Genomic DNA, 142971 nt, shown 5'->3' on the forward strand with positions numbered 1-142971 from the left:
CGGCAGCGCGCGCTCCGGGCCGCCGAGCGGCTCGCGCCCGCTCCGGCAGGGCTGCACGAGCGCTTCCCCAGGCCGCGCTCCTCGCAGAGGCGCGCCGCGGCGCTCGGGCTGTTCGGCTCCGGGCTGGCGGGCCCCCGGCAGGGCACGGGGACCGGCCCAGCTGAGCCCACCGCCTCCGTCGAGCCGGCCCTCGGCCGGCACCGCCCACCTGCCCGGCGGGGCGGCCCCGGGAGCGAGAGGTCGAGCAGTGCAAGGCAGTTCGTTCTGCATTTTTAGTTGCGCCACGTAACCCCGGGAAGCCGCGGGTCAGGTGCGACACCGCTCGCCCAGCGGCAGAACCCCCCGAGCCCCCGGCGCGCTACCCCGTAGCTGAGGCGGCGGGGCGGACTCCCAGCAGCCCCCACGCGGCCCCGCCTCGCCTCGCCGCCATGGCGTTCTCGGAGGAAACGCTGAGGAAGCAGCTGGGCAAGGTGCGCGGGGCCCGGCCGCGGCGGCTGCGGGCGGCACCGGCTGCTCGGACGGGGCGGCGGGAGCGGGGCGGCTCGCCGCGAGTGGCCCGGGCCGGCGGCCGTGAGAGACGCAGTGCTCGGCTGGGGAAGGCTGCCGCGTGTCGAAAAGCGGTGCGGGGGGAGGGCTGAGCGGCGACCGCCCGGCTTCCCGGCAGCGCGCGCCGGCCTTAGTCCGGCCGTCCCCGCGCGCGGAAGCCGCTGGCCGGTGTGCGGGGCCGCGCGGCGCGTTCGCACGGGGCGGTGTCGCAGCCCTGGGGCGGGTCCGTTCCCGCACGGGGGCGGTGTGCGTGGGGAGGGGGGGCATTCGTCCCGGCCGCCGCTGGGCCAGCCGGCAGGGACGAAGCGCGCAGCAGGGGCGGCGGGGAGCCGGGCAGCTGGGTCCCCCCGGGGCACAGCCCGCTGCGCCGGAGCGCGCGCCGCGTTGTGTACGTCTGCCTCGTTCGGGCACCTTTGGGTTTTTTAATTTTCTTCTCACTGCCTGCCTTGGCAGGCCGCTGCGAGCCCCGCTCCGGCCGAAGGGCGCTCTTTTCCTGCTGTCTGCGTGTCCCGCCCCACGCGGAACGTGCCCGCGCCGCCCCCGCAGCCGCCGCTGGCCCCGCTGGGCCGAGGAGCGGTGCGGTAGCCCCGGACGCGGAGGATGCTCGTTACGGCTGTCGGGTGCGGGGGTGCAGATCGCGTGCGGCTGGCCGGGCGCGGCCCGGTCCGTCCGTGCTGACGGTCCCGTTCCAAGTGTCAGTCCCTCTGTTGGCCTGCCAGTAGGTTTTCCGCAGGCGGGAAGGAGGGAGGCGTTATTTTGTTTGGATTTGCTCAGCTCTCAAGGACAGCTTAAACATGGAAGAAATTTCCCAGAGGGTAATTACTTACACATTAAATATGTTTGTGGAAATCAACATCTTATGAAACTCATCTGAAATGTGTGCAGGTGGATCTGAGTTTTTAGTAGTAACTCGGTAATGAGATGACTTTTTAAAGAGGTTTATATTTTTATGTTTTTGATTATTTTGTACAGAGGAGACTGGATTTTACTAAGCTTCTGCTCACAGCTGTAAAGGAGGAGAAACGCTATATAAGGAGTGATGTTTAGAGTTTGAGTGTTAACGTAGCAACAGCAGACCTGTGATACCTTTAAAGCCTTTTTTTTATAAAAATAAAAATTTTTGAGAATTTATTTCACACTGTAACTGTTTATAATACTGCAAGTAATTATTACCTTTGCTGCCTTATGTTTCTGCCTTCTCTGGGTTAGTTTACCCTATCTCTGGTAATGAAAGAAGAAACCTTTAAAGTGAAACATTTTTTTTCTGATTTTCTTTTCTCCCCCTTTCCCAGTATAAGTTCAGAGACCTGACCATAGAAGAGCTAAAGAATGTTAACAAGAGCTATCCAAACTTCACGTTCTCCATGAACACATACAGTAAGAAGTGATGCAGTTACTTTGAACTGATTTTGGGGATTCTTACTTGCGATAAATTCAGGCAGTGTGTAATAGAATCTAAATAGTGTGAACATCTTTCAGTTGTGTTCCTATCTTTATTTTGGCTTGCAGTAAGTTTCTCATGTCATGTGACTATTTTTGAAAGCTCTTCCAAGAACAGATACATATAAAAACCTAAGCCACTCATTCACTAAACTTCATCTTAACTTGTCAGTAGTTACAGAAGATGGATATTGTTTAAAATTTTTTGTATGTAATAGCATTTTTCCCATATCCTGTGATCATATTGAAAACATTTTGATGGCTTTAGCTTATCAAGTGTAACTTCTGGATTCCCTTAGCCTGACTGAAAGTTCCTATGACACCAGAATTACCCAGGACACGGGTTTGCCCAACTAACCATGTGCTTAGTTGTACCAGAGCAGTTTTCATTAAGACTCCATTATGGAATTGTCTCAGAGGGGAGGTGGGGACCTTTGTAACATTCTAGCCTTGGTTGTTTCAGGAGCAGTGTATTTGATTTCTAAAGAATTAGTGTTATATATTGGTAGCTGTGGATGGGATTGCCGTGCCAGATTCAAAAGGATTTATTATTTTTATAAAATCATGTTTTTAATTTCAGCCTTCAAGGATGGATCCCAGAAGGACCTCCTGAATTTTACTGGGACTGTTCCAGTGAGATATGGTAAAGTAAATGAAATAAGATTTTCTTACCGGTGATGAATCTAATTGTAAAGCGTGCTGGGTGCTGCCTCTTAACAATGTACTGTGCAGCTTCTTTAAAGGTGGCCATAAAGAATTTTGAATGAATTGGCAGAAGCCACTTCTACTGCATAAACAAGTGCCTTCATGCGCACACACATGCTGAAATAAGGTGGTATTCATTAGATAAGTCAATTAAGTATTTAAAAAGATCATGTAGTTTGAGACTACGTAGGCAAGCTTTTCGCTTCTAACAGAGCTTGCATGAACTCTACAAGCTCTGTGCTTGTAAAGGCAGTGTCCAGAAATAACTAGTAGGTAATTTTTTATTTTTGACTTAAAGCCTTTGAAGTCTGAGGTAAAAAGCCCTTAATAGATGTTGAGTCCTAAAGTAGGAATGAAATGGGTAGCTGTAAGAGATTTCTTTGCCTGGAAAAGAGGATGCATTGGCTGATGGAGTACCCACCCTGGGAAACAGAACAACAAAGGTTTGTATGAAGAAATCATAGAAGACATGATCAGTAGCACTTCAAGTTGATCCAGGCAAATCTGTTTTTATTAACTAGCCTAAGTAACATAAGTACTTTCTGATGTGAATCTGGAAAATGATCTGTTGGGCTTTTTTTTTTTTTTTCCTATGTGATTATGAAGTGTGAATCACATGCACACCTGCCTTTTTTTTAGTGCCTCTTTCCAATGCAGAACCTGGTAATGGCTTTCATTTTGTGTTGAACAGGTAATTCCTATAACATACCTATTCATCTGTGGATTCTGGATTCTCATCCCTTTGCTCCTCCTATTTGCTTCTTAAAGCCAACTGTGAACATGGGCATTTTAGTGGGAAAGCATGTTGATGCTCACGGCAGGATTTATTTGCCTTACCTGCAAAACTGGAGCCATGTAAGAGGTGGAGTGGCGGACAGGGGAGGGAAGTATTTGGGAATAATGCACGGTATTGTACAGAGATCAGTGGAGAAGAATTGGTAGGGTTCAGAGCTCTTAATTTTCTGCATTTTTTTTTTGTTAAATATGTAGTGACTATGCGAAGACAACCAGAATGTTATGTGTCTTGAAATTACAGCTTTCAGACAGTCTGAAGCAATTGTAAAGGAAGTTACAAGTGATTGTAAGGAAAATTATTTTAAGCTGAAGAAAAAAGGGGCTGACTTTCTTACAGAGCAATGTTAGCCTCATGATACTTTTTCCTTTGTTGCTATGAATAATCATAATAATGCTACTAGACCAACTGAGTATCCCTCAAGAGAGTTCAATGGAAGCTTCTGTCTTTTGGGTATGTCTGTCTCAGCAGAACTCTGAAGTGTTAGCATAAAGATTCAAAAGCCAGTGCTGCTGCTATATGATTTTATGCACTGTGTTAAGTAACTTCCCTAAATATGGCTGCCAGGCCAGTAAAAATGATTTCATGAACACTAGCTTTCTGAAACAGATGGGATATATTTTACATTATCAATACAGAAGTTCCCATGGGAACTTCTGCTGACTTCTCTGTGTGTTTTGCCCAGAGGACAACTGAATTGCTGAAACTCTGGACAGTTAATTTCATCTGAGAAGACTGAATTATCTTTCCTTTAGCTACGATTTATCCCATTTATAACATTGGATGTGGCTATACCAGAGGCTTTCCTGTGTTCATAGATGTCTTAAAAAAATAGTTGCACTGATAATTTGAATTTTATAATTCCTTTTTGTTAAATTCCTTTTTATCCATACTGCTCTTTGGAAAGTATCTTCTCAAAAAATGATGTTTTTCTTTCCCTTAAGTGTTTATGGAAGTGTTAAGTGTGTCAATAGTTAGTTCCATTAAATTTTATATAGCTACGGTTCTTTATGAACTGTTGCAATTTACAGCTGATACCACTATATGAAATAGCTAGTCAACTGTTTTGTCTTCTGTATTGCTGTATTTCAGCCTAAGTCAACTGTCATTGGATTGATCAAGGAAATGGTTACAAAATTTGAGGAAGAGCTGCCTTTGTATTCGCTTTCATCTTCCGATGCAGCCAGGCAGGCAGAACTTCTGTCCTACATTGCAAAGGTTACTGAAGGTGTGGATGTTTTCATGGATTTGTATGTTATGTTCTTATATAAGTTTTATTAATTATTACTTGATATCACAAAGATGCCTACGCAGTTTTGTTATCTGAATTTTTTGTGTTTGCATGTCCACAGCGTTTGGTATTTTCTTTGTATTTCTTTGTTCAAAAGTGCCTCTTTTTGAACAAGAGAGCTCAAATTCTCTTTGTTTGAGTAAGCAGCTAATTTGGGATGTTTGTATTTAAGCCTACTGGAAAATGCTGTAGACTTGGTACTACTCATTTTTTGGAAATTACTGCAGCAGCAAAACTCAGTGTAAAATCTTATATGAGGGAAATGTGATTTTATTATAAATGCGTTGATTTTACCCAGTCACAGTCAGTCATTCTCTCAGGTCTCATTGGCTCTCACATCCACAGTTGCAAGCCTTGAGATCCACCTGACTACAGTTGCTGGTGTGCAGTGCTGAGGATAAGGAGTGCTGGCTGTTGAGCCTGTGTCATGTCTCTTGGGAGGTTCTTGTTCGGTGGTGACAAGCTGATTTCGGACTTGTCTTTTATACCCTTTGGGAGTAGATGCTATTTGGCATTTTTGCCTCATTGCTTTATCTCACCCATTGTAAGTCTTGGGAAAAATTCCTACATTTCACAGTTCTCATGTTTTCCTTATTTTACAGCTCCGGTCCTGTTGTTTTTTTCATCCTGACACATTTTCTTCAGGTTGCTCTTTTCTTCTTTAGTGGAATCACACACTGTGATCTGTGGCAACTGTGCACACCTTTCCCTTTAAACCTTTTCTGCTCTTTCTTCTGGTAATTGTATACACATGCATTCTTGTGAGCATACACCTGTGTGGCGCGCACAATACACAATTCTACGCAGTGATGCTACAAATCTCTGCGTTATACTCAGAATGAGAATAGTTGTCTTACCAGTAACACTGACTAAACAACCTCAGGTCACTGTATTTTAATTGAATTCCATCTTGCACATCTTTTCAAAATATGAAGTCTTTTAAAAAAAGTTATGACCATGGTATATAGTTACACCTGTAACAGTAGCAAAGGGAGTATTGTTTGTACGGTCTTAGTGTCTAGCTTCTTGCTATTGTTATGCTCATATTTCCAGCTTAGTATCCAGAGAGGAATATTTGTTTTTCTTGTTTTACACTTTGCAATTTGTGATGAGTCTTCTGTGGCAAGGCTTGACTGTTGTTTTGAAGAAGTTTATGCAATCTGGTTTAAGTCTGGCACAACCGTGATCCTTTATGCAGCAGCGGTGCTTGTATCGATAGAATGTGGACCAGCGCTTATGTTTGTGGTTTTCTTTTAATTGTAGGAGTGACTGACATGAAATCAAAGAGTGAATTTGGTGGAGGCAAAAGTGAAGGATGTTTTAACAAAATTACTGTTGTTGGAGCTGGAGATCTTGGCATTGCGTGTGTGCTAGCAGTTGCAGCAAAGGTACATACTTACTATAAATGGAGACAGGCCTGATTAGTAGAGAGGCTTCCAATCTAGTTCTTAGTGTCTGATGGGTAGAAATACCTCAGCAGTTTTAACAGCTGTGTCACTTGCTTCTTCAGTTAACTTACAGACACACGGAGGAGTGTTAGTTTCTGCCCTAGTTTTCTCAGTCAGCTTTATAAATACAAAGGATTGAATATTGAGTTCACTTATTTTGAAAATCCTTGGTTAAAGGATTCTTGCCTGAGTGGTAGCCTCTTACAGTGGGATCTCCTAGTCCCCTGGAAAAGGATAGTCTGATGATCTGAACTTCATTACGGCTGTGTACTTGGGGACAACAGAAACAGCAATGTTTATAACTGCCCAGAGATTTTGTGAGGGTTTTTTTTATTTGTCTCATAATGCCTTATTTTCCCATTAAACTCACTAAGATAAATTCTTTTTCTTGTGATTTGACAGTAATTTTGGCCAGTATTTTTGTTTGGTACGCAGTACAACAAACACTGGAATTGGAGGAATACTGGTTTTTATCCCACACTCATACAAGAACAAGTTTTGGTTTGTTTTATTGTTGATGTGCATTATTTTTATTCATACAGGGTGCTGCAGACAGGGTGGTTCTTCTGGATCTTTCTGAAGGTGCAGCAAAAGGAGGGACCATGGACTTGGAGATCTTTGCTCTGCCAAATGTGGAGATCAGCAAAGGTATTAGATGTTGTTTCTGGAATGGGAGTGAGTACTGCACTGTGTGTGCTTGTGCTCATTTTAATGAGAACAGGGCACCTGGAGAGATACAGAGGCTCTGGCATATAGGCCATCTTTTTAAAAAGATGTTAATCTTTTCATAGCTTCTTGCTTTTCTTTGTCTTTTCAGGGTAAAGTTGTGAAAGGAACATTCAGAAAAGCTTGCATCACTTTTATTTCAGGCTTTTTTCATTCTGTATATAGAGGTAGAGGTGTGTGAGTCTGTACTTCCAGGGTAAGAGGCTAAGGCTGAAATTGGGCTTGTGCAGAAATACAGAGAAGCCAAGCTAGCACTTCCGTGCCATAGCTAGAGAGAGGGTAGGGGTGGGGAAAAATATGTGTGTTAAGGAGTTGGAGATAGCTGTGAGAGCAGTGTTAAAAAGGCTGGTAAACAAAGGTAGGTTTCAAAGTGCCTCTTTACTGGATTGATGCTCATTAATCATTATCACTGCATATTCAAAGAATTAGGTTTTAACAGTGTTGTCCTCAATTAGCTGTGAATGTACACTTCAACAGAGTGAGGCCATAAGACGGCTACTGTCTTTGATCTTAGTCGCAGAGGTTGTGATGATGTGGCTTGAAAGCCCTTCCAAAGGGGAAGCTTGAACTGAATTGAGCAGCTTTGCCATTCTTCCTTGCTTCTGTGTCACGGTTTGAACATAAAACAAAAAAATATTTTGCCCTCTGCAAGGTGAAGTGGGAGGCAAACAGAGACTTGTTCTGGTCCAGAATATTATCTGCTTATTCTGCACCTGACATTGCCTGCTGTATATCCTTTGATCTTATCTTGCAGGTTTTATTGCCAGCACACGTTTTTTCCTGAACCCAGGTTGTGCAACTGTACCACAAATCTCTGTTTGTGCCTTAGTAGTTACCTACTATATATTTACATTTAGCTGTGGTATAAAAACCTTGTATATTGTTGCTTGTTATGCTACTAGTAGTGTTACAATAGTACAAAATGCTTACACGCTGTCATCAGTTATTTTAGTATGGTTATATCTAGATTTGGGGCAAGTTGGTATTAATTATATCCTACATAGTATGCTTCCAGTTTGTCAGTGCACTAGGCCTCTGCTTTGGCTTCAGCTCATCGCAGAATTGTGTGACAGTCAGATTACCTTGTTTCTGTGTCCAAGCTGATCATCTTTATGGTACTCAAATATTCAGATTTACTTGCTCAAAGGCAGCTTTGACATACTAATTTCTGCAGCAAATGTGGTTGTCTGTTTTCTTGGGCTAATAAATAAATTATCCTTAACTTAATACATACATACTTAATAAATAGACTTTTGGAACAATCTTTATGGTTGTCTACACGTCCTTGATTGAGGACAAAATTTGAGATTGAGATCAAAAAGAAGCCTTGGATAAAGGAGTAAAAGTCTTTCCTCCTCTTTAAAATTTCTGTCTTGCCAAGGAAACTTGGAAATGCTTATCTGTCAACCCCGTCTAGATGTTTTCTGGTCTTTGCTCTGTTAACCTTGGACAAATTACAGTCTGCGTTCTGTGTTTGCCAGCTATGAAATGGGAAAGTTCTATGGGAGAGCCGTCTTTTACATGTGCTGTAGAAGTGCCCCAAATTCCACATGGGGGATACAGAGGGAGACAGGAGGTAAAGAATCCCTAAGCTGGATGCTGCAATTCAGCCTTTTGGATGGCTCTTTGTTTTGCATCCAAAACTCAATAGAATGGTGTACATTTTAAAAATGTATTTTCTTTATGTTTTTAGATTTTTCTGCTTCAGCTGATTCAAAAGTTGTGGTACTTACAGTTAATTCTCTGGGTAATGCTCAGACTTACCTTGATGTAATACAAAGCAACGTGGATTTGTTCAGAGGAATTATCCCAGCAATATCGCACTACAGTCAGAACACTGTTCTCCTTGTTGCTTCTCATCCAGGTATGCTGGTACTTTGCCTAATGTTCTGTCCCTCAGCTGGCTTTCTCTTAGGCCTGTTTTAAAAATACATTGCTGCTGAATATACCCACTTAGTCATAAACTCTTGCTACTCTGAAAGATGTTTTCCTTTCCAGCTTTGAGCAGGACACTGTCTTTGAGAGTTTTTTCTTTACTGTTACCAAGACAAAAGAAAAAAGTATACTTTTGTTTTATATAAAAGGTATGTATTTCTGTATGTTTCTGTACTTATTTTCAACCTGGGTGTATCTACAAGATTAACATCCATTGGCTGTTGTCTTGTCAGTTGTGAGTTTTATGTGTACATTTCTCCTGTGCAGTGAAGATATATGCAAGTGTGCTGTGTGCCGTATGAACAGACTCACAGACTACTAATGTACATAGTAGAGGTGTCCTGGTTTCAGCTGGGATAGATTTGATTTTCCTCCTAAAAGCTGGTATAGTGCTGTGTCTTGGATTTAGGATGAGAATAATGTTGATAACACCACTGAAGTTTTAGTTATTGCTAAGTAGTGCTTAGCCCAAATCAAGGACTTCATTTTCCCATGCTCTGAGAAGATGCATAAGAAGCCGGGTAGGAACCTAACCAGGGCAGCTGACCTGAACTAGCCAGAGGGATATTCCATACCATAGAACACCATGCTCAGTATATAAACTGGGGGAACTTGGCTAGGGGGGCTGATTGCTGCGCAGAGACTGGCTGGGCATTGCTCAGGGACAGGGTAAGCAACTGTTTTCCTTGGGTTTTATTTCTCTCTTTTTTTTTTTTGTTGTTTCCCTTTTTGTTACTGTTACTATTTTATTTTATTTCAGTTACTAAACTGTTCTTAACCCACAGGCTTTACCTTTTTCCTGATTCTTCTCCTCATCCTACTGGGGCAGGGGGAGAGGGGAGGTGAGCGAGCAGCTGTGCGGTACTTAGTGGTTGGCTAGCGTTAAACCATGACAGTCCTTTTTGGCACCCGATGTGAGTCCCAAAGCGTTGAGATAATGACAGATTTGACTGGAGTGTATTAAAACTGATCTGTTATAAGCATTCATTATATTATTTTAATAGTTGCTGGTCACAATGTTGATTTATTTGCTCTCAGAGTTTGTTGCAGTTGTTCTTAGAGTTATTAAATGCCTTATTTGCTATAATGTGTTCCCTGTTGTGGTGTTTGTCATCTCTGGGGGCTGGGCTAAGGCTATCATTTCATTCTACTTTGTAAGACTGGCTTATGATATGATAGAATTGCTGGTTGTGAAACTAATCTGGTATATGTACTCAGCATTACCATCACTCTGTACTTCAGGAGCCATCTATTGGAAACCATTAATAATTACACCTTTTACAGTTTCTCCTTGGAGAGCCAATCTGTGGAGCAGACTTCTTTCCACATCTCCCCCTTCTCCTCCAGGCTAATTATGATAGCGTTTGAGAATGCTGAAAATTTTGAATATCCTTGGGATGTTGAAACCAGCATGATTCTGTTGCTAGGAGCCATGAATATGGTTCAGGTTTTATTCAGAGTTAGGCAACTAATTGCTACTCGCACCCCAGTGACAGGCACTACAGCCATTCAGACCCTGGTGATGGGTGATGCAGCTGGACCAGAGGACCAACTCGTGCTGGCGTCAATCGCACCTATACACAAGAAGAAATGGACACAAAAGACAGCTCGTCTAGTAAAGGAGGACAAAGTAGGGACATCACAAGAAGAGGCAGAACAAGAGGTTCTCAATCCCTATTCCTGAGTGAGCTGCAGGATGTGTGAAAAGATTTCAGCTGTCATCTTGGGTGCTCTGATGCTGGATTAACAGGGCTGGTAGCCTGGAATTAAGAGGGTAGGAAAGCCAGGCAGCTGGGTTCACTTTCTAGGGAAGGAGGCACTGATGAGATGATTGGAAAAGGGACAAAGCCCTCAGCCTCCAGAGGAGACTCCTGTCAAGCATGAAAGAAAGGTGTCCCTTCAAGGAAGATGTTACATGTCACCCAGGCAAGTGGAGCACTGTGGAGAAAGGTACCCAGTACCTGAGGGAATGAGCAGTGCTAGAAATCATTTATTATGACCCAAAAAATGCACAGTCCACTATGGATCCAAAGTCCAATGCATATGACCCATGTGGTGGAAATTTGTACAGAACACACCATTGTCGGATGCCAGCTCATTGGCAGTAGTGACCCGAAGAGGCACCAGCAGTGGATGAGGGGGCTCGCAGACTCCAGGAACACAAGAAACTCTTCCTCTCTATGGACTTGCATCTCAACTGTGGAAGAACTGTCTGAAAATTGGGAAAAACTGTTCCAGGGGTTCCAGCAACAAAGAGGATAGGTCCTACTCCCCACCTGTACAGGCTAGTGTCTCAGCTGTTAACAGTAAGTGTTCTTTTGCTCAAGAGAGGATATAGAGGGTGTACATGATGGTGTACCTTGTGGTTTTACCTGTGGCACCACAGAGAGGACATGAGGAAGTGGGATGGAAAATCTGCCTCTACCCTAGAGGCGCGGGTAGATGAACTGCAGGGAAGAACGATCACAAACAAGTGTTCTTCCAGGAAGATTGCTGCTCCAGTGGGCAGTTCCCCAGGCAGAGTGGAAGGGCTGATCTTACTCCTGATCCTATAGAAAGAAGTGCTTATCTGTTTTTACAAGAAGTAAGTGGGGAATCCTGTAACCAGGCCTAGAGCAGCCCTGCCTCCAGCCAGGTGGAGGAGAGGAGCAACTGGGTTTACTGGATGCTGTGGATTCAGTATGTCAGACCCACCAGAGCGTAAGGCTCTGATGGATACAGTGCACAGGGCACCCCAATGCCATCAGGCTGCGAGGGGGCAGAACCCATCTGTATTTCTGGAGTGCCAGGGGGAACCCAACAGCTAGCTGTACTGGGGGATGAAGTGAGCCTAACTGGGAATGTCTGGCAAAAGCACCCCATTGTGACTGGCCTAGAGGCTCCATCCATCCATCCTTGGCGCAGATTATCTCAGGAGAGGGTATTTCAAGCACCCAAAAGGGTACCGGTGGGCTTTTGGTATGGCTGCCTTGGAGCTGGAGGAAATGAAACGGCTGTCTGCCTCACCGGGTCTCTCAGAGGACCCTTCTGTTGTGGGGTTGCTGCAGGCCAAAGAGTAACAGGTGGTGATCGCTACCATAATGGTGCACTGGTGGCAACATCACACCACCTGAGACTCCCTGAATTCCAATCCATAAGCTGATTTGTTGACTAGAGAGCCAAGAAGTGATCAGCAGGACCCTCACCCATTAATAGCCTCATATGGTCAGTGTGAAAGTCTAATGGAGAGTGGAGACTAACAGTGGACTACCGTGGCCTGAATGAAGTCGTGCCGCTGTGCTGGACATGCTGGAATTTCAGTACGAACTGGAGTCAAAGGCAGCCACGGGGTATGCCGCAGCTGGTGTCGCTGATGTGATTTGCTCCATCCCTTTGGCAGCAGGGTGCAGGCCGCGGCTCCTTTTCACTTGGAGGGGGCATCCAGGACACCTGGAATCAACTGCCCCAGGGGTGGGGACACAGCCCTGCCATCTGCCATGGACTGATCCAGGCTGCGCTGGAATACAGCAGAAGTAGTTTGTGAGAAAGGGGAGAAAACACTCCACATCCTTCTGAAAGCTGGTTTTGCCATAAAACAAAGTAAGGTCAAGGGACCTGCACGGGAGAATCCGGTTTTTTAGGAATAAAATGGCAAGACTGGTGCCATCAGATCCCAGTGGAAGTGGTCAACTAGATGACAGCTGTGTCTCCACCAGCCAGCAAGAAACAAACACAAGCTCTCTCGGGTGTTGTTGGGCTTTGGAGAATGCACGTTCCAAAGTACAGTCTGATTGCGAGCCCTGTCTATCGAGTGACCTGGAAGAAGAATGATTTCAAAGGGGGCCCTGAGCAGCGACAAGCCTTTGAACAAGTCAGACAGGAGATAGTTTGTGCAGTAGCCCTTGGGCCAGTCTGGGCAGGGCAAGACGTAAAGAGTGCGCCCTACACCACAGCCAGGGAGAGCGGCCCTACCTGGAGCCTCTGGTAGAAAGCACCAGGGGAGACTCGAGGTCGACCCCAAGGGTTTTGGAGCCAGGGATACGGAGGATCTGGGGCCTGCTATACTCCGGTTGAAAAGGAGATATTGGCAGCTTATGGCGGGGGTTGAGCTGTTTCGGAAGTGATGGGCACTGAAGCGCAGCTCCTCATGGCACCCCAGCTGCCGGTGCTGGGCTGGATGTGCAAAGGGAGGGTCCCCTCTACACATCATGCAGCTGATGCTACGTGAGCGGGTGGGTGACGCCGGTAACAGTGAGCTCCAATAGGAAACCCCAGTCGTCCAGGAGTGTTGGAAGCGATCATGAGCTGGCCAGAAGGCAAAGATTTCGGGATGTCACCAGAGGAGGAGGCGAACCGTGCTGAAGAGGCCCCACCATATAATGCGCTACCAGAACAGGAGAAGCCATACGCCCTGTCCACTGGTGGGCCCTGCCGTATTGTAGGGAAGCATGGTGGAAGGCAGCTGTGTGAAGTCCCACACGACAAGTCACAGAAACTGCTGAAGGCCAAAGTGAACGGAATCAGTCTGCAGAGGTGAGAGCTATCCAGATGGCTTTAGATGTTGCTGAACGAGAAAAACGGCCAATACTGTATCTCTATCCTGACTCAGGGATGGTGGCAAATGCCCTGTGGGGGTGGCTACAGCAATGGAAACAGAGTAGTTAGCAGCACAGAGGTAAACCCATCTGGGCTGCCGCATTGTGGCAAGATGCTGCTCCCCATGTGGAGAACCTGGTTGTGAAGGTGCGTCATGTAGATGCTCACGTACCCAAGAGCTGGGCCACTGAAGAACATCTAAACAACCATCAGGTGGATCAGGCTGCAAGACTGAAGTGGCTCAGGTGGATCTGGACTGGCAACATGGGGCGAGTTATTTATAGGGCGATAGGCCCGTGACACCTCAGGCCATCAAGGAAGAGATGCAATGTATAGATGGGCTTGTGACTGAGGGGTGGACTTGACCGTGGACACTATCACACAGGTTATTCGTGAATGTGAAACGTGCTGCAGTCAGGCAAGCCAAGCGGTTAAAGCCCCTCTGGTACTGGGGAAATACAAACATGGGGAGGGCTGGCAGGTTGGTTTTATCGCCCTCCCACAAACCCGCCAAGGCAAGCGCCATGTGCTTACAACGGTGGAAACAATCGCCATGGCTGGGAATATATCCTGTGCCCCATGCTACTGCCTGGAACACTGTCCTTGGAAAAACAAGTCTTACAGTGACATGGTACCCCAGGAACAACCGAGTCAGATAATGGGACTTATTTCTGAAATCAACCTCATAGACACTTGGGCCAACGACCATGGCACTGAGTGGGTGTATCGCATCCCCTATCACGCAGCAGCCTCTGGGGAAGCTGAATGATATGACGGACTGTTAAAGACTACACTGAGAGCGGTGGGTGGTGGGACCTTCAAACATTGGGATGCACATTTAGCAAAAGCCACCTGGTTATTCAGCGCTAGAGGATGTGCCAGCTGGGCTGGCCCTGCCCAACATACATGCTGTGGAAGGGGATAAAGTCCCTGCAGTGCACATAAAAATACGCTGGGGAAGACAGTTTGGGTTATTCCTGCTTCAGGCAAAGGTGAACCCATCTGTGAGACTGCTTTTGCTCAAGGACCTGGGTGCACATGGTGGGTAGTGTGGGCGTGTGGGGAAGTCTGATGTGTATCTCAGGGGGATTTGATTCTGGGTGAGAATAGCCAGTGAGTTACGCTGTATGATGTTAATTGCATGTCGCTACTACTGTGGTGGCTATATGCCGTATCAAGGGTATTACAGTAAAAATCACCCAGATTAATGAAGAATGAACTTCAGTGAAACAGGACAAATGCAGCAGTGGTGGAATCAGAACTGGCTTCAGCATACAACAATCCAACACCATCTTTCCTGCCCTGGAAGATTGTTATGACAGATGGAGCCCAAAGTCATGGACTAAATGAACTCAACAGACTTTTACAGGGATGGCCCACAGACTATGGGAATCATATCTGTGTGTATGTATCAAAATACAGGAAAGGTGATGGTGGTTAACTGGGATGTATTGGAAGTGTGAGACCTAGACGTGATGTAAGTGGTATAGAATAGGGGGTGGATATTGTCCTGGTTTTGGCTGGGATAGAGTTAATTTTCTTTGTAGTAGCAGGTACAGTGCTGTGCTTTTGGATTTAGTACGAGAATAATGTTGACAACACAGTGATGTTTGGGTTGCTATGTGGTGCTTACTCTAAATCAAGAGCTTCCCAGTTTTCTGTGCTGTGCTAACCATGAGGTGCACAAGAAGCTGGGAGGAAGCAGAACAGGGACAATAGTGTTCATATTAAATATTGTAGCTGCGTTTTGGTGGAAAGTTTAAATCTGTTGGGTCAGTGATACTGTGAACTAAGACAAAGTAAAAACACTACTTAGAGGGGAAGGAAGTAAGGTTGAGCCTCTCTGTCTTGTAGACACACTGAAGACAGCCTTTCCCTATTTCTCAAGCACCTTTTACCCTTCCTATCATTCAGAGCTGTCGAGATGGAGAAGAGAGTGCTTGCCAAATTGAAAGAAATTAAATACTGGCTGAATTAAATTTAGAAGCACGTGAGATTTTTGGTAGAGGGAAGCATGATGACGCATTCTAAAGTTTCACTTGACTTTTCTTAAAACTTTACTTGAGCTATGAATGTTCTTCACCTGGTCCCCACCTGACTTGGTGTTTTAGGTTGAGATAAACTACTGGTAGGTTCTTACATGCTTATACCTTTTCTACAGTAAACCACTTGGTCCTGAGTGTTGTGTAGTTGTGATTCGTGGTTTGCAGTTGTATTGAATTTTGAGTTCACATACTTCTCTTTCACACACAGTTGAAGTAATGACATATGTGTCATGGAAGCTGAGCGCGTTTCCGAAAAGCAGAGTTATTGGAGTAGGTGCCAACCTAGATACTGAGAGGTTTCAGTATATACTGGCAAATCTTTTGAAAGCTCAGGTGCTGGCAAAAGATGCTTGGATTATTGGTGAACAAGGGGAAGACAAAGGTAAAGCAATACTTCATTACAACTGAGTATGTAACGACCTTGTAGTGCTTAAGTAATTCAGTTATGAAAGAATAATTGAGAAAAGTAATGAAGATAAGGTAGTCATAAGTAGGGTGGTAGATTGTATTATTTAGAACTGTTATTATGAAAATTTGCTGTGTGTCCAGGACTGTAGACCTGGAGTAGTAGCAAAAGAAATCAACATTTGTCACAGTAAAAATAAATATATATATATATATATGTATAAAGTACAACCTCAAGTGCTTTTTATTTAGTATAACAATATAGGTTAAAGATATTGAAGGAGGAGAGAAATGTGGTATAACATGTGGTAGATTACTGGTAATGTAAGAGTTCCTACATATTACTTCATTTTTCAGCAAGTCTCTCTGGCCAGGTGCAGAGTTTATTTCAGCAGTGCAGGGAAACTTTGAAGGTCGTCAATTATGTTAGGTGGTTGTGGGGGAAGGAAAGTTTGGGAAGCTTGAGAGTTTTTTATTATTAAAATTTTTTTCTTCTCTTTGCCTTACCTGATACCTGTTTTAGTCGCTGTTTAGATGTGCATTTAAACATTGATTGTTTCTATTTAGTACCATTGTGGACCAGTTGTAATTTAGTTGCAAATCAAATGGAAGCAGTGGCTGCTCGTAACTCAAGAGAAAAGGTGGCTAGCAGGTAACAGCATTATAATCTTAATTTTTTTTTTTCTTCATGTTTGAGCACTTGATGTTTGCAGAGTTTCTTCCCTCAGCTCTTTATGAAGAGGAAGTTTGCTCTAAAATGTTCACACATAGAGTTTATAGGTCTGGGAGTCATTCACTTTTATATATGTTTATATTCTGACTGTTTCTCTGAAATTCTTAATAATGTTGTGCCTGTGATGATACAAGGGCAAGAAAAGCTTTGCAGAATATACACTAGTTCTCAGTTTGATTGTGTGGTTTAAAAAAAAAAAAAAAAAAGACAAGTCTTCTGGCACACTTTGCAGAGCTTGTGTAGAAGCAGTTTACTTCAAAGCACAGTACAAGTTTGGATCCGTTTACCTCATTTCATTAGCCACATATCAGTTACACCTCTTGACAGAAAATAGAATTGTTATTGGTGTGGGTAAAATGTACAGAAATAAATTCTTTACAGCAATTCTTAATTCCCTTCTGTTGTTTTCTGAAACAGAATGTTTTTCTAGCACAGTTTACCTGATACGATACACTTAATTTGTTTTCTGGGTTTTACATATAAACTAAAACGTGAATAATTAAACTCTAAACCTTAACATTTTTCTCCTTTTTCTGGTTTATACAGAGCTATGGAAGTTCTGAAGGGAAAAGGCCAGAGGTCTTGGTCTGTTGGGCTCTCAGTGGCTGATTTGACGGACAGTATACTGAAAGATAAAAGAAAGGTTCATTCAGTATCCACTCTGGCAAAGGTAAATGTTTTATATTATCTTTTGGTTGGCACTGGAATTATATTATTCATACTGGATATGACAATTAATTTTAGCAGCACAGACATCTCACTTAAAGCAACTGTTCTGAAGTAGCACTACTTCCATTACTTTCTTCCAATAACAGCTTTCAATTCTGGTCCAGAAATAAGCAAAAATCAATTACTGTCTTAATCTGAAACCAATATTAAAAGTGGATTATTCTCACAAAAGTACAAGAGTCCAGAGGGAAAATATGTTCAAGGTTACTGACCAGCTCCCCCAGAAGAGCTGGAGTTTGCAAATGAAGGGAAATGCGCATGTTGCAGTTTCCAAGTGCTCAGTATTTAATGTAGATTTTTTTTTTTTCTTTTCCCCAGGGGCCAAAAGAGTTTGGTATCTTTCATGAAAGTATAAAATGCATTTTCTGCCAGTATTTTATTTGACCAGCTTTGAAACAGTAGCTTTCTTAGTCCTTGATATTTTACATTGAGGAAAAGATTATGAAGCTACATTTAACTTAAAATTGTAGACTGAACTTCATTTAGTTTATCCTAAGAGGCCTCATTAAAACATTAAGTCATTTTGTATGAGGAAAAAAGCTCATGAAGGTACATTTACTTGTCGCTTATGTTTACAGGCTTCAGAAGGGTGATTTGCATGTCCCAGTACAGGGAATTTGAGGAGGCTGCTTATTCTACCAAGTACAAACACATACCTAATTTGATCGTTATATTCTCACATAAAGTTTTTAATTGATTGTGAACTAAATGCAGATATAGAGGTGTGACAAGTCTTAAGTTTCAGAGTAACTAGAGAATGTAAAATTTCCCATACAGATCCTAAAAATAAAAAAAATTTACAGTGTAAACTTGAATTATAGTGACATGTTTAATCAAGTCCCTCACAGAATGAATGTGGGATCAATACTTGAAAAATATTCCCCAGATAGTTCTCTTTGCCTGCATTTTTTAAATTTCTTTTGTTCAGTCCTAAAAGAACTAATGATGGTGTACTATTGAGTGTCCCTGCTTGTTCTACATAAGAAACAGGTTAAACAGTGTTACGGTGCTTTGTAGTATAAACTTTGCCTGCATTATAAAGGTCTGATATATCTATATTGGGAAACTCCTCTGAGTGGCATGGCACAAGACTTTTTTTTTTTTTTTACCTGTACAGTAATAGTGTACAGTTTCTATACAGTAACCCATTGCACGGGATCTAAAATAACTGGAATTTGACCTATACAAAACATGCTATATGATGGAGTATCCTTGGTTAATTAAAATAATCAAGTTATTTTGTGTAATTCCATGCTTCAGACAGAGCCAGAAGTAAGTAACTGACAGCATCCTTTGTGTGTTTTCAGGGATGTTGCAATATAAACAGTGAAGTATTCTTAAGTCTACCGTGTATTCTTGGAACCAGTGGAGTGATTGAAATGGTCAAACTAGAAGAAGATCCACTAGTGCAAGAGAAACTGCAAAGCAGTGCGGGATTAATTCATGACCTTCAGCAGCAACTGAAACTGTAAGCACCCACAAGGGAAGCCCCAGTGTCTGCTCACAAGTTGGAGATTTGCTGGGCAGAAAGGGTTGCTTGGTATATCTGGATTTCTATATAAAACAAGAAGTTGTTTTACTTTCCTTTCAAAAAGTGCTTTCTTGGTTTTGGTCTAAATTACTTAATACTGCACTACACAGTACTTTCTTATTTGAGAGATGCACTTCCAATGGCCAAAATGAGGAGGGTAATGTGCAAGAATGTTTTATGTAAATTCAGATGACTTTTGCCTCTGGCTTTTTGTTGCCACTTATAGCCTGATTCTTGGGTTATTCTTAGCTTTTTGCACCTGCTTAGGACACAGTCTAGGAGAGCATCTTACCCAGCTCTGTAGAAACTCCAGTGTGCAGAGCCTGCTAGAACTCTTCCTCCTGGTTTTTAAGTGTTACATCAGGGGCTTGTCTAGAGTGTGGTCACACTCCAGCTCTTCAGGGCACTGGGGGTTGGAGTTTTGATAGCTTGATCTTTTGTGCCTGCCGTAGGTGCTCTTACATCAGTGAACTCCTGCTTATTACTAAGGGGGGAAAAAAGTGAAAAGCACGGTATTAGCCATATCCTTCAAACCTGAGTACTGGAGATTAATTTCTGTTGTATGTTTAATGATGTCTGAGACTTTCTGGTCATGACTTGTTTGCTCTTATTCATAAGGATGTTCAGAGTGCTAAAGCATCTGCAGTTCTCAGTACACACGTCTTACCCTGTGCAGTATTGAACAGGTGCCCTTCCTGAAAGGGAGGAGCAGGAGGTGGGTTTCAAATAAAGAACAAAATGTAACAGTTAAGTAATGCAGAAATATCTGCAAGTTCAGGCCTTGATCCAAAGCCAGCTGATGTCGGTAAGCTTTACTTCAGCCTGATACAGCTAGTTCAGAAGGCAACAGAACCTGGAGCCCTCAAGAGGAGGCCTAGCACGTGATGAAAAAGCAGGGTGTGGGTTTTTAGGTAAATCAGAAAGCAGCTGTTCTTAAGATGAAGGTTTTAGGGTTGTAATCTCTTGATTCATTGTACAGGTAGAAGATTATATTCATCCTGATTATACCTTGGCATCACATTGGAGACGGAGATGGGGGCTCTACTCCTGCTGTGTGCAGCTGCAGCTTAGAAATTACATTCCATGTTTATGTTTTGAGGAGTGATTGGGTAAATATTGATAAAGCTTTCTAAGCAAAAGCTGAGTCTCTGTCAGAGCAAAAGATCTGTTCCTTTGTGACTTCTGGATATATCTCACAGAGGCAGACTCACAAGGAATTCTGAGTTTATCTTAGAATTAAGATAAAAATAGAAAGAAAATTCAGCAATTTAATTTTTTTTTTTCATGGAGTGCTCATATTTCCTTCTTTGTGGTGATCAGTAATAGGGCAAAATTAGCAATGGCTGCAGGTGACCTGCTTTGCTGCTGTATTAAAAAAAAAAAAACAACACAATGGTTCGACTTTGGGGTTTGTTCCCCCCCCCCCTTACAGCATATAATTACGGCTTTACATTGTTCTTCAAGGTGTTTAATCTATTGAGCATTTATTCTCCCGTGAACAGTTGAGGTGTTTTGTTTATTTGGGGTTGTTTATTAGTAATTTTAAGCATAAAAAGTTGCAGCTCTTCCAGGGACTTGTTTTTTAGAGTGATGCTTCTCATCTCGGCTTGCCACCCTCGCGTTTGTGTTGTATCCCTTGAAAAGGAATCAGACGGGGTCGCAGATCGATCGGTGTGGTGGGGAGAGGCACTGCACGTTCTCCCGGAACACCATTTCCCAGAAATACCGAACAATACACGGCACTGCAAAGGATTTCTGGGACGGTCTCTGCAGTATTTTTGATACACAGCGCGCTGCTGCAGCGCGGCGGCTCCGAGGGACGCCTACGGGCAGGGGAGGGCGGCCGGGACCAAGCGGGCCCCCGGCGACAGCCCTGCCCCCCGCACCGCGCCCCGGCAGCCCCCGCCGCCCGCCTCGTCCTGCGGCACGTGACACACGCAGCTCACCTCCCGGAAGCGGTGTCACCGCCGGGCGGAAGCGGCCGTCGCTGCCGGAAGTGGGCGCGTGCGGCCGCTTCCTGTTTTTATGTAGGGGTGGGGAGCGGCGGCCTGGGCCGGGCCGGTGTGTGGCGGCGGCGGCACCGGGAGCGGCAGCTGGGCGCAGGAGGGGCCGGCCGCCATGGCAGTCTCCGAGAGCCAGCTCAAGAAAATGCTTGCCAAGGTAACGGCGCAGCCGGGGCGCGGAGAGCCCCTTCCACTCCCTACCGGCCCAGCCCGGCGGCTGCGAGCCGTCTCCGCCCTCCGCCTACCGCGGCCCGTCGGTCGGCCCGTCCTCGGCCGGGGCTGGGCGGGGGGAGCGGCGCGTGGGCCCCTGGGCGCCTGGTGTGCGCCCGGGACAGGGCGCGGGCCCCGCGTCTCCTTCGGCCTCGGCGCGGGCCCTCGGCAGGGGCCGGCTCCCCATCCCCGCTTCTCTCCGCACGGGCAGGCGCCAGCTTGCGGCTTTGTCCCGGGCCGGCAGCGGTGGGAGCGTGTCCGGCCGCCTGGAGCCTGGGAGGGGCGCGGGGGGCCGCAGCCTGACAGATGCCGTTATTTGTAGTTCTATGAAGCTTTAGTTCTGGGTTGGGATGGTGCCGGTGGCAGCTGAACAGGAACCATTTGCCGAGCTGAAGCTGCCGTGCAGCGAAGCGGATTGGAGCTGCGATGTGTGGTGTTGGGGTTGTAACAGCGTCGTTCACATTCACTGGTTAAATGAAAGTGGAATGCGAGTTCAACTTCATTGACTAGGATAAGGGTGGGGGTTTATTACCTTTGTTTAAGGAAACGAAAATCTATTGGAAGGTAAATCGTTAATCACTGAATCATCTAGAGCCATGTCTAGTTGTGCCACTTTTCAGGTGACAACTGGGCTTTGTCCAGCAGCTTGAAATGAAACCCTCTCAGGCTGAATAATTCTGGGGAGTTGTTGTTGTTGGTGTAATTTTTAAAATGACATTTAATCGTCATATTTGCAGAATTTTAAAATTAAATACAACAGGTGAGGATCTGATCAAAACTGGAAAAACCTTATTAAGGGGTCTTTCACCTGCATGGACTCATAAGCACATCTTTATCAGCTTGAAAATGAGTGCTGAATACTAACTCCATGTCAGTAAATGAGATTATATATTTGTGTACACCTGTCTTCCCTAAATTAAAATTGATGTGCTACAAGAAGAAACAGAATTTAAGGTAGACCTGTGGTGTCTTTCCCCAACACTTGCCCATTTTATACTGCCATCTGACTTTCTGTAGGTAAGTTCAAAGTGCAGTGTAATTAATTGCTGATGAAAAATGAAGTTCTATTCCACTAATTTATTTTTTTTAAATAGTTACGCTTTCTGTTCTGTAGAGGGAAGTTTAGTGATATTTACCATATTGAATAGTTCAGTGTGTGAGATAACAAAAGACTTAAGTCCTAGTTTAGGTGAACATAAGCGCTTGACTTCAGGTATTTGCCTGCTGTTTTTATGTAGGAAAGTTTCATCTCTATGATCTGTTTCCTGATACATGAAACAAGGAGGATGCATTTGCCATCTGAGAACAGAGGAGGGGAAAAAGTTAAGTTTAGAAATGAAGAATTCAAATTATTCAGTTCTAGTTACCTTTGTAGAAATCACTAGAATCTTACATTTTTCAAAGAGATTCTGGTATTTCTTGGAAATGCACAGCTACTTTCTGTACGAACACAGAAAAAGATTGTCTTGTTATATTCTAGTACTCCTTAGAGTGGAAAAGAGAAATAAGCACTAAAGAGTATACGTTGTGCTTTAAGTAATAAAAAATTCTATAGAAATTGTCATTCTCATTGGGAAAAACTTCATATGTCTTTTTAATATACAAAACTTTGATCTTCTATAGTTATCTGGATCTAAGTATTGAAATTACTAGCTCATGTAGCCCTTAAATTTGCTTGTGGCAACTGCTGGTATTTTACAAGCTTTTCTCTAATTATTCATTACTCAGTGTAAAAACTGAGTATTGGAAAAACAATAGTCTTAGTTTTAAGAGACATATGAAAATATTTTTTAATTTTCAGGTGTTTGGCCTAATTTCTAAAATCACCCCAGGTAAGCAGACCTCGGTGTTATCAACCCTATCACCTACTGTGTACCAGATTCCCGGTACACCTGCTGAGTAGGCAGGTGCCGTTTTATCTATTCCTTGACTAAAGTTATGCCAAAAGTGGAGTTAAATCCTGACTCTGAACCCTTGTGCTTGTTGGTAGCTTCTGTTAGTGGAAGCCAATTCTTTTTTTAATAGTGATTATGCAGTCTTCTTGAGCCTATATCCTGCATCATAAGGCACGTTCCTCTAAAAAGACCCCCTCTTTGTCTGGTGACATGCATTCATTCATACTGTAGCAACATGTGCAGTGATGTGGATATGTACTGCCAGTCTCTGTCTGGCCTACCTGAAATTTCACAGCCTGCTGTTTCCATGTTCTAGCAATGCCTGTCAACCTATTTGTCGACTGTGCTAGGCATTAGGGAAGGAGGGAGGAATGTACTCAGTTGCTAGCAAGTTGTGTCTCCTCTGTCAAGCTCCTCCTGTGTGCTTCTGATCCTGCACCCACTTGCCAGAGGAGGCTGTGTTCTTTGCTGGAGCCTTCCTGTCCAAATAGCACCCAGGGGCTGTCCTGACCCCCTGACCCTCTGTCTGATTGACTTCTGTGCTGGTGCCAAGCATCCCTATGGGAGGGGTTGCTTGATTTCCCACAGGCTGACCTTATGGCTGTTTTGCCTTTGGTCATTTCAGGAAAGTAAGTTACAGCATCCCACAAAGCACAGGTGCTTTTTGCAGACTAAGGTAGTATTAAAGGAAATGACATGGTATGTTCATCTCTGCTCATTAAATAAGAATTATCATGCCCAGGAGTAACATCCTTGTCAGTCTCTGTAGATAACAGGAAGCAGAGTTAGTTTCTAAGCTTCACGACTCATGAGTGTTTGTCAGAGCAAAGGTGACCCTAGCTGTGGCACCACACTTTGCTCTTAGATAATGTCTGAATTAATTTTTTTCATGTTGCTAGCACCTGCATGCTTTGGGTATCAGACATTTCATTGTGCTGGGCCCTTTGGCTTCCTGCCATGGTTGAATGAAGGGATGCTGTCTGTTTATGTTCCTGAAGACATCTGAAGATTGTAACTCTAAAAAAAAAAATTACAATTAATATATTATTGCCAAGAGGCTACATCGTTAGCTTTTCTTTTTAATAGTAGTTACCAGGAGGAATGGCCACAAGGTTAAAGAGCTATGCCAAGTGGTGAACCAGCTCTCTGTTGCCCAGAAGCATCTCCTTTGTTGTCTGTGGATTGTCGTTCTGAGACTTAAATTCTGTAGTAGTGTATCTGTGGTTTACAGATCTTCTGTGCTGTGAGTTTCTCCCTGCCTCCTGATAAAAGGAAGGGGGTGAAACCAGTATTATTACTGATAATATCATGCCTTGAAATGTCTGCTTTCTAGCTGATAAAATAAATGACAAATACTGTTATGCTTTGAAAAGCGCTGTGAAAGGTATCTGTGAAGTTCAGATCTTAAATAGCTGTGTGTCAGAAATGTTCAAAACATCACTGTATTTGTACAGAGATGGGAGTTGTTTTTAAGATCCACATATATCTCTCAGATACTTTTGGTAGTGGTGGAACATGAATGAAAATGCAATAGCTTTCCCCAAATCACTTGATGTATGGACCCTTTGTTTAAGATTAAAAGCATCTTAACACCCTGTTAACATCTGGTAAGTTATATAGGCAGTGTTCGGTTAAGTAATATGGAGAAATAAATAATTCTAAAGTAAGAGTGGAGAAGAATGTCCGTATAGCGATGGAAACTCTCATAAATGCAATCCATTGGATAAAACAAAAGAAAATTAAATTGTAATGAAAATTTAGTTTCTAAAGTCATTCTTTCTCTTTTGTTTTCCAGTATAAATATAGAGACCTAACTGTACAGGAGACAACCAGTGTTATTACTCAGTACAAGGACCTCAAACCTGTCATGGATTCATATGGTTAGTGTGTGCATGAGAAAATTTTTCTTATTGATTTGTTTAGATATATTGGGTAGTTTTTGTGGGGAAAAAGGAGATTAAAATTAGAAAACATAATTTCAGTTTCTCTTCTTGATCTTTGACATCAATACTTCCTTAGAAAAACAGTTATTTTCTAAAATAACCTTTCTATATTACTGAGTCTGTCTAACATGCCAAGAAGCATTGCATTTTTCACAGCTTAACTTTTAGTCAGTTGCTCAGTGATGTCATATCAGTTGTTGTTCTGAGATTCTTGGTATTTTACAAATTCGACTTTGCTGTCATGTGAAGATACTTTTAGAGTTCTGTTTAGAAAGAACTGTAAATCAATGAACAAATACTTCGTTACATGTCATTGTGGCAGTTCTTAATAGTACGAAGAAAACAGTCATCTGTATAGAGGATTGGTATGTAGGGTTTTGCAATGTAAATTAATGATGACAATCACTCTTTGTTAGCTATTTTAAAGGCTCTGAGTAAATTTGGGTGCATTGAATGAAGGTGGTGTCTGGAGTCAGCTCCAGAGGCTGAGGGCATGGTTTCACAAGATACAGTGAGCCAGCATAGCTGCTGAGGTCATCCTCCTTCTAATCAGTTTATTTTAACTGTCACCTGCGGGTTTCCTCTGTGAGCTAATTTATACTACTAGTATGTCATCAGAGATTTTATGGTCTCCTGCTTTCTAAATTCTAAATCTGGATTGAGAAGTATTAAGAAGGGACATGGGTAGCTAAAGATAAATTAGTTTTAACTTGAATAGCTGCAAGCCAGCAGCTGTCATGGAAATAAAAACTCATGCAGTGACTGGACAATCAAAAACAGTTGTAAAAGGACTGCGGTTGGAAAGCCATACACAAGTTTGCATAATGATAGTGACCAGAATTCCAGATGGATTTGAAGCTGTAGCAAGAAGCCCGTTTGTGTTACCTAATTCTAAGCTGCCTGGCTAAGGCTGAGCATAGAACCATGTACAGATAATTGATGCTATTTGAAGCCATGAAATGAGCAACAAGAAGATGGTTACATTGCTGTTGAGATAGTTTTCAAGTTTATATTAATAATGAAATATATACCCCTGATTAAGTCCCAACATGTTCTACCTGCAGTTGCAGAACACTAGCACCAAAAGAATTGTACATAATAAGTTACATTTGAAGTATGACTAGAAACTTTCAGGTAAAATTAGTTTCAGCTGAATAAACAAAATTCTGGTAATAAAGCTTTTATCTTCCTACTGTATTGGATCGAAAATATGGGAAAACTTAAATACAGCAACTCAGTAAACTGAGGTCAGGGTTCCTGTGCAGCTTGTGAACTAGGACTAAGGTTTGACAGCAAATCAAGTGCTATGCTTTTCTTCCTCTTCAGTGTATTATTGTTTGGTTAAATTACCTTCACAGATTATGTAATAAATGGCTGTGGCCCAGTAATTTTCAGTATTCTTGCTGACCTGTTTGTTTGGAGAAAGTATAAGTAATTCTAATCCTAAAATGACAGTTGCTTTTTAAATTAAATTTGAGTTCAGATTATCTTTGCAGCAATTTGTATGATTTGCAGTTTGTATGGTTCCAACATGTTTTGCGTGGTCTCTGAATTTTTATTTATAGTGAATGTAGTTTAACAATTATTAGGTATTCATTTAGCAGAAATTATTCATCAGAAGTTACCCGACTGTAGTTAATTGTTTGCTAGTCCATGCAATCCAATCTATGCAAGAGCAGAGCCTTTCAAGCTGAGTTTATAGATCTGTAACTTCTGAAGACCTATGCTGATAAATAGATGGGGTATAACCTGAACAGAGATTAACGTAGCAAATAAGTTTGTTTTGAAAATACTGTATGTTCCCTTGCAGTTTTTAATGATGGTTCATCAAGGGAGTTGATGAGCCTCAGTGGAACCATTCCTGTGCCTTACAGAGGTATGTGGTTTTTATCATCATCATCACTACCATTGTTTTCCCAAATTACATGAAAAGCTATTTAGATTTGTTCAGGTTCAACTTAACTACTGCAGCAATCACTGTTTTCTTGGAATCCTTTATTTGTCCAAAGTATAATGTTTTAAAGAAATTGTTCCCTATCTTTCCTGCAGAATAAAATTTTGATGTTGAGCATTGCTTCTTCAGTCTTGTACAGCTCTGTAACTTCTCTTATCTTTCAGTACTGCATGTTTCTCAAGCTTCTTGATTGAGTGAGGGTCGCAAACCTTTTATTGCTGCAGCTAATGATAATTCAGATTAGGGTCTAGTAATGTTGCATTGTAGAACAAATGAGATAATGTATTAGTGGTAAATTATAATTGTAAATCAAATTGTTCTGAAAAATGTTGAGTTCATGGCCATAGTGTGAGCTCTTTGTGGAATGTTATTAGTAGATTTTGTCTTCTGACTCTATGCGGTTGAATTAACTGGATTTAGGAGTTTTTTTATAAATCTTGGATACAAGAGGACAGTTGAAGTGTTCGAATAAGTTCTTAAATCTTTCAAAATATCTTTTCTAGGTAACACTTATAATATCCCAATTTGCTTGTGGCTGCTGGACACCTACCCTTTCAACCCCCCAATTTGTTTTGTTAAACCCACCAGCTCTATGACAATAAAAACGGGGAAACATGTTGATGCAAATGGAAAGATATACCTCCCTTACCTGCATGAGTGGAAATATGTAAGTACAGGGAACTTGAAATTGCTCAGTTCTGAATTCCTTCAGATAGTTTTATAATTTTTAACAAATAATACAAAAATAAAAAAAAAAGCCCAAATAGAGTGGCCCTCTTTGAGATGTTAAACCATTTTAAAAAATGAAAACGACTGCTTATTATTTGTAATGTCTTAAAGTTCAGGATTTTGCATTCTGTTGCCTGGTTAATCGCATCTTTAGTTATAGCTTGTCTAATTAAGCAGTGCAGCATAGGTGTCCTTCCCTGGCAGCACACTGATGTGAAGATCTGTGAGATGAGAATATTTATGGAATGGAAATTATAAATTCTGTTAAAACATCTCTGGGCTGAAATTAATCTCTGACTGAAATGGACTTGTATGAGCAATTGGACTTCTTTATGCAGACATTGCTGGAGCTTCAAGTATATGGATGTATTTGCTTTATCAATAAATAAAGGCATTGAGCAGTGCAGGCCTTAGAGAATTGTCACCAAAACATGGATTTTGTAAAGAAGATAAACTGTGCTGACAAGGTCAGAAGAATGGTACAAGATGCAACCTCAGCAAAAGCTATGTGCTGTATGAAATGGAAATGTCTGAAAACTTATTTATCTGTACTTTTTTCATGTAGGAGCGTGGATCTAAGTTTTTTAAGAAATACTATAATCCATCATGGCACAGTCATCTTCAGTTGTTTATTGCCCTGCAGTTGATATGGACCCATGTATTGCGCGGTTTATTCTAAGTGTAGATGCTACTGCAGGTGTGTTGTGCTATACCATTTTGAATACCAGCTGGTGGCCGGGTTTGGTATCTGTAAAGGAATCCAGAAAGGTAGTTATATTTGCCCAAACACAACGTACATGTCTCTGTGTGTGTATTATCTATCATCTGTCTAAAACCCACAAATAAAAGGATGGCTTTTGAGAGATGATGTAATGGTATAATTTTGTTAATATAGTCAGTTAAACTGTCTGTTAGAAAAATCAACTATTTGTGATTTGCTTACCCTCACAGCCCCAGTCAGACTTGCTAGAACTGATTCAGGTCATGATTGTTGTGTTTGGTGAGGAACCTCCAGTCTTTTCTCGACCTACTGCTTCATCAAGCTACCCACCATACCAGGCAACAGGCCCACCAACTGGTGAGTAATCATGACTACTAATTTCTACAAACACGTTAATATTCCGAAGTGAATGTTGCTTTGCATAGTTTGTCAACAAATTATGTATTCCCTTTTAGAATGACTTTATGTATTGCTGGCTAATGAATTCACTTGTACTGTACTTGACCTTTTTGAAATATGTTGGAAGAATGCATGTCGTTTTCCAGCTTTTAGAAGGAAGGGAATAATTAAGTTTGTATTTAAAAAAAAAAAACACACATCAAAACATGCACAAACATGCACAAACATGCCCCCAAGCCCCTTGAAACAACCAGTAACCTGTCAGCATTCAGAGGTATTATTAGAAAGAGATTATTCAGATAACTGTATCTTAATTTTTTTTATTCTGATAATACAAGTCCATCTGTTAAGTTTCCTGCAACCATTGATTCCATAAATAAAAGCATAACTGCTTCTGTTTCCTATGTCCATGCTCCTGTTTGTTTTGGACTTTTAAATTTTTTAATAATTACTAGCTGAATATAAAAAAACTCAACAAACTGCCTTGTGGTTTTTCATTCTCCTCTGTTGATTTGGTACTCTGACTTGGTATCCATTCTTATTTTCTTGCAAAAATTCTCAAGACACTTAAAATCTTTCGTTTATTTAAACTTCTGGAGCAGGTGTCCTCAAACTTTTTTAACAGGGGGCCAGCGCGGATGAAGGGGCAGGGAGTCATCCGCGGCTGCTTGGTTTCCCCCCGCAACCCCCGGCGGGGTGTGTGTGTGTTTGTAAATACCGGGGGCCAGATTGAGGACCCTGGGGGGCCATATCCGACCCATGGGCTGTAGTTTGAGGACCCCTGTTCTGGAGGCTTGGAGGCATCTTATTTTAAAGACTGGGGATAGGTGCTTGAGGTAAAAAGGGAAGTAGGAAACAGAAAATCCTAGAAATTCTGCATTGGGTGGGAAAAAACCCCCGGTAGAGTAGACCTGCTCAAGGCAAAGACTGGGGTGGGAGGGGAGGAGGAGAAGATTAGGTGCAGATAGTTTAATGATATTATAACAGTTCCACATTCATTTAATGATAGAGTATCTGTATTTGTGGTTATATATTTTTGCTGTATTTTTAAGGCTGTGTCTGTTTTCTGTTGAAATGTGACTTCTGTCAGATCATAGGGTTCCATCTGAAAAGCTGAAGTACAAGTTAACTACAATTTCCAGTGGAAACCATTTTTTGACAAGGTCTTAAGTTCTTAACATGCGAGAGAAGGCATGGCAAACATAAATGGGACCACTAGGGGTAGTTGGATAAAAGTGTTTGGGACTTCTTAGCTTGTCAAGTGCTACCCTACCTGTAAGAGCACTAGGTGATTCTGCTGTTTGGATTTTCCAAGAACAGCAGGTGTCAGGACTAGTACAGTTTTATTAGAGACTGTGACCTGTATTGTGCTTTAAGGAAGGCCTGTCAATTGAAACAAACTTAGTTACTCTTGTAGTCATTCAGTGCTAGCCTAGCTGACATAATTTTACTGGAAATGTTTCAGGATTTTCACAATGTTAATAGCTACTTAGTTTTGCTACTGTAATTGTTTTTTCCTTATTTTACAGACATTTAGGTTTTGGGGTTTTAAGTGCTAGATAAACTGTTTAAGAAAGAAATTAAGCCCTTTTTTTAAAAAATAGAATTGTTTAAAAGCATTCAAAGATGAAAATAGCTCAGGGTTTTTTTTTTTAAAATCTATTTGTAATCCTAAAATTACTAGAAGTGGGGAGTAAACATGCAAAATAAATATATAGATACGTTGCTAAGGCTGTTAAAGACTTAGGCATTTATATGTGTTGATAATAATTTTTTAAAGTGTAACTTCTAAGTAGCAGAAATTACTGGATAAGAACATGGTTGGATTGTTAAACAGCTAATCAACTGTGAAGTCTAGCTACTCTGAAGGTACTTAAATGATACACTTGTTATTTAGTGAGTGGAGAACAATGGTTATGTTGGAAAGGTTATTTTCTTTCTTCAGATTGTTTATATATCTATCTAAGAAGACAGTTCTCCAAGTGTGTCATCTTTAACAACATGCCTTTCTTTTCTCTCTTTCCCTAAATACAACTACTTGTGTATTTTTAAATCAATAACCATTTTTATTCATGCAGTGGTTAGGTTAAAGTAATGATTAAGGGGAAAAAAAAAGTGCAATGAAAGGTGCCCTAGCTAGTTCTAAGGATGTGTGATTGACTTCAATTATAGTTCTCATGCTCTTCCTCCAAATAAAACACTCCTGAAAATATTTTAACCACAGTTGATAGGTAGAGGTGCAGTCTTCAGAAATGCAAAATTTGCCTGCATTTTGTTTGCCTTTGGATACAGAAAGGAAATCCTAATTGGTCAATACATGGAAGGAAGGTCTGCTGCAGTTTAGTCCTTACGTGTTTTGAGGGGTAGCAGCTGCCTTGATCAGTTGGCACAGGGATAGCTCACAACAAATATCTGTATGTATTCCTCTTGCCAAGCTGCACCAGAGCAGCATGGGACATATCTGGGAGCGTTGTGAGATATGATGGTGTGGAAGGGGAAGTGAGGGGTTGCAGGGTATGCATTTCTGAGGGGTTTTGGCCAAGGAATGACTTCTCTTACTCTTATTGTTTTGTTATGTTATACTGTATTCGTTGTTTGATAATAATTTTGAGAAGCATCTTACTACAGCTTAATGTATATGTAATCTTTATATATACATATATATATATATATATATAAAGCTACTGAAAAGTAAAAAATATATAACATCATTATTTTATTTAGCTTCCTATGTGCCGGGCATTCCAGGTGGAATATCTACCTTTCCAGCAGGAAGCACTCCAAACCCAAGGTTAGAACCCCTTTAAACTATCATCATTTACCTGACAGTTTTCACTAAATAGTATCTAGTCTTAGTTGTATTATCTTATGGTATATTTGTTGTATAATTGTGTTAGCAGCTCTTTTTTTGAAAAGCGAGGACTGAATTCTTGTCAGTAGCCAAAAGGAAGTTTGAGAGAGGTTTAGCTTTCTTTGTGGCTTGCTTCAAATACAATATACTTGAGTGATATATGTATTTTGAAAATTATTACCTAACTCCCAGGTGCTGTCTTGCTTCATTCATATATTGGATTAGTTTTCATAAGGTTGATATGTTTACATGATACAGAAAGAAATGTATGCCTACAAGCTGTTTTGTTTATCAGGGTTGTTAGTATTGTTTGGCAAATTGGCAACTCAGGGCATTGACCAAAATGCAATTGCCGGATTAATACAAACCTTGACTCCAATATAAATGCAGACTTAATTCAGAGCACTCTTAAGAGAATTTCAAGGGCACAAAATTATTTTAAAAGCTTTTTAATAATATAAACCAAGACTTTTTCTTTAAGTATGATAAATAATAGTTTGGAATAAAGCTTTTCCAGAAAACTTGCAGTTCTTTCTTAGCAAATAGTAAGATGCTGATCGCTGCTATTATAATCTATCATGATAATCTATCATGATAATCCATCATAATTAATTATTTTTATTATTAATATCCTGATGTCCTGGTTTTGTGTTCGGAGCATGTGAGGAGTTGCTATAATATAAACTTAAAACCCTGTAAGCATTAAGAATGTGGGCTAGTATGTTTTAAGAAGTGAAAAATGGGGATTTTGCTAAGTTCTTACAGCTAGTTTTTTCCTCCTAAATATGTTTATTTAAAGTGCCCTTAATGAATAATAGAAGAACTTTTTTTGAAATAGTATCGTTTATGAATGAACAGAAATGTTTTTAAAACTACTGAATTTGTAGTTATTTGGAGAGGCACGGAATATGGTTTTTTATATTTTACATATGTTCTTGGACCATTTTGTTTACTTGTAGCCATGGTTAATATTCTCCTGTATGCAGGTATTTGTCAGTCTAGTGCTGACTAATTTGAGTCCTTGTTTCAGTTGATAATAAACATATTATAGGAAAGTATTGTAGATTGTCATGGTGTATGTCATCTCGCGATTGTTTCGGTGAACAAATGAATAGTTTTGTTTTCCTTCCTCCTTCAAAGCAAGGCTGGGAATTTCTGTAGGAGTTTCATCTTGCAACCATATTTTGCACATTTTTACGTTTACATAAAGCAGTTCAGAAGTCATCTTGATAACTATTCTCATATTAAAAATCATTAAATTGAAATTGCTGTTTGTGAGTTTGTAGCTGGAATAATTTATTTTGGATACTTTTGGGGTTTTGTATGGCAAGTTAGAAATGGCATGGCAAGATTAAGAGATTAAAGAGAATTTAGAATTATCCAAATGTTTGACCAGGCAATAACTAGATAAGGTTTCAGATAAAGTGATACCTTCTTAAATCATACCAGAAATATAAATTGTGAAGGATGTTAATGTGAACAGGAAAAGAGAAAAAGTATGACTTGGCCTGCAATTAGAACATTTTATTACGTAAACAGATGTTGAACACTGTGACATAAAGATAATATACACAGATGATATTTTACACATAGTTACATAACATTAGCATATCTTTCTTTGTCGAAGCAGCTACCCAAACTATTCTTACCCGGGTGGTGTTCCATTTCCAGCAACCACTAGTGTTCAGTACTACACTTCTCAGCCTCCCGTGACTACTGTTGGTGAGTAGCTTTGAAAGAATTTCTCTGAAGTGAAGCTTCCCTCTATGACTGATACATAAAGAAAGAAAATGGAAAAAGGAACGTACTGTTATTAATCTGACCTTCCAAAGTATTGCTTTTCAATGTAAAAGTTATTCGAGGGAAGAATAAAATACGTTTTATGTCCTTTACCTTGTATTTTATTCCGTTGGGAACTTGATAGATTCATGGTTTTGTGCAATGCATTGTGTGTGTTCTATGAATGTTTTGAAGACTGTAACTACCTTAAGTTGGGTTTTTTTCTCACTCTTTAACTGTAGGTGACTTGTGATTGTCTGTGTTGTTCTGTTTGTGGTCATGGTTGCAGTGGTTTGACCCTGTCTGAACACAGTGTGCCCACTAAAGCTGCTCTGTCACTCACCTCCTCAGCTGGACAGGGGAGACAAAATAAAACAAAAAAGGCTTGTGGGCAGAGATAGGAACCAGGAGATCACTCAGCAATTACCATCAGGGGGAAAACAGGCTTGACTTGGGGAAATTAGTTTAATTTATTACCATTCAAATCAGAGTAGGATAATGAGAACTAAAAATCAGAACTTAAAAACACCTTCTCCCCACCCCTCAGTTCTTCCCAGACTCAACTTCACTCCTCATTTCTCTCCCTGCTTCCACAAAGTGGTGCAGGGGAATGGGGAACGGGGGTTACAGTCAGTTTATCACGTTATCTCTGTTGCTCCTTCCTCCTCACACTCTTTCAGTGCTCCAGTGTGGGGTCCCTCCCATGGGAGACAATTCTGCATGAGCTTCTCCAATGTGAGTCCTTCCCACAGGCTGCAGTTCTTCGTGAACTGCTCCATTGTGGGTCTCTCCCATGGGATGCAGTCCTTCAGGAACGGACTGCTCCAGCGTGGGTCCCCTGTGGGGTCACAAGCCCTGCCAGCAAATCTGCTCCAGCGTGGGCTGCCCATGGGTCACAGCCTCCTTTGGGTACCCACCTGCTCCGGTGTGGGGTCCTCCACGGGCTGCAGGTGGAGATCTGCTCCACTGTGAACCTCCATGTGCTGATGGGACAGCCTGCCTCACCGTGGTCTTCAGCATGGGCTGCTGGGGAATCTCTGCTCGGGTGCCTGGAGCACCTCCTGCCCTCCTGCCCGGACCTGGGTCTCTTCAGGGCTGTTGCTCTCACATATTCTCACTCCTCTCTCCTGCTGCAGTTGTTGCAGAGATATTTTTTTTTCCCCACCTTCTTAAAGGTGTTCTCTTAGAGGCGCTACCACCATTGCTGATGGGCTTGGCCTTGGCCAGCAGTGGGTCCATCTTGGAGCTGGCTGGCATTGGCTCCATCGGACATGGGGGCAGCTTCTGGCATCTTCTCACAGAAGCCACCCCTGTAGCCTACTGGCTTCCAAAACCTTGCCACACAGACCCACTGCAGTGGTTTATAAAAATGGTTTTGTCCTTACTTAATCATCTGCTGGACTTGCTTTATTTAGACCTTATGTGTGTTTTTTTTATTCCAAGTCATAGCTATCTGAAGCAGAGTTTTCCAATGTGTTGGAATGAGTTTCATTTTTACTAAATTTCTTCTCCAGCCTCTAAACTGTTACTTCTTAATGGTCCCTACTTGTGACTTCCTTCTTTCTTCAGCAGCAGGATCTAGGGTATTAACATGGATCTTTTCCCAGTCTGCTGCTCCCTTGCCCTTTGCTAGCAAAATAACTAAGCTTGGTTTTCACCCAGCACCTCACTTCTAGTGTTTGTGTAACAGATTGGGAACGAGTAATAAAGGTCTTCTAGTTAAGTAGGAAGTTGGTGCAGTAACTTCACAACTGGATGATAGTCCTTTAGGAGCAGATATATGGTAAAGGATGTAGACTCTTTTGTCACCTTGTTCGAGTATCAGTTGTTTGTAGTGTCTTGCACCATAATTTAAAAGTGCGTCCATAGGTTCTTCATTTAATTTGTAAACTCCCAGTTATTTATACACGCGCTTTTCTCCATAACTCTGTGTACTTTGAAATTTTCGTTCACACACATGGGGGCAGAGCAAGTTCACAGCTTGGCAAGGGAAGATAGATGTTTCTGCTTTACTCTTAAAATATCTGAGAGTTGTTCTGTTACAGAATTTGGAAACAACAGTAAGTTGTATGTTGCATACTTGTGCCTGATCGCATCCTTTGTGTCAAAGTTTGTTCAGCCTTCTGAATTAGAAGAGTCTTCCCTGAAAGCCATCGGCTGTTTCATGGCCATCTCCACTCTGAGGTGACACGTGTCTGTCATGCCCACTGCAGGAAAGCTGCTGTCCCACTTCAGCACAGTACTCAAACAGTATACAGTTGGGAGGCTGTAGTTGGGTGTTTGAGAATTAGTGGTCTCTACTGGCTCTCTTGTAGGGAGGTGGTAAGAACCATTCTAGGGAACATTGGCTTTCTGCAGCATCTTTCTCAGATGCAAGTTTTACTTTTATGTAGTAGAGAGTTAATTTAAAATACAGATATGGTGGTCTTTCACTTCTTTCCCTCATTTTCATGCCCAGTGAAGATGAACAGTGGTGGAATATCTGCCAAGTATTATAGAAGTCTTTTCAAGTCCCGAGTGAGATCATCTGGTCCCATGTTGTAAAGCCAGATTTTGTAGTGGCAGTTTAACTGATTAATTTGATGCAGCTAGGTAAAAGTTATACACCTGTTATACATGGTTTATCTTGTGCCAAATGAAATGCAAACATGTCTCTAATCATTCACTACTTACAGTACTGTTTGTTTTTTTTACAGTGCAGTAATGGTTTTTCTTTCAACTGAAAATGTTTATTTCCTCTACATGTTGTTTGGCTGGTTTATTTTGATAGTTTATTTGGGAGCATATCAGGTGCTATAACTTTTGTATGCATGGTGGTGGGGTGTTTCCTATGGTGAGCATAGTTTGAATTGAATGAAAATACTAACTCAGAGTAGCTTAAGTTTTCACTAATAACTGTTTTCTCAAATAGTCAGGCTTTTTCTTTCTGTTCAATCATCTGCCATTAATTACCTAGTAACCATGCAGTTACTGGTCTGATGATTCTGTAAGGTCATTTCTGAAACCAGACTCTGCCTGGTAAAGGTTAGAGGTTTCAGTGCCCTGTGGATTTAATGGCTGCGTGCCATAAAGTTTCCCCCAAGCTGGGCTAATTATGGAAGTGACAGAAAATACAAAGGGTTCATGCTCTTTAAGAAGATACGTAAAATCTAATTGAGCTGTATTTAAACGATCCTTCATATGTTCAAAGACCACTTTCCTATTTGTTGGCATTTCTGTGTGGACTTTTATTGTCTTAGGTGTCTTGTGATTGTATTTTTTTTCCCGTGTCCTACTTTACTGTTAAAGGGAGCCTTGTATAAAATCTCCCAGAGTGAGGGATATCAGACAAAAGAAAAAGTAGAACTGATAGCTGGTTCTGACACTGTACTCAAGAATAATTCATTATGTAAAGTAAACAGTAACTGAAATCATGCTAATGCTGTTCTTGAAGTGAAATCAGGACCTTTTTGTGTTGATTTGGAACATGTATGTTTACAATTTTCTGCCTTAAACAGCAAGTCCTAAAAAGTGAATAAATTCTTTGTCCCAGATAGTTTTACTGGATTTGTTTTACTTCTCACTGTAGAAAGTACTGTTCTTTTCTCCTTTTCGTAAGAAGCAGCAATGGTGAATTCCTGGCTTTGTGTGTATGGTGCCATTTGACAGCTTCTGTTGCTGATTCTAATAGACAGTTAACCAAATACTAAGAATTACCTTGTTGACTGGAAACAGGGCAAATTGCTTAAGCCAGAACTGTAACTCAGATAAAATGTTGGGATGTTTATATTTTCATAAGACTCTCTTTGCACCAGTTGATTAATAATTTAGTCTCTCTTTTGCATTAGTAGTTAGCTCATTTATTTAAAATTATGTATGTTTTGGTGCAGTTTGTATGTAAAGTGCTTACATTAGTAATTACCAAAATCTGATATTTTCTTAATTTTGGAAGAATTTGGTGGTTTAGTAAGCATGATGTGCATCTTCCCATAGTTCCTTTCCTGTCATCTGCATAGTTTTATTTTGCCATGTATCTGGCTTGGTGCAGGTTTTGTGGGCAGGAATAAAAGGCATAGGAAAGAGATATGAATTTATGCAGTCTTGTTCTGTTAGCAGCAGCAATCCAAAAAAATCTTCTGGATGTTTTAAAGATTCTGAGGTGTGCAGTCCTGTCAGCAACAGTTTGCATTTGTTAGTATAAAAATACCAACAGACGCTCCAAATAGTGTTGTGTTTTGTTGTGGTTTTTTTGGTTTTGTTTTGTTTTTTAGGGTATGAGGCTACCCCAACAAAAAAATAATTTTCCATTCAGATGCTTGTTTCTTAAGGCAGAGTTTAGGTTTTAAAACCTGTTCTGGATTGTTGCTGATTATCAGGAAGATACCCAACCTACCCCAAGAACACTTTAGTGCTGAAATTTCACTAGACAGCCTACCCTTTTCCTGAGTAACTGTGGTAAAATTATTGTAATCTTATTTCTAGCTAATAGTAGTTCAGTTATTGAGTACTATTAATAACTAGCATAGCAAAAATATGTTTATCGCTGTTTATCTCAGTGTAATTTAGTCTACAAATACCAGTCTTTGAACTGCAGTGTTTACATGGCAAAATTAAGTTTGACTTGTCTGCATTTGCTTCTTATGAGGGCCTGTGCTTATTAAGAACAGTGAAGAAGTGGACTGGATTTCTGCTGACTTGAGACACTTCTCTTAGCGTTTGGGCAGGAAGAACAGAAGATATTCTAATGGTTTTGTCTTTAGCTACGTAAGATTCACAGGAGCCTTGATGAATGCTTTTTCACTTTAATTTTTTTGAGATCTAGGGTACTGGGAAGTATGGTGTATGTAATGCCATAGCAACTTAAGGGTTTTGATAACTATGTCTCTGGATGAAAGGACACTGGTAGAATTTCTTTTTGCAAATTTTCTTTCCAGTTACAGAACTTCAAATCACTCTACACTTCATCCATAAAAGTTGGAAAGTTTAGGCCCAAAACTTGCTATAATTCTTGCTTTATTAATAGTTGTTACAATTCAGGTGAAATTTCACAGATCTAAGAGGTGTGAGGCATAAGCATGGGAAAACTGTGACACTCCAGTTTTTCTCATAAAAGAATGGTTGATAAATACAACCTGATAAATACAGATACAATTTTGCAACCAATAGCCACTTTACATTCTCTAAAGCCATCCAGGTTTCCTGGTCTGCAGATACACAGCACTTCCTGTGACAGACAGAAAGGATTTACCTTTCTAATTGAAAAGGTGTTCGTGACAGACTCTTGAGATTAGGTAATCCTATTGAAAGACTGATTTGTAAAAGCAATAGTAATAATCAGGTTTAAATGTAAAAGCCTCTAGTGCTTCAGAGGGAGAGGGGCTAATGAAATATATTAGAGGATTTATTTTCTTCTATTGTTTTCTAATATTGCTGCATTTAAATGTGTTTAATAAATTGGAATTACAAATTGTATCTAGCAATCAAAACAACCAAAAAAGGTGGTGGTGGTTGTAACTCAGTTACATAGCAACCTATGTTGCTGTTTAACTGTAACACTGATCATTTATAGAAGCTAGTTATATAATACTAGAACAATATTGGCTAGTAGCTACTAGCAGGTTAGTAGTACTAGGTTTACTAGTGCTAAAATCACTAGCCTGAGTTTCTGGGCACAGTGGACCAAGTGAAACTGGCAAATTAGTGTATCTGCAATCAAATTGTGTCATTATCTTTGTCTTACGTAAAATAGCTATGCTTACTTTGTTAGGATCAAATTGTGTAACTAATTCTACAGAATTCCTGTATGCTTGACTAACACTCTTTATTCTACTAATATTAAAGAACTATTTTATTCAGAGAGAATTTTTAAGTGTTCTTCATGGGTGCCATTACCTAATTTTATAAACTATGCTCCTCACATCCTGTTCCAATGACAATAACATCCTGCAGAAGTTTAAAAAAAAAAGTATAACACTGAACATGTACCTAAGACTGCCATCTGATTTTAAGTCTGCTAGACTATATCTAGAAACCATATGCTAATATGATTGGCAAGATTTCTCTCTTTCTGTCTTACAATCTTTTAATAAATGTTGCTTGTTAAAGTAAGATTACCTCCATAACAAATGTTCTGTATTGATGCTGATTGTTTTACTTCTCTCCTATACATGCCCTAGGATGGCTGAATGATAGTAATTGTGAAACCAGTTGGAAAGACTAGTTCATATTGTAGCTTTTCAATCACTTGATACTGTCCAGTAACCTGTCACTTTAAACAGACTCTGCTATTAGATCTTCATAAATATAAAGGAAAGCAGTTAAGAGCTTTTTCATTGAAATTATTTTGGTTAGCTTAGTGGGCATCTATTTTTATTAATCTTAAAGAAAAACCCAGTGATTGGCAAGCCTCAAGATAGAGTACCTACAGAAAAATTCACTGGCTCAAGCCAACTGTTACAGATAAATTGTGGTTAAATACATATATTCATTAAATCCTATAGAGTTTACCAGAAATTTATTCTTCTTTAAAGGGACTCAGACTAATAACATTCATAGACTTTTGGGGAAATGGCCAGCCCACTTTTAGATTAAAGGAAGATTGTGGATATAGGAATAGTAAAGTGAATGAATGTATGCATATTCTTAAATTTACTTGTGCGCATCTTAGTGTGGTTTATCTCACTGTGGTCCCATTGTTTCTGAAAATTATTATGGAAAACAGTTTACTGTCTTACATTGCTAAAGTACATAGAGCTGGCTAGCCACTTGTTTTTTCAAACTGGCTTTATACTGAAGCCAGTGCAGAATGGAGTTAATGATACACTTGTGAATTTTCTTGTGCAGGACCCAGCAGAGATGGAACTATCAGTGAGGATACCATTCGAGCTTCCCTTATTTCAGCAGTTAGTGATAAACTGAGGTGGCGAATGAAAGAAGAAATGGATCGTGCACAGGCTGAACTCAATGCCTTGAAACGGACAGAAGAGGACCTGAAGAAAGGACACCAGAAACTGGAAGAGATGGTAACTCGCCTGGATCAAGAAGTGGTAAGCTGGGATGAAACACTGCTCTGTATCTGACTGTTCCTAGTAGTGAACAGAAGCATGTCATTAATTCATTATTAAGCATGATAGAAAAAGCTTCCAGTGTGTTGCCTTTTGAATATATATTCTCTTTCCCAGTTGAGGAGCATGTGTTCAGACTGAAGCAAGTCAGAAATAGCAGTGACTGTAAGATGGATTGTCCTGCACATATCTTAGGAATGTCATCGTTCAGTAGTAGAGGAACAGTATTGTTTTGCCCCATCCTTCCTGCAAAAGATGTCAGTGGTGTGAGATTATTTCATAATTGTGTCTCAATTTCTGGGTATTAATGTGAAACAGCTGGAAAACATTTCAGTGTCCTACGGCAGACACACTGATTTTAGTCACAGTCTCCTTGTATAACCTGCAGACTTTTCCCAGACAAGAGTCTCTCCTACTCAGTATGCTTAGAAATCCCTGCAGTTTTTCATTAAGGCCTGACATCTTCTGCTTAGTTCATCTACTCCTTGTATCACTGCTTGGGAGTAAGATTTTGGGATTGATGAGCAGTTTCTGAAACCAGCTCAGTGCTCAGGTGTGGTTTAAAAAAATAATTAGAAATTATTTACCAGGACTAGAGAACAGGGGAAACCATTATGTCACCGTATAAATCTGTGATATGCCCACTTTAAATGTAGTGTGTCGTTCTAGCCTTACCTTTGAAAGAAAGGGCATAATAGAACTGCAGATATTTGATGCAATTTGATGATCCAGCATATCTAGACAGCTTCCGTATAAAACATGACTAAGTAAGCTAGGACTTCAGTCTGGGAAAAAGACACTGGGGACAGAGTGTGGAATGTGGTAATAGTCTATATGGCTTTGAGTGATATGAAGAAAAACACAGTGGTGTACAGTCTCTTCCAGTGCATTAGCTGTGGGACATCAAAAATATCAGCAGGCAAATTCAAAAGTAACAAAAGGAGGTACACCTCATACAGATGCAGTGAAATTAGAGTTACCATTAGTGGGTAAAGCCAGCGTATTTTGTTTCCTGTCAATGCAGTTAATTGTTTGTTTGATCCATGCTCAGCAAACTTGCATGGCAACTTACTCCAAAAGACACATTTCTAAAGAATTTTTTTTTTACTTTGCTTGCATTATCTTTAGCTATTTTAAATGGTTATTTTTCCTTATGTGGCATCTTCAAAATACTTAAAGACTGTTAGCATGACTTCTCTGTAGTTATAAATTAGTAATGAATTGACATTATCTAAAATAGCCTTTATTTTCTTAAAATGAAAGTATCCAATATCTATAGTTTGGTAGCTCTTTCTTTTGGAAAAATCATCGTAGAGATGAGTAGAGAAGTAAAGAATCAACTGGTGTGTCTAAAAATCTTTCATCTCGACAGTTGTATCACAAGAAGAAATTCAGTTCTCAAGACCTAAGAAATAAACATGCAATTGTTTTTAGGCTGAAGTTGACAAGAACATTGAACTTCTCAAGAAGAAGGATGATGAGCTCAGTTCTGCTTTAGAGAAAATGGAAAGTCAGTCAGAAAATAATGACATAGATGAAGTTATTATTCCTACAGCACCACTTTACAAGCAGATCCTGAACTTATATGCAGAGGAAAATGCAATTGAAGACACCATCTTCTATCTTGGGGAAGCATTGAGACGTGGAGTGATAGATCTAGATGTTTTTTTAAAGGTAGGTTTCTTGGGATGTTTTCAAGATGTGCATTTTAAATGTGTTTAAATACTTTAAAATTTTTTGTTCAGCTTGTTAACATTAGTGATTCCTGCACAGAGGAGGATCTTGCAAGAACATGAATACTTCTGTGTCAAAACATAAGTTTTAAAAGAGGAATTTCAGAATTAAGATAAATGACCAATTTTTAAAAGCATTCTAGTTAAGAATGTGTTGACATAAGCTTTCCATTGGGCTTGCATTCCCAGTTCTAGAGAAACTAAGGGTTCTTGGAGTGTTCAGGCTGCTTTTCACTTGCAGTCTGTGGATACCTCTGCTGAGGCAGCCAGTGGACTGTTAGAATCGTAGTGAAAAAACCACACCAAACCAAACCTGGACAATTTGTTCCCTTTGGTTGCTGTCCTTAATGCTGAAAGTTTTCATAACATCTGATTTAATAACATTCCTTTATTTTGAACTTTTGTGCATGATGGTGGCATTTGAAATAAAACCAGTTGTTGCTTTTGAAGGATTAAGAATACTTCTAAACATGAAGTAAAACTACACAAAATGCGTATGTCAGAGTAATTAATGTTGCCATTGGATCTGGAAAGATTAGTGTGCAGTGCAGAAGTGTTAATAGTCTGTACTGGGGCCACTGGGTAACGAGAGTTACCAGTCCTACCTTTTTCTAACAGTTGAGGATCCCCCCGAGTTACCACTTCAGCTTTGCTTTTAAATATCCAGTGTACAGTGCACTACATAGAGACATAGTATTTCCTTCTTGTGTAGCTTGCTAGTTCTGTTTCTTCGCTGTTAAAAGACCTGTTCTCTGCCCCATGGGAAGGGCATCAGTCTGACTTCGCATTGAAGTACATTGCACATATTCTTATCAAATAGAAAAGTGGTAGAGTTAATAATTAAAATAACAAAAAATGCACTATAGTGATTGCATTTGGTAGCTATCTACAAGTAATCTCGAGCCAAGAGAATGTCATTTAGTATACTAATGTATTTAGTGTTTCCAAAAAAATAACATCCTATTTGGGTCATGGAATGTGTCGTGCTTTGAAAATGCGTATTGTAATATAATTAAGATTATATCAAAACTTTCCCAATAGCCACCTGTTCTTGTTCTTTTTGCAGCATGTACGTCTTCTGTCTCGCAAGCAGTTCCAGCTGAGGGCATTAATGCAGAAAGCAAGGAAGACTGCTGGACTCAGTGATCTCTACTAAACTCTCGGACTTTGACTGGGAAGTTAGATTTCCTTATGAAGCAGCCATTCTCTTGATACTTCTTTTAATCAGTAGGTGCCCAGAGTAAGTTATTACATCATTCAAGTGGAAGATATTTTGAATCGATAATATATTTTCTTTTTGGTAAAGACTAGCTTTTATTAATGCACTTTCTATCTCCTGTAGTCTTTGTGCTGGTGGACTTACGCAGAATAAAACTTGTTTTCTTCCTCTACAGAACTGTGTGTGATGCGATTTCTTTACAAACAGGGCCTGGTTTATGCAGTGTCAGCTTAACCACTTTCACTTCACTTCTGTGATTTGGAAGACAATTCAGTGTCCTGAACTGAAACTGTTTCACTGTAACTGACCTTTGTAATGATCAGTGAAAGCTGAAAACTCAGAATTTCAAGACACTGCTGTTTGACCTAGCTGCTGACATCCAAGGATTGTTCTCTTGAAGTGAGCTTGGTAACCGTTACATTGACTTTCTTGTTCTACCATCAGATCATGGTCTTAGTGGGGTATACCTTATGGTGCCTTAAGAAGTTAGCAGGGACAGTGCTTGTAGTGACAAGCCTGGTAGTTAAACACTGCACTCTCTGCAGAAAAGAGAGTATGTTGTACGCTTGGAGTGCTGTAGAGATTCATGGTGCTGCTCTTGTCACCTCTCAGCAGCATATTGCTCTCCTTCTCTATTTGATTTTGTAGGCTACCTCAGCAAAGCTAGCTTGAAAAACCAAAGTTTCTTGGTCTCAGCGAAGTAATCAGTGTGGCTAAAAACCGAGGGTTTGTCTTACGGCTTTTCATGTTACTATTGTGCGGCGAATGAAGAGACGGGACGCAGCTTGATGCAAGCAAATGTCAATTTATTGTACAGAAGCACGAGGTTATATACACTTTCAGAAGCTGCGCGTTTTAAGCAGATTGGTTCTTGAAGCTAAGCCTTGCATCCTAGGCAATCCCTGACTGGTGGTTAACTACCATCAATTAACAGCAAGGTGTTACCTTTCCTTGGCACCATCCGTCTCCCACTCCCCTGTGCTCTGTAAACATGCCTCATCATGTTAATTGTTGTCTAGACAAGCTCGAGCACACTCCCCTCAGCTAACTGATTGCCACGCATGGTCCTAATTGCCAGCCCGCTCCTGCATCTCCCCCTTCCTGTTGCACAAAAAGAACCTTTGAAACCGAACGAGTAAAAACAAGGCATAAGTAATAGAACAAATAAAAAAAGCAACTAAGACATATTATCAGTGTCAACATAACCCACTGTCTTTGTTCCGTACAATTTTACAATTTCCCCTTTTGGTTTTTGAACAGCTAGTACCAGGTTTGCCATGTTCTGCAGGGCCCTTGCAAACATGACAGCAACCAAGGTAATAGCAAACAAACAATACTGCCAATTGAGTGAATGGATGCCAAAAAGGCTGAAATTTTCTCAGATTTTGATAACATGTTGCTGCAGTGGGGTGCCTAAAATCCACACAGCGCATACCATCAAAATCCTCACAGCCGTGTCCCTGAACCAACAACAAAGGCAGTGGCAATTTTGACTCACACTCTTAACTGCCTACCAAACAAGGTGATTTAACTCTTTAATGCTTTCCCTGCTGTTACTCTGGATAAGAGAAGAACCGCTGCGACACGTTCCCATCATAGCCTCCTACTACATTAGCATCTACAGAAAGACAATTATCGACATTCAAAGTGTAAACAATATCAGCTTCTTTTGGATTAAAATTATACATAGGTGGAAGGGCACACCAAACAAGAACTGGTTCAGTCAAAAAGTTGGAAACATCGCATGCCTTCTCTGAACATACCTCGGGGTCATTCCCTTCATTCCCTCTCCTTTTTATGCAAAGAGAAACACTTTTACCATAACAGAGAAGCCCCTATTTACATCTCTGAGCCCGGACACAAACCGCAGCTGTATGCTCCACCAGGCTCCGGGCAGAAATCGTTCATGTAGTTACATAGCTATGTATCTCTACAAGTATGCAGACACCTATTAAACACTAGATAACCATGTTTATCTTTCCTAGTCTCCTTCGCAATACCCAGCTGTTCTCTCATCTCTTGTTAGGTCAAATATTCTCCAGCTTCCTCTCCTATCTCTCTCTTCAGACATTCTCTGTCCTCCTCTTTTTTGCTTGTTAATTGCGACGAGGCAAAGGGTGTGTGTAGCTGGGTGACCATGACCTGATTTATGTTACAATCAACTAAACACTGAATACAGGAAAAAAAAAAAGAAAAAGGCATGGGAGACATAAGGCAAACATCACTAAGGTGGTTAAAGATAATTATAATAAATCCTGTAATACTTTTGAGTCATGGCCCAAAGTTTCCCAGCCGTGAGAAGAGACCAAAGGCCTCCAGCCCCTGGCTCTGTTGCAGATCTTTGTTTTAAGGCTTTTGAGTTTTGTATACTTTTGTAAATTAATTCACAGTGGTCACTCAGATTCACGTAACACATCCTATCAAATTCTTCACACTTGTGTCCCTGTGCTAATAATAAAAATCAATAGCAACTCGGTTCTGTAGCAACATATGATGGACAGAATCAACATCTGTTAATAAGCCAGAAAAAAAAGAACAGTATTTGTAGTATTACTTTGTGTAGCAAGCTAGCAGCCTAATTTACTAAGCAAGTTAAGAGCGTGTACTATTCTTACAGAAGAGATTAGAGAAGCAAAAATGTGTTATGCTGCATTCCAGAACTCAGCCTGAGAATTACAGTCCGCTGTGAGTTCTGCGTTACAATCATTTGACACATGTTGGGGTTGCGATTGTGAAAGTTGCCCGTTTACAATTTTCATTGGCATTATCACAGCTAGTTGTTTTAAAAGCAACCCTTGAGCTTCCTGATGTTCGACTTGTTGCAAAATATTCTGAAGCCAATCAATCAAGTTAGTATTACAGTTAGTGACTCTCTAGGACCCTGCAAGACTCCCGCATCCTGACTGCCTTAATAGCCGTCTCATTCATTTGCAAACAGCTGTCCCTGGGATACCTTGCCTGAGTCACAGAATCGGCACAGTTAATTGCTCCAGCCAACTGCTCATAGTTAACAGCAATTCCCCGATTAAGGTTTTCAGTCAAGGCCACTACACATAGCTCACAAAAATCAAATAACCACATCATATACTGTATCAGTTAGTACCATACAAAGCAGTAACTTCCAATCATGCAGTGTGAGTGTATAAGGCTCTGCCATCACTTCAAGAAGGGACACAGCAAATGTATGATGAATCCTCCCTTCCCGCACTGCTTTGCTTAACCCTTTAACAGCCTCGTATTGCACAGGCTGCCACTCTGCAGGTTGATTTGTCTGACAAAATACTGAACATGCCCTAGCGACTCCCAAAACCCATCACTGAAGTGTTTCCCACTTGCATTCCTGCCACCAATCCCTCAGACTCCCTTTCACCCTCCCCAAAAATCCAATCAATGCATCAGGAGAGACAAGGGGGTGGGGGAAAGGTCTAGCTCCTTTTCTAGATCTATAGGACCTGGATCAAAATGTTTCTCAGGGTCAATAAAATCATTGTCCGAGTTGTCCTGTTCCCGTGCTTGGTCCTGTGTTGTGAGGGTCGCTGCAGTCAGTGACAGAAGCTTTGGGGGCAGAGGAGGTGTGGACGGAATCGCCATCGCTGACGGTGTCTTGAGAAGAGTCGCGCTGTCGGTGGAATTTACAGCTTCCTCTGGTTTAGCACCGTTAGTAGAATTAGTCCACACTTGGCAAAGAGGAGTCAGAATTTGCCACCAAGATGTTAAATGCATTCCCGACACGGTGTTCCCCTCCGCGGCAGCATCATACAATTGGCTGCTGTCTGTACACACTTTCATTCTTTCAAAGTCTCTAAAGTTTCTTGGCTGCTCACCTGTCTCGATGCATACAGGCGTTATCCTCGGGGTTTAGGTTGTCCGCCTGGTCCAGACAGCAAGACGATCGTTCGGCCAAGCCGTCTCCTCCGGAACGCAGCCCTCTTCCACGAGCTGTCTTTTTTTACCGACCAGTTCCGTCCTTATTCTTCCAAGGCTTCGGAACACCACCATAGGGGTCACCATTTGAGGAGACTGAGGCACGGACTCCCGGATCTGACTAGAAGACCTTCATGAGTCCATATACGTCTCATTCTGGGGATGAAGCCTGATTCCCCGTTATGGATTTCCCACAGCTCACCTCTCACCTCCGGAGGGATTTATGGCCAGCCGGCTCCTGCTTCCTTTCAGCAGATCATTCGAAGTTATGTGGGATTCGCTGCATGTCGCTCAGATAGGCGATTCGAGAGCCCTTCACGTTAGATCCTTAAACACATCACGTCGGGGTCACCAATTTGCGGTGAATGAAGAGACGGGACGCAGCTTGATGCAAGCAAATGTCAGTTTATTGTACAGAAGCACGAGGTTATATACACTTTCAGAAGCTGCGCGTTTTAAACAGATTGGTTCTTGAAGCTAAGCCTTGCATCCTAGGCAATCCCTGATTGGTGGTTAACTGCCAGCAATTAACAGCAAGGTGTTGCCTTTCCTTGGCGCCATCCTTGGCGCCATCCTTCTCACACTCCCCTGTGCTCTGTAAACATGCCCCATCATGTTAATTGTTGTCTAGACAAGCTCGAGTACATTCCCCTGAGCTGTTTGCCACGCATGGTCCTAGTTTCCAGCCCGCTCCTGCACTATTGGATCTGAAGAAGCTGGAGTTCATGTTAAAAAGCTGGGTGAGACCTCGTGCAGTAAGAATTGTAAGTCCTGTGGATCTTCTGAAAGCTTTGAAAATTACTTCATACCATCTTCCTATCATCTGCATAAAACATGACTATTCATAGTCACTGTTGCTCTGTGCTCTCATTCCAGGTGCTATCTTGGTAATGTGGATATAAGAGAAAGCAGTACAGTACAGTAGCTACAGCTTTTCCTTTGTTACTGAAATTGCTTCACAAGCACTTTCAGCTTATTCAAAAATACTATATGCAGTCCGTATTAGAAATCTACCCTGGACTTAATCAGGCACTCTGTTTCCATTCTTAAGTTACATGCTGTGTCCTAGTGTTACAAAAAGCTAAGAATAATGCCTTTCTATCTTCATTGCAATGAAGTATATTGTTTTAAATTATTAATGACAATTGAGGTGATTAATTCTTTAACTTATTATGGCCTTTGAAGAGTGTGGTGTGTTGACCTTGGCCGGATGTTGGGTGCCCACCAAGCTTCTCCATCACATACCTCCTCTGCAGAAGGGAGTGTGGGGTGTGTGTGTACGGCAGACAGGGAATAAGATTTAAAAACCCCAAACTTGCGGGTCAAGGTAAAGGCAGTTTAATGAAAGCAATAGCAACAGTTGCACTTGTGTGAAAAGCAAAGGAAAACCAAAGATGTTATTCTCTACTTCCCCTCTGGAGGCAATGGTTGGCCACTTCCTAGGAAGCATAGCTTCAGTGTGGGTAGTGGTTGCTCTGGAAGACAAATGTCATAAATAATAAATGCCCTCCCTTCTCCTTTCTCTTAGCTTTTATATCTGAGCAAATGTCATGTGGTATGCCTAGGACAGCTGACCCAAACTGACCATATCCCCTCCCAGGATCTTGCCCAGCCTACTGGTGAGGTGGGGAGAAGGTTGGAGAGACAGTCTTGATGCTGTCTGAGCACTGCTCAGCAGCAGCTGAAGGCTGGTGTGTTATCACTGCCTTTCTAGCTACTAAGACAAAAGCACAGCACTGTTGAGGGCTGCTACGGGGCTCAGCCAGACCCAATACAAGGCATAATGTTGTTGTTGGTTTCTATGCATGGCTATTCCAGAGGAGACGCTTTTTTGTGCTTGGCAGCAAGTTTACTTTTTATGGATGTCAAGTACTTGATGTAGAGGTTCTTCTGACATGCATTTGTGTGTACAGGTAAGGAAGATCTTCCTTTGTTGCATTGTCTCTCCACTCTCCAAACATGTTGATAAAGCTTGTTTCTTTGCATTAAGATGGGAATCAAGTTTTAAGTTCCAAGTATTTAAATACTTCCATTATTGTTTTTCATTCCTACCTGTTGTTTGATTTAGATAGGTACAAGTGGAGCTGCATTTTGGAGACAAAGCCCTACAACTTAAAACAAGGGAGACAGAAACAACAGTTCATGGTTTATTTGGTGTTGGAGCTGGTACTACAGTTGGACAGTCACTGTCTTCTGCAGAAACCTTAACATTTTTTAAACATGCTTAGGAGACAAACTTACAACTAGGCTGATATAGTACACAAAAATAAGGTTCTCTAAAAAAAAAAAAAATACACAAAAAATTTAGAGCAGTGTTAGGAAAATAGATTTGGACCTACCCATAGTGAAATACTTACATCAGGTGGCAGAGAAAGTTGACAATCCTTTAACTGCGAGATAATACTTTGGTTTGACATTGTGTAATAGTTACTTATTGTTCTGAACCAACATTAAACAAGATAAGGAAAAGGCAAAGGGTTTTCTAGGCAGTGCTGCTTTGAGTGTTGGATTTCTGTTACACTACTGCACTGTACAAGACTGACTAGGTTATCTAGCTCTGGCAAAGAACAGGCGTGTCTGAACAGGGAAAACCCTACCGTAGTTTCCTAATGGTGTCTTGAAGAACATCACTTGTTCAGATTCAAGCTTTTTGTGTGTTCTAGTTAAGATACATATGTTGAAAGACTTAACCTGGAAAGTGCAATGTTAAGACAAACCACTAAACCCATTAAACTGCAGAGTGAACTGGTTGGGCAGATTTAAAACTGTAATTCCTTCTGGATTCCCCAGAGTGTATCTGCACTCTTCCTTAATTTGTCTTCTTCCTCAGGTTTAAGGATCATCTTCACTACATCAGTGATGCCACTATTGCCCAGTACACAAGGAACACTTAGAAAGACATCATCTTTTATTCCATGCAGGCCCTGAAAAGTAGGTAAGGATAGTTAGGCTAGAATTTGTGTATGTCTGTGTATTTTATAGAATATCCTGTCAGGAAAAACTCAACTGAGTTAGCAAAAAGGGGCTGCTCACCTTAACAATTGTAGAGATCGGGTGCACTCTTCTTAAATTCTTCATAATAGTTTCAGCTAGGTCTGCCACAGAAAGGCCAATAGCCCATGATGTGTACCCCTTCAGTTTGATGACCTCATAGGCACTACAAAGACAAAGTCACTCATTAAAAAACAAGTATCATCAACTGAAATATTTGAAGTTTGTAAGAAGGGCTTTTGGAGGTGCCTTACTGTGGAGACATCAGAAGCTTGACTGATTTGCTGACAGGACTGAAATGAACTCAGCAGTGAAGAATTGTATTTGCAGTTTACGCTACTGCCTGTAGTTATACTGGGAAGTTGGAAGTTAAAGCACTTCCCTAATTCAAAGTTCACTAACGGTGAAAAATTAACTCTGCCAAATCTACATTACTCTTTAAAGTATTATTTCAAGTCCTGTTATGTCTGCATCTTGATAATTAGTTTTGGGCTACTATGGTATTTATGAAACCAGATACAGACACTGCAGTTCAGAGATACTATAGCTCTTCATAATTTGTTATTGTATTGAAAAAAAAAAAAATCAGTATTTACCTGTCCACCACCTGCTTATGGACCTCCTTCCAGTGCTCCTTGTCTGCATCAGTTCCCAAGTCTGGATGAAGAGCCTTCAGGGAGACGCCAGCAACATTTACTCCGCTCCAGACAGGTACTGAGATTTGCACATAGATTAATTATCTCACAAGGAAACTTAAGTACTTTGCAAAGTTTTCTCAGAGAAAGAATTGATTCCAAATGAGTCCTGAGTGTCAAGAAGCAGTGCTGCTGGAAGGTAACTGCAGCAGTTCCTGCTGTCAGGAAGCAGCTCTAGTGCTGCTAGAGTACAGGTTAGAGAAAACTGCTCTTTCTCCTGTTCTCTAGACTTGCCCTCTGCACTTCAATTCCTATATGGAGTTCTTGGAGTAATTAAGAGATGCCAGTGAAGACAACTGAGTGACTATCAGTAGGTCTAGTGCAGGTCTTTGGGAGTCCTTTGCAGAGAATGTTACCCTTTTGCTTTTTCAGTTGTGAGGTGTGTGTGGGGTTTTTTTTTTTTTTAGAGTTATGGGAACAACTTAGCCTAGAAATTTTTAGCCTCCTCAGGTTACAGTAATGACCTTTTCAAAGCAGAGTAACTCAGGTCAAATGTAGATCATCTAGGGTTACTCTGTGCAGCAAAACCTTAAAGCAGGACTTGCATTCTTGGGTGCTGCAGTGCAAAGGTTTTTGAGCAACATTTTGCTGTAGCTTTTGGAGATACTTGCAAACAAAGTTTCAGGAAAAAGTTCTGTGTAGCAGCCAGGCACTTACCACTGGAATCTCCATGCTCTCCAACAATCCATCCATGGCAGCTCAGAGGATGGATGCCCAGTCTTTCTCCCATGAGGTGGCGGAAACGGGCAGAGTCCAGATTGCAGCCACTACCAATAACACGGTGTTTAGGAAAGCCACTGATCTTCCACGCCACGTAGGTCAAAATATCCACTGTAAGTAGAACAGGGAGGATAACAAGTGCCACTCATGAGCGGTTTGATAACTAGGATGGTATCTTCTGTTCATCTGTAAGGGTTTTATTTGCATGCTAGTTATGTAGAATAGAACACCAATGCCTATCACCACACCTCTTTAGAACATAGTGACTGTTCTAAAGGTGGAATTGAGAGGCTGTTTATGCTACACATGCACTTAGGACACAGTCAGGGGTACTGCTATGCGGAAGATCACTTAAAAGGCAACTGAAGACCCATGTTGAAGGGAACTTTATTTCTCAGAGGACCAGCTTGCTGAGTGCTGATAGGGAAGATAACACTTCTTGCCTGTGCTTGGTTATACTAGTAAACTAATGCCACATTACTGAAGAAAACACTACTCTAAGCCAAACCCTTTTAAGGCAACACAAGACAAACCTGGGTTTGAAACAATAAGCAGCTTGCAATCAGGACTGTATTTAACAACATTAGGAATGATGAATTTGAAGATATTGACGTTGCGCTGGACCAAGTTCAGGCGGCTTTCTCCTTCTTGCTGACGGGCACCAGCAGTGACAATGACCAGCTTGGAGTGTGCAGTCACACTGTAATCTGCAGACAAAAGGTTGTGTCAGACATGACCTCTTTCTACACACAGTTCAGAAGTTCTCAGTTCCTTTTAGTATTGGTGAGGGTGCAAAAATTGTCCTGGTGGTTGTTACCCTAGTCTTTGTTTCTACAGAAAGTTAAGTTTTCTTTTAAGACTGTGCCTTGTTGCCACAAGTGGCAACCTTAAGGGCATGTCAAAATCTTAACATGCCAAACATGGGCAGTGATATTCCACACGTTTCAGGCACAGGTGGGTATAGGGGTAGCTGCCAGGATAGCATCCAGTGCAGTTAACTAAAGGTATGAGATGGCTAGCATTTGCCCAGGTCAGGTTGCCACTAAACTTAAAGCTATCAGACATGTATAGCCAAGAAGTAAACAGTAATGCATTCAGGGGCTGACTGACTGTGAAATAAAAGTACTTCAGAAATTAATCTTTCTGAATGGACTGGTGAACTACTTGGGTTCTTATGACTGAACTGGAGGGTTCCTACTTGGACTGGGCTTAACAAGGTATACGAAACAATGTCAGCTGAGTAATATTTCTGTAGGAACAGAAATTAAGCAAGCTTTCCTCTTAATAATTATGATGCCAGGCTAAGCACTAGACTCATATGACCAGATTGAGATCCAAACTGGCTATCACCATTCAGAAATAATGAGCACATTAGAGCAGACTACTTGCCTTTGCCAGAGATGATTTTTGGTGTTCTAAGGAAAAGGCTCCCATGCTGGAGATCTAGCATCTCTCCTCTGAGCTTGTCCTCCACAACATCAACAAGGGCAAGTTCATCAGCCAAGTCCTACAAGAGACCAAGATTAAATAGTGAGTTTATTGCCCCTTTGAGCAAAGTATCCTATTTGTAAACTGTGAAATTACAATTATTTTAAAAGCAGTGATCTACTTAAGCAATTTTGCTTATCTGTAACACTTGTTCCCCGAAAGTACTTGGATCAGTTTCCTGGGATGTCACTTTGAATGATTTGTACTTTTCATGTTCTACATTCTGTGTGGAATAGTTGTAAAATTCAGCAGGGCAATGATAAAGAATAATTTAATAGCTGTTCATAAACAACCTATTTTCTAGTTAACACCAGGCTTGCTTTTTGTTAACCACAGCATTTTCAATATAACAATGCAATGCAGAGGACAAGTCATTCAGAGTGCTCAGGAGTGTTTTTTTCTAGTCCGCACTGCAAAGAACTTTTCCACTGCACAATCTGCTTCAGACAAAATGAACCCTCAGTTCTTAATCTTTTTGTATGTTTAGGAGTGTTAGAGGACTCCCAGTTAGAAGGGAGTCTGAAAGTCCTTCAAAGGTAAATGCAGCTGTTAAGTCAAGATGATATATAAAACATGTTCTGTCAATACCAGAGTAAACTTCTTTTACAAGAACTACAGCTTTTTGTTCTCTTGTCAATAGCTTGAAGATTGCTGCTTCACTTCAGGCCCAAACAACAGAAGGTACAACCAGAAGTTCATCTCGTGTGCTAGCCCAGTCAGTCTCATAAGGGGGATTACTATTTGTCCCTTCTTTAGGCCTCAGGTAGTCACAACTGTGCTGCTTCCTCCCAAGTCTCACCTTCATCAGGATGCTGATAGCACAGGCCATTCCAACTGCACCCACACCAACCACACTGATCTTATTGTGGGCATGACTCTGCTCCTGTTTGTGGACATTGTGGATGAGCTGATCCTTGAGAGACATGGTGCACTTCTGAAAGGAAAGCAGCAGATTATTCCTTCAAGCTTTGGAGCTTTTACTGACACCATAATGTTTGTGTCAAGCAAGACAGACTTTATTTGAGGATGTTAAAGTTCACATGCCTAAAAAATCTGGCAGTATGTGCCTGTATGCAACAAAATGGCTGAAAAAACCTGAAGTATTGATAACAACACACTGCTTAAGCTCGCCATAGCTTTCCCTCAAATACAGCCTGAGAACCACTGAAGACATAGCTGGGTGGCACTCCAGCGTTGGTACGTTGTTCTAAATGGCTGTCAGTATTACATTTCGGTACAGGGAGCCATTTTAGTACTTCTAAGCACAGCATGGTCTAACAATCTCCATTCTACTGCCCTGGAAAACTACTACTCTGTGCCCTGAGAGCCTTTCCAGAGCTGAAGTTACGGAATGCTTCAGCAAGCCCTTCTTAAGCACGGCGCTATCCTCGAAGTCAACTCCGTGGGTTTATTTTAAAGTGAGACTGCACAGTTTCGAATTAAGATGTCTAGAGCCTGGCATTCCCATTTCTCTCCCCGCCACAGTTTCAGTCGCCAGCTGCACGGCAGCCCGGCAGCGCGGGCTCTGCCGGAGCGGCACGGCGGCGGCAGCCCTGCCCACACCCGCGGGGCGCTGCCGGCGGCGCCGTCCGGGCCCTGGCGCAGCCCCGCCCAGCCCGGGAGCCCGCGGCTGGGGCCGCCTCGCAGGCGCTGCGCGCGCAGACGTCGCTGCACAGGCGGGGGCGGGCGGGGCCCTCTGCGCTCTCGCTCCGGGGGCGCTGCAGCGGCCGCCCCCCTGCCCCGGGCGCTGGGCTCGGCGTGCGGCCCTCGCCCTGGCACCCTCGGCCGCACCCAGTCCCCAGACGCGCCGGGGAGGGAGCGCTACCGCCCCGAGAGCTGCGGGCCGGGGCTGCTCCAGCGAGCCCCGGGCCCCCCGCAGAGCCCCGCGGTCGCGGGCTACTGCCGTCCCCGGGGGGCAGCAGCTCGAGGGAGGGGCGGGCGGCCGAGCAGGGCGGGGCGCCGCCACCCCCCCACCGGGCCGCACACCGGGGCCGTAGCCGGCCGCTCCCCGGCGAAAGGGACTCGGTCGAGCAGGCGGCGCCGAGCGAACCGCAGTCCGAGCAGCTCCACGTCGGGGGGCCGCCGCCTATCCCGCCCCGCAGCAGCCAGCCCCCCGCACCCCATCCCCCCCCACACCCGTCCCGCGGAGGCGATCGCACCTACCGAGTATCCTCAGCTACGTGCTGTGGCAGCAGGGCGGGGAGGTGCCGGCCGCCGTCTTAAGTAGGGGCCGGGCGGCTGACGTGGGGCGGGCGGGCCGCGGCAGTGGAGACGTGCCCGTTGGCACGTCGGGTCGGAGAGGAGGCGGGGGGGGGGGGGGCGCGGCGCGCGCGCGTTGTACCGGCGCGGCGGGGGGTGAGGGGCGGGGGTCAGTAGTGCTTGGTCCGGTGGCGGCGGCTTTGGGACGCGCGGCCCGCAACGGGCGGCCCTATGCGGGAAGCTGAGGCGGGCGAGGAGCGGCTCAGCCCCGCCGGCGCCCCGCAGCCCCCCTGGGGGCCCTCGGGCGGGCCCGCCTCAAGCCCGAGACGGCCTGGCCGGGCTGCGGCTCCGCGCTGCGCCGGCGGGAAGGTTCCCCTCATGGCGGTACTGCGCGGGCGGGTGCCGGCGGTGTGAGGCGTTCGGTGCCGAGGGCGAGGAGGACGCGCAGCGCGCGCGCAGCCGGCGGGCGGCGCCCTCGGGGACAAGGGCAGCGGAGCTCAGGCCGTTCTGGTCCCCGTTCGCCGGCCGCGCCGCTCGGTGCCCGCTCCGCGGAGCCGGGCCAGCCCCGCCGCCGGCCCCAGCCGCTCCGGTGTATGGCCGTAGCTCCGGGTGGAGCCTGTTGTCGACTGGCTAGAAACCTGCTTCTGATTTCCATCTAAATCTGCACATGTTCGGGGTTTTTATACAGACATTATCCTCTGGCGTTTACTTCCCCTTTCCGTCTGTGTGTGTACCCAACTGCCATTCATTTGCTGTTTTAACTACATAAGCTAAGCCTTTTCATAAGCTAAGTCTAGCAGGCTGGGGGGTGTGCTCTGGTCATTGGAATGGCCTTTCCACGGGCTCGCGGTTACCACGCTTTTCTTTTAGAGAGGCTGCTGTGTGGAGTGTCTCAGACAGCCTTCTTGGTGGCACCTGGAACAGGAACACTCATGTTTTCCTGTCCTTCCTGGATATGTGGTGACTGGAGTCGCCCTGTCTTTTCACAGTCACACCACACCATCAGCCAGCTCTATTCACCCTGTGCTTGGTTAGTAAACCTAAAGTCCTTCCCCTTTTCGCTTATATCCTGCTAGGATACTAACAAAGAGCAAACCCCTACACATTTTTATTGTTTCCTAGATGCCCGAAGTTTCAATTTTATACTGTGCTACAAGGTTGTCCTTTACCAAAACTACTTTCGGTAAACCCGTGCTACCTTTTATCTCTTTCTCCATTGAATTTCATGTTTGTAGTTAAACTTTTCTTTGCAAGTTTTCCTGAAGAACTGCACAGATGTGAGAAGCACAGGCCCAAACGGCTTCCACCATGGCTCGCTTCTGGAATCCTTGCTGTTCTCTGGTCCTGTGGTAATGCCTCCAAGTCAGTAAATGTACTTAAAATCCCTGCACCTGGATTTGTGGTTTACTGTGCATTGGGATTATGGGATGGAGAATGTCTGGTTCCTGTAGCTGGAGTACAGCAGACTCTGAGTTTTGCTCACCAGCTGGCTGTGTTCATTTATTATCTTGTGCCCGTTTCTCCCTTCTACCCCTCTTCTTAGGCTTTCTGGCTTTATGCCATGGATTAATGTGTTCATCCTTAATGAAAATAAGAGAAGCGTTAATTTGATCTTGTGTGAGTAGCTGTTACCTTTATTTTCCCATTCTTGCCTTACAGTGATACTTTTTTCACCACTCCCCATCCCCCACCCCCCCCTTTTTTTTTTAATTTCTTGTAGCTACGGTAGCTTTGTGATGTCTTAGTTTCCTTTTGGGTTTCTAAGTCTAGCTGATTTTTGGCAGTATCTGTCCAGGGCTTCTAGGACATGCTTGACTTCCTTTCTGAGGTGCTTATCTTGCGATGGCAGAAGTCCTTCCTTACTAATTAATGCCTTTGTCTTCCTCAACCCGTAACGACCTTTCCATCTCTTTTTTTTGTCTGGGATGTCTTTTCCCTCTTCTAAAGTCACTTTATATAGTTTACCTCTTAGTCACTATAGTTAGCCAATTTACAAAGGAGATTGCATGGAGGTCCTCATCTCCCCACGACCTCACTGTGCGTGCAAGTATAAAACATGGCCTTCGGCCATGCTAGAGCAGAGCAGATGGTGTGAAGATGGGTATATCTCAACACACCTAAGGCTTGCACTCATCTAACAAACTGTGCTTTACAACTGAAGGAATTTTCTGCTGCTGTTCAAGGCATGCTAGTGCCTTGTCACAGACCATCCTAGTGACAATTCCCTTTCGCTGTGATGATCTGACAGGAACAGTAGCCTAAAGCCTCATCATTTCTTTTGCAGTCCATTGGCAAAACAAAAGAAACAAAAAACACAGGTGAGAAAACATCTAAAAAATACTTGAAATGTGGAGATCTGTGTGAAATAAGCTAGAAAAATAAAACTATTTGGTTCTTATCATACAGGCTAACACTTTTATCAGAGGAAACTAAATATAATGACATATCAGTTGCAAAACTAGGTGTGCTTTGTTCCTTGCTGCTGCTTGAGTAATGAATGATGCTTGTGAGATGTGCAGAGGAGACTGGTAGCTAAGGAAGGGAAAGTGTGGGTAGGTGTTGAGTAGACAATGCTGCATGAATGCAGAATAAAAGGAAACCATATAACAATAGTTCTGTTGTTCTGTGTTATGCTGGGTTTGCTGAGCATCTTGTTTTATCAGAAGTCTCAAAAATGGATTAGGGAGTTCTGCATCCCAGGAATCTGTATTTACAGTGGCTTTATATAAATGGACTAAACCAGAGTTTGGGTTCCAGACATCTGGCAGGACAGAAAATGAACATTTGACAGGATCGAAAATGAAGAAAAAATATTTTCTGCTTATAAAAATGTTTACTTCTGAAGAGTTTAAATGTGAGATAAGAGGCTTCTAAGACAAGACTGGCTGGATAGATCAATGAGCATTTTAAAAATATGTAGCTAATGTCGAGCAAATGGTATTTTACTACTGCCACAGTGAGACAAAGGCTCCTTGGAGAAGAATGTTGGTATTACAAGGTTGCTCTTATCCTGTGGCTCAGGCAGAGTAAAATTGAACATTGTTTTTAGGGTGTAAGTTTCAATAAAATCTTCCCTTGCTTGTGGTTGTGTTCCCTGTTACTGAAAACAGAACCAAGACAAATTGTTGTTTATAACATAAAGCGTCAGGTTGTCCTTAGCTGTCTGTTGTCTGAAAGTTGTTGAATGTGGAAACATTTATATTTTTATTCTAGGAGTTACAAGTGGAGCCTTTCCACTGGCCTCAGGAGGCATTTGATCAGGCTTTGGTTGACAACAGAAAGAAACATTGCCACGTTCTTTTTGAACAATGTGCTTGTCTTTAAACTATGAAATACTGATGAAACCTTTATTCCAAAAATTAAGTCCCAAGACAGTTACACAAGGTGAGCTCAATGTGTGCATCTCGCTATTTTCAATGGAACACAAATTACTAGTAGATTTCTCTCCATTTTGCTAATATGCCACAGGTTTTACACGGTGATGCTTAACTTCTACACTTGTCATTTGCTCAGGTCCTGACTTATGACAGATTAAGTTAAATCTGATGCTGCTGCTGAGGTGAGTAATGACACCAAACCATGACCGGCACATATCTGTTGTATGAGCTACAGCTCAGCCAGGAGGTTAGCTATAACCCAAAGCCAGTGTTGATGCTGACCAACCCTGGAAAGGTCAATGCTACCTGAGATGTGAAGTATGACTTGCCCCTAAAAATTGTGTTATTCTCAGCATGATCCATCCTGCTTTTGCTGTGATGTTGTCAAGGGCTTTGCTTTCATATGATGTCAGTGTGTGAGAGAAGGACCTGGCACTAGACATAGCCACATTATGTTCCAGTCCTCTCTTTCTCTTTGATTTATACTGAGGCCTGAACAACTTCCTAAACAGCTTTAATGGCTTCATTTCTTTTTGTAAAATGGGAAGGGTCTTTCTGATGATTGTACTGTAGGGATTAGTTAATTTTGAAATGCTTCAGCTTCATAAAGCAAAATGAAGATTATGGAGGTTCTTTACCTAAACTAGACAGGCTTGGACCCCAAAATGGAACTTGGCACCTGGTAATGCTCTGCTAAATTGACGACGTCAGAAAAGTTGCCAGAGCCAGAATTATTCCAATTTCAAAATACTTAACAGGGTAAGATGCAGGAATTTTGTTCATACTCTACAAAAATCCATATTTTGTGTTCTTCAAATCTGGACAGTATAGCCACATCAAACAGTTTGAATTGATCTCCTAAGAAAACTAAAAGCTAAAAGATGAGTTTTGCCTCGGCTTGCATCAGCAGGTATCTTTGCACATAACTGACTAGCCATGGTCCATACACTTCTAGGTCCCTCTCCTTGGCTGCTTCCATGCATGCATGTTATGGTAAGGACGCTGGGATTATAAAGATCCTGTGCTTTTGCTGCCTTACACCCTCTTTTTCTTTGCACTGTCATTGTGGGGAAGGGGAGGGGCTAGCTTATGCAATTCTCATGTCCAGGTATTTATAAGTGTGTGTTTCTACAACCTATTTTAAAATGCACACCAGGGGAATGTATATATAGAGACCAGTTAAATAGTGTTCAAGTTCTGAAGATCCCAGGCTTCCACAATGCCTTTTTGTCAGAGGTATGTTTTTGATTGCAAACTGTTTTCTAGCTGACATGTTTCAGTATGCAGAACTTCCAAGTTACACTGATTTTTCTTTCCCCCTTAAAAGGTTGGTTATGTTTGCAAGTACAACAGCAAGAGATTATGCATTCAGTATAAAGCTATAAAAAACTATTTCTTGCAGTGATTTTGTCAATGCAAAGCTAAAGAAAACTGTATTTCTTGCAGAAGCTTCCCCAGTCATCACTCTAGGTAGCTGGACTAAGCAGAATGTATGATTTTGTCTTGCTTCTCTAAGGAAATTAATTTACTCATGGAAACATGAGTCACTGTGCAGGATTCTGTAAGCCAAACCCATTCCCTTGATGCAAGCCTGAATACTTACTTACTTAGGAACTGCAGGAAATGGGATGCTTGGATAAATCACATGGTCAGAGAGAGATGGAAAAGCACACCCGTGGGCAGGGGCCACTGTTCAGTCTTCGCCTAACAAAGTCACAAAAATATCTCAGCCAGTTCAGCACCTTCCTTCTGTTGACTTTCAGGAGGCGTGCAATAGGTAATGCAGCCTTGCTGCTGCCCTCTGAACTGGCATGGGCAGAACTGTTACTGTTACCTAACGTGTTTTTGAGTGCCTGGCAGGTTGCAGTAGGTGGAGACTTTCTATAAATTACTCTAAGGAGCTGGAGTGATATGAGAGGAGGGGTGTGGGCTGCTGCTTTTGCCACTTGCCAATGCAAGAGGGCAGGCAGGTTCAGCAGCAAAAGGTCAGAGGCATGTCCCTGCACTCCATCTGGAGCAGAGACCCCCTTGCTCTTATTTTAATATTCATATTAATTCTGCAGCTGTCAGTTTTGGTTTTCTCCAGGATCCTTCCTCAGCACATCACATGCCAACAAGTTGGTTAGCTCAGGTTAAAGAGCTAGAGTCCTGCAAAGACGTTTTTACTGATTTAGTTGGGACACAGTACATTTAACAACAGAGTCTTGCCTCCCCTGTGGAGGGAGATAATTTTCCAGCATTTCAGACCTTACATATCCGGTTGACCCTCTGCATGTGCAAAACAGTAGCACGTTATGTATTCTTTCCCATCCAAAAATCACTGTGGCCAAACTTCTGTTTTTGTGAATCAGAATTCCAGGTTGTGTTGCTGGAAGCTCAGCATCTTGTGGTTGAGAAGTTGCTGGGCCATACCACCACTGTAGAAAGCTGAGAGTACATCTCAACATTACAGATGCACAGACTTGGTGGAGGAACTTCACGTCCTGCCTGCTCTACAGAACCACAAGAAAGATGTGAATTCATGCCTTTATCTCTTTCATCCATTTAAGAGATGAGAGCATCACAGCTGAAGCTCTGCAAAAGGAAGGTCTCACTTGGGCAGCATGAAGTTACAGAGTCAAGGAAGTCCTAGACATTGGAAATAGTTTAGTCTGTGTTTTCATGAAGGATCCACCTCAGCATGCAGGATACTTCTCTTCCAAGCTTTCACTGACGACATCAGCACTATAAAGTGTAACTTTTACAGCCTCTGAGATTTTCTGGCTTGCGACGTATGGGTTAGTTTCTGCAGCTCTTTGTGGTTCCTGGTGAATAAAAACCAAGCCAGTTCACTGCCTGGAGTGGAGTGGGAAAGCCAGAGCTCAAGAGATAATCACATTCTGGTTTTGCAGTCTCCATTTAGAGCCTGGGTGCCAACACAAGTGTGAGCTTTTGACTCGGCTTTGTTATGCAGCTGTAAGTGAAATCATCAACATACTTCAAGCAGGTACCAAGTTGAACATCTGTATTGGGAGCACAGCTTCACAGCGCAGGCATGATACATACACATACCACAGTTCTCCTCAGCAAAGAGCTCACTAAAGAGGCAGAACAAGACAGGGAAGTGAAATTGGAAGCAGAGTAAGGCAGAGTGATTGCCAAATATGATGCTTTTCTTGGTGTGCTGTGTTTTTCAAGAACATTACACAAACATTGCACTGACCCTTAGCTCTATCAATTCACTTTTCTTAGTTACACTCAAATTTTAAACAGAAAATGAATGGTTGCTGCTTGCCTACGGACTGCCAATGAAGCATTTTCATGGTGCTATGCTAAGTGTGGAGTTTCTGGTTTGTGGACCCTCTGCTCCTGTATTTGGATGAAATTGCACAAATGTTAGCAAGCATTTGCAGGCAGGGCTTTGTTGTCTTACAAACTATGGTGAGTCTTGTTTAAGGAGGCGGATGCTACCACTGAGAACAAACACCTAACTTTTAGCTCCTATGGAGGGAATCGTGATACTTGCAGAATCTCTTTATTCTCCAACTTGGGCCTTGTAATTAAAGGAACAGCACACCTCTGTTCTGGGTGGTAAATGCAAAGCATGCCATTTCTCACTTGCTATCTTCAATCTTGTGTTGTCTTTCTCGTAATTGTATCCTGATTCAGTTGTACCCCTAGACCCTATATGGTTCTGGCCTTAAGAGGCAGTATCTCAGTGCAGGCACCCTTTTGAAAGATGCCAATAGGATGAAAATGTGAGGTGCTGGGAGATAGTCTTATGGATTCTCTGTGTGTGTGTGTGTGTGCATGTCTGCACAAGAGCTGGATTTCTGGATGCTGGGTCTCCTGGATGCTTCACTCCCAATATATTCTCCATATCCTTTTCTAGTTGTACATAATTTCTGCTTTATACGTTCTATAGTCTATGTAGGATTCATTGTGCATTTGTGGAAGACTTTGCTATTTAATGCTGTGATGTCAGAAGGGAAAAGATACCAGCATGCTTTATCTTTTGCTCACTTGTGTGCGGGTGGATGGTTTTTGGAGTGGCAAACAGGGATGCGCAGTCCCCGTGGTTTGTGTTAACTCCTTGCCACGTGACAAGCCTTTGGACTGGCTGCTGGGGCAGTGGGGCTCACCTATCACTCTTGGACTCTGGACTGGAATGCTTGCAGACAGGGCAGTGCCAGTTTGGTGGAAGAATGTCAGTATTAAAATTTGTGAGACACAGAATGGACAGAGCCCAGGTGTCTGAATGCCAGGATGTGATGTGTTGTATTTACGTGTTCAGATAGGAGCTAGGTCTGTTGCTTTCTTTATGGAGTAATCATTCTGTGTGTGTGTTTGGCTGCTAACCTAGTGTTCCTTCATTTTTAATCTCATCAACTGTTTGTTCCCCCAGAGTGGCACAATAAGGACAAGAAATCTTGTTTCACTTAGAAATACTACCTAGCTCTAGAAGTTTCAATCTCCACATTTGGTCTTGAGAAGTGAAGGCAGTTGAAGGCTGAGGGTACTCAATACATTTTGTAAAGTTCTGGATTAAGGCTGTGTCCTTACTATGTGTGTTCAACATTATGGCTAAACATAAATTCCTTGGGTAATAATCTCAGTCTTGCATCCCCTTTAAAAATACGCTCCTTTGCAACAACAACATCTGGAGATTTGGAGTCAATAGGGTGTTCAGTTATGGAGAGAATTAAAATAGTAATAATAATTAAAAAAATCTCTGTAACATTTCACATCTCTTAGGCAAAGGTTACTGAGAGCCAGTTAGTTCAGTGCATGACCTCTGTAAATAGGAGCAGCCAAAAATAGCTCCATGGAAGGTCAGGGAAGGCATCTTTTCTGCATGTGGATAGCTTTGCATTTCTGACCTGAAACATCTATATGTCTTATGGTAAGCAAGCAAGAACAGACGGAAAGAAAACAGAATACAAAATGAACTTGGAGGGCAGCCAGAACCTGTTCCATATTCATACGAGCCTGTACAAAATTCTGTCAGCCTTGGCAATTTTTCCGTACATGAAATGGAGAAAGCCTGCGTTAACTTCTAAACCATGCTTCAAAGACAGTCTAGCCAAATAAATGCTGGATTCCAACTGCCAGTAGATGAACATCAGCAGGAGGGACCCTTATGTTTTACAATGGAGCCATAGGCTTGTACGCAAGTGATGTTAAACTTCTGACTGACCCTGGAGTTGGAAAGAAATTTCAGCTTGTCAGACCAAATGTTCTCTTTCTTTTGATACCTGTGTGTTGAGACAGAGTTTACAAGAAGCTTTTATAGCAAATCCCAAAGTCAGAGGTCACAACAGAACACTTTAATTATTGAATAGGCAAGAGCTAATGTGAGAGGGAAAGGCTCTGTGTTTCTCTGCATATTAATCTCCTCCCCGCCCCTTCCTGCCCAAATCCCCTTGGTTAATCAGGTTATGTTTGCTCTGTTTCTCTCAGGGAGCAAGCAGAATGCAGTGTTGCTAGAAAGGTAAGAGGGGGAAGAGGAGAAGGGCATGCTGAAAGCAAGAGCGGGTTGAGGATGTGTCCTGGTTTTGACTGTGATGGAATTAATTTTCTTCTTAGTAGCTGGTGCATTGCTGTGTTTTGGGTTTGGTGTGAGAGCAATGTTGATAGCACACTGATGTTTTTAGTTGTTGCTGGGTGATGTTTATAATAAATCAAGGACTTTTCAGTTTCTTGGGCCCTGCCAGTGCTGAAGGGTTGAAGGGTCACGGGAAACTGGGAGGAGACATAGCCAGGACAGGTGACCCAAACTAGCCAAAGAAGTATTCCATACCATATGATGTCTTGCTGAGTATATAAACTGGGGGAAGAAGAAGGAAGGGGGGGACATTTGGCATTATGACGTTTGTCTTCCCAAGTAACCGTTACACATGATGGAGCCCTGCTGCCCTGGGGATGGCCGAACACCTGCCTGCCCGTGGGAATTGGTGAATGAATTCCTGCTTTGCTTTGCTTGCGTGCGTGGCTTTTGCTTTACCTATTCAATTGTTCTTATCTCAACCCTTGAGTTTTACCTTCTGATTCTCCTCCCCATCCCTCTGGGTGAGGGGGAGTGAGCAAGCAGCTGCGTGGTGCTTGGTTGCCAGCCGGGGTTAAACCACGACAGGATGCTCCAGAAATGAAAGCTTCACTTTAGCAGGATTCCCAAGATGACAGCAGGATGCCTTTGGGCTGTGGGATGTTTCTATGGCCTGTCACGCTTGCTGAAGTGCATGATCTCGCATTTCAGGCCATGTGCCAAAGGACAGTGAAGGGAGCTTGCCTGTCTGTGCTCAGCCTGGAGGTACTGGTGGTCTCTGTGGCCAACAGCTCCCTCCCCAGACACCCACTCAACAGCCTGTTTCAGCTAAGGGTCCCTAGGAGGGAGTAACGCCGGGGGGAGCACACTCTGCCTGACACTTGCCTGAAGTGCAGGGGTTGCCCACATGTACATACATGTGCTCGTACACAGTTGTATGTGCTGCATGCTTTTGTGCAGTTAGACAGCCTTTAATTCATGCTGCACTCATCCTCTTGGACATGTGACTGCAAGCCACATAAAAATGGCACAGATAGACCCACCAAAGTCAAATGCAGCTATGAGAAGCAGGGAGCCAGCACATGCACAGACAGCATCACTGACTTGTATGCTGGTGAATCCGTTTCCTTTAAGTCTGAGAGTGGTAAGATTTGGAGTGTTCTTCATATGGGTGCAGGCCTTGGAAATGCGCTTCTGTTCAGTTATAATGGGCAATATCAGACTGGGAGACTGAGGTCCAAAGCTCTTTTGTGATCAGTGCCTAAACCCAAAGCTTGCAGCTGAAACCATTTCTGAAATGTGAAAAATTGCTTGTTTTGAGGTCTGCGTCTGGGCAAGCTTAGGAGAATATGGTAAGTCTTGACAGGAGAATTAAGTGCAACGACTTGGGTGATTTTGGGAGCGTGGCAAATAATTGAGAAGGATGTAGATCTGTAGGTCTGCATCTGCATTCTGTGTTTTGGGAATGAATTTATCCAAAAGCTCAAAAGCAAAGCTTTCTAGACCAAATCATGAAGCTTCAGGGAGATTATGTGTAACCCTGCTTCTCTAATGCTCTCATCCTGGCTCAGGATCAATTGAATGTCAGCCTATGCTTGCATTTCATTACTGCTGGGGAGTGCCAAGCCACACAAGCATTGCCTAATTCAGTCTTGCCTGAAATTCATTCTTTGCTTGGATTGTGGTGCATTGTTCCTTTGAGACACATGTATTAGAAGAGATTTTTAGCACCCCTCTTTGTTAACAGCATGGATCAGAAACACTTTTGTTGCTCAAAGCCAGGTGAATGCTAAGGCATTCTTCCAAAAGCATAAGCATTGGTAAAGGCAGACCTGCGCTAGTAAGTCCCGAAGCTGTGACTTGATATTACATGTTCCCCAGCACAGAGCAGAGCTAATTGTGTGGCCACAGACTCCTGCTCCTGCAAGAATGAAGACAGGCAGGAAATGAACCATTAGAAACTGTTCCTTGGCAGGAGAGAGCTGTGGAAGAAGCAAGGTGTAGCAAGCACTGTGCTGTTGCAGAGCCAGACCTTGCAGGTGCCTGCGAGCCCCTTGGGGATCCCAGGTGCCTTGTTCCCACCTCACAGTGCTCGCTGGCAAGCATGTGTTGTGATGCATGCCTGGAATGTGCCAATACCCCAATATAGTGTGCTGCTATGGCCTGGTTGCTTGTTGCTGTCAGACACTGGCTGGCGCTGTATGTTACGATAGTTTTGCTGTGCTTGGCCCTCCCCTGTGCAATGCAGTGAAGGGCAAGAAGGCTGAGATGCTCCACAGAGCCCTTTAACTGCAGTAAGGGATGTTTGCTTCATCCCCCTGCCCCACCAGAGCGGCAGTCAGTAGTGTGTGTGTGAGGGGAGAAAGCTGAGCACTGCAACGAGCGGTTTTGGTTCAAGTCTGCGCTAGGCAGGAACCTGTCTTGCCAGCCCGTGGCTGCGAGTGCTGCTGGAGCCCTGTCACTGCAGGGCTGGCTGGCTCGCTGGGAGCTGCCCGCTCTGTGCAGGGAGGAGGAGGAGGAGGGTGTGCTATGTGGCAGCCTAGAGGCTCACCCCCACACAGAGCCTACGTCTGACTTGAAGGCTGAGCAACAGCATGATCTAAAGAGCAGGTCTCGTAAATTGTTTGCAGGTTAATTAACAGGAGGCTTTTTCTATGCCTCTCTGATACTGCCAGGTAAAAGGCTGTCAGTTGCACAAATACATACATAAATCTCCCCAACCTCCCCCAAACTAGACAGGTGCTCAGAGTTATGTGACTAGCTTAAAAATCATGAATTTACCATCTGGTGTACTTCTCATTGCCTTTCTGCCTTCCAAAACCTTAATTCCTGTTGTCCAGCTTCTTTTTTTATAAGCCAGGAACTAGTGGGGTGAGGTGGTTTGGTTTGGTTTGGCTTTTGCTAACAAAGTCCTGCGATTCCCAAAAGTGTAGTTTTAAGGAAAACTGCAGCATTTGCTCAGATCTAGTAGCACTGAAAGGAAGCTGAGAGGCAAAAACCTTAGTGGAGAAGGTGGGCCAGGAGCAAGGCTGAAACTGGCTCCATTGTTTGACTTCTGTGATAGCTGGTGGGTATGGCTGCACGCCCCAGGGAACTGCATGTTACAAATACACGGCTCTTGGTGTGCACAGCAATCAAATCACACGGCAATAACTGGACCAGTGGGAGAGGTGTGCAAGCAGTATAGGTTGTTAAATAATTAAAAAACCCACAAACCAACACACTACAGTTTGGTACTCTGCTCCTATCTCTTCATTTTAGATGAGAAAGAAATAGGAAGTTTATAGATGAAGAATCTTGAGAATATCTGCTTCAGTTTTAATTGCTGATAATGATCTTGATGGGGCAGTGGCTATACTGACTTCTGCGCCCAAACAGCTAACTTTTTAACCATTTAAGACTTCAGGCATCTAATGCCTTGAAGGTCTGATCCTGCTGAAAGTGCTGGTACAAAACAACCATTAAAGTCAGGGCACTACAAAAATCTTTAGAAACATTGATATGACAGCATGGGATTAATTTGGCCCACAGAGTTCTGCACAAGAGCCATAGGACTGGAGCTCCCTGACTAATAGAAATAGGATAAATCTAATCTAAAATCTGTTATCCTTTCTCATGCTGGTCTGCTGAACATGTGACTTGGAATTTGTGGATTGAGGTATAAAGTGTTAGGATTTAAAAATGTAACATATATTAATGTCTCAGTTCTTACATGCGGTTTGAGGTATCCTACAGAGATCAGATTTTTGGAAGTTGGATACTTGTCTGGATGGGAGTACTCCCTCTAAATACAGCCTTTTAAAGCTGTTGCACAGTGTTTCTTTGAAGTTTGTTGTCCACAGAGAGACTTAATCTGTCTGGAAACCTTGAGAAGAGCAATAAAATGTTTATTTCTTATGAAATCTTGGATGGAGATGTGTGATAAAGTTGGTAGATGTTTAATATTGGCTGATACATTAGATAGATCATTGCATTTCTAGTACTTAGGATGCAAGTGGCTTGCTTGTGATAAAGAAGGTTGAGAAATTATGTGCCAAGTGGCGAAAAATAACTTTTCATATGATTTGTATCCTTTTGAGGATAAAGCATCTTGTAGTTTCTCTGAAACAAGCATAATCACTGTTGTCAACTTTGGTAAAGAAATGTGAAAAAGAAAACTTGTTTTCTAGAAAGTATTCATGACCTGCTGAAGTTACCTGTAATCTCAGCCTTCTAACTGGACTAAAGATTTCATTAAAGACCTGCTGTAAAAATGGTTGTGCAAGACCTTTAATAGGGAAATTAATTTGAACTTTGGGCTGACACCATTTCCTGATTCTATGTAACTTGCTATTACATGCAAATAAATAAAGGGGAGTAAAAAACAACATGCCCAAAAGTAAGGTCAACCGTTGGACTCTGGACTGCTTGATACAGTGGCTGCAAATGTGCAAAAAATATTTCCGGGTTAAAAAATCTTTACTTTTGCAGTTCTTCTGTGGACTGTATATGCCTAACGAGCCTGAAGGATATTCTGGGAGGATGCTCAGAAAGGTTGCCATCCGTGTGTAGCAGTGGCACTTCCACTGGGGCTCCTTCCATGGCCAGCCAAGAGAAGTCATTCATCCTCTGGTCTCTTCTTGGATGGGTTTTCAACCGTTGTGGTTTTGGAGACATCTTAGAGAGATGTGTGTGGAGCCCTGTGCTGGAAATGGGAGATAAGATTGTGTTGTGGTTTAACCTCTGCCAGTGACTAAGCCTCACACAGCTGCTCGCTTGCTTTCTCCCCCCACAGTGGGATGGGGGAGAGGAATGGAAGAGCAAAGTGAGAAAACTCCTGGGTTGAGATAAAGGCAGGTTAATAGGTAAAGCAAAACAAGGAATTCGTTCACTGCTTCCCATAGGCAGGCAGGTGCTAAGCCATCCCCAGGACAGCAGGGCTTCATCACGCGTAACAGGGACTTGGGAAGGCAAACGCTGTAATGCTGAATGTCCCCACTTCCTTCTTCTTCCCCCAGCTTATATATACTCAGTGTGATGTCCCATGCCATGGAACATCCCTTTGGCCAGTTCAGGCTGGCTAGCCTGGCCATGTCCCCTCCTGAATTCCAGTGCCACTTCTGCCCTCTTGCTAGGTTAAGTCTCAAGGATAAGTCTTAGGGTTAAGTCTTAGGGTTAAGTCGCAGGGCTAAGTCTCAAGGTTAAGCCTTAAGGTTGAGTCTCAAGGTTGAGTCTTAGGGTTAACTCTTAGGGTTAAGCCTTTAGGTTAAGTCCTAAGGTTAAGACTTAGCGATAAGTCTTAGGGTTAAGTCTTAAGGTTAGAGTCTTAAGGTTAAGTCTTGGGTTAAGTCTCGGGTTAAGTCTCAGGGCTAAGTCTTAGCATTAAGCTTTGGGTTAAGTCTTAGAGTTAAGTCTTAGTGTTAAGTCTTAAGGTTAAGTCTTAAAGGTTGAGCCTTAGAGTTAAGTCTTAAGGTTGACTTTTAAGTCTTAGGGTTAAATTTAGGGATAAGTCTTAAGGTTAAGTCTTAGGGTTAAGTCAAAGTTAAGTTTTAAGGTTGAATCTTACGGTTAAGTCTCAGGGTTAAGTCTTTAAAGTTAAGTCTTAAGGTTGAGTCTTAGGGTTAAGTCTTAAGGTAGAGTCTTTTCGCTTAAGTCTTAAGGTTAAGTCTTGGGGATAGGTCTTTAGGTTAAGACTTAGAGTTAAGTCTTAAGGTTAAGTTTTAGGATTAATTTTACGGTTAAGTCTTTAGATTAAGTCTTAAGGTTGAGTCTTAGGGTTAAGTCTTAAGGTAGAGTCTTAGGATTAAGTCTTAAGGTTGAGTCTTTAGGGTTAAGTCTTAGGGATAGGTCTTTAGGTTAAGACTTAGGGTTAAGTCTCAAGGTTAAGTTTTAAAGGTTAAGTTTTAGGATTAATTTTACAGTTAAGATTTAGGATTAAGTCTTTAGGTTAAGTCTTAAGTTTCAGTCTTAGAGTTAAGTCTTAGGGTTAAATATTAGAGTTAAGTCTTAAGGTTGAGTTTTAGGGTTAAGTCTTAGGTTTAGGTCTTTAGGTTATGACTTACGGTAAAGTCTCAAGGTTAAGTGTTAGGGTTAATTATTTAGGTTATGTCTTAAGTTCGAGCCTTAAGGTTAAAGTCTTAGAGTTAAGTATTAAGGTTAAGTCTTTAGGTTGAGTCTTAGGGTTAAGTCTTAGACTTAAGTCTTAAGGTTAAGGCTTAGGGTTGAGTCGTAGGGTTGAGTTGTAGGGTTGAGTCTTAGAGTTAAGTCTTAGGGTTAAGGCTTAGAGTTAAATCTTGAGGTTAATTGTTAAGGTTAAGTCTTAAGGTTAAGTTTTAGGGTTAAATCTTAAGGTTGAGTCTTAGGGTAAAGTGTTAGGATTAAGTCTTTAGGTTAAGTCTTAAGGTTAATTTGTAAGTTTGAAACTTAGGGTTAAGTCTTAGAGTTAAGTTTAAGGTTAAGTCTTTAGGTTGAGTATTAGGGTTAAGTATTAGAGTTGAGTCTTAGGGTTAAGTCTTGCGGTTGAGTCTTAGGGTTAAGTGTTAGGGTTAAGTCTTAGGGATAAGACAGGGTTAAGTCTTAAGGTTGAGTCTTAAGTTTAAGTCTTAGGGTTATGTCTTAGAGTTAAGTCTTAAGGTTAAGTCTCAGAGTTGAGTATTAGGGTTAAGTATTAAGGTTAGGTCTTTAGGTTAAGACTTAGGGTTAAGTCTCAGTTTTAAGTCTTACGGTTAAGTTCTTAGTTTAAGTCTTAAGGGTAGGTTTTAAGATTGAGGCTTAGTGTTAAATGTTAGGGTTAAGTCTTTAGGTTAAGTTCTAAGGTTAAGTGTTAAGGTTCAGTCTTAGAGTTAAGTCTTAGGGTTAAGTCTTCTGGTTAAGTCTTTAGGTTAAGCCCTAAGGTTAGGTGTTAAGGTTCAGTCTTAGGGTTAAGTCTTAAGGTTGAGTCTTACTGTTAAGTCTTAGGGATAAACTTAGGGTTAAGTCTTTAAGGTTAAGTCTTAAGGTTAAGTCTAAAGGTTGAGTCTTAGGGATATGGCTTAGGGTTAAATCTTAGGGTTAAGTCTTTGGGATAGGTCTTTAGGTTAAGACTAATGATTAAGTCTCAATGTTAAGTCTTAAGGTCAAGTTTTTAGGTTTAATCTTAAGCTTAAGTCTTAAGGTTGAGTCTTATGGTTAAGTCTGAAGGTTAATTCTTAAAGGTTGAGTCTTAGGGTTAAGTCTGAGGGTTAAATTTAGGGATAATTCTTACGGTAAAGTCTTAGGGTTAAGTGTTAAGGTTAAGTGTTAAGTCTTATGGTTAAGTTTTAGGGTTAAGTCTTTAGGTAAAGTCTTAAGGTTAATTACTAAGGTTGAGTCTTAGGGTTAAGTCTTAGGGTTAAGTCTTAAGGTAGAGTCTTAGGATTAAATCATACGGTTAAGTCTTAAGGATATGTTTTAGACTTAAGTCTTAGGGTTAAGTCTTAAGGATAAGTCTTAGGGTTAAGACTTATTGTTAAGTCTTAGGGTTGAGTCTTAGAGTTAAGTCGTAAGGATGACTCTTAGGGTTAAGTCTAATGTTTAAGTCTTAGGGTTAATTCTTAGGGTTATGTTTTAGGCTTAAAACTAAGGGTTAAGTCTTTAGGTTAAGTCTTATTGTTAAGTCTAAAGGTTGAGTCTTAGGGATAAATCTATAGGATAAGGCTCTCTTAGCGTTAAGGTTAGGGTTAGGTTAGGGTTAGGGTTAAGGTTAGGATTAGGGTTAGGGTTAGGATTAGGTACATGCCATGCACAGCTCGACCAGAGAAGGTGCCATGAAGGATTTCTGTTGGTAGTTCTCATATTGCCCTGGTAGCCATTTAAAGTACACCACAGAAGTTGTGCTAACTGCTTTCTGGGGTAAGATGTGGAACCACTGATGTTTTCACTCGGCTGGAGCCAAAATGGTACACGGCACACCCCAGGCACAGCTCCACTGGAGAAGGTGCCATGAAGAATTTCTGTTGGTAGTTCTCACACTGCCCTGGTAGTCATGAAAAAATGTCTCGTGTAAAAACTCTCATGTGTAAAAATTCTCACGTGTAACAGAAGTCTCAGCTGTAAAAAAATGTCTCACGAGTAAAAAGTCTCACAGGTAAAAAAGTCTCATACGTAAAAAAAGTCTCACGAGTAGAAAAGTCTCATTGGTAAAAATAGGAGTAAAAATTCTCACGGGTAAAAAAAGTCTCACAGGTAAAAAAAGGGTCACATGTAAAATGTTTCACAGGTAAAAAAAGTCTCAGGGGTAAAAAAAGGTCTCACGTTTAAATAGTCTCCACTGTAAAAAAAGTCTCACGAGTTAAAAGTCTTACGGCTAAAAAAAGTCTCACGGGTAAAAAGTCTCACGGGTAAAACAAGTCTCATGGGTAAAAATTCTCACGGTAAAAAAATTTTAGCTGTAAAAAATGTCTCACGGGTAGAAAAAGTGTCACCAGTAAAAACATCTAACGGTTAAGAAAAGACTCATGGGTAAAAAAGTCTGACGGGTAAAAAAAGGGGTAAAACACCTCACAGGTAAAAAAAGTCTCACAGGTAAAAAAAGTCTCACATGTAAAATGTTTCACAGGTAAAAAAAGTCTCAGGGGTAAAAAAAGGTCTCACGTTTAAATAGTCTCCACTGTAAAAAATGTCTCACGGTTAAAAAGTCTCACGGGTAAAATAAGTCTCACGGGAAAAGTTTCACGGCTAAGAAAATTCCAACGGGTAAAACAAATCTCACGGGTAAAAATTCTAACAGTAAAAAAAATTTAGCTGTAAAAAATGTCTCACGGGTAGAAAAAGTGTCACTGGTAAAAACATCTAACGGTTAAGAAAAGACTCATGGGTAAAAAAGTCTGATGGGTAAAAAAAGTCTCACAAGTAAAAATTCTAACGGGTAAAAAGCCTCAAGGGTAAAAATAGTCACGGTAAAAAAAGGTTCAGCTGTAAAAAAAAGACTCCTGGGTAAAAAAATTATAATGGGCAAAAAACATTCTAGGTGTAAAAAGTCTCACAGGTAAAAAAAGTCTCACGGGTAAAAATTCTCACAGCAAAAAATGTCTCACGGGTAAAAAAAGTCTCAGGAAATAAAGCCTGATGAGGAAAAAAAATCTGACGAGTAAAAAAAGTCACAAGGGTAAAAACTCTTATGGGTAAAATATCTCACAGGTAAAAAAAGTCTCACGGGTAAAATAAGTCTCACGGTAAAAATTCTCACAAGTAAAAATTCTCATGGTAAAAAAAAAGGATCACGAGTAAAAAATCTCACAGGTAAAAAAGGTCTTACGGGTAAAATGTCTCATGGGTAAAAAAAGTCTCATGGGTAAAAAAGGTTTGATGGGTAAAAAAAGTCTCACGGGTAAAAAGTCTCAAGGGTAAAAATTGTCAAGGTAAAAATGTCTCCTGTAAAAAAGGTCTGATCGATAAAAAAAATCGCACAGGTAAAAAAAGTCTCATGGGTAAAAAGTCTCATGGGTAAAAAAAGTCTGATGGCTAAAAAAAATCTTATGGGTAAAAAATATAACGGGTAAAAAGTCTCACTGGTAAAAAAAAAATCTCACGGGTAAAAAAAGTCTCACTGGTAAAAAACATCTCAAGTTTAAAAAGTCCCGTGGGTAAAAAAAAGTCTCATGGTGTGAAAAGTCTCACGCGTAAAAAAACTCTCACGGGACGAAAAATTCTCATGGGTAAAAAGTCTCACATGTAAAAAAAGTCTGACGGGTAAAAAAAGTATCATGGGTAAAAAGTCTCACGGGTAAAAAAAGTCTCACAGGTAATAAAAGTCTCACGGGTAAAAAGTCTGACGGGTAAAAAGTCTCATGGGAAAAAAAGCCTGGCGAGTAAAAAAATCTGATGGATAAAAAAGGTCTTATGGGTAATAAGTCTCATGGCTAAAATGTCACAGGAGTGAAAAAGGTTTCATGGGTAAAAAAAGTCTCAAGGGTAAAAACTCTCATGGGTAAAATATCTCAAGGGGAAAAAAAAATCTCACGGGTAAAAGAAGTCGCATGGGTAAAAAGTCTCACAGGTAAAAAAAGTCTCAAGGGTGAAAAATCTCATGGGTAAAAAAAGTCTCACAGGTAAAAAAGTCTCACACGTAAAAAAAGTCCCACAGGTATAAAATTCTCATGGGTAAAAAGCCTCAAGGGTAAAAATTCTCATGGGTAAAGAAAGTCTGACAAGACAAAAAGCCTGGTGAGTAAAAAAATCTGACGGATAAAAAAGGTCCTATGGGTAATAAGTCTCATGGGTAAAAAAGGTTACACGGGTAAAAAACGTCTCACATGTAAAAAGTCTCACGGCTAAAAAAGTCTCACGGGTAAAAAAAGTCTCATGGGAAAAAACGCCTGACGAGTAAAAAAATCAAATGGATAAAAAAAGTATTATGGATAATAAGTCTCATGGGTAAAAAAAGTCTTAGGGGTAAAAAGTGTCAAGGGTAAAAATTGTAAGGGTAAAAATGTCTCACGTGTAAAAAAAGTCTGAGGGGTAAAAAAAGTCTGATGGGGAAAAAGTGTCATGGGGAAAAAAAGTCTCACGGGTAGAAAAGTCTCATGGGTAAAAAGGTCACACAGGTAAAAAAAGTCTCACGTTTGAAAAGTCTCATGGGTAAAAAAGGTCTCATGGGTAGAAAATTCTCACGGGTAAAACAACTCTCACGGGTAGAAAGATTCGCAAGGGCAAAAAGTCTCACAGGTAAAAAAAGTCTCATGGGTCAAAAACGTCTCATGGGTAAAAAGTCTCACAGGTAAAAAAAGTCTGATGGGTAAAAAATCTAACAGGTAAAAAAGTCTCACGGGTAGAAAAGTCTCACGGGTGAAAAAAGTCTCATGGGTAAAAAGGTCACATGGGTAAAAAAAGTCTCACGTTTAAAAAGTCTCATGGGCAAAAAAAGTCTCATGGGTAGAAAATTCTCACAGGTAAAACAAATCTCAAGGGTAGAAAGATTAGCAAGGGTAAAAAGTCTCACAGGTAAAAAAAGTCTCATGGGTCAAAAACGTCTCATGGGTAAAAAGTCTCACAGGTAAAAAAAGTCTCATGGGTCAAAAACGTCTCATGGGTAAAAAGTCTCACAGGTAAAAAAAGTCTGATGGGTAAAAAATCTAACAGGTAAAAAAGTCTCACGGGTAGAAAAGTCTCAGAGGTAAAAAAAGTCTCATGCGTAAAAAAAGTCTCACGGGTAAAAAAAGTCACGGGCAAAAAGTCTCACAGGTAAAAAAAGTCTCACGGGTAAAAAACATCTCACGGGTAAAAAGTCTCAGAGGTGAAAAGTCCCATAGGTAAAAAATGTCCCACGGGAAAAAAAGCCTGATGAGTAAAAAAATCTGATGGATAAAAAAGGTCTTATGGGTAATAAGTCTCATGGCTAAAATATCACACGAGTGAAAAAGGTTTCATGGGTAAAAAAAGTCTCATGGGTAAAAAGTCTCAAGGGTAAAAATTGTCACGGTAAAAATGTCGCACATGTAAAAAAAATCTGACGGGTAAAAAAAGTCTCAGGAAAAATTCTCATGGGTAAAAAGTCTCACGGGTAAAAAAAGTCTGACGGGTAAAGAAGTCTCATGGGTAAAAAAGTCACAGAGGTAAAAAAAGCCTCTCGGGTAAAAAAAAGTCTCACGGTAAGAAAAGTATCAGGGTACAAAAAAGTTCACGGGACAATAGTATCACAAGTAAAAAAAGCCTCATGGGTTAAAAAGTCTCAAGAGTAAAAAGTCTCATGGGGAAAAATGTCTCATGGGTAAAAAGTCTCACGGGTAAAAAAAGTCTCAGGGGTAGAAAAATTCTCACGCGTAAGACGTGTCAGGTAAAAAAAGTCTCACAGGTAAAAAAAGTCTCAGAGGTAAGTAGTGTCACGGGTAAAAAAAAAGACGGGGAAAAGAAATCTCACGGGTAGAAAGTCTCACGGGTGAAAAAAGTCTCACAGGTAAAAAAAGTCTGACGGGTAAAAAGTCTGACGGGTAAAATGTCTGACGGGTAAAATATCTGACGGGTAAAAAAAGTCTGACTGGTAAAAAAAGTGTGACGGGTAAAAAAAGTCTCACAGAAAAAAAAGCCTGATGAGTAAAAAAATCTGATGGATAAAAATGGTCTTATGGGTAATAAGTCTCATGGGTAAAAAGTCTCACGCGTCAAAAAAGTCTGACAGGTAAAGAAGTCTCATGGGAAAAAACTCTAATGGGTAAAAAAGCCTCATGGGTAAAAAAAGTCTCATGGGTAAAAATTCTCAAGGGTCAAAAGTCTCACACGTAAAAAAAGTCTCATGGGTAGAAAGTCTCATGGGTAAAAAACATCTCACGGGTAAAAAGTCTCAGAGGTGAAAAGTCCCATAGGTAAAAAATGTCTCACGGGAAAAAAGCCTGATGAGTAAAAAAATCTGATGGATAAAAAAGGTCTTATGGGTAATAAGTCTCATGGCTAAAATGTCACACGAGTGAAAAAGGTTTCATGGGTAAAAAAAGTCTCACGGGTAGAAAAATTCTCACGCGTAAGAAGTCTCAGGTAAAAAAAGTCTCACAGGTAAAAAAAGTCTCAGAGGTAAGTAGTGTCACAGGTAAAAAAAAAGACGGGTAAAAGAAATCTCACGGGTAAAAAGTCTCACAGGTAAAAAAAGTCTCAAGGGTGAAAAATCTCACGGGTGAAAAAAGTCTCACACGTAAAAAAAGTCCCACGGGTAAAAATTCTCATGGGTAAAAACCTCAAGGGTAAAAATTCTCATGGGTAAAGAAAGTCTGACAAGACAAAAAGCCTGGTGAGTAAAAAAATCTGATGAATAAAAAAGGTCCTATGGGTAATAAGTCTCATGGGTAAAAAAAGTCTCATGGGTAAAAAACGTCTCACAGGAAAAAAGTCTCACGGCTAAAAAAGTCTCACGGGTAAAAAAAGTCTCATGGGAAAAAAGTTTCATGGTTAGAAATGTCTCAGAGGTAAAAAGTCTCACAGGTAAAAAAAGTCTCATGGTTAAAAAGTCTCATGTTTAAAAAGCCTCAAAGGTAAAAATTCTCATGGGTTAAAAATGTCTCATGGGTAAAAAGTGTGACTGGTAAAAGAAATCTCACAGGTACAAAGTCTCACGGGTAAAAATTATCACGGTAAAAAAAGTCTCACGGGTAAAAAAAGTCTCATGGGTCAAAAACGTCTCATGGGTAAGAAATGTCTGACGGGTAAAAAAAGTCTGATGGGCAAAAAACGTCTCGCGTTTAAAAAGTCTCAGGGGTAGAAAAATTCTCATGGGTAAAAAGTCTCACAGGTCAAAAAAGTCTCACGGGTAAAAAAAGTCATGGGTAAAAAGTCTCACAGGTAAAAAAAGTCTCATGGGTAAAAAAGGTCTCACGTGTAAGAAGTGTCACGGGTAAAAAAGTCTCATGGGTAAAAAGTCTCACAGGTAAAAAAAGTCTCAAGGGTAAAAAACATCTCACGGGTAAAAAGTCTCAGAGGTAGAAAGTCCCATAGGTAAAAAATGTCTCACGGGAAAAAAAGCCTGATGAGTAAAAAAAGTCTGACGGGTAAAGAAAACTCATGGGTAAAAACTCTAATGGGTAAAAAAGTCTCACAGGTAAAAAATGTCTCACAGGTAAAATAAATCTCACGTTTAAAAATTCTCACGTGTAAAAAAAGTCTCATGGTTAGAAAAGTCTTAAGGGTAAAAAAACTCTCAGAGGTGGAAAAATTCTCATGGGTAAAAAGTCACACAGGTAAAAAAAGTCTCCCGGGTAAAAAAAGTCTCACGGTAAGAAAAGTCTCAGGGGTCAAAAAAGTTCCACGGGACAGTAGTATCACCAGTAAAAAAAGTCTCACAGGTAAAAAAAGTCTCAAGGGGAAAAAATTCTCATGGGGAATAATGTCTCATGGGTAAAAAGTCCCACGGGTAAAAAAAGTCTCATGGGCAGAAAAATTCTCACGCGTAAGAAGTGTCAGGTAAAAAAAGACTCAGAGGTAAGTAGTGTCACGGGTAAAATATCTGACGGGTGAAAGAAATCTCATGGTTAAAAGTCTCATGGGTAAAAAGTCTCACAGGTAAAAATAGTCTCACGGGTAAAAATTCTCATGTGTAAAAAGCCTCAAGGGTAAAAATTCTCATGGGTTAAAAATGTCTCACGGGTAAAAAATGTGACTTGTAAAAGAAATCTCACAGGTACAAAGTCTCACGGGTAAAAATTATCACGGTAAAAAAAGTCTCACGGGTAAAAAAAGTCTCAGGGGTAGAAAAATTCTCAGGCGTAAAAAGTCTCAGGTAAAAAAAGTCTCACAGGTAAAAAAAATCTCAGAGGTAAGTAGTGTCACGGGTAAAAAAAAAGACGGGTAAAAGAAATCTCACGGGTAAAAAGTCTCACGGGTAAAAAAAGTCTCACAGGTAAAAATTCTCATGTGTAAAAAGCCTCAAAGGTAAAAATTCTCATGGGTTAAAAATGTCTCACGGGTAAAAAGTGTGACGGGTAAAAAAAGTCTCATGGATAAAAAAAGTCTCAAGGGTAAAAAAAGTCTGACGGGTAAAAGAAGTCTCATGGGTAAAAAGTCTCACGGGTAGAAAAAGTCTCATTGGTAGAAAAATTCTCACGCGTAAGAAGTCTCAGGTAAAAAAAGTCTCACAGGTAAAAAAGGTCTCAGAGGTAAGTAGTGTCACGGGTAAAATGTCTGACGGGTAAACCAAATCTCACGGGTAAAAAGTCTCATGGGTAAAAAAAGTCTCACACATAAAAAAAGTCTCACGGGTAAAAATTCTCATGTGTAAAAAGCCTCAAGGGTAAAAATTCTCATGGGTAAAAAAAGTCTCACGTGTAAGAAGTGTCATGGGTAAAAAAGTCTCACAGTTAAAAAAAGTCTCATGGGTAAAAAGTCTCACAGGTAAAAAAAGTCTCACGGGTAAAAAACGTCTCACGGGTAAAAAGTCTCAGAGGTAAAAAGTATAAAAAGGATAAAATATTTGTTGGTAATAGTAGATCATTTAACACAATGCGTAGAAGCTTATCCTGTAACACGAGCTACGGCACAAACAGTGGTAAAAATTTTATTAGAGCATTTGATACCTAGATACGGGATAATCCAGTACGTTGATTCTGATCAGGGCACACACTTTACTCCCCAGATAATAAAATTATTATGTCAATCATTCCGTGGCACCCACAAAGCTCGGGGAAAGTAGAAAGAATGAATCAAACAATAAAACAACAATTAGCTAAGTTAACGATCGAGACACAAATGCCCTGGACGAAATGTTTACCATTGGCACTTGTAAACATAAGAACTAAACCACACAGTGAGACTGGATTATCGCCATGTGAAATGTTATATGGCATGCCTTATTCTCAAGGGATGCCTCTAGGGAACAGCGTAGTTGAGGATCATAGTATCTAAAAATATATCATTACCATCGGAAAGAGATTAAAAGAGCTGAGGGAAATTGGGATGATGGCTCAAACACCACCTCTAGGTTTTGCAATGCATCAGTTGAAAGCGGGAGATGAGGTGTTGATAAAAACATGGGAAGAAGAAAACCTATCTCCCCTCTGGTGATTTGAAGAATCAGTCAGCAATATGCAGGCGGGCGGAGGTTATCTTTATTCGGCAGCGCTGGGTGCGTGGGGGATCGCTCCACCAAAGTCATGCACACCGAGTGGGCTTTTCAGTCCCCCCTTTATACAAGCAAGCTACTCAGACCTATTCATTAGTTTCCCAAGAAATTGTTTATATATTCATTACAATTCTGAGAATCCATTTACATATCTCGTGCCTGCGCAATGTCCTTGAGGAGTTGTCTCTGCGCAGACTCTGTTCCTTAGCGGCCATGTTTAAAGTCTCCATCTTCGCCACATCGCATGTACAACAGGAATCTAAGACAAAATGTCCCTTCTAAAGGTAATCAACCCAAGGACTTAGCACTCTGTGCATCCGTCATGTGGCAATAAGGGTCCTTGGACATTTCCCGATTTTAACTAAACATCGGTGCGTCATCCTTTAGATAAGTGGTACGGCATTCACTATTCACTGGGAAGGACCTTTTCTTGTTTTATTAACTACAGAAACAGCTGTAAGAACTGCTGAGAAAGGATGGCCACATGTTTCGCGAGTAAAAGGTCTGGTAGAGGACTGGAAAATAACATCTGAACCAGGAAGAACTAAACTAACCATCAGAAGAACTTGACGAAGCCTTCATCAAAGAGCATAAGCTAAGTTGCTGTGGGAATTTCGTTGTAATTACTCCTGTAGAATTAAGCAGTAACCGGGAACAGTTAAGAGCCAGTAATGTATTAATGTAGAGGAGGATTGACAAAAAGTCGTACCCTCTCAAGCCCCTGGAGAGGAGCCGGTACTAGTGCCTGTCCGTCGTGTAAACAGTGTTGTTTATTTTTAAGGGCTAAGTGTTCCAAATGTTTTAAGTATATTACTTCCCCAGGAGGAGGACAGGAACACTATCTAAATAACAGCTTAGAGTTTCGGTGTATTCGATACAAAGCCACCACCCCCTTCCATAACCTACCCTGGGTAAGGTTTTATTGTTGTTGATTTAATCAAGAAGTGTTTTTAGGAAATAAGAGACAATAATAAGCTATCCACAACATATGCCAAAATTTTTGGGACACAGCATACAAATTATCTTATCTGGCTGTTTAAAAGAGACGATCCCTTAAGATTAAAGAAGAGGGCAACACCGGATAGGGAACTGGTGCTGCGTCTTGGAAGGTCTGCCAAGGGCTGCAACCCCTTCGGGCTGTGACCATCGATCACTATGGCCCTTACCGGACCTCTTCTAGTCCTACTTGGGGTGAGTTCCTTAACCCAGGCTACGACGAACTGCAATCCATATATAGTAACTACTAGAAGGGGACGGGTAAGTTCCCAAACCTTGGTGTATCATATGGTCTATGACTGTAAAGACCAGAAAATAGGAAACTGATTTCATAACCAAACCCAGTATGCTCTGTGCAGAAAAGGTAACAGGACCGTATGCTATGATCCAAAAGAACTCCCTTCTCAATATTGGGTGGAAATTAAGAGAAATTCGGAAGTAGGTAGATTAATTGGAACAAGTCGGGTTATAACCAATTTGAACACGTCAGTATCAGTAATCTTTGATGCATGTGGTATTATAGATGATGATCCAGACACTAATTGTGGGAGTTTGGAGTGGAGATGGTACTATAGTAATCAACCAAAATACATCTGCCCCGGCGGACATCAATGTCAAATAAACCCTGATTATGTACCTAGTCAAACCGCGAGGTATCAATCGGCACACCTATGCCGAAGAAGGGGATGGTCCTGTGTATGTTGGGATACTGCAGGCTGGGGGTATGATAATCCACGTGGAAGTTTACAAGCTTCAGTCACAAGGGTACAAACAGACAGTAACTGTACAACCCGTACCTGCAATCTAGTAAATTTAACCTTATAAATTTAGAGATTTGGAAACAGAAGAAAGTAACCAAAATTGGACTTAAGATATATGGACCTGGAGAAGACCCGGGTGTAGTTATTAATATTAAAATCAAAGAAAGGATAAAAGAGTCAGTGCAACATAGACTGTTATTCAACTCATTTTATCATGAAATAGAAACAGGAGTAAAATATGAAATTCCCACAGTTGCTAAAAATCTATTTATAAATCTTGCTGAAAACATTGCTAAGTCATTGAATACAACTAATTGTTATGTTTGTGGTGGAACAAATCAAGGTGAACGATGGCCATGGGAGGCTATGGAGAGCAACATAAGCAATCCCCAAGCATGGGAAACAATGAAAAAGGGTAATAGAAAACAACAATGGGTACTCCAAACGAGTATAATTGGAAGAAGTTGTTGGCAAAATCTAAAAAACCAAAGGAAGACAAGTAGGTAACCTGGAGTGTGAAGGAGGTTACCTATGGAATGAAACTCAGAATAGCTGGGATAAATGGGGATACCCACGGGAAATGAATCATCAATTTAAGAACTGGACCAATGGAACAAACACACCAAACGGTTGGCCAACTCCTGAAGGACGTTACTGGATTTGTGGCAAACTAGCCTATGCATATTTACCAAAGAATTGGACAGGACCCTGTGTATTAGGAACTATAAGACCCAGTTTTTTCCTGTTACCCATAGATCGGGGAGAGCGATTAGGGGTCCCAGTATATGCTGAAGCTGATGAGCTAAGGAAAAGGCGCCATAAATGAAGCTTACAAATGGAAATTGGAAATATAATGAATGGCCTCCTGAAAGAATCATTGCCTATTATGATCCAACTAGGTGGACAGAAGATGGATCCTGGGGTTATAGGACCCCAATATATATGCTTAATAGAGTAATTAGGCTACAAGCTGTAGTAGATATAGTTGTAAATAAAAACGGAGATGTACTTGGATTAATTGCAAAACAAAATACCAAGATGAGAACCGCTTTGTATCAAAATCACTTAGCTCTGGATTATTTGTTAGCACAAGAAGGAGTTGTCTGCGGAAAATTTAACTTTAGTAATTGTTGCTTAGAGATTGATGATGAAGGAAAAGCCGTAAATCAGCTGATAAAAGAAATAAAGAAAATTGCACATGTCCCAGTTCAAACTTGGAATGTGATCAATCTAGAAGGATTAGGGGGAAAATTTATAGGCGGTGGTTGGCTTACTAAAATTGGGATAATTGTATTGGGGTTATGTGGAGGATTGCTAATCATTCCATGTTTAACACCTTGTTTTACCAGATTAATACACTCGGTTATACAAGGGATACAAATATCTGCGGTACCTGTTCACCCAGAACCAGGGAAAGACAAAACCCATTCCCTGATGATAATAAAAACAAAAAAAGATCCAAAATTGATACCAATTCGACAAGTGTTGACTCGACTGGAAACGAAAACATGAATCAATACCATAAAAAAGAAGATAGGGGATGGTGAAATGTGTTCATTTGATTCGTGTCGATATAGAACAATGCTAGGTCCGCAGGATGAAATGTAACCTTCTGTCTTACATACCCTTATATAACCACACGCTTAAGAAAAACAGAGTGATCAATGTCTATAGTTCCTGTATCTTGCAAAGAACATCTGGCTACATACCTAATTTCTGTATCTTAAAAAGGACATCTGGTTACACACCCTGATACGCAGGCTGAGCTGCTAACAGCAGAGTGTTAAGTAAGAGAAGTTTACAGGGCGCATGCGTAAAATCTAGGGTCATCCTAAGGGTGAGCCGAGGAAGACTGCTGACTTCATCCACCGACCGCCAGACAGGGGTTAAGAAGACCCTTGGAGACAGAAAGAGCATGTGCCACGAAGTACACGCCTATTCCAAGGATCCATTTACATAAACCGACCCTTCCTTAGAAATAGCTATGAATATGTATTAGTTTAGAAAATATAAACCAAAAATAAATTTTGTACAGCGCGTGTCTTGGTGGAGCAGAGACTCCCAGCGCACCCAGGGCTGTTTGCTTGCCTCTATTTGCTTAATAAATTGCAAACTTTGATTGTAATCCTATTTTGGGACTAAGTTATTTATCACAACGACATAAACACAGTTCCCATCTAAGTGATTAAAAGCTGATAGAAACCGCTTATCAAGAAACCAGTTTTACAGTACCTTGTTCTTTTCACTCCCGGTTGTTGCTGCAGGTCTAGAAAACAGAAATATATTTCAGTACTGAAATGCTTACATTGATTATGAATAACACTACAGTTGCTTTGAAAACTTCATTGCAGAAATGAATTAAACTAAAATCTAGTACAACAACTTTGTTAGGTGTAGTTGAAGACTGAAACAGTTATTGTCTACCATTATGTCTATTGGAAGGCTATTTTTTCCACAAGATATTAAGCAAATAGTTGAAATAACTATTCTCTCAGCTGCACACAAAGTGACAGAAATCTTACAGCTACAGACATGTAGCTATACGGTTATGTGCATTCCCTGTTTAATACCAGGGGTTTATCTCTCTTCAGTACTGAGAATCCTTCTCCTACAGGTCAAAGAACTGTAATTTTGGATTCTCTGGTGTCCTGTGTCTGGCTGGGATGCAGTTTATTTTCTTCACAGCAGCCCACACAGGGCTGTGCGTTAGATTTCTGCCCAAAACAGTGTTGATAACACACCAGATTTTTAGCTAAGGCTGAACAGGGTCAACAACTTGCTCTTTCTGACTTTGCCACAACCCACACAAGTAAGTTCAGGGTGGGCAAGAAGTCAGGAGGGTACGCAGCTACGAGAGAAAAGTTGGAGCGGGGAGCAGGGCAAAAAAACCTGAGATACCTGCAGTGAAAGAGTAATTTTGCTTTTCTGTAAGTCTCTCCTCGTCCTTTTTAAACACATGTAATACTTCTATGCCTGTGCACACACCCATGCAATTAATCAGAATTTGTGCACGTGACCTTATTGTTGACTTGGCCAGCATGTTCAAAGCACTCTAAACAAAAAAGAAGTGTTTGTCAACACAAAGCGCATCATGTAGTGTGGTCACACAAAAGAACAAGAATCTTCATATGCATCAGATTTGCCAAAAAACCCAAAATACAACAAAAATCCAAACTTGCTTCCAGCTCTCAGGGCAATTTTTATCAGTAAGTTTTATTTTCAACATTCCTTATGCATCTTTCTGGTTTTGAAGATGCATTTTGCCTCAGTATTGACATGTAAATCACAGGAATTTGGGTGGGTTTTGTTTTCTTTTTTTTTCCCCTTTTCTTTTTTTAGAGCAGGCAATAAAATTGAACCTCCATCGTGAGCTTCGTGTTTTCTAAAAAGAAACTTTCTTCACTTTTTGAGAAGCAGTGGACTACTCACTATGGCTTTCACCACTGGGGAAACTACTTCAACTACTACAGTATTAGAAAACCTAAGACACTTACATAGCACTACAAATAAGAATTAAGAGAATATTTCCTTAGCTTACCCTTTCGTTGGCATTTTAATCAATTTTGAGCTCTCCCCAGATGAAAAACTCTTTTTGTCTTTTTCTTCTATCGTGTTTTTATTCTCCATTTTCAAACAGTCATTCTTCCTTAGAGTAATCTTTTGCTTCATTTGCCAATTAGTGAGGTTGCCTGGTGGTGTATTTAATTTATCCAGACATTCCTGTTTTGCCAACGCCTGTGCTCTTGAACATCTTTGTTTGCTTTTTTCTTCTCAACCTATAAAAACAAAGTTAAGCTTCATGTATTTCTTAGTATTTCTAGAAGACAGAAACACCACATCCAAGATGGATTAATTCAGGGTTTACCCCTCAAATAATATAAAATTATATCTTTTTTTTAATCCACAGAGAAGCATTTTCACAAAATTACACTACAAATTGTATTATTTGTCATTGAGAGTTCTTCAAATTCACTCATTATGAAAGACATAACAAAAATACAGCCCTTAGAAAGAAAACAATAGTGTATCTTAAAACACGAACAACAAAAAAGTGAAAGCATTACAGATGGACAGAGTTAGGAGGACTGCAGTGTTAGTTGTAACACCACCAGAAAAAAATCAAGTGGAACTGTGCTGGGCTACTGCTCCCTGAACAAGGGGAGGAAAGAAAAAAAAGATCCCAAACCCACAAACACAAATGGTTTCACAGGAAAGAGGAATTTTCACGAAAGACAATGAAGACACACCATGCAGATATCACAGCACATGAATTAATAGTCAAGACCCTGTTCAGAAGCTATTTTCATTCTTTGATTCAGAATCAGAACCGACATATTTATATGGATTTCTGTTTATGGCAATGAAGTGATAACTACTTGCACTGGAACCGAGTGCCACCTGCTGTTAAACTGGAACAATAATGCATTCCGTTTTCCAAAAATGGGGAAAAAGACAACTCTCCACTGCCCTCTTTATTCACCAGTCACCTATTTCCATTAGAACAAAACCTAATGTGTAGGAAGCATCTTCCCTTCATGACAAATAGCTAAAGTGAACAGGACCATTGATCCGGAGTGAGATTAAAGAGTAGCAGGTGAACCACCTCTTTTGGCAGCTGTACCTTCTCTTTCTCCAAAGCCAGGAATACTATTTGCAGCATTCCTACCTTACCCTTAAATCTTCCCATATATTGTTTTAATTCTTCATCAAGATTCCTTTTCAGCATGGCACATGATTGCTGAGCATTTGCAAAAAGACTTTCCATTTCTGTTTCTCCTATTTTGTTGTCAATAAAGCAGTCCCTGGGAAAATCATCACTAAATCCAGAGTCTTTTCCAAGTTCCCTCTCTGTTACAAAAAGTGCATTTTCATCATGTGTAGAAACTGGTCTTCTTTTAAGAATAATACTAGAAACGTCATCCAAAAGACTTGGTTTTTAAACTGTATCTCAGGAAGTATTCACAACCTCCCACTGCATTTCTACTACTTCCATTTTCATTCTCTTCCATTTCCATAGGAGGCTTTTTTGTTCTCTCTCTCCATTTGCTAGAGGCACCTTTGTATCATTGATATTATTTGTGCAATCTTCTTCATCCGTACTCCAGGTATCTTCCGTGTTTGCATTTCAGTTATCTTGATCAGCAAGGACACCAAGACTCGGATTATAGTTTCCATTTTGGGTACTTTTCCACCTAGCATAAGTTTAATACCTCCAAATTCACCTTTACTTTCTAAGTTGTTACTTGATTCTGTTGCATGAGATGAAACAACATGAAAACTCTTCAATTCATTGCTGAAGCCATCTTCTGACATTTCTTCCACATGGGAAGTAGTTTTCCCAGTTTCATTAATTTCACCAAACAGCTGCTTTAGTTCTGCTGTAACGTTTTTAAAACTTGCTTTCAATTCCCTTTTCTCATTTTCAACCCACATTCTTGCATATTTTTCTTCCTAAGGTTTTAAACGTAGAACTGCTTGTCAGCACTGTGCAATTCCTCATTTTCTGATGTAAAATTTCTGCCTTATCAGTGTGATTTTCATGTGCTGATTTTTTCTATCAAGTTGGTAGTTTCTAAAATATATTTATCCTTAAGTAAACAGGTACAGACAGAAAGATTATCAAGAAAAAACATTACAGTTAATCTATGCAACTTATGTTGCAAACTCATCCTATAATAGAAATAAGGCATTTTGAAAGCCATTTTTATAATAAAAATCAAGGATACTAAATTAAAGGTTCACTGCATCACCATCTTCTTAACAAGAGAAGGACTCGGAAACAACAGTTTCTTGGGTTAGATTTGCCTAGGCATTAGCGCTGCTTTTACCTTTTAGCCTGCTTGCTTTCTGTAACTGCCGGCATTTGTCACAGAGCATGTTTATTTTTCACGTTTTATTGCTTTAATACCATTTTTCATTAAAACTGCCAACACTTTTCTCACCCACCCTCCTCCCTCCATCGCGCTCTACTGTCTGGCATTTTACAGTCCCCGGCCGTCTAAGCTAACCCAAGGGGAATGAACATGACAAGCTTTTTACCGTTCACCACACAGAGAACTGGCTAAGGGAGGATTATTTCTTCACCCAAGCTTCAGAAATAATAAATTCCATTTCAAGGTGCAAAGGAAAGGATTTATTAGGGAAACCTGCCTGCTCCTGCCCTCACCCCAGGAATCAGGAACCCAAGCTTGCAGGAAAACCGCACCATGCCTTAACCCTACCCAGCCCCCTCAAGCCCCTGTCCCCACGCTCTTTCTCAACAGCTCCGACTGCTTCTGCCCCGTGTCACAGTCCTGCCCACACGCTCCCTCCCCACACACCTCCTCGGCTTGTGGTGCCTTCTGAACAGGGCCTGCAGCCTTGGTGTCCCAGCGGGCTGAGACCGTCACGCTCCTCGCGCTCCTCTCGTCAGCCAGGCCCTGTTCTCCCGCGGCAAAGACCCCTCCGCTCACAAGAGGGAAGGAGCACCTCAGCCAGCCACCACCTGTCTCACCCTCCCCCTTCCCAAGCTCACTGGCCAACTACTACCACCTTGCAACAGGCTTAATAAGTCCTGCGCTTTGCCTGCTAGAATTAGGCACGTCCCTCTCTCATGATGCCCGGCTGTGGGGTGGAAATCATTTGCTACGCTGTCCCTTCGGGTGTTCCAGAGGACACCAGACCCCGCTGTGCAGCCCTGCCCCACACGCCCGCCACAAGCAGGACACCTGCCTTATTCCCCTCTAGGATACCCTCTGAGAAACCCTTTTCAAACACTTCACGTGGCCAAACAAGAGCGTATTTTGCAGAGGCTGGGGCAGCATCAGAAAGGTCACCACATTTCAAGGTGTTCTCTTTGATCGTTGTCTTACAAAGAGGAAGACCGGCATGTTTCATCAAACAGATCAGCCTATTACAGACAAATCTCCCTCTTCACTTGAACGTGCGTTTTGCACAGGCAAAAAAACCCGCATTTGGCCGCACTGTTTCTCAGCAGTGCACAAGAGGAAAAACACCGCTCAAAATTTAAGCAAACGAACTGAAAACAAATCAGTGTAACAGCAAGCATCCAACATAGTGACAAGGATTTTACCCCACCATAAGACGACTGTATCCAACTTTACTTCAGACTGTAATACAGCCTTCACCTACAGGACTCTCCCTTCAGCATTATTCACTGACTGGTAAGTTTTCTTTACCTTAGTGTATAGTACAACTTACTGAATCAGGCTGTAATCCAAAATACTTGGGTTTACATACCCACACCCCACAATATTCAATGGCATCCTTCATGTCTTCTTTTTCAGCTGATGATGACATATGAAAGGTAGATCCTGAGTTCTCACATGCAGTGAAAAACCACACATTTTTATAACCAGCATGACTTAATACTACTTATTTACACCTAGAGTGCATCTTGAATCATCCTACTTGTGACAAAAATCTTAACACAAAATAAAACATCCCCTCAAATTTGTGCACTCCTAGAGAGAAAATTATCATAATACAGATTTAAGATGCATCTGTGTGAATTCCTTTCTTCCAGGGCATTATACTTTTTAATGTATACGGGAAATTTGCTGAAAATCGCTATATATGGTCACAAATAGGCCATTCCTATTTCTTAAACATGCACAACCTCTCTCATACGTAGATATACACCTCTGTATCTCTGACACACTGTGCGCCACACAGTATTCCTCCAGCAATTTCAGTTTCCCTGTGTGTTGTGCACAGAAAATCACAAACAACAAAGTCACAGGCTTGAAATCTTGAAGACCCCAGCTTTATTCCTTGCCCGACACAAATGTGTCTCTAGACATGGATCTAGACAGAGTATTTCAGTCAAACTGCTGCCCTGACAATAGATGCCTGAGCAGAAGACCCACTGATGTTGCTGGAAAACTGAATTTTACTTCCAGACATTGCGATACGGATCCTGTAGAAGTGATCTTGTAGAAAAGAAAAAAAAAATCACTACGAAAATTTATATAAATGTATTACTGACATGGAACAAGACAAACAGAGCGCAAGTGCTATCGGCTGCTCTCCAGAAGAGTTACACCCTGGGTTTCTTCTTCCTTCTCTGTCAGTATTTCAGTTGCTGCTCACAGACTGGAGTGACGCTGACACAACATGGCACATCCCAGGGTGACAGCGGGTGGGTTACATGAGAGCAGCTGCCATTGCTTCCCCGCTCCCCCAGCACCCAGCGGTTCTTACAGCGCGCAACAGACGAGCAAAACCCGTTTCAGGCCGGGCTGGGAAGGCGAGGGGCAGGGAGAGGTCACTCACGGACTGACACAAACGCCCACACAGCCCCAGCCCGAGCCCCAGCCCAGCCTTCCCGGCCCTGGCACTTTGCGTTCAGGGGGGCAACTCTCACGGGAACCAGGGGGCTGGTGTCACGTGGCCTCACACAGGGACCATCTGCTTCTGACATGACAAACGGGCTCTTCCCCATCAGGCTCTCCTCTCCCTCCTGACCCTTGCCCAGAGGTTCACAGACAAACCACAGCCGCCCCACTCGGGCTAAGGATCCTCTCTCTAGGAAGCATACCCGGGAGGAGGCGGCACACAGGCTTGGGCTCCCAAGCTCCCAGGAGCACAGATAATGCAGATTGTAAACTTGACATCTGGTCGTCTTCAGCTCACCTAGGTTTTTGTGCATCTTCATACCTCCTCCCAACTCACTTCACACGCCATTTGTCTGACAGCAGAAGAGCAGGTAATCCTGACACTTAATTTCCACCAGTTCAAAGGGAAACAGCTGGTGTTGAAACCCTTTTTATTCCAGGAGTCCTAGCGTTGCAGCTGAAAAGTGCTTATATGTATAATTTATAATGATGGGTGTCTTGAACATAGAATGATTGCTTGCCACGTTTTTCTAGCCTCAGTATCTCTGGCAAAATACATGTGCAAATCTTACTGCATAAAGTACCAAGTCCCTCAGCATCTCTAGAGGCCACATTCCTCCTCAGGGCGGGGAAGGGAGAATCACTTCCCTATTTCCCTGCCTGCTGGTTTCAGATGAGGTGCGACACTTCACAGCAGTGCTGGGGGTAAAGCTGGACGGCGTTATGCAAACCTAAATATTCTGCCTGGCTCCAGAAGGCTGCGGGTCTCCCCAGGCTCTTTTACACACGCTCCATCGCTGCTATTGCTTCAGCAGCGGTTTTACCTCCCAACAGAGACTTCCTTACAAACATGTTCTGACTTTCCTGAACAGTGGATTGTATCTCACAGTTTCATTGATTTGCACAGCAGAATCCTGCAGTTTCCGTTGAAGCTAACGAAGACTGTGTGCTTTCAAACCCAAGCATGTTCAGCACCTCCACCATAACTCTGAATTAGAGCTATTGCCTAAACCACTACATGCTGCCCACGCTGCCCGTGCCAGCCCTGGCTAGCCCAGCCCTGTTTTACCGATTCATCCAGGCACTTGCATCAGTGCGTCTGACTTGGTGAATTTACACATGAGAAACCAGGCATTTCTGACCAACACCCAGGCTCTTTAACTGCACTGGTTATTTTTAAATTAATGACACATTACTAATTAAAGTGACCAAGACAAGTCAGAACTACAGCTTGGTTGCAGTCAAAATCACGTGCCACAGATTTTCCCTGAATCTCTTCACAGCATCACCTGTGATTGCTGTTGTCAAATAACATGACTGCTGCTTTCTTTACCTGCAGAAAGCTTGGCACAACACGTACAATACTGTACAACATACAGCTCCATCTGACAGTCAGACCAGAATGACCTTCCTGCAGTGCAGGCGGGCTGCATATCTCCAGTAGCACCCACAGCCCCAGCCTGCACTGCTTTAGAGACAGCAAAGATCTGCGCTGATGAGAAACGCTCTCATGCAGATGGCATTTCACCTTGTCCACGGATTTGAAACACAGGTTGCTTCACGAAATTTAATTGTATGGTTTCGTTCCAAGGCAAAACAGACTGTCCAACAACTTTTGACTTACACTAAAAACCATAAATATTCACCTTCCATATGAACGGATACATGCCAGGATATGTACGGCTGATGAATTTTTTCACATGTTGCTGGGGAGCAATACCTGCACGTGTTCATCTTTTTGTCCATCTCTTCTGGGATTCCTTCTAGCTGGGTACGTTGCATCTCAGGGTTGTATGGAGGGGATTACCTCCAAGCAGCGGGACAGATCACCAGCCACCCCTGTCGCTCCTAAACTGCCTCTGCTGAGCATCTCAGTGCCTCCCACAGTGGTGGCTTGCTCAAGAAGAGGTGGCCTCTGATGGCTCCTCTCCAGTGCACATGCCCACAGGACCATTGAGCAAAGGACTATCCCACACCATCCTCCCCCTCTCTGAGAAAGAAAGCACGTACTTATCTATGGCTAATCTCCCTTCTGAAGCAGTACAGCTCAGCTAAGACCTCAGACTGCTTTTCTGCAGCATCTGGGATTCTTACGAAAACTGTCTCCATGGACTCTACCCGGACTCAGTTTTGTGCAGAGGAGGTGTTTACTGCCGCATGCGCAACAGCAACGGCAAGGGCAGGCAGCGCAGCGATCTCCTGTTACCGAACGTGCTGCTCTGGGACTCCCAAACAGGCAGTCAGTTAGATCCCTAGCAAAGTTCTCCAGCAAAGCCACCCGTGATTTGTACCCACCTCAGCTGTACAAACCCTGTGTAAACAGAAGCCGAGCAGCTCTTCATCTCCAGCACTGTATGTCCCTTTCCTTCCCATGTCACCACTGACGTGCGGAATTAGACTCTATAACTCGAAAGTTATAAAGTAGGTATGTTTATTGTGCGCAGATGCACGGGGGATCGCTCCTCCACAAGCGTGCATACCCGAAGTGACGAACCATCTCACATTTATACAATGAAACAAATGAATATTCAATTAACGCCTATACATATTCGTTACCTAAACCCCTCTTCGTATGTTAATTAGCTTATCAGTCCTTTGCCTGCAATGTGGTGGTCTTGCAGGTTTGTAGGTGATTCATGTTCTTGTGACCATCCGATCTTCTTCAGGTGATTCATGTCCTTGTGACCATCCAATCTTCTCCAGCAAGGAGACTTAGCACTCCCTCCCTCTAGATAGCATTTGAATGTCTCTCATCTTTTCTCATTCTCTTTTAAATAGCCCCTTTGTTAGAGAAAGAAGGGCAGGCGTCTCCCCGTCTCCCCTGTGTTAGAGGAAGAGGGGCAGGCGTCTCCTCAAAACTGTAGTTGTCTCCTCAGAGCTGTGTGCCTATGTGACCAGACACCGCACCCATGACTAGTCACCATACCCACATTCCTTGAGCAGACACATACAATCACAATCAATGTCCATTGTCCCCATTTCACACTATTTCTCCATATCAATCCCTCCTTTTCTATTAAATTAAGTAAATTCTTTTACTTAAGCAGTCTTCTCGAATGATATAAAGCATCATACATAAGTGTTACCCTTTTAAACATTCTCCAAACCCACAAATATAACATAATGGTTAATATTAAGGAAATTCCTAAACTGATCAATAAGATCACAATGGGGTGTACCATAGTGTTAAGAATTCCTGTTGCAGAAGGTGACCAGCCAAAGAGAGTATCCCACCAATTATGGTTTCCATCCTGTTCTACCTTTTTTAAAACTTTCTTGATCCCCTCTACATCATGATGGATCATAAGAAGAGTTTCATGTCCCTTTTCTTTGGTTTCTTCCAGTATACGTTGTAAATCTGCATGTTTTAATAGTCCTTTTATACTGCTTATATTTAGTCCTATGGGGGTAGGAATTATTATCTGTGATAGGGTAAAGTTGGATTTTAAGAATTGATGAGACACTACTGGGGCTGAGTAACTAAAATCGCATCCTGTGATAGTAGTAAAATTACAAATACAATAATTTGAATACTGTGCGGTCTCCTTTACCTCCCCATCTATGGTTATTGTGTTACACTTAGTTCTCAAACACGCACATCCCTTCCCTGCATATATAATTACTGTTTTCAAGTTTGCATTTGGTCGGGCCTCGAAATGACATATTTTCTGATCTGTATCTAAACAAGTATCCTGAGCCATTATAGTATTGCTTTCACAGAGGAAGCCCTGCTGCTCTCGCATAATACAAGATTCTAAATCTACTGTTTGCCACTTGTCGCCTGTCTTTCTGGCCCATGTTCTATGTTCAAAAGGGTATAGGAGCACCCCATTATGGTTAATTCCAAGGGCTACAATGGGGTGTATGGTAATTATTACTGCATTATGTATGGTTAACACAAAAGCTGTGATGGTGTGTGTGTTGGGGTCGTAGGTAAAGTTCACCATATTCCACCATGACTGGAGTTTTCTTTCTACCTCCGTAGCATTGTCCCAAACCGTCTTTCGAATTTCCGTAGGAAATATGCCTTCCTCTCCTTCTCTTATTATGGATGCAGCTATTGATTGCATCCACATTTGGGCTTGGATACAACTTAGAGCCAGGGCGACGTCGTCCTGTAAACCACCTAACGCCTTAGTGATGAGTTGATGATCTTCCATGTTTATTTGTTCCCACCTGGGGAGTACCTTCGATATCAATCATTGGTGCGCCCCTAATGCTAATAATGAAGATTTTAGTGGTTGTTGTAGTTTTGATAGATCGGCTGTGGTGGCGGCTAGTTTATTCATTATTACTCTGAGTCTATGGAATTTAATACTCCGAGTCCTGTTCCCAACATTCCAGTTACATCTCTCACTATTCTGTTTCGGTAAATATTTCCCCTTTTTCTTAACCAAGTTGTCCATCCCTCATAAGAGGTTTGTAAGAAGGGGGAACAGGATGGCTTAACATCAGAAACATTGACTTGTATTTGTAACTCTATTCTTTTAAGAGACCATTCTGGGTTAAACAACATTTGTTGCTGACCTGTATTTCTGATTACATATGGTCCAATTGTATAAATTTTTGGATCTGGTTTAGTTAATTTAAGATCAAGCGTTAATGGGGTTGTTGTAACTGTGGTGGTGGTAGGAACAGCGGTTAGCATGATTGTTATTTTGATCTTATAAGTCAGAGCTGTTCTTGGGGATTCCTTTCCTAGGCATATTATAAAGGTGGGCTCGGTTAAGGTAAAATTGTACATCCCCGTGAATTAAAGCACATGGTTGTATTTAGAAGGGTAAATTCCTTATCTACCTTTCTGACATTAATCAGGGTGTCTCCCGAAATCTTGGTGTTATCCTTTTCATTATATGTTTGACACCCTACCTTTATCCTATCTCCTAATTTTCCCCATAATCGGTCGACTTTGTGTACATCCTCCCGATCCCATTGATTCCTTTGGTACACCTCATTTTCAGAAAAAAACACCATAGCTAGTTTTGTCTTTGAGTCCACCTTTCCCATTATTCCAGTGTGTTTTTTCTGGGCATGATTCCAAGGCCAGTTATCAGGCTCTTGGTTGTAGGCAAGAGAGAGGGTACAAAAACCCACAAGAATCTAAACGTTCCTCATATATACATATACAATCTGTTTTGATCAAAAATATCTTTGTTTGAGTTGGGGCTTACTGATAACAAGTTGGGCAAGACTGGCCACTGGCTCAGTCCCAGACTCTTTTGTTCTATATTGTTTGTTGTGGTGCCCTTCCCATATGGTGGATCTACAGCCGCTCAGGTTCACTTACTTGCCACCCACATTGTTCCCATTTATCCGAGTAAATTTGAGTTTCAGTTCTTTTTTATCTGGGGTTACTTTCCACAAAGTTGCAGGGGCTTTCTTAATCCGGGTATGGTGAATCCAAGAATTCTGTCCCTCAACCTTGATTGCAGTGTAGGTGGTGAGTAGGACTTGAAAAGGTCCAGTCCACTGTGGTTCCAGGGTTTTATCTGCAAAACACTTAACGTATACATAGTCCCCTGGTCGTATATCGTGAACAGGTCCAACCAGACCCCTACTGCATGTTCCCATCACATGCTTCTCAATTCTTATTAATTGTTTGTTTAGTGCCACCATATAGGAAGTCATTGTTTCTTCACCAATCTGTGAAGACGTCCCCTTTTGTACCCCATAGGGTCGTCCATATAAAATTTCAAATGGGCTAAGCCCCTTTTTTGCTCTTGGTCTAGTTCGAATTCGTGTAAGAGCTAATGGCAAAGACTGGGGCCAAGTTAGATTTGTTTCTTGACCTAACTTGACAATCTGTTGTTTGATTAGATGATTCATCTTTTCCACCTGGCCACTCGATTGTGGTCAGTATGGGGTATGTAATTGCCAATCTATTCCTAGATGGTGGCTGATCTGTTGCACTATTCTGGACACAAAATGTGGTCCTCTATCCGAGGACGTTACCGCTGGGACTCCAAACCTAGGTATTATCTCTTGGAGTAGTATTTTGGTCACTTCCCGGGCTTTAGCAGTTCTGCACGGGAAGGCTTCTGGCCAACCTGAAAATGTATCTGTTAGTACCAATAAATATCGATACCCCCCTTTTCTAGGAAGTTCCGAGAAATCGATCTGCCAATGTTGCCCTGGAACATTTCCTCTACTAATGTTCCCTAGTTTTATTTTATTTGCTGTATTGGGATTATTGCGTAAACACATTTCACATTGCTGAGTCACCTGTTTTATTACAGTATACAAGTTTCGCCCTATCAATTTCTGATTTAGACTTTTATATAAAGTATCAGCTCCCCAATGCGTCTTATTAATAAGGCTGTGGTCCATATTAAATTGGATGGTACCACTATACAACCATCCCTTAAATAAATCCACTTATTTTTATTTTATCATTCATGTCCTGAATTACCTTTAAGTTTTCTTTATAGTTTGGCTCCTGATCTGTACTTACAGTTTGGATTTTATCATCTGGTATTAAGGATAATTCCTCCTTTCCTACCTCCTCTGTTACTTGTCTGGCCTCGTGGTCGGGCAGGCAGTTTCCAGTTTCCAAATCAGTGCCTCAGAGTGGGCCATGCCTCACATCAAGGTCTGGCATGGCACATGTTCCCACCGCTCAACGCCTACTGGCTTGCAGCCAACAGCAGAGCTCAAGATTCTTCTTGGTGGCAAACACAGAGGCCAGCCCAGTCTTGCCCTTGACTATGGTAGGAGGCACCTGACCAACCTCATTCCTTGTACTTCGTTGTCAATGCAGTTTCATCTGCACATCCCATAACAAGTCACTGTCATGGCAAAAGACAGATTTACATTAGTAGATCTACTACAGAGTGTATTTTATTTCACTTTTTCTGCCAATATCCCCACAGCCTTGCTGACCAAGGTATATTGTTATATCTGAACTGAGCAAGCCTCCCCCTTATCATTTTACTGTAACAGGTAAAGCATTTTTCACCTTTCCTGGAATTTATTTTCAGATACAGCTGGTTAAAAATTTCTCTTACTTAAGGGAGGTCCTGTTTTCCTCTTTTCTGCTGAATTAAAGATAAGGTCAATATTTCAATTACTTGATCATATTTAGCTTTTAATTTCATTTCCCCTTCTTTAAATGTCTAGATGTTCTAATAAATCTCATCCCAACAAAGATTTTAGTGAATTTGGCATTCTTATTTGTTTTCTTAGTTTGTACTTTAAAGGTTTCAGGATGTTTTCCTGGTGGCCAGCAGCTCCCACAACTGTAACAATTTTTTTTTTTTTTTTTTTACTGAAGTTTAACAAATAAGTTGGTTTTGTATTCACTAAAATTCCACCTCATACCCATTCCCTGCCCTAAAAGGGGCCGTTACCGGTCCTGTTGTACTGCAAATGCTGCAGCAATTGGGGTGACATTGTCAGGTCCTTCTGCTCAATCCTCAGCAACAGCAACCCCCTCCTCCTCACCAGCAGAAGGGTTCGGGGCAGGAGATGCTCTTCCTGCTCTGCAGGTTACACAGGCCTGCCTCTGCTACAGCACTTCTGTTTCAACTCTTTCTTACCCTGAATGCAAATCTGCTACTTGTTGCTTTAAGTCTGTGTTCTTACATATCAGCCTTTGCAGGCAAACAGCAAACACCCTGCCATGCGTCCCAGCATGATGCAGTCGCACCTTCGAGGGGGTACGGGGGTTTGTACAAACTCACCCCAACGCTTTCACAAGATCTTTGATTCTACACACACACACACACACGCCTCAGGTTTTACATACATCAGTACAAGTTTTTATATCTTACATCGTGTTTCATTCTGGTTGCTCCACAGAAGGAACCACAACCTGAGATTTTTAACACAAAAATTTCAACAAGAACATCTTTCTAGTTTAGGTCTCAGGTTTTTTTCTATCCTTTTCAGGAGCCATAATCAAAGATCAGGTGATGTAATCCCGCACACTTTCTAGTGCTAGTACCATAGGATCCCGAGGGGGTACTAATCCACAGTCCTTTTGCCACTCAGGTTTGTCCCGGAGGACGAAGAACATGTCTGCATACGATACTTAGTCCCATTTTCCTTCTCTTCTCAGACACAACATTAATTGCAGGAGAGTGTTATAATCTAACATTCCTCCCTCCTGAGGCCATTTCGCATCACTCCCCAATTTATACAAAGGCCACCGCTGATTACAATATTTAACCAATTTCCTTCTATTTTCGGTACCACCCTGTCCTACGATATCGCTCCAATGTTTTAATATACAACCCAAGGGGGATTTTTCACAGGGCTTACTCATTCCATTTCCCATTTTGCAATTTTAATTACTTTGTTTTTCTCTGGCCGCCTTAGCCACCCAAGGTTGGAAACGCAGATAGAGCTTCTTACTCGTTTTGCACTCAAACGCCTGTCTCAAGCACTCTTGCACTCACACTTAGTCAAAATAATTAAGCTATACACGGAAAATCAAAATGCGCATCTCAATCACACCATTCACACTCTCCGGGCAGCCCGCAGTCACACAAGCAGTATGTTATACGGTACCGTGCACTTATGTACAACTTTTAGGAACACTAACAGTTCACAAAGTATGCATTTCAATGAACAATTGCCAAAAAACAAACAACAAACAAAAACCAATTTTTCCTGGTCTTAAGCAGAGTGTTAAGTTTTCAGCTATTTGCCACGAATTACCAGAATATTAATATTTTTCAACATACATTTCATAACTCCGAGTTTTGAACATATAACAAGACAACACATAGAACAAACAAGACACAGAGCGCTATTTCAGTTGTTACATTCCAGGAATTCCCCAATTCTTAAGACAACCTAAAGGAAGTTTTTAGCTTCCTTTTTTTCCTACTCAAAAGTTTCCCTTTTACTTTTGCTGTGAGGTCCCTCTTGTTCCTGTGAGATTCCGCCTTATTCCGTCCCGCCCCCCGCTTTCCGTCACGAGGCCTCCGGGCTTTTAGGAATGGCAGTAACCTCGGGTTTGCTCGATCTGCCCTTAAGATCGCTAGCGGCCACCCCTTGGTCAGCAAACCCCCTCCCAAGGTACCTTTCCTCCTGGGGACTACGCTGCGCGCCGGACGTCTCCGTGCGTCTCACCAGCCGCCCCGTTACTAAACATACCGTTTTATCCGTGGATCCAGGGGTTTCTCTTCTGCTCCCGGGTGAACAGCTGAGAAGAGGAGGCTCCTCCAAGGAAATCTCCCGGGGCGCGCCTAGGAGCGTCTGCTCCGCAGCTGGTCCCTCAGCCGAGCAGAAATCCTCCTGCCTGGCTCGCCAAACTGACGTGCGGAATTAGACTCTATAACTCGAAAGTTATAAAGTAGGTATGTTTATTGCGCGCAGATGCACGGGGGATCGCTCCTCCACAAGCGTGCAGACCCGAAGTGACGAACCATCTCACATTTATACAATGAAACAAATGAATATTCAATTAACGCCTATACATATTCGTTACCTAAACCCCTCTTCGTATGTTAATTAGCTTATCAGTCCTTTGCCTGCAATGTGGTGGTCTTGCAGGTTTGTAGGTGATTCATGTTCTTGTGACCATCCGATCTTCTTCAGGTGATTCATGTCCTTGTGACCACCCAATCTTCTCCAGCAAGGAGACTTAGCACTCCCTCCCTCTAGATAGCATTTGAATGTCTCTCATCTTTTCTCATTCTCTTTTAAATAGCCCCTTTGTTAGAGGAAGAGGGGCAGGCGTCTCCTCAAAACTGTAGTTGTCTCCTCAGAGCTGTGTGCCTATGTGACCAGACACCGCACCCATGACTAGTCACCATACCCATATTCCTTGAGCAGACACATACAATCACAATCGATGTCCATTGCCCCCATTTCACACTATTTCTCCATATCACCACCACCTGTAAAAGCGCTCACGGAAATGAGCAAACCCCACCCGCCAGAAAGAGGCAGGGCTTTCAAAGGAAAGGAGGGTATTCAATGGGAAGCTGCAGATGTGCCCTGCCTGAAGAAGGTACCACTGGCAACCCCTCCTCTGTGAGAGCTGGGGAGATGCAGAGGGGGAGGAAGGCAGGCGTCCGGGAGTAACTAGAAGCCCTGGTTTGCTATTGCTGCAGTATCCCTGGCTGGGGGGACAATAGAGCTCTCCATGAAATGACGATCAACCAAAAAATTTCAGAGGGAGCAAAAGCTGCTGGGTGTCAGCAAAGGGCTGTGCTCAGCTTTTCTGCGGCAGGTTGTCATAGGCAAGGTGAACACGAAGCACAGGGAGGATCTGCAGTTCTACCTGCCTTGCAGGGGCCTGGCCTGAGCTCCCCCTTTGCAAACCAAGTCACCCTCCCGCCACACGGCACAATCTCTGCTTAATGTATGTCCCAGCAACTGGGGTACCCCATGCAGAGAAATCTGAGAGGTCCCCCCTGGTCACAGCTCTAGTCATCAGTGGTTCCAACAACTTCTGATGCTCAGGGTGTCCCCTGCGCCAGTGGTCCTCCCTCCAGGCGCCCCTCCTCCTCTCCATTTGCCCTGGAGTAGAGGGACTCAACATCACACCCATTCTGGGGAGATTTAAGCCCCAAAGAGCTCAGAACTGGCTGAAGCCAGCACAAAAGCCTATCTTCTCTCTCGAGAGTTGCAATGTCCTTACACCCTCCCTGTCCTTCCCCTCTAGATCAGAAACCAAACAGGGGAAGCGGTGCATGCAGATACACAGAGAATACTGAATGGGACACACTGGCTCCTCTTCTAACTCCTTTATTGTCTTGATATGGAGAAATAGTGTGAAATGGGGACAATGGACATCGATCGTGATTGTATATGTCTGCTCAAGGAATGTGGGTATGGTGACTGGTCATGGGTGTGGTGTATGGTCACATAGTCACACAGCTTTGAGGAGACACCTACCCTTCTTCCTCTAACAAAGGGGCTATTTATAAAAAGGAGAAAAGGATGAGAGACATTTCAATGTTATCTAGAGGAAGGGAGTGCTAAGTCTCCTTGCTGGATAAGATCGGATGGTCACAAGAACATGAATCACCTACAAACCTGCAAGACCACCACATTGCAGGCAACGGACTGATAAGCTAATTAACATACGAAGCGAGAGTAAGCGGGTTTAGGTAACGAACATGTATAGGCGTTAATTGATTATTCATTTCTTTTATTGTATAAATGTGAGATGGTTCTTCACTTCGGGTCTGCACGCTTGTGGAGGAGCGATCCCTGTGCATCTGCGCGCAATAAACATACCTACTTTATAACTTTCGAGTTATAGAGTCTAATTCCGCACGTCAAGGCGGCCGGAGAAAAACAAAGTAATTAAAATTGCGAAATAGGAAATGGAAGGAGTAAGCCCTGTGAAAAATCCCCCTTGGGTTGTATATTAAAACATTGGAGCGATATCGTAGGACAGGGTGGTACCGAAAATAGAAGGAAATTGGTTAAATATTGTAATCAGCGGTGGCCTTTGTATAAATTGGGGAGTGATGCGAAATGGCCTCAGGAGGGAGGAATGTTAGATTATAACACTCTCCTGCAATTAATGTTGTGTCTGAGAAGAGAAGGAAAATGGGACGAAGTATCGTATGCAGACATGTTCTTCGTCCTCCAGGACAAACCTGAGTGGCAAAAGGACTGTGGATTAGTACCCCCTCGGGATCCTATGGTACTAGCACTAGAAAGTGTGCGGGATTACATCACCTGATCTTTGATTATGGCTCCTGAAAAGGATAGAAAAAAACCTGAGACCTAAACTAGAAAGATGTTCTTGTTGAAATTTTTGTGTTAAAAATCTCAGGTTGTGGTTCCTTCTGTGGAGCAACCAGAATGAAACACGATGTAAGATAAAAACTTGTATGTAAAACCTGAGGCGGAGGGGGGGGTGGGAGGGTGAAGAATCAAAGACCCTGAGAAAGTGTTGAAGTATTGGGGTGAGTTTGTACAACCCCCCGTACCCCCTTGAAGGTGCGACTGAATCATGCTGGGACGCATGGCAGGGTGTTTGCTGTTTGCCTGCGAAGGCGTGATATGTAAGAACACAGACTTAGAGCAACAAGTAGCAGATTTGCATTCAGGGTAAGAAAGAGTTGAAACAGAAGTGCTGCTGCAGAGGCAGGCTTGTGTAACCTGCAGAGCAGGAAGAGCATCTCCTGCCCCGAACCCTTCTGCTGGTGAGGAGGAGGGGGTTGCTGTTGCTGAGGATTGAGCAGAAGGACCTGACAATGTCACCCCAATTGCTGCAGCATTTGCAGCACAACAGGACCCTTAACGGCCCCTTTAGGGCAGGCAGTGGGTCTGAGGAGAATAAAGGTGAGTCTTTGATGGGAAATTTAGATGTTTGAAAGTTGGTTATGAAAGATTTGTCAGGATGATCTAATAGGACTAGGTAAAGGTTCGAGTTACTAGGTAAGTGTGATATAAAAAAGTTGATAGAAGGAACAGGGAACGTGTACAGAAGGTAAGAGAAGAAGAGCTGGGTCGTGCTAAACTGGTAGAGGAGACGAGGCAGAGACAGAAGGAATGTCAGGCTGAAGTGAAAAGTGAATCCCTCTCCTATGGGATCGGATCACTGTGCATATTGTAGGGAAAGTGGACACTGGAAGCGAGATTGCCCTAAGCTAAAGAACTATCAAGGGGTTCTGGTGAACTAGGGACTAGGAAAAATGAGGTGGAATTTTAGTGAATACAAAACCAACTTACTTGGTGTTGAACTTCAGTGAACAGAATTTGTTACAGTTGTGGGAGCTGCTGGCCACCAGGAAAACATCCTGAAACCTTTAAAGTACAAACTAAGAAAACAAATAATGCCAAATTCACCAAAATCTTTGTTGGGATGAGATTTATTAGCACATCTAGACGTTTAAAGAAGGAGAAATGAAACTAAAAGTTATCAAGTAATTGAAATATTGAGCTTATCTTTAATTGAACAGAAAAGAGGAAAAGAGGACCTCCCTGAAGTAAAAGAAATTTTTAACCAGCTGTATCTGAAAATAAATTCCAGGAAAGGTGAAAAATGCTTTACCTGTTACAGTAAAAATGATAAGCAGGAGGCCTGTCTAGTTCAGATATAACAATATCCCTTGGTCAGCAAGGCTGTGGGGGATACTGGCAGAAAAACTGAAATAAAATACACTCTGTAGTAGTTCTACTAAAGTAAATCTGTGTGTTTTACCATGACAGTGACTTGTTATGGGATGTGCAGATGAAACTCTGCATTGACAACAAAGTATAAGGAATAAGGTTGGTCAAGTGCCTCCTACCACAATCAAGGGCAAGACTGGGCTGGCCTCTGTGTTTGCCACCAAGAAGGATCTTGAGCTCTGCTGCTGGCTGCAACCCAGCAGGCGTTGAGCGGTGGGAACATGTGCCATGCCAGACCTTGATGTGAGGAATGGCCCCCGCTGTTATAAGAGGGTCATCCAGGAAGGAAGAACATAAGGTGACCCATTGAGGCACTGATTTGGAAATTGGAAACTGCCTGGCCGACCATGAAGCCAGACAAGTAACAGAGGAGGTAGGAAAGGAGGAATTATCCTTAATACCAGATGATAAAATCCAAACTGTAAGTACAGATCAGGAGCCAAACTATAAAGAAAACTTAAAGGTAATTCAGGACATGAATGATAAAATAAAAATAAGTGGATTTATTTAAGGGATGGTTGTATAGTGGTACCATCCAATTTAATATGGACCACAGCCTTATTAATAAGACGCATTGGGGAGCTGATACTTTATATAAAAGTCTAAATCAGAAATTGATAGGGCGAAACTTGTATACTGTAATAAAACAGGTGACTCAGCAATGTGAAATGTGTTTACGCAATAATCCCAATACAGCAAATAAAATAAAACTAGGGAACATTAGTAGAGGGAATTATCCAGGGCAACAGTGGCAAGCTGATTTTCCGAACTCCCAAGAAAAGGGGGGTACCAATATTTATTAGTTATGTCTGATATGTTTTCAGATTGGCCAAAAACCTTTCCTTGTCGAACAAAAGAAGCAAGAGAGGTAACGAAGGGATTGTTAAATGAAATTATCCCCCGCTTTGGTGTTCCGGCAACAATCTCTTCCAATAGAGACTCACACTGTTGTGCCAAAATAGTACAACAAGTGAGTACAGTATTGGGAATAGATTGGCAACTACATACTCCTTATTACTTCAGTGTTCTGTTTGGTGCTGTCGAAGAATGATCAGAGAGCATAATGATAGTTTTTAGAACAGGGGGGATTGAATAATGAGCTACGTAAAATGAGTGATGAATGGTATACTACTTTTTTAGAAAATGATGTGCTTATATATATAATTATACAAAGTTGTGCATGGGGTGTGCCTTGGAACAGTTTGTCTCCAGCCAAGTCCAAAACTCAGCGGTTCCCATTCTCAACGCAGAAATCAGGTAGCACAACTTTTGTGGTGTCTTTCAGCTGGCTGTTGGGGCAGTGTGAGAACTTCCAACAGAACTCCTGTCTGGCACCTTCCCCAGTGGAGTTGTGCATTGGGTGTGTTTGGAACATTTTGTCTGTAGCCGAGTCCAAAAGTCAGCGGTTGCCCATCTCAGCCCAGAAAGCAGGTAGAAAAACTTTTGTGGTGCCTTTCAGATGCCCACCGGGGCAGTGTGAGAACTACCAACAGAACTCCTTTCTGGCACCTTCCCAGGTGGAGTTGTGCATGGGGTGTGCCTTGGAACAGTTTGTCTCCAGCCGAGTCCAAAAGTCAGCGGTTCCAAAAGCTGGGCTACCTGCTTTCTGGGCTGAGAAGGTGAACCGCTGACTTTTGTACGCGGCCGGAGACAAACTGTTCCAAGGCACACCCCATGCACAACTCCACTGGGGAAGGTGACAGGATGGAATTCTGTTGGTAGTTCTCACACTGCCCCAGTTACCAGATGAAAGGCACCACAAAGGTTGGGCTACCTGCTTTCTGGGCTGATATGGGGAACCGCTGACTTTCGTACTGCGCCAGCAACCAACTGTTCCAAGGCACACCCAATGCACAACTCCACTGGGGCAGGTGCCAGGAAGGAGTTCTGTTGTTAGTTCTCACACTGCCCCAACAGCCAGATGGAAGGCACCACAAAAGTTGTTCTACCTGCTTTTTGGGCTGAGGTTGGGAACAGCTAAACATTTGTACTCGGCTATAGACAAACTATTTTAAGGCACACCCCATGCACAACTCCACCGGGGAAGGTGCCAGAAAGGAGTTCTGTTGGTAGTTCTCACACTGCCCCAACAGCCAGATGAAAGGCACAACAAAAGTTGTTCTACCTGTTTTCTGGGCTGAGATGGGGAACCGCTGATTTTTGAACTCGTCCGGAGACAAAATGTTCCAATTCACAACCCATGCACAACTCCACTCTGGAAGGTGCCAGGAAGGAATTGTGTTGAGCTACTGCTGCTTCTAGAATGGTGAGTAGTAGAAGGACTAGTATGGTTAGAGCGGAGAGTGCAGGTATGATGGGAAGAAGGGTGGCGGTGGCTGTGGAAATGAGTTGGATAAGCAGGTGTCCTGCTGTTAGCTTTGCTGTAAGTCGGACTCCAAGTGCTAGTGGGCGGGTAAGTAGGCTTGTAGTTTCAATTATAATTAAGGCGGGAATAAGCGGGGTGGGGGTGCCTTCGGGCAGTAGGTGTCCTAGGGAGACTGTGGGTTGGTTTCGTAATCCTGTGAGGAAGGTGGCGAGTCAGAGTGGGGAGGCTAGTGCTATGTTTATGTTGGGTAGTGGGGGTGAATATGTATGGTAGTAGGCCTAGGAGGTTGATTGTAAGGAGTAGTATTATTAGGGATGTGAGGATTAGCGCTCATTTGTGGCCCTTTTTGTCTAGGGGTATTATTAGTTGTTTTGTGATTAGGTGAATTAGTCATGATTGAAGGGTGGTGAGGCGGTTGTTGATTCATCAGGTGTTGGGGGAGGGGAATAATAGGGTGGGAAAGAGAATAGAGAGGAGGGCTAAGGGTATGCCTATTAAATAGGGGCTTGAGAATTGGTCAAAGAAGCTTAGGTTCATGGTCAGGTTCAGGGGGTGGATTTGTCAGGGACGTTGGTTTCGTTTGGCGGGTGGTTGGTGGGGGTGAATGGTAGGAGTTTAGGTTGGATGATTAGCGAGAAGATCGTTCAGGTGGCAAGCATGGTTAGGAATCATGGATTTGGGTTTAGTTGGGGCATGTCATTAAGGAGGGGTGGGTTGTCCTCTTTCTCTAGCTTAAAAGGCTAGTGCTGGTACATAGCTTCTCAATGATTAGGATGATAGGAGTGCGGATCAGCATTCGAAATGGGCTAGGGGGGTTGATTTTACCACGATTGGTATGTAGCTATGGTTGGCTCCACAGATCTCTGAGCATTGGCCGTAGAAGATGCCCGGTCGGGTTGTGATGAAGGATGTTTGGTTAAGTCGTCCTGGGATTGTGTCAGTCTTTACCCCCAGGGATGGGACAGCCCATGAGTGGAGTACGTCGTTGGCGGTGATGATGATACGGATGGGGGATTCCATTGGGATTACAATGCGATGGTCTACTTCTAGTAGTCGGAAGTGCCCTGGAGGGAGTTCTGTGGTTGGGATTATGTAGGAGTCGAATATTAGGTCTTTGAAGTCTGTGTATTCATAGGCTCAATAACATTGGTGTCCGATGGCTTTCAGAGTTAAATCGGGCTCGTCAATTTCGTCTATTATGTATAGAATTTGTAGAGATGGTAGGGCGAGTAGGATGAGGACGATGGCGGGTAGGATTGTTCAGATGAGTTCTACTTCTTGTGCATCTACGGTGTTGGAGGATAGTTTTTCTGCTAGTGTAATTGTCAGCAAACAGAGAACTAGGCTGCAGATTGCGAGTGCAACTATTAGGGCGTGGTCGTGGAATTCTATGAGTTCTTCTATGATCGGTGAGGAGGCATCTTGGAATCCGAGTTGGGATTGGTTGGCCATGGTAGGGGTGTTCAGGGGTTTCACCTGTGATTTAGCTTTGACAAAGCTGTGTAATGGGTTTACTAACACTCCATAAGAAAGAAGCATAAGTGGTTTGATGCAGTTGGCTTGAAACCAGCGTGTGAGGGTTCGATTCCTTCCTTTCTTGGGTTTGGACGAAGGTTGGTTCTTCAAAGGTGTGATAGGGGGGTGGGCAGCCGTAGATTCACTCGATGTTGGTAGCGGTTAATTCTGTTTGGAGGACTTTTCGTTTTGCTGCAAATGCCTCTCAGATGATGAATATTAGTAAGATTGTGGCTGTTATTGAAATTAGGGAGCCAATAGAGGATAGGGTGTTTCATAGGGTGTAGGCGTCGGGGTAGTCTGAGTAACGTCGTGGTATGCCAGCTAGACCTAGGAAATGTTGGGGGAAGAATGTTAGGTTTATGCCTGTGAATATAATTCCGAAGTGGGTTTTAGATCATGTGGGGTGGAGGGTGTATCCGGTAAATAGTGGGAATCAGTGGGTAAATCCGGCTAGGATGGCAAATACAGCTCCTGTTGAGAGGACGTAATGAAAGTGGGAGACTACATAGTATGTGTCGTGTAAGGCAATGTCTAATGAGGAGTTTGCTAGTACAATACCTGTTAGTCCTCCAATTGTGAAGAGGAAGATGAAGCTCAAGGCTCACAGTATCGGTGGATCTCATTTGATGGTGCCTCCGTGTAGTGTGGCCAGTCAGCTGAATACCTGAATGCCAGTTGGGATGGCGATGATTATAGTGGCAGAGGTGAAGTATGCTCGGGTGTCTACGTCTATTCCTACAGTGAATATGTGGTGGGCTCATACGATAAAGCCGAGGAATCCAATCGATAGTATAGCTCAGACTATTCCTATGTAGCCGAATGGTTCTTTTTTGCCTGCGTAATACGTTACAACGTGTGAGATGATTCCAAAGCTGGGAAGGATTAAGACGTAAACTTCTGGGTGGCCAAAGAATCAGAACAGGTGCTGGTAGAGAATGGGGTCTCCTTCTCCATCGAGGTCAAAGAATGTAGTGTTTAGGTTTCGGTCGGTCAGTGGTATGGTGATGCCGGCGGCCAGGACTGGAAGTGAGAGCAATAGGAGTACGGCGGTGATGAGTACGGATCATACGAATAGGGGAGTTTGATATTGCGATAAGGCAGGGGGGGTTATGTTAATGGCTGTTGTGATAAAGTTGATGGCCCCTAAGATGGAAGACACACCTGCGAGGTGTAGGGAGAAGATGGCTAGGTCTACTGAGGCACCAGCATGGGCTAGGTTGCCTGCTAGGGGCGAGTATACGGTTCATCCTGTTCCGACTCCAGCTTCTACTGTGGAGGATGCTAGGAGCAGTAGGAAGGACGGAGGAAGTAGTCAGAAACTTATGTTGTTTATGCGGGGGAATGCTACGTCTGGGGCTCCAATCATAAGGGGCACTAGTCAGTTTCCAAACCCTCCAATTATAATGGGTATAACTATGAAGAAGATTATTACGAAGGCATGGGTGGTGATGATGATTTGGTCGTCTCCTAGGAGAGTTCCTGGTTGGCCAAGTTCTGCTCGAATAAGGAGGCTGAGGGCGGTACCGTACCGGCTATGCCTGCCCATGCTCTGAAGAGTAGGTATAGGGTACCAATGTCTTTGTGGTTTGTTGAAAATAGTAATCGGTTGATGAAGGTCATGGGTAAGATGGCTGAGTGTTTAGGTGTTAGGCTGTAGTCCTTTTTACAGAGGTTTAATTCCTCTTCTTATCGACTCTGTGGTGAAGTTCATGTTGAGTTGCAAACTCATTGATGTACACTGAGAGTGTGCCGGAGTCCGGTAGACAGAAGCTTGTTGGTTTGAGCGTCTAGCTGTTAATTAGAAGTTTATGGGATCGAGGCCCATCTGTCTAGGCTTATCGTGGAGGCCCTAGCTTAATTACAGTATCTGAGTTGCATTTAGATGGTGCAGGTTTAGTGTCCTGCGGGCCTTAGTGGTGTGGGCAGAAACTAAGAGGATTTAACTCTTATTTAAGGCTTTGAAGGCCTTCGGTTTGGTAGGCAGGGTATCCTAAGTTTCTTAGGTAATGGTCAAGATCGCGGGAGAAAGGGGGAGAAGGAGGACTAACAGGGAAATTAAGGTAGCAATTGGTGTGCCTGTGGATTTGTTATTGTATCATTGTTTTACGAAGTTTGTAGTGTTTGGTGGGAGTGTGATTGTGGAGCAATATGCAAGGCGTAGGTAGAAAAATAAACCTAGTAGGGAGAGTATTGAAATAATTATGGCTGCGGTTGATATCTCTTGCTTAGTTAGTTCCTGGATAATGAGTCATTTTGGTAAAAAGCCAGTGAGTGGGGGTAGGCTGGCTAGGGATAGTAGTGCTAGCATCAAGGATGCGTTTAGTGATGGTATTTTTGTTCAGGAGGTTATTATTGTGGATAGTTTTGAGGAGTTGGTTGTGTTGAGGGCTAAGAAAATGGAGGCGGTTATTATGGAGTATAGGTAGAAGGTTATTAATGTTAGCTTGGGGTTGTATATGAGGATGATGGTTATTCAGCCTAGGTGGGCGATTGATGAGAAAGCTAGGACTTTTCGGATTTGTGTTTGGTTAAGTCCTGTTCGCCCTCCGATGGCTGCGGATGCAATGGCCACGGTTGTCAGTAGGAGTGGGTTCAGTGAGGGGGCAGTTAAGAAAAGAATAGTGATGGGGGGAGTTTTATTAATGTAGAGAGGAGTAGGGCAGTGGTTATAGGTGAGCCTTGTATGACCTCTGGAAATCAGAAGTGAAAGGGTACTAGGCCTAGTTTTATTGCGATTGCTGTAGTTAGTAGTAGGGAGGCTGTTGGGTGGGTTGGTCGGGTAATGTCTCATTGTCCGGTGAATTGTGCATTGATTGTGCTTGAGAAGAGGATTAATGCGGAGGCGGTTGCTTGGACGAGAAAGTATTTGATTGCAGCTTCGATAGCTCGAGGGTGGTGTGATTTTGAAATGAAGGGGATAATGGCAAGGGTGTTGATTTCTAGTCCAGTCCAGGGTAGTATTCAGTGGTTGCTTGAAATTGTGATGGTTGTTCCTAGTAGAAGGCTTAAGGAGAATGTTAGTTTTGTGAGGGGGCTCATTTAGTAGAGGAAGGGGTTAAACCATCATTTTCGGGGTATGGGCCCGATAGCTTTTGTTTAGCTGACCCTACTAGGAAGTAATATAAGGGGAGTATGGAGCGCTTTGATCTCTTCTGTGCAGGTTCAATTGCTGTCTTCCTAAGGTTTTGCAAGGAAATGAGAGGGTTGATAGACCTCTGTGTTCACTTTATCATAGTGACCCTTAGACATTCAGGCACATTTCCTTATGTGGGTGTGTTTTTAAGCGGGGGGGGAGACCTGCGTAGCAGATTGGTATGCTAGTGTGTCAGAGACATAGGGCTAATGCTAGTGGTAGAAAGTTTTTTCAGAGAAGGTGTATGAGTTGGTCATAACGAAATCGTGGGTACGAGGCGCGGACTCAGAGGAAGCCAGAGGAGAGGAGGAGGGTTTTTGTGGTGTGGATTATTGGGAATAGTTCTAAGGGGAGGCCTAAGGAGCTGGGGTTGATGAATAGGATGGTGGTGAGTGCGTTTATTAGTATAATGTTTGCTTACTCAGCTAGGAAGAATAAGGCGAATGGACCTGCGGCGTATTCTACATTGAAGCCCGAAACCAGTTCGGATTCTCCCTCTGTCAGATCGAATGGGGCGCGGTTGGTTTCGGCAAGGGTAGAAATGTATCATGTTATCGTGAGAGGTCAGGTGGAGAAGATTAGGTATAAGGGCTCTTGGGTGGTAGCAAGGGTGTTTAGGGTGTAGTTTCCGCTTAGTATGATTACGGAGAGGAGGATGATGGCCAGTGTCACTTCATATGAGATGGTCTGTGCGACTGCTTGGAGGGCGCCAATCAGGGCATATTTCGAGTTTGAAGCTCAGCCTGATCACAAGATTGAATATACTGCTAAGCTTGATATGGCTAAAAGGAATAGTAGGCCTAAATTCAAGTCTGCGAGGGAGAAGGGCAGGGGGAGGGGAGTTCAGATGGAGATTGCAAGAAGGAGGGCTAGTACTGGGGTCAGGGTGAAGAGCAGGGGGGAGGAGGTTGATGGTCGGATGGGTTCTTTGGTAAATAGTTTTACGCCGTCTGCTACGGGCTGTAGAAGTCCAAAGGGGCCGACAATGTTTTGGCCCTTTCGGGCTTGTATATAGCTTAGGATTTTTCGTTCTACTAATGTTAGGAAGGCTACGGTGATTAGGACTGGAAGAGCATAGGTTGAAAACATGATAAGGTGTATTAGAGGTGTTGGTTGGGTCATGGTTGAGTTGTGGGGAGCTAGGGAGAGGATTTGAACCTCTAGTTAAAGGGCTTAAGCCTTTTGCATTTGCCAGGCTTTGCTACACTAGCGGCCCTTTTTTAGGGGTTTGAGGTAGGTAGTCCCTTGAGCAATTTAGTTGAGGTCATTGCTTGGGGAGAGGGGGCATGCCTGGAAGTATTGGCCCCACCTTTCTGGTCCTTTCGTACTGGGAAGGGTTTGTGATAGATAGAAACCGACCTGGATTACTCCGGTCTGAACTCAGATCACGTAGGACTGTTAATCGTTGAACAAATGAACCCTTAATAGCGGCTGCACCATTGGGATGTCCTGATCCAACATCGAGGTCGTAAACCTCTCCGTCAATGGGGGCTCTTGGGAGAGATTGTGCTGTTATCCCTGGGATAGCTTGGTCCATTGTTCAACTGTATTGGGTCTGGTTGCTGTTTGCACGTTGATGGGTGGTTCTTGGTTAAGATAGGTGGTCTTATTTTTGGAGGGTGTGTTTTACTCCAAGGTTGCCCCAACCGAAAAATTATAGGCCAGTGTTGTGGGCGTAGTGTGCCTGATAGGTTTAGGTTTGGTGCGTGGTGGCCATTGATTTTTAAGTTCCACGGGGTCTTCTCGTCTTATGGTTTTATTCCTGCTTTTGCACAGGAAGATCAATTTCGCTGATTATCTGTAAGAGACAGTTAAGACCTTGTTTAGCCATTCATACAGGTCTCGATTTATGGGACAATTGATTGCGCTACCTTTGCACGGTTAGGATACCGCGGCCGTTGAATGTAGTGTCGCTGGGCAGGCATCACCTCCAATACTTGTCAGGCTGGAGGCTATGTTTTTGGTAAACAGTCGGGCCTTGTGTTTGCTGAGTTCCTTTTACAGATTTTAATCTTTCTAGTGGGCGCACCTGGGTTGGGTTAACAGCGTGCTAGAATGCTTGATCTTGTTGTAGTTGGGACATTAATTTTTCTGTTAATGGTATTTGGTATTAAGTTTGCGCTTGAGAGGTAGTAGATTACCTAGTTACTTATTTTAGCATTAGCTCTTCTATTGTTGATAGATTGACCTGCTAGTTTTGAAGGGAGTCGTGTTTTTGGATTTTTTTACATGGAGCTTTGACGCATTCTTTGTTGGTGGCTGCTTGAAGGCCTACAATTTTGAAAAAGTTTTTGAGTTACCCACTAGTGAAGGCTGTATTCTTTCTTAAAGGAGCTGTACCCCCTTTAAATGGCTCTTAGCTCACTTCAGTTTGGGCTGTTGGGAGTCCCTAGGGGAGAGGCTAAGGGTGAACTTAGATTCGCTTCACAGGTAACCAGCTATCACCCAGCTCGGTTGGCTTTTCACCTCTACTGGCAAGTCATCCCACTCTTTTGCAACAGAGACGGGTTCGCTCGGGGGCAGCTGCTTGTAAGTAGCTCTCATGGGTTTCGGGGGGGCAAGCTTAAGTTTGCTTTGCTTGGTTGTTCTTGCTAAACCATGATGCAGAAGGTAAAAGGGTGCATCTTTGCTGTTTATTGCTTGAGGTTTCACTTTTATTTCACCTATCCCTTGCGATACAAAGCTCTATTGCCCCAGTGGGCCTTTTCTATCGCCTATACTAAGGTAAAAAATGTTTTAGTTTAGTGATGGAGGGGTGAATTTTTAATTAATTTTTTGGGTGTTGTGGTTGGGCTAGAGGAGGCTCAGGGCGATCTGGTTGGTGACGGAAATCTTTCAGGTGTAAGCTGAGTGCTTTAGTCCTATAGCTACGCCCTGGTATACTAAGTACACCTTCCGGTACACTTACCTTGTTACGACTTACCTCATCTTTGGTTATAGTAGTGGATTAGTTATTCGGGAACACTAACCCTAAGAGACCCTAACCCTAACCGTAAACCTAACCCCTAACTCTAAACCTAATCCTAACCCTTACTCTAAGAGGCCTAACCCTAAGAGGCCTTACATTAACCCTAACTCTAACCCTAAACCTAACCATAACCTTAACCCTAACCCTAATCCTAACCCCAACCCTAAGAGACCTAACGCTAAAGGTCTAACTTTAACAAAACCCTCACCCTAATCCTAAGAGAACTAACCCTAAGAGGCCTAAGCCTAAAGGCCTTCACCCGAAGAGGCCTAACCTTAACCATAACCCTATCCCTAACCCTAATCATAGCAGTAACCCAACCCCAAAACTAACACCTAACCCTATCTTTAACCATAACCCTAAACCTAACCCTAAGTGGCCTAATCCTAACCAGAACTCTAAACCTCAGCTGTGCATGGCATGTACGCAACCCTAAACCTAACCCTAACCCTCACCTTAAACCTAAACCAAAACCGTACACTAATCCTAACATAAAACTAACCTTTTTTTGGTTAACTTTCTTACTACATAAATTTCTTACTTCATAACACTACTTTTGTGGTGTCTTTCATTTGGCTACCGGGGTACTTAGAGAACTACCATCAGAACTCCTTCCTGGCACCTTCTCCGGTGGAGTTGTGCATGGGGTGTGTTTGGAACATTTTGTCACCAGCTGAGTCCAAAAGTCAGCGGTTCCCCATCTCAGCCCAGAAAGCAGGTAGCCCTACTTTTGTGGTGTCTTTCATCTGGCTACCAGGACAGTATGAGAACAACTAACAGAACTCCTTTCTGGCACCTTCGGCGGTGGAGTCGTGCATAGGTAGTGCCTTGGAACAGTTTGCCTCCAGCCGAGTCCAAAAGTCAGCGGTTCCCCATCTCAGTCCAGAAAGCAGGTAGCATAACTTTTGTGGTGCCTTTCATCTGGCTATCAAGGGAATTGGAAAACTATCGATAGAATCCTTTCCTGGCACCTTCCCCGGTGGAGTAAGTGCATGGGGTGTGCCTTGGAACAGTTTGTCACCAGCCGAGTCCAAAATTCAGAGGTTCCCCATCTCAGTCCAGAAAGCAGGTAGGACAACTTTTGTGGTGCCTTTCATCTGGCTACGGGGGCTTCGTGAGAACTACCAACAGAACTCCTTTCTGGCACATTCCAGAATGGAGTTGTGCCTTGGAACAGTTTGTCTCCAGCCGAGTCCAAAATTCAGCGGTTCCCCATCTCAGCCCAGAAAGCAGGTAGCACAACTTTTGTGGTGCCTTTCATCTGGCTACCGCGGCAGTATGAGAACTACAAGCAGAATTCCTTCCTGGCACCTTCCCCGTTGGAATTGTGCATGGGGTGTGCCTTGGAACAGTTTGTCTCCGGCAGAAGTCCAAAATTCAGCGGTTCCCCATCTCAGCCCAGAAAGCAGGTAGCCCTACTTTTGTGGTGTCTTTCATCTGGCTACCAGGACAGTATGAGAACTACCAACAGAAATCCTTTCTCTGGCACCTTCCGCGGTGGAGTCGTGCATAGGTAGTGCCTTGGAACAGTTTGTCTCCGTCCGAGTCCAAAAGTCAGCTGTTCCCATCTCAGCCCAGAAATCATGTAGTACAGCTTCTGTGGTTCCTTTCATCTGGCTTCCAGGGCAGTGTAAGAACTACCAACAGAAATCCTTTCTCCGGCACCTTCGCCGGTGGAGTTGTGCATGGGTAGTGCCTTGGAACAGTTTTCTCCGTCCGTGTCCAAAAGTCAGCTGTTCCCATCTCAGCCCAGTAAGCAGGTAGCCCAACTTTTGTGGTGCCTTCCATCTGGCTATCCTGGCAGTATGAGAACTGCCAACAGAAATCCTTTTTCCGGCACCTTCGCCGGTGGAGTTGTGCATTGGGTGTGCCTTGGAAGAGTTTGTCTCCAGCCGAGTCCAAAATTCAGCGGTTCCCCATCTCAGCCCAGAAAGCAGGTAGCCCTACTTTTGTGGTGCCTTTCAGCTGCCTACCGGTGCAGTATGAGAACTATAAGCAGAATTCCTTCCAGGCACCTTCCCCGGTGGAATTGTGCATGGGATGTGCCTTGGAACAGTTTGTCTCCAGCCAAGTCTAAAATTCAGAGCTTCCCCATCTCAGCCCAGAAAGCAGGGAAAAGAACTTTTGCGGTGTCTTTCATCTGGCTACCAGGGCTGTGTGAGGACTACCAAAGAATTCATTCCTGGCACCTTCCCCGGTGGAATTGTGCATGGGATGTGCCTTGGAACAGTTTGTCTCCAGCCGAGTCCAAAAGTCAGCGGTTGCGGCGAATGAAGAGACGGGGCGCAGCTTGATGCAAGCAAATGTCAATTTATTGTACAGAAGCACGAGGTTATATACACTTTCAGAAGCTGCGCGTTTTAAACAGATTGGTTCTTGAAGCTAAGCCTTGCATCCTAGGCAATCCCTGACTGGTGGTTAACTGCCATCAATTAACAGCAAGGTGCTGCCTTTCCTTGGCACCATCCTTGGCGCCATCCGTCTCCCACTCCCCTGTGCTCTGTAAACATGCCCCATCATGTTAATTGTGTCTAGACAAGCTCGAGCACATTCCCCTCAGCTGTTTGCCACGCATGGTCCTAGTTTCCAGCCCACTCCTGCATCTCCCCCTTCCTGTTGCACAAAAAGAACCTTTGAAACCGAATGAGTAAAAACAAGGTATAAGTAATAGAACAAATAAAAAAAACAACTAAGACATATTATCAATGTCAAAATAACCCACTGTCTCTGTTCCATACAGTTTTACAATTTCCCCTTTTGGTTTTTGAACAGCTAGTACCAGGTTTGCCATGTTCTGCAGGGCCCTTGCAAACATGACAGCAACCAAGGTAATAGCAAACAAACAATACTGCCAATTGAGTGAATGGATGCCAAAAAGGCTGACATTTTCTCAGATTTTGATAACATGTTGCTGCAGTGGGGCGCCTAAAATGCACGCAGCACATACCATCCAAATCCTCACAGCCATGTCCCTGAACCAACAACAAAGGCAGTGGCAATTTTGACTCACATTCTTAACTGCCTACCAGACAAGGTGATTTAACTCTTTAATGCTTTCCCTGCTGTTACTCTGGATAAGAGAAGAACCGCTGCGACACGTTCCCATCATAGCCTCCTACTACATTAGCATCTACAGAAAGACAATTATCGACATTCAAAGTGTAAACAATATCAGCTTCTTTTGGATTAACATTATACATAGGTGGAAGGGCACACCAAACAAGAACTGGTTCAGTCAAAAAGTTGGAAACATCGCATGCCTTCTCTGAACATACCTCGGGGTCATTCCCTTCATTCCTTCTCTTTTTTTATGCAAAGAGAAACACTTTTACCATAACAGAGAAGCCCCTATTTACATCTCTGAGCCCGGACACAAACCGCAGCTGTATGCTCCACCAGGCTCAGGGCAGAAACCATTCATGTAGTTACATAACTATATCTAAACAGTAATCTTCACACAGTTTTTATTTCATTCTGTAGGGTCGGTGTCGGTATCAGTTGTCTGCAATAAAGGTTCACGGAAGAGTCGTACATTCTTCGCTGGGATCCATCTAGGTCCTTTTTCTGTAGAGACACAAGCATAACCTTTTCCCCATGTAACAAGAGGATATGGTCCCATAATTTTACCTGTTTCTGGATCTCGGACCAATACTGGGGCTTTAACCCGTGCCTCGAAGGAGGCATTTGCAGTGAAATGTCGAACTATCGGTGGGTCGCTATCTATTAAAGATCAATTCAAAAAATTAAAAACATACAACGCTTTCTGTAACCGTTCCTCCGGAATAGCCATTCCCATTCCCCCTTTTTGTTGTTGTAATAAACGCTTTAGAGACTGATGAGACCGTTCAATGAGAGATTGACCGGTGGGGGAATGAGGAATGCCAGTAATATGATTTATACCCCATAGGGCAAAAAAGGTTTTTATAGTGGTTGAAACATAAGCTGGACCATTATCTGTCTTTATCTTTAAGGGAATACCCAATGTAGCAAAAGCACGCATTAGATGTCTACAAACATCTCGTGCCTTTTCTCCTGTGTGACAAGAGGCAAACACGGCACCTGAAAATGTATCAATGGAGGAGTGGATATATTTAAGGTTACCAAATTCAGAATAATGTGTGACATCTGTTTGCCATAATTGTAGGCTTTGTAATCCTCTAGGATTAATTCCTGTAGCAATTGATGGGAAAGAATGTTTTTGGCAATCAGGACAGACAGCAATAATATTTGATGCTTGTTGAGAAGTAAGGTCAAACTGTCGCTTAAGAGCTCCAGCATTTTGATGGAAAAAAGAGTGACTTAGTTTAGCTTGTGCAATACGGTCTGGCAGTACTTGAACTGGTAACGTCAATAGATCAGCTCGTCGATTGCCTTCTGCAAGAAAACCAGGTAGTGAGGTATGAGACCTAATATGCATAACAAAATAAGGCGCAGATCGAGAGTCCAAAAGGAGAATAAGTTCCTGTAACAGGGTAAAAAGTTGTGAATGTGAAACATTCCGCAGCACAGAAGCTTCAGCTCGTGGAACAATACCTGCAACATAAGCAGAATCAGTAACAAGGTGGAGTGGTATGTTCCATTTTCGGAAAACACGAACAACTGCATTCAGTTCTACTATTTGAGGTGAACCGGAGACTGTCTCTATATCCGAATCCCATTGTCTCCGTTGATCATCCCACCACAGAAGAACAGATTTATGTGATTTGCCTGATCCGTCTGTAAAGACAGTAAGCGCCTGTAAGGGTTGTTCGCTTCTTCTGGGTTTTAACATCAGACGAAAATCAATGTTAAACAGTTTGTGTGAAGGTGGATGGGAAGTTATTTGACCTGTATAGTCAGCAAGTGCCATAACAAAGGTGTCTGATTGCTGATAAAGCCATTGTAAGTATATTGTTGTTATTGGTAGACAAATACAGACAAAATCCTTCCCAGAAAAGGTTAACAGGCGTGATCTAGCTTTAACAATCAGAGAGGCAAACATTTCATGTTGTGTCAAAATAGTTTTTGTAGGCTGGTTAGGTAAAAAGATCCATTCAATAATTAACAAGGGGTCTGAGTTCTGAAGGTCCCATTGAAATATCAGGGCATAAGGCTGTCGTACAGGGTTTAAAATAATCAAGTAAAAAGGTAGTTCAGGGGCCCATCGGTGGGCCTGTTGAGAAGCGATAGCCGAGGCAACTTTTTGTAAAGATGTATCTGCTTCAGGGTTAAGATTACCTGGAGAACAAAGATTAGTGTCCCCTTTTAGTAGGTCAAACAAAGGACCCAAGTCTGTATTAGAAATTCCCAATAATGGTCGAACCCAATTTATTGTTCCCAGTAATTTTTGTGCATCATGCAGGTTTCTTACATTGGTATTGATCTGCAATGGTTGAGGAATAATAGTTTGTGCTCTTATTCGCCAGCCCAGATATTTCCAAGGGGGAAACTTTTGGACCTTTTCTGGTGCTATACAGAGACCTGCCGAATTCACGGCATCTGTGACAAGGGCTACAGCTTTCTCCATGACTTCGTGATGTTGTGCTGCCACTAAAAGGTCATCCATATAATGATACAATAACACAGTAGGCATAGCATTTCGGACAGGACTGAGTATTTTTGCAACATACCATTGACACATTGTAGGGCTATTTTTCATACCTTGTGGCAGTACAACCCACTGATATCTCTGCAACGGAGCTTGCATGTTGATGCTTGGAATTGAAAAGGCAAATTTCGGGGCATCATCTAGATGCAATGGGATACTGAAAAAACAATCTTTAAGATCTATGACAGTTAGATGCCAGTGTCGAGGGATCATAGTTGGAGACGGGAGCCCGGGTTGGAGGGCTCCCATATCTTCCATAGCATCATTAATTTTTCTGAGATCATGGAGCAAGCGCCACTTGCCAGTTTGTTTTTTAATAACAAAAACTGGTGAATTCCATGGGCTGGTAGAGGGCACAATGTGTCCTTTGGACAGTTGTTCTGAGACTAAGTTTTGAAGTGCGTGAAGTTTTTCCAAAGGAAGGGGCCATTGATCCACCCAAATAGGAACATCAGTCTTCCAGGTTATTTTTAGGGTGTCGCGCACTTCAATGGCCCCATCTAAAAATGTGTACGGATAGACATTCCCCATTGTGACAATACATCACGTCCCCACAAAACCATAGGGACAGGCAGCACAAAAGGTTTAACAGAAGCCACATGTCCCTCTGGTCCTTGAATTTGAATTAGTTCCAAACTGACGACTATTACCGGTCCCCCCTATCCCAGCCAGTGCCTGAGAGACATTAGTCAGTGGCCATTGCGGAGGCCATTTGGCTTGAGAAATTACTGTGACATCAGCTCCAGTGTCAATGATCCCATTTAGTGCTATTTGTTGGTCATTGTAAATAAGGGTACACTGATACATAGGTCGCTGTGGAGAAATAGATTGTACCCACAAAATGTGAGGTAACCCTGTAGATCCAAAACCTCCTCTCCTCTGCGGAGGGTGATCAGAGGTAAGAGAGCTTACCCCTGCCGGGATCAAAATCAATTGCGCTATTCTACTACCTTGAGGTATCGTACAAGGTGGAAATGGAGTCCATGCCATAATTTTGATTTCGTCCACACTGTCAGAGTCAATAACACCTGGTAAAACAAATAGACCAGACAATGTTGTGGAAGATCTACCAATTAATAGAGCCTGTGTATCAGGGGGTAATGGTCCTTTGACATTTGTTGATAATAAATGAACCGAGGAATCGAGCAACGTTACTGTGTGTGAGGTTGCCAGGTCCAATCCTGCGCTGCCTGAGGTTGCTGGACAGGGACTTGAGGTGTCGGTACTTCTCTCCGAGCTTGTTGAAATGTCAGCTGTGGCATTTGTGTCTGCGTGCGTCGCTGCCCCGCGCTCTGCGGTCGGTTTCCCTGTATCGGTTGTCCCTGGAAATCATACTTAGATCGACATTGATTAGCATAATGACGCCCTTTCCGACATGTCAGACAAACTCCAGGACCAGGAGGTTGTTGTTTATGCCCTGCAGCCCGCGCAAGACAATTTCTCTTTAAATGACCAGGCTTACCACAACCATAGCAATTCCCCGCACCACGCATCGTTGCAAAAGCAGCAGTCATAGCTTCAAACTTATGGTCAACCGTACCGATTCGGTTACATGCTTCCACCATTTCCACCAGAGTGGGGTTTGGGTTGGGAAGAGACTTCAAGAGCCTTTTACAATCAGCATTAGCATTTTCAACAGCTAGTTTTGTTAGCAATACATCCCGAGCTTCCGCAGTATCTACTTGACGTTCCAAAGCCTGTTTTAGTCTATCAATAAACTGCATATAAGGTTCTCGAGACTCCTGAGTGATGTTACTAAAAGGTTTTTGTGGCTTTTGTACATCAGGAACCTGGAAAAAAGCCTTTTTCGCCTCTTCTCTAATTGCCTCGAGAGCCGCACGGGGGCAGTGTTGAGCCTGTGTTACCGGATCAGCACGTGCCCCGGTGCCCATAAGATGCTCTATTGTCAGTGCAGCTAATGCAGCATCATTATAGTTAACGTACGTGAGCAGGAGTGCTTGCAGTCCTCCTCTCCAATGCGACTCCCATAACGTGTACTGAGTCGGGGTTAGTAACAATCGTGCTAAAGATTTCAAATCATGAGGAGTCATGACATAAGTATCAAACACAGAAGATAACAGGCTTATAAAATAGGGAGAAGAAATACCATGTTCCGTAACTGTGCGGCGCAGTTCTTTAACAACCGAAAAAGAAAGAGCCTCCCATCGTGCTCCCCCTGCTCGACCCTGAGAATACAAGACCGGAGCAACTATAGTTTTAGCCATGTCCAAATCCCCCTCCTTTAAGGCTTGTTTCTTTATTTTTGTCCACACATCACGTCGATCAGGAGGGTGTAAATCAGGTTCTTTTTCACGGTCTATCAGTCCTGGGTCAAAAGGATCTTCTTCTGGCGGATACCCCACTGCATTGACACCCAGGGGTCTAGAGCACTGTGACTTAGAGGCTGATGAGGAAAGAGCTGTAGGAGCTTGCGATTCCTCCTCCTCTCCTTCCTCTGCTTTCATAGTCTCAAAAATAACTCTCCATGAAGAAAGCAGACGGTGGGACTCAATATTGACTTTCGTCGCAGAATCCCATAATTTCACCCCTGTGTCATCCCAAAGTTCCCGCGTAAAAATTGTAGATGCAGCCACTGTGGGCATATTTACTTGCACCCACCTGAGCATTGCTTTAAGGTCTTGTCCAGAGATATTTTTCTTATGTTTATTAAGAAGACCTTTCATAAGCTCATAAACGTCTCCTTCTGGGGACGAAACCTGATTCCCCATTATGGATTTCCCACAGCTCACCTCTCACCTCCGGAGGGATTTCTGGCCGGCTCCTGCTTCCTTTCAGCAGATCATTCAAAGTTCTGTAGGATTCGCTGCATGTCGCTCAGATAGGCGATTCGAGAGCCCTTCACATCAGATCCTTAAATGCATCACGTCGGGGTCACCAATTTGCGGTGAATGAGGAGACGGGACGCAGCTTGATGCAAGCAAATGTCAGTTTATTGTACAGGAGCACGACTTTATATACACTTTCAAAGGCTGCGCGTTTTAAACTAATTGGTTCTTGAGGCTAAGCCTTGCATACTAGGCAATCCCTGATTGGCGGCTAATTAACAGCAAGGTGTTGCCTTTCCTTGGCGCCAACTTTGGCGCCATCCGTTTCCCACACCCCTGTGCTCTGCAAACATGCCTCATCATGTTAATTGCTGTCTAGACAATCTCATCATGTTGATTGCTGTCTAGACAAGCTCGAGCACACTCCCCTCAGCTAACTGATTGCCACGCATGGTCCTAGTTTGCATCCTGCTCCTGCATCTCCCCCTTCCTGTTGCGCAAAAGAACCCCTGAAACCGAGCAAAAACAAGGCACAAGTAATAGAACAAATAAAAAACCAACTAAGACATATTATCAATGTCAAAATAACCCACTGTCTTTGTTCCGTACAGTTTTACACTTCAGACATTCTCTATCCTCCTCATTTTTGCTTGTTAATTGCGAGGTTCCCCATCTCAGCCCTGAAAGCAGGTAGACCAACTTTTGTGGTACATTTCAGCTGGCTACAGGGGCAGTGTGAGAACAACTAATAGAACTCCTTTCTGGCACCTTCCCCGGTGGAGTTGTGCATAGGTAGTGCCTTGGAACAGTTTGTCTTCGTCCGAGTCCAAAAGTCAGCTGTTCCCATCTCAGCCCAGAAAGCATGTAGCACAATTTTTGTGCTGCCTTTCATCTGGCTGTTGGGGCAGTGTGAGAACAACCAACAGAACTCCTTTCTGGCACCTTCTCCGGTGGAGTTGTGCATGGGTAGTGCCTTGGAACAGTCTGTCTCCAGCCGAGTCCAAATGTCAGCTGTTCCCCATCTCAGCCCAGAAATCATGTAGTACAGCTTTTGTGGTGCCTTTCATCTGGCTTCCAGGGCAGTGTAAGAACTACCAACACAAATCCTTTCTGGCACCTTCCCCAGTGGAGTTGTCCATGGGGTGCGCCTTGGAACAGTTTTCTCCGTCCGTGTCCAAAAGTCAGCTGTTCCCATCTCAGCCCAGTAAGCAGGTAGCCCAACTTTTGTAGTGCCTTCCATCTGGCTATCCTGGCAGTATGAGAACTGCCAACAGAAATCCTTTCTCTGGCACCTTCGCCGGTGGAGTTGTGCATGGGGTGTGCCTTGGAAGAGTTTGTCTCCAGCCGAGTCCAAAATTCAGCGATTCCCCATCTCAGCCCAGAAAGCAGGTAGCCCTACTTTTGTGGTGCCTTTCAGCTGCCTACCGGTGCAGTATGAGAACTATAAGCAGAATTCCTTCCAGGCACCTTCCCCGGTGGAATTGTGCATGGGATGTGCCTTGGAACAGTTTGTCTCCAGCTGAGTCCAAAAGTCAGCGGTTGCGGCGAATGAAGAGACGGGGCGCAGCTGGATGCAAGCAAATGTCAATTTATTGTACAGAAGCACGAGGTTATATACACTTTCAGAAGCTGCGCGTTTTAAACAGATTGGTTCTTGAAGCTAAGCCTTGCATCCTAGGCAATCCCTGATTGTTGGTTAACTACCAGCAATTAACAGCAAGGTGTTACCTTTCCTTGGCACCATCCCTTTCCCGCTCCCCTGTGCTCTGTAAACACGTCTCATCATGTTAATTGTTGTCTAGACAAGCTCAAGCACATTCCCCTCAGCTAACTGATTGCCACGCATGGTCCTAGTTTCCAGCCCGCTCCTGCAGGCGGTTGCCCATCTCAGCCCAGAAAGCAGGTAGCACAACTTTTGTGGTGCCTTTCATCTGGCTACCGCGGCAGTATGAGAACTACAAGCAGAATTCCTTCCAGGCTTCTTCCCCGGTGGAATTGTGCATGGGGTGTGCCTTGGAAGAGTTTGTCTCCAGCCGAGTCCAAAAGTCAGCGGTTCCCCATCTCAGCCCAGAAAGCAGGTAGAGCAACTTTTGTGGTGCCTTTCAGCTGCCTACCAGGGCAGTGTGAGAACAACTAACAGAACTCCTTTCTGGCACCTTCCCCGGTGGATTTGTGCATAGGTAGTGCCTTGGAACAGTTTTCTCCGTCCGTGTCCAAAAGTAAGCTGTTCCCATCTCAGCCCAGAAAGCATGTAGCACAACTTTTGTGGTGCCTTTCATCTGTCTATCCTGGCAGGATGTGAACTGCCATCAGAAATCCTTTCTCTGGTGCCTTCGCCGGTGGAATTGTGCATGGGGTGTGCCTTGGAACAGTTTGTCTCCAGCCGAGTCCAAAAGTCAGCTGTTCCCATCTCAGCCCAGAAAGCAGGTAGCCCAACTTTTGTGGTGCCTTTCATCTGGCTATCAAGGCAATTGGAAAACTATCGATAGAATTCTTTCCTGGCACCTTCCCGGGTGGAGTAAGTGCATGGGGTGTGCCTTGGAACAGTTTGTCACCAGCCGAGTCCAAAAGTCAGTGGTTCCCCATCTCAGCCCAGAAAGCAGGAAGAACAACTTTTGTGCTGTCTTCCCTGTGGCTACAGGGGCAGTGTGAGAACTACCAGCAGTAGTCTTTTCTGGCACAGTCCACAATGGAGTTCCTCCTTGGAAAGGTTTGTCTCCAGCCGAGTCCAAAAGTCAGCGGTTCCCCATCTCAGTCCAGAAAGCACGTAGCACAACTTTTGTGGTGCCTTTCATCTGGCTACCGGGGCAGTGTGAGAACTACCAACAGAACTCCTTTCTGGCACCATCCCCGGTGGAGTTCTGCATGGGTTGTGCCTTGGAACAGTATTTCTCCAGCCGAGTGAAAAATTCAGCGGTTCCGCATTTCAGCCCAGAAATCAAGTAGCCCAACTTTTGTGGTGCCTTTCATCTGGCTATCAAGGCACTTGGAGAACTATTGATCGAATTCCTTCCTGGAACCTTCCCCGGTGGAGTTGTGCATGGCCAGTGTCTTGGAACAGTTTGTCTCCAGCCTAATCCAAATGTCAGCGGTTCCCCATCTCAGCCCAGAAAGCAGGTAGCACAACTTTTGTGGTGCCTTTCATCTGGCTTCCAGGGCAGTGTAAGAACTACCAACAGAAATCCTTTCTCTGGCACCTTCCCCGGTGGAGTTGTGCATGGGGTGTGTTTGGAACATTTTGTCACCAGCCGAGTCCAAAATTCAGCGATTCCCCATCTCAGCCGGGAAAGCAAGTAGAACAACTTTTGTGGTGTCTTTCAGCTGGCTGTTGGGGCACTGTGAGAACTACAAGCAGAACTCCTTTCTGGCACCTTCCCCGATGGAGTTGTGCATAGGTAGTGCCTTGGAACAGTTTTCTCCGTCCGAGTCCAAAAGTCAGCTGTTCCCATCTCAGCCCAGAAAGCAGGTAGCATAACTTTTTTTAAGTCTTTCATGTGGCTACCGGGGCAGTGTGAGAACTACCCAAATTACTCCTTCCTGGCACCTTCGCCGGTGGAGTTGTGCATGGGGTGTGCCTTGGAACAGTTTGTCTCCAGCCGAGTCCAAAAGTCAGCGATTCACTATCTCAGCCCGGAAAGCATGTAGTCCTACTTTTGTGGTGTCTTTCATATGGCTACAGGGGCAGTGTGAGAACTACCAACAGAACTCCTTTCTGGCACCTTCCCCGGTGGAGTTGTGCATGGGGTGTGCCTTGGAACAGTTTTCTCCATCCGAGTCCAAAAGTCAGCGGTTCCCATCTCAGCCCCGAAAGCAGGTAGCACAACTTTTGTGGTGCCTTTCATCTGGCTACTGGGGCAGTGTGAGAACTAGAAAAAGAATTCTCTCCTGACACCTTCCGCGGTGGAGCTGTGCATGGGTTGTGCCTTGGAACAGTTTTCTCCAGCTGAGTCGAAAAGTCAGCGGTTCCCCATCTCAGCCCAGAAAGCACGTAGCACAACTTTTGTGGTGCATTTCATCTGGCTACCGGGGCCGTGTGAAAACTACCAACAGAACTCTCTTCTGGCACCTTCCCCGGTGGAGTTGTGCGTAGGGTGTGCCTTGGAACAGTTTGTCTCCAGCCGAGCCCAAAAGTCAGCGGTTGCCCATCTCAGCCCAGAAAGCAGGTAGCACAACTTTTGTGGTACATTTCATCTGGCTACCGGGGCAGTGTAAGAACTACCAACAGAATTCCTTCCTGGCACCTTCCCCGGGGGAGTTGTGCATGGGGTGTGCCTTGGAACAGTTTGTCTCCAGCCGAGTCGAAAAGTCAGCGATTCCCCATCTCAGCCCAGAAATCAAGTAGCACAACCTTTGTTGTGCCTTTCAGCTGCTACCCTGGCAGTATGAGAACTACCATAAGAATTCCTTTCTGGACCCTTCCCCGGTGGAGTTGTGCATAGGTAGTGCCTTGGAACATTTTTTTTCCGTCCGAGTCCAAAAGTTAGCGGTTCCGCATCTCAGCCCAGAAAGAAGGTAGCACAGCTTTTGCAGTGCCTTTCAGCTGGCTACCAGGGTAGTGCTAGAACTACCAAAAGAATTCCTTCCTGGCACCTTCCCTGGTGGAGTTGTGCATGGGGTGTGCCTTCGAACAGTTTGTCTCCAGCCGAGTCCAAAAGTCAGCTGTTCCCATCTCAGCCAAGAAATCAGGTAGCACTTTTGTGGTGCCTTTCATCTGGCTTCCAGGGCAGTGTGAGAACTACCAAGAGAAATACGTTCTCTGGCACCTTCCCAGGTGGAGTTGTGCATGGGGTGTGCCTTGGAACAGTTTGTCTCCAGCCGAGTGAAAAAGTCAGCGGTTCACCATCTCAGCCCAGAAAGCAGGTAGCCCAACTTTTGTGGTTCCTTTCATCTGGCTTCCAGGGCAGTGTAAGAACTACCAACAGAAATCCTTTCTCTGGCACCTTCGCTGGTGGATTTGTGCATGGGGTGTGCCTTGGAACAGTTTGTCTCCAGCCGAGTCCAAAAGTCAGCGGTTCCCCATCTCAGTCCAGAAAGCAGGTAGCACAACTTTTGTGGTGCCTTTCATCTGGCTACTGGGGCAGTGTGAGAACTACCCAAATTACTCCTTCCTGGCACCTTCCCCGGTGGAGTTGTGCATGGGTAGTGCCTTGGAACAGTTTGTCTCCAGCCGAGTCGAAAAGTCAGCGATTCCCCATCTCAGCCCGGAAAGCATGTAGTCCTACTTTTCTGGTGTCTTTCATCTGGCTGTTGGGAAAGTGTGAGAACTACCAACAGAACTCCTTTCTGGCACCTTCCCCGGTGGAGTTGTGCATGGGGTGTGTTTGGAGCATTTTGTCACCAGCCGAGTCCAAAATTCAGCGGTTCCCCACCTCAGCCCAGAAAGCAGGTAGCCCAACTTTTGTGGTGCCTTTCATCTGGCTATCAAGGCAATTGGAAAACTATCGATAGAATTCTTTCCTGGCACCTTCCTGGGTGGAGTGAGTGCATAGGTAGTGTCTTGGAACAGTTTGTCTCTATCTGAGTCCAAAAGTCAGCGGTTGCCCATCTCAGCTCAGAAAGCAGGTAGAACAACTTTTGTGCTGTCTTCCCTGTGGCTACCTTTGCAGTGTGAGAACAACCAACAGAACTCCTTTCTGGCACCTTCTCCGGTGGAGTTGTGCATGGGGTGTGCCTTGGAACAGTCTGTCTCCAGCCGAGTCCAAATGTCAGCTGTTCCCCATCTCAGCCCAGAAAGCAGGTAGCACAACTCTTTTTAAGTCTTTCATCTGGCTACCGGGTCAGTGTGAGAAGTACAAACAGAATTCCTTTTTGGCACCTTCCCCGGTGGAGTTGTGCATGGGGTGTGCCTTGGAACAGTTCGTCTCCGGACGAGTTCAAAAATCAGGTGTTCCCCATCCTAGCTCAAATAGCAGGTAGCACAGCTTTTGTGGTGCCTTTCATCTGGCTTCCAGGGCAGTGTGAGAACTACCAACAGAAATCCTTTCCCTGGCACCTTCCCCGGTGGAGTTGTGCATGGGGTGTGCCTTGGAACAGTTTGTCTCCAGCCGAGTCCAAATGTCAGCGGTTCCGCAACTCAGCCCAGAAAGCAGGTAGCACAACTTTTGTGGTGCCTTTCAGCTGGCTTTCAAGGCAGTTGGAGAACTATGGATGGAATTCTTTCCTGGCACCTTCCCCGGTGGAGTTGTGCATGGGGTGTGCCTTGGAACATTTTGTCTCCAGCTGAGTCCAAAAGTCAGCGGTTCCCCATCTCAGCCCAGCAAGCAGGTAGCCCTACTTCTGTGCTGCCTTTCATGTGGCTGCCTTTGCACTGTGAGAACTACCAACAGAACTCCTTTCTGGCGCCTTCCCCGGTGGAGTTGTGCATGGGGTTTGCCTTGAACAGTTTTTCTCCAGCCAAGTCCAAAATTCAGCGGTTCCCCATCTCAGCCCAGAAAGCAGAGAGAACAACTTTTCTGGTGTCTTTCATCTGGCTGTTGGGAAAGTGTGAGAACTACCAACAGAACTACTTTCTGACACCTTCCCTGATGGAGTATTGAACGGGGTAGATAAGGACAGGCTTATCTCTCTACATGGGTGCCAATATTTTCTGTTAAAACCTCTATGATTAAGGTTTTAAAACAGCCCAGGTCAACACCACTTGTAATACTTTACTGTCCTTTCTACTAAAAAGGATTTCATAAGGCTGAATATCTTCTTTTGATATCTTCGGTACCTAATACAAATTTCCCTTATGGTTATTAGTTGTCCTATCCACTGTGGACACGAAAATTGCTCTCATGTTATGCAGCAACCTTTTGCACATGTGGTACACATTTGCACATCACATCTCTCTCTAATTTTTTCCTTTCTTCAGATAAACTGGTTAAATTCAATTTATTTATTATATTTTCCTAAATCTAGAAGCCATGATCACCACCCCTGGTATTTCCCCTACCTCAATTTTGCCCATAACTTTATTGAAGGATAGAGCCCAAAACTATACGCAGTACTGCTGGGCTTCTTTTCTAAAGTTGCTTTATAATATTTACACAGATATCACAGTCAACTCGTCTAATAATTCCTCTAGAGCCTGTGAGACTCTATGCCTCTGCTGAACTTTGTTCCAGTCTCAAAACAAGCTGTGCAGTGACACCATCTGGTTTGGTTTTGCCTATATAGTTCTTCCGCATTTAAATTGCTGTTTCAACCTAATTCAGTGTAAGCTGCTTTATAAAAACTCTCTCCTTCCCTTGTAATAGCTTTGTGTCCTCATTCGGTGCTGCTCACACAGGACTTCTCCTGTTTTCAGGAATGGAGCTGGCGTTTCTCCCACCCGAAAAGTTTGTGGGGAGGGGCCAGTATATGTTATCAAACTAATTAATTTTGAAAACACAGACAAGCTTTTTGGTACAAAAGACCTTTAGTTCTGAAATAGCTGAAAAGTTTGAAGATAAACCTGGGTTCAGAGCAGTCATTTTGACTTGAACATAATTAACTTAGTTTAGGAGAGTCTTTCTGCTGCTTAAGTTTGAAATTATGAATAGAGGAACCATGACAAGGATTTTTTCCCTTTTTTGTTATGATTCACTTGGAGATTCTCCATGATCATAGTTTGTTTAGAAAAGCCTTGAAAACAATTCATTAATGCAATAAACATAAAGGACAAATCAGAGACAGGGCAGCTGTCTTCTCCTTTTTGATGTTCCAGCATAGGCACTAGAAATGGGTAAGCTCTTGCTGAATGAGGAATGGGTGAGCTGCAGTTGCTTGCATTGTCTGTGACAACCATGAAATACTACCTTCTTGAAATACAAATGCGAAAATCTGGTAACTCATTTCTTTTTTCTCTATAAACCGACACCTTCCTGCTGAAGTTCATCATTTTCATATTGACCATCTTTGTGATAGCAGAACCATGAACTTGACCTGTCCTTGGCGTGTTTGATCACACAGTCTTATGATTGGATGAGAAGAAAAATCACAGTTACCTCAGTCATAACCAGTGAGGATTAATGAAAGGGGAAAAGATCAGGTTATTGTATTTTCTTGAAGAGAAAACTTGGGTCGTTCTCTGCTTTCTGTTGCAATACAAAGATTCCAGGAAAAAAAAATCTCGGGAGGGGTGGAGAGAGGAAAACTTACAGCTCATGCAGTTGGTAGGACAGCTTGACCTACATACCACTGAATACTCCATTTGAAATATCAGGAGAACCGTCTATTGCTAGAATTCAGTTATAGTAGCTGAAATACTTTTGTGACTCTGAAAATTATAAAATAATTCTTGAACATAAACCAGAATTTAGCTGAGAGAAGGAAAGATTTACATAGTTAATTTACTACTTCCTTTTATGATACCTGCTTGTATATCTTTTAGTTATGTAAGGGTACCAGAATGGATTTGATTTTTACGTAGCAGCTGGGGGGGGAGGCAGAGGTGTGTTTTGCCAGAACATATTTTTTATTGGTAAAGCTGCTCTGCTCAATGAGAGACTATCACCAGAGCTGTCCGTTGTGTTGTTTTTTTTAAAGTGATTTGTTAAATCAAAGATGTATTGTCTGGCAATTTTTTTATAGTTATGTGTTGAATGCAGCAAGTGCTTTTGGACAAAAAAGGAACAAGAATATTTTTTTATTCTCCATTTTATTTTCAAGACTAGAATTCTTCAAAGCAAATTTTGGTATTTTTAATTTCAAATCAACATTTTCAGAGCAAATTAAGTTATGTAAAATTAAGCAAACAGGAAAGCAAAACTGTTTGCAGTAGTTTGCTGCTTTTCTTGGTGTGGTTTTGGCTTTGGGTAGACTCAAAACTGTTTGGGTTTGGTTTGTATTGTTCTCTACCTCTTACTTTCCCCCAGACATACTCATTGAGCTTGGACAATCAGTGACTCATACTGCTCAAAGGCTGTTGTCTTACGCAAACATCTTCTTTCTTACAGACTTCCATGAAACTCAATTTTATCTTTTTTTCTTTGTCAGTAATCCAGATTAAAAGGTTAACAGGAACTATAGAGTTACATATAGTTTTACAAGCAAGAACTTAAATAGTTAGGCATACTGACTTCAAGGGGGAAGTCAGGATAAAAAAAAATGTAAACCAAGTAATACTGTGGCTAAGAGATGAAAAACACATTACTGCTACTGCATTTGTGAAAATGGTAGCAATTTTTATGGTAAGTAATATTTTTTTCTCAAAGTGACTACAGTTGAATGTGATTTACAGAAATGAGCTGTGGTGTTTTGTTGGGTTTTTTCCCCCTTTTCCCTGTTAGTGGGCAGGAAAGAATCAAAGTGCAGGGAGTTTTTTATTGCTGCATTTGAGTATGGTCTTTTTGAACAACCTGCCTGCCAAGTTTGTTAGGAATCTTACTTAGATGGCACTGTTTGCTGCACTTGCTAATAAAATATTGCCAAATAATAGCTTGAAATTTGTAGGTGAAGTTGCACTGATAGCTGAGCTGATTTAACAGCTCAACAGTGCCAAACAAAAATCTTCCTTTTTTCTACCTGTGTGCCTTCCACCACCCCTTGTATAAGCTTCATTCAGAATGCTCGTAAAATGCTGCAGCTCACTAGACTATTAGACCAAAGAAAAGTTCTTTGCCAGATTGTGGAGCTGGATCAGCTTAGCAGAAGGGCTAAAGAGCACCAAAAATGGCTTAATGCTGGGAGGTATCATGGAACTAAAAGTTGGTGCATGGGGAGGAAGGAGGGGTTTAGGTTTTGAAGAGGATCTGATTCTTCATCCTTTAGTGGACCTGAGCTATTAAGTTGGCTCCAAGGTATGTAATGCTACCGTTTGAGAAGCTGAATTGTACAACATATTTTTCAGGAAAAAATGTTGTGCCCAGAAGTTGTCGTAAATTCTTCTGCGTCCCTATCATGTGTTCACCTGCCCCCCAGTCAAAACTAAATGCATGATTTGAGTCGATCTGTCCTCTTTAAGACTATACATATTTTCTTCTGATATGTTTCTGTTATTTTTTTAGAAAGTCTTGTCTTTTTTTTTTTGTTGTTGTTGTTTGAATTGCTGATGCAGTAGCTACCAGAAGGTGAAGGTGACCTCACCAAAGCCAAGAAAGGCACAGCATCCAGAAGGGGAGCCCAGAAGTAAATTATAGATGGAACAACAGATTAAGTTGCTCTTTGGCTTACCTCTGTGTTGTCTTTTTTTTTTCAGTTACTGTAGCACTGGAATCTATTTCATTCCTTTTAATGTGATGAATCCTGAAATGATGTTTGTACCTGTTTTGAAGAATACATGTTTTATTAAAATAGATGTTTATTAAATAGCCGTTTTATTAAAATATTTGCACAATTTATGAATACTTCGATACGAATGCAAAGTTTTGCCAACTTTGAAGTGAGGATGTGTTTTCTTTATATACACAAATTCATATCTTAAAGGCAAACTAAAGTGCTTTTTTCTGCTTTATAGTGTAGAAATAAAGCTTTATTTACTTTTGTTGTGGGTACTTTATAAAGAACAGTGGTGTTGCATCTGATTTCTTCTAATTTTGAGTAAGTCCTATTGAGTGCCACTTAGATGTACACCAAGAGGAAGTCTGAAATGGTAGAGACACCTTTTAAATATTTTCCAAGTGTTTGAATTAAAAAAAGAGAATGTAAGACAAAAATCACATCCTTGCATTCCAGTTTGTTACAAAATATGTTTAAACAATTATTTGGAGAACAGGTAGTGAATGTTAGTTATTTTTTTCATAGTATTTGTGTTTGTGTCACTTTTCTAATAATTCAGATTTTCTCTGGAAAGGAGGAGACCAGAATTTCAGACATAGGGCCCAGGGCAAAGAAAAGGACAAACCAAAACCCAAGGTCCATTCTCAACCGCCCCCTCAGGTTTTCTTTTTATGTTAGTGAAAAGCTGTAATTATTAATAATTTTGTAAAGTGTCTAGTTCCAGTGGAAGCTTGACTCACATGTGCTTCTCATAACAAAATAATGGTTTACCTTTTTTTCATAGTTGAGAAGCATGTAACCTTACAAAACCTTTCTTAAAAGTACTTCCTTGCCTGGCTTTGAGTCTTGTTTTCAGAGTTGTAAGTAAAAAAATGCAGTGTTTAATTTTGGTGTGAAATACCACTACTTTACATTTAGATACTGCAAAAAAGAAAAAAAATGTTAGGGCATGAACATTATTCTTATCAGGGAGAGTGCTTTATGAAGTTCAGCAAACCAAAATGAATGCATGTGAGCCAGTGGGTGGTGTATTTGTGTGGATGTCCAGTGCTCTGCTAGCTTGATTTTATGTCCGAATCGCTACTGAAATAAATATGTTGTAGCATAAAATGTTGAATGAATGCAGAGGTTATGTTTTGAAAACAAGGGAATCAATATTTTGGAAATGAAACTGGAATAACATATTTAAAAGTTCGTTTCTACTCTGACTGCTATACAGACTCAATCAGCAAAGTGTGGCTGGTGACTTTAAGCATAGCATTCTTTTAATTTCAGATGCAAAAATAGGACTGCTAAAGCCTCTCTCATATTTAAAACTCCTTAAACCAAACTATCATTTTAATGACTTCATTTAATCATTTTGTTCAAAAAGTATGTTATACTATTCCGAAGAACTGTTGTCAGGAAAGCATATTGTATTCTCTTGCTGTCTTGCATACTCAAAGTTAATGTCATTCTTTTGTACTTTAGTTGTTTGACATTTTAATTGTTTTAGAAACTCATTTACCAGTAAACTTCCTCTCTTTATTTTGAAGTTTAAAAGCAGTGTGTTTTCTTTTGAGACTGCCAAAGCCAAATGCAGGGAACACAGATATTTCCATATATTTGAAAAGAATGTTCTGAGGTGCAGATTTCGTAAGCCATCCCTGCCTCTTCCCACCCCAAAAAAGTCCTGGAAAAAGTTTGTACTGGCAAGTGTTCTGCGAAGAAAAAGGGTGCTTTCCATCCGAGGTGAATGTTGTTTCAGGGCTTGCCGTTGCTCACAAGAGACTGCAAAACTACAGTCTTGGCAAGCAAGAATGTCTTTGGCTCACTGTGAACTGCAATAATGTTTTAAAGTGTGGGATGGTCAGGATAAGCGAAGTGGAAGGCTGTGATAATCCCTGCAGTACTACTGTACTTACTGCGTACTGTATGTGCTTGCATGCAGGGAAACGGTAGGATTTTGTTGCCATCCCTGTTTGAAAGTAAAGCCCCCAACACAAAAGAAGCAAGCTGCCTTTAGACTGCATTTACTGGTCTTGATGACTGCAGGTGTGTGTAAATATTAGAGAACAGCAGGGTCCTGCATTCCCAGAATCACTTGAGCAGTGCCGTGAAGACAAGTGTCCTTACTGGTATTGCAGTCATACTCCCAAGCTCTCCTGCTGTTTCCAATCTGTGCGCACAGCCGTGAAAAAAACGGACTGACATTTACAAGCACAGCAGGGAGACTCTTGAGTAGGGAATGTTAAAGACTCCGCTACCTATGTTTCAAAGTGGCCACTATACATGATAAATCTTCACAGGAGAACTAGTCGGCACTTCAGCTGATGGTGTAATGAGGCTATTGATAATGAAGCACGGAATGCTTCTTTTAGTGCTTGAACACTTTGCAGACAGATTGTTTCTATTTTTTTTCTTAACCTAAAATATCTGGCGAAAGAATCAAATTCAGGATGGGTATAAGATATTTTTTAGATGGTGCTGCTTTGCTAATTTTTATAGGAATATTTGCCAATAAGTTAATATAAAATGATAACGTAATTCCCAATGTCTGTTACAGCTAGCATTAAGAAGAGGGTCAGTTGCTTTCCTGAGTAGTTTGACAGACTTTACTCACTGTTTTATCCTAGTGAGCTGCCAGATTTGGGATGCCATAATAACACTAATGCAATTAGGTTTTCTGCACATTGTGTGGTTGACTTCTTAGTTAAGAGTTTCTTTCCCTTTGGGAATAAGACTAGACAGACTGTCATTTGCTATTACTAGTTCTGCTTAGCATTATCACTGGAGCTTTTTTGTAATTAGCTGTCTTAGTTGGCTCTTAAATTTTAATAGCCAATTGAAGCTACATTTTAGCCAAGTTCCATATCTAAATTGCATTCAGTCCATTAACAAAGTTGGTTAAAAGGCTCTTAAAACAAAAGCCAATAGATGTGGTTAGCACTTCCATGTTTGCAGCGGTAGCAGTACCAGCCTCCAATGAACATTCTCAAGAAATGGCACTTCCTTCTAGCAAAGGAAGTGAACAAAGAATGACCAAAGTTTGTTTTGGGAACAAAGGCTGATTATGCAGAATACTTGTAGAAAAAAAATAAAATTGAAGTGCGACTTTTCTGGAAGAAGGTCGGGGAGATGCAGAAGGGGGAAATTAATGGTTCTGCTCAGACTCGACAGGTTCTGGAAAAGCCAAATAAATGAAGTTATGTTTTTCTCCATTTCAGCTGATCAAAATTATTAGCAAAACCATCTGAAGCACCTTCTAGTGGAATTGTCATCTTGCTGAGTTTAGTTTGTAAAACAACCTGCCAGACATGAAAAAAACTGTAAGCATGCCAGCATATAGGCTCAGAGCACCGCTTCTCTGGTTGATAGACCCTATAATTTTCTTTTATACTAAGGACCATGGCTTGATACCTCAGCCTCCCAAACAATTTAATGTAACATCAGTCTGAATTTTATATCTGAATCTAATAACACTTGTTTAAATTAGATTTTTCTCCTCTTTTCTTTCTTTAAGGTGTAGACAGGAGATTAACAGCCTTTGGGTCATCCCATGACAAATAATGGCTTTCTCAGACTTTTCTGCTTTTTAAAAAATAAATAAATCTTTACTGTTGTGAAAACATCAAATATTAATACTGCTACAGTTTTAATACAGAGTCTACTAGTTGCTGATGAGTTGTTTCAAGGATGGTTTGCAATGCCCTATATGTGTGACGATAGGTAAGTATCAGTAGCTTCATTGCAGGAGGTGTGAGGCAAACCCCAGATTATGTCTTAATAATCAGTGTGTGTGTGTATATATATATGTATATGTATATATATGTATATATGTATGTGTGTATATATATATATATATGCTTTTACCAGCATATATAGTGGGACATCTAAATTAGAGTTTCCAGAGTGCACCACTTCCATTGTTCAATAAGACGTAGAGCTGGAGCTCTTTGAACGTGAGTTGGATCCTGTTGCTTGTAGCTGACCTGCAGTATCAAACCGACTGGAAATGCTCTGTGGCAGTAAGTGCCAGTTCCTTCATCTCTCTTGCTGTTTTGGGGGTGCTGGGCTCTCTGTGATGATGCAGTGCTCAAAGGGAGAAGGAATCTCATCTGTCTGAAGGTTGATTTTCACGATGTCCTTTCTCACAGGTAGGGAGAAAGCAGATGTGGTGGGATCAACTTCTTTGGAAATTCCTAGAGTCCTAGTTGATCTCATGGATAGCTTTATGCAACTGCATGCTAACTCACGTGCATTTCAGTTTTCTTCCCCCATATTTTCAAGACCGAGCAACTGAAGATTTAGAAAGGTGATTCTATGAATTCTTGCTTCATTTTAGGCCTTCTTTATCTCTGTAGATGATACCTCTATAGCAACAGTTTTGGGGGTTTGTGTGTCGTCTTGTGTGTTGTTTTTTCTTTCCTTTTCTCCTGAAGTGATACGTAAAGAAGGGAATATACTATTTCTGTGAACTGTTTTGCCTGGATGCAGAGTAAGCCGGACAGCTTAGAAAAATGCAGCAGCTCTAATTGGATGCTACAGACTAGTTTTTCTCTGCACTGATGTGCCATGTTTTTAAACATGAAGTCAACCAGCAGTATTGCACTTGTGCTTCTTTCTAGTTGTCTGTGTTTCATCTTATCTCAATCAAAACCTGTCTTCTTTCAGACTAGAGCATATCCTGCTCATATAGGCTTTCATGTTAGATTTTAATGCCCTTGCGTTTAGGTCTACTGCATACAAATAACTGAAGCATTTTCAAATGGACCTCAAGTTCCACAACTACCTAAGCTGCTGACAAGTGAATCCTGACAGCTTTTTCTCCATCATTGTGAATGCTGCAACAAGCCAAAATTGAGGCTTTGCATTTTCTCAGGGATATCCCAAACAGTAAAAGGGTTGTGGAGGAACTGTTATTTGATGGGAGAAAGATTGCCTCCCATATTTCTGCCCCTTGTGTTGGAAGGTCAGCTTTCCAACCCTGCAGACCTTAGCTGCTGTGATGGTTTTTCATAAGTATACTCAAAAGAAAAGTGACAAGAGCACAGTGAGACAGCTGTGAAGTGCAGTAGAAGTGAAAAGAAAATAGACGTTTATGAACTTTCCGGAACTAATTCCTTTTGCCGAACCACTCCAGACAGGAAGAAGCTGGCACAGTGGTAATCTGCATCTGCAGCTCCTGAGAGAAGAAAAATGCTTCTTTGGCAAATGGAGCAAGAAACCTAGAAAATTAAGGATTAATATGTTCATTTATAGAGAAGCAGTGAGAACACAGTAACATGAAATACAACCAAGGAGGATGCATTTAGAAGACAAAAGAGCCCTGGAAGGGAAGGTACTTAGCTTTGTTCAGAATGCAAACTATAACACGCAGTCCTTGGAACTGGTGAGTTGCACAGCTGAATGTTAAAAGAAATTAGTTCATACCACAAGAAATACACAATCTGTGCCTTGAAAACCTGAAGGTACTTTTCTTTTCTGCCAGGAGAGGAGTGGAACACTGGATCTACTTGAAAGTAAGTAACCCTCCAGCTAATTTTGTCTATCTTCTGCTAAACTTCAACAAAAATAGTTTTATTAATAAACTGAATTCCTTTCTGAAAACAGATACATCTATAAAAATGCCTTTATTCCTGCATTCTCACTAATCTGTCATTATGGACATGTTTCCTTTGGAATGGTGAAGGTGGATCTGCACTAGCAAATGTGCAGTCCCTGACTCACTTCTAATAATGGTTGGTGATAGCCATAGTGAAAGGTATAGAGTAAACGGCACCACATTCAGAAGACAATATGGTGCTGAAAATATCTGGACATGGTCTAACAACTAGTTCCTTTTGTCACCGATGGAGCTGGTGATCAGTAATTTGTAGGATTTGGGGTTATTTTAATCAGTGTTGTCAAACCTGGGATGAGGTGGAATTTAAAACTCTCTTATCCAGTCCAAATGTTACTTGATATACCACTTTAGAGACTGACAACATTTTTTGCCTCTGTTATCTTCACACATTAGCTGGTTCCATGTGTGGCAGTGAGTTATCTCACTGATTGCTTATTTCCTTTCCTCAAGTCAAAGCCCTCCTAAAAATAGCTTTGAAACTTGTCATCCATTTCTAGTGTAACTGCAACACAAGGTTTTCTTTAAATCTGATCAGAATACTTTTTTCTTTGTGTGGAAACTATTCTGTTTTGGAGATGAATTCCATTGTTTCTATGGAAAGCTTGACTTTTCTGAGGTGGTAGTGCCCAAGATATCATTTGAAGCCAGTAAGAGCTGCAGTTATCCAGTATCACTGAAAATCAGGTTTATGTTCCTCTAAAAATATACCCCTTGCCTGCAAGAAAGATGATGATATTTTTGGCTGTTTAGCACACTGCTGAATTATCTTTAAGAGCAGTGATAGAAGCAAAATTGCAAGAGAGGCCCTAACAAGGCAGGAGCAATTTGTTAATGAAATTGCATGCTGCAAGACTGTAACTCTTAAGCTAACCCACAGAACTTATGCTTGAACTTGACATTCCGAAATTAAAGGTACTGTGATCAAGGCAATGAGGAACCACAGGCATGAGAAACAAATGTATTGAAATGTGTCATGTTTTTGCTGTGTTCTTCACAGTTTTTGCCTGTTGGCTTTGTTTTAAGCTCTTTCAAGAGGTGGTTGTCTTCTTACCCATGTGCATAGTACCTCGTGTACTAGAATGTGAGATGTTGAGTGCTGATGGTGAAGTGAATTTTCTTTTATCAGGTATTTTGCTTACTTCATGTCAATATACTTCTTCCTTCTGCCTTCCAAGAGAATTTTTTGGTTATTCCAACCAGTAGTTTAGCTTTATTAGACTAATTATTTAGCCTCATTAAGCTAATTATTAGCTTTATTGAAATTGACATTGCCCTGAAGAGCACTGAAAATGAGAGGAGCCATAGCAGACCTGAGGCACTGGCAGGCATTGAAACAGGCCAGGGCACACCAGAGCGTTGTGCTTAGAGCTGAGGAAATGGAATTACTTTCCTGGACCGGCTCTCTGATTCTTGCCTAGGGTTGAAGTTCCAAGGTGTGGGCCTTTCCTACAACAATGGTTGCCTTGTTGCTTCCTCTTCACCACAAAACAAGACAGAGCCATCCACCTTGGGTCTTCCCATCATCTCTGTCAGTTCTATTCAATCTGATTTCTTCCCCCTTTAAGTGCAGACAATGTTAACTGCTAGTTGATGCACTTGTGATCATACAACTGATGTCTAATCAGAGCCGTGCTTGCAATGTTCAGAGCTCTGGGACCAGAAGTAAGACTCCTGCACAGGTACTGGGGAACCCACTAGATCACTGTGGGTCAGCTGGGTTTTGCAGCTTGACAGGGGCTAAAATGTTTTGTTGTTGTATTTTGTTTGTTGTTGTTTTGGGTGGGGGGGTTTGTTTGGTTTTGGTCCCTGTGGAGTATCAGCCCAGTCCTAACACTGAAAAAAGGTGGAGGAATTAGACTTTGATATGTCTTTGATCATTCAGACTCTGAAGAAACTCAGAACAAATCATTGCTGCATCTTTCTGTTTTCAGAACAAGGTTTTTGAGAGCAGTCAAATTCAACAATTACTGTTCTGGAAATTTAAACGGATCACTAAAATACATTAATATTTTTGCTTCCTCCTCATCAAAGTATTTGATTACCATTTGATGGTCAGAAACCTTTTGCCTCTCACTGTTGTATCCTTTGCAAAGAAAAAGTTGAGTTCAAGACCTGCCCCAGAATTCACGCCTACTTTCTAGCTCCTTTTGAGAGGTCGAGGGGTGTTAAGAGTAGCACATAGCCTACAGAGGGCATACACATAAGTGATACCAAATGGAATGTAAACTGTTTCTGAAATGTCTAAGAGCACCTCTGATGTGGAGCACAGTTCTAAGAATTAGGGCATGCTATTCCTCTACAGTTCTTTGCTGTGGAAGAAATGGACAAGTCAGTGGATTAATTATGTAAAACTTGTATTTAGTTTTGCTTCCCATTAATGATGAGGATAGCATGCATGGGAATTTATTTTTACATTCAGGATTTCTTACAATTAGCCTATTTTACCAAAGTTAAGATTCAGTCCATTCTCCATCTGACTTTTCTGTTCTTATCAGCAATCCTGACACTTTACTGATGAGATATAAATATGAAATGGAAGACTCTACAAGCTCAAGTGCAGCAAAAGAGCTTTTTATAGGGCTATTTTCCCCCTTAAGCTGTTCTGTTCTGCCTACCCTAAAAAACAAGCAAGCACCAGAAGAGAAGAATTAACAGCAAACAAAATGATATAAAGGGAGACATTTTTCACCTGTCCTTTTTAGAGGGGTAATTGAAAGAGACAGAAGTCAACTAAATTTAGTACACTAAACCAATGTACAGTGCTGTGAGTTCCTCAACCTAATGGATCAAATACAGTTCTTGAAATCCTTCCCATTGCAAATGCAAGGAGGGAGAATAAAAAGAGGCTTTGTTTTCAGAGTTGTTATTCAGTTAACTGTAAAATAATTTCCAAAGATAAAAAGATGTCCTTAATGCTTTACACAATGTGGATTCAGGTTGGAATCTTTTTGTTCTGCAAAAAGTTTTCATCACCAGAATCTCTTTTCTTCCTTGTTCAGGCATTTAAAACCCACATTCAGACCTGTCAAGTCTTACACTTGGAGAATGAGACTCATTCAGTTGATTCCTGTCTCACATGTTTCTATAGATAGCCTGGATATCAGAGAGCAGATTTGCTTTACAACAAAGTTAATCTAATGGGTTCATGGGGTCAGTAGCACAGTCCTGCTTCCTTTTGCTGCGCCCTAGTTACGTGTTCCTGCCCCCTTTACTGTGCCAGTGTTGCTCATTCGAGCCTGTGGTGAGCTGGCTAAACCTGCGGAGTGTACATCCCTTTTTTTAAACAGGGGTCGGGGTGGTGGTGGTGCTTGTTTTCAGAAGGAAATTTTAAAGCCCCTTTTTATCTAAGAAATAAATATTTTTCCCTGGCCCGTAATACTTTAATGTCATCTGTTACTGGAGTGGATGTGAATCATTCAGGTACTGGCCAAAAGTAGTTGTTGGGCAGCTCTGAATACATGTTTTGTCCTAAGAGCCCTACACTCTCTGAGAAATTCCCTTCTGCCTTCAGACAGTAGAGAATTAGCCATATACCTGATCAAGCTGCACCATTGCCCCTCATCACTGGTATTTTCCTATTGAGAAATACACATCATAAGTTGCATGTGAAAGTCAATTATGGAAAGCAAACTTACGCAGGCCGAAAGAAGAAATGAAATCCCCTCAACTACCTCCATTTTCTGGCATTGCTTCTAGTACTGGAGCCTCAAGCATCACTAGGTGTTGTCACTCTCAGCATGGCACTTGCACCACACTTTGCTGCTCTTCTGCTAAGCAGGTCACAGGGTTAACTCCAGAATGTCCATTTCAAGCTATTAACTTTGTAATCAGAAGTGTTGGGGGAATATGATGAACTGGTTTAGAAAAATTTCCAGGGCTGTCAAGATGCACTTGGCTTGCCCCATGACTCCAAGAGACATGCAGTGGAAGCTGAATGATTGGGAGGGACAAATTGGAACCAGTTTGCTTCTAGGCTACCCTGTATGGGTTCTTGTATTATAACAAATGTATGCTTATGTGGATAACTGGCTAGCTGAAAAGGGTCACATAGACATAGTCCAGCTGGCTGGACAAAAATGCACATCACTCTCAGCTTATCTGAAGTAAAGCAAAAGTTACACAATAACAGGAAGACTGCGGTGGGAAAAGAATGTTGCAGGTGCGAACAGATAACTACAGAAGAGAAACTAGGGGCGGGCTTGGTATTTAGGCAACTAACCAATAATGAGCTTAACTTTTGTAATATGTATGAGCTAATTATAACAAGGCATAAAAGGTGACTGTAAGGCACAATAAACGAAGTCTGCTGATCACTCATATTGAGTGACTGTGTCTTCCCTCCGTCGCGACATGCTTATACGTTGGGTGGATTTGATTTTTTATGAAATGGATTACCAGTAAGTCTATGAGGTGGTCATGACATTATCTTTTACTGTAACATTGAAAGGAAACAAAATACATATCCTTTCACAGAAAAGCAGTGGTCCCCAGGAAAGTCTTTTTGTGTTGGAAGGATAATGAGATCCTTCAGAATTTTAGGCCTTCACCTGAAATGTGCATGCCTGAAGCTTTGTGTGTTATAATTATGAACGGAAGGCATTCTTCCCACAAGTGTACTACCTGTTTGAGAGAAAGAGAAATTACAAAGAATGTGGAGTGTAAAATCAGTCTTGATATTTTAAATAGTACTGACCAGGGACTCTATAAAGATTTCCATGGACTGCTTGATAGAGTAGAAAGAGACAATAGAGAATTTTCTGCATGCTGGCTTTGCAGAAACATGTTCTATATTTGAGTGTTTTATTGAGTGCAGCAACAGAGTATACAAAACATTTGGGATCAATAATGATTTCGTACGTCTTTCTTCCAAAGTTCCTAAGCTATTTTTCAAACATTGAGCCTTATGGCCTTAGGAGGAGGAACTCATATCTAGGTCCCAGGTACACTCTTCCTTTTAAAGGCAGGGAAACGGGACCAGCAACACTGTTCGTATTGCGCAGCACTACATGCTAAGTCAAGTGGTAAACTGCATATGAAATCCCCACCCAGCACATGCCACTTCATCTCCTGGTCCTTCATACAAGTCCTGAAAAGCATTTGTTCCTTGTTCACTGACCAGCTAAATTATTTAGGAGCAAAGTTAATGCCCTGTGGAGGCCTTGTGGAGTAAAACAGCCTCAGTCTGTTCAGTCAAAGCTAAGGAGCTATCTGTAGTGGAAGTTATACAGATTCTTCTCTAAACTCCCTTTATCTGCCACAAATATGTGTGGGTATGTCCTGCATTATTTCTCTTGGTCAGTTGCTCTTAAATACCAGGGGTTGCATTGAACTCATCATGTGGCCTCCCCTGGGCTGGGAATTACATTAATCACCCTAAGATAGTAAATGTATGTGCTGCATCAACCAAGCATTCACGTGGCTGACAATTTCCCTTTACAAAAGCCCTTTAACAGTTAAAATATAATTACCTGGACAGACATGAGATGATTGACTGACTAGGTTGTATCATCACCTTAACTGTAATTCTAGGACTCCGCTAGTGTTATGAAGGGCAGAAATTAGCACATTTCTGCCTCTTTATCTGAGGGAAACTTCCTAATGCTTACAGCAGGGTGCTGGGAGTCAGCATGGTGCTGGTTTCAGTGTCTGCCTCTGTTGCTGAGACTGGATTTGGTTTGGAGCATTTCTCAACTCTCTTTAAGAAACAGGGAAAACTCATAGTCTGTTTCCAATAACTTTGTACTTTATAGTGCAAAAGCAAATTCTGATTCTTTAATTATTTGCAACAATAAGTGCAATCTCTCTCATTACATTCTTGAAACCTTCCTCTTTGTATGAGCATGGACATTGAGCTGGTAT

The 142971-nt window shown here is 42.5% G+C and overlaps 3 protein-coding genes and 1 long non-coding RNA gene across 9 annotated transcripts; 3 read left to right on the forward strand and 1 right to left on the reverse strand.

Moving 5' to 3' along the window:
* Positions 1-286: 286 nt before the first annotated feature.
* UEVLD (UEV and lactate/malate dehyrogenase domains) lies at positions 287-26817 on the forward strand. 5 transcript variants are annotated; one of them, XR_008734222.1, is made up of 14 exons: positions 287-310; positions 1839-1923; positions 2567-2629; positions 3383-3546; positions 4577-4712; positions 6039-6163; positions 6766-6871; positions 8643-8813; positions 15713-15886; positions 16477-16561; positions 17189-17312; positions 18679-18839; positions 24806-24890; positions 26764-26817. XR_008734222.1 is itself a non-coding variant. In XM_055722711.1 (14 exons), the coding sequence occupies exons 1-14, from the start codon at positions 429-431 to the stop codon at positions 19883-19885; spliced, it is 1497 nt and encodes a 498-aa protein (XP_055578686.1). In that variant the 5' UTR covers positions 413-428; the 3' UTR covers positions 19886-20046. The 5 variants fall into 5 exon arrangements, 2 of the variants coding, with proteins under 2 accessions (XP_055578687.1, XP_055578686.1); XR_008734220.1 differs by having other exon boundaries at positions 306-470; XM_055722711.1 differs by lacking the exons at positions 287-310; positions 24806-24890; positions 26764-26817 and adding exons at positions 413-470; positions 1519-1575; positions 19882-20046.
* On the forward strand, positions 20890-43558 carry TSG101 (tumor susceptibility 101). Of its 2 annotated transcripts, none has more exons than XM_055722713.1 (10): positions 20890-21062; positions 24806-24890; positions 26764-26829; positions 27411-27574; positions 28588-28714; positions 31481-31547; positions 33235-33329; positions 40209-40411; positions 41864-42103; positions 43229-43558. In XM_055722713.1, exons 1-10 carry the CDS (start codon positions 21021-21023, stop codon positions 43316-43318), a joined length of 1179 nt encoding a protein of 392 aa, XP_055578688.1. In that variant the 5' UTR covers positions 20890-21020; the 3' UTR covers positions 43319-43558. The 2 variants fall into 2 exon arrangements, with proteins under 2 accessions (XP_055578688.1, XP_055578689.1); XM_055722714.1 differs by having other exon boundaries at positions 33238-33329.
* A 5881-nt stretch (positions 43559-49439) lies between these two features.
* Positions 49440-55511, reverse strand: LOC102056956 (L-lactate dehydrogenase A chain). Its single transcript, XM_055722715.1, has 8 exons — positions 55363-55511; positions 53999-54133; positions 53101-53218; positions 52245-52418; positions 51649-51822; positions 50893-51010; positions 50339-50462; positions 49440-50229 (listed from the first exon to the last, which is right to left on the reverse strand). Exons 2-8 carry the CDS (start codon positions 54122-54124, stop codon positions 50065-50067), a joined length of 999 nt encoding a protein of 332 aa, XP_055578690.1. The 5' UTR covers positions 54125-54133; positions 55363-55511; the 3' UTR covers positions 49440-50064.
* Positions 55512-63434: 7923 nt separating this feature from the next.
* On the forward strand, positions 63435-83469 carry LOC114015823 (uncharacterized). Its single transcript, XR_003559963.2, has 3 exons — positions 63435-64245; positions 80283-81025; positions 82941-83469. It is a non-coding gene; the product is annotated as an uncharacterized LOC114015823 (long non-coding RNA).
* The last annotated feature ends 59502 nt before the right edge of the window (positions 83470-142971 follow it).

Source organism: Falco cherrug, chromosome 10, assembly GCF_023634085.1.
Source record: "Falco cherrug isolate bFalChe1 chromosome 10, bFalChe1.pri, whole genome shotgun sequence".
In the NCBI taxonomy this organism is placed as follows: domain Eukaryota; kingdom Metazoa; phylum Chordata; class Aves; order Falconiformes; family Falconidae; genus Falco; species Falco cherrug.

Coding starts and splice junctions, on each gene's coding strand:
- LOC102056956 (XM_055722715.1), bottom strand. CDS start 54,124: ATGTCTCTCAAGGATCAGCTCATCCACAATGTCCACAAACAGGAGCAG. Junction 53,219..53,998: donor CTATCAGCATCCTGATGAAG/GTGAGACTTGGG, acceptor GGTCTCTTGTAG/GACTTGGCTGATGAACTTGC. Junction 52,419..53,100: donor AAAAATCATCTCTGGCAAAG/GCAAGTAGTCTG, acceptor TTTTGTCTGCAG/ATTACAGTGTGACTGCACAC.
- UEVLD (XM_055722711.1), top strand. CDS start 429: ATGGCGTTCTCGGAGGAAACGCTGAGGAAGCAGCTGGGCAAG. Junction 1,924..2,566: donor GTTCTCCATGAACACATACA/GTAAGAAGTGAT, acceptor TTTTAATTTCAG/CCTTCAAGGATGGATCCCAG. Junction 16,562..17,188: donor AGAGAAAAGGTGGCTAGCAG/GTAACAGCATTA, acceptor TGGTTTATACAG/AGCTATGGAAGTTCTGAAGG.
- TSG101 (XM_055722713.1), top strand. CDS start 21,021: ATGGCAGTCTCCGAGAGCCAGCTCAAGAAAATGCTTGCCAAG. Junction 24,891..26,763: donor ACCTGTCATGGATTCATATG/GTTAGTGTGTGC, acceptor GTTCCCTTGCAG/TTTTTAATGATGGTTCATCA. Junction 42,104..43,228: donor ATCTAGATGTTTTTTTAAAG/GTAGGTTTCTTG, acceptor TTCTTTTTGCAG/CATGTACGTCTTCTGTCTCG.